The sequence below is a fragment of the Choloepus didactylus genome, chromosome 18 (genome assembly GCF_015220235.1).
Source record: "Choloepus didactylus isolate mChoDid1 chromosome 18, mChoDid1.pri, whole genome shotgun sequence".
NCBI classification, from domain to species: Eukaryota; Metazoa; Chordata; class Mammalia; order Pilosa; family Megalonychidae; genus Choloepus; species Choloepus didactylus.
In genome coordinates, this window is record NC_051324.1 from 71,133,638 (window position 1) to 71,274,588 (window position 140,951).

General features: G+C 53.0%; 2 protein-coding genes and 1 long non-coding RNA gene across 3 annotated transcripts; 2 read left to right on the forward strand and 1 right to left on the reverse strand.

Annotated features, from left to right (window-relative positions):
* Positions 1-11,056: 11,056 nt before the first annotated feature.
* LOC119513862 lies at positions 11,057-25,830 on the reverse strand. Its single transcript, XR_005212702.1, has 5 exons — positions 24,825-25,830; positions 24,066-24,122; positions 18,640-18,734; positions 14,297-14,488; positions 11,057-11,567 (listed from the first exon to the last, which is right to left on the reverse strand). It is a non-coding gene; the product is annotated as an uncharacterized LOC119513862 (long non-coding RNA).
* A 473-nt stretch (positions 25,831-26,303) lies between these two features.
* Positions 26,304-99,709, forward strand: MGAT5B (alpha-1,6-mannosylglycoprotein 6-beta-N-acetylglucosaminyltransferase B). Its single transcript, XM_037809966.1, has 18 exons — positions 26,304-26,739; positions 30,469-30,581; positions 42,531-42,678; positions 55,782-55,897; positions 56,921-56,994; positions 57,926-58,096; positions 58,803-58,967; positions 59,593-59,762; positions 76,978-77,109; positions 78,584-78,717; positions 82,498-82,628; positions 83,135-83,140; positions 88,401-88,556; positions 89,681-89,827; positions 89,985-90,101; positions 96,453-96,527; positions 97,597-97,853; positions 98,214-99,709. Exons 1-18 carry the CDS (start codon positions 26,672-26,674, stop codon positions 98,410-98,412), a joined length of 2,379 nt encoding a protein of 792 aa, XP_037665894.1. The 5' UTR covers positions 26,304-26,671; the 3' UTR covers positions 98,413-99,709.
* A 23,717-nt stretch (positions 99,710-123,426) lies between these two features.
* On the forward strand, positions 123,427-124,276 carry LOC119513960 (chromobox protein homolog 3-like). Its single transcript, XM_037809440.1, has one exon. It carries the CDS (start codon positions 123,427-123,429, stop codon positions 123,976-123,978), a length of 552 nt encoding a protein of 183 aa, XP_037665368.1. The 3' UTR covers positions 123,979-124,276.
* The last annotated feature ends 16,675 nt before the right edge of the window (positions 124,277-140,951 follow it).

Here is a 140,951-nt window from a genome sequence, read left to right on the forward strand (position 1 = left end):
CAGCTAAGCAAAGTGAGCAAGATGCAGCCATTGGAGTCTATCATCCCCCCGAAGCCTATTTGGGCACTGGAACATTTCTAAATGCGTCTGCTTATCTTAATGCCCCTGCTACCTTCTGGACTATCCTCAGAGGCATCGCCTTGCGCGCGTTTGCCAATTGCTCTACCTGTCGGCCTAATAAATTCACCAAGCTCTTCCAGGAGCCGAGTAAGCCTTTCGCCACCTTTGTCTCCAGAGTCGAAGAAACCTGCGCCAGAAAGGTAAGTGACCCCCAGGCCCAATATTACATGTGCCCATCCTCAAATCCTGGAAAATCGTACTGTAATTCCCCCAACAAGTACTACTGTGCATACTGGGGGTGTGAAACATTAGCCACTAATTGAAAGCCTCCTGTTCCTGATCATTACCTTACCCTAAAGTGGGCCCCTACAGGGTGCAAACTCCCTACAATTAACTGGCTCAGCCAAGAAAGTAAGGGATCCTGCACACATCTTAATCTTACAGTGCAGCTCCCCACTGATCCCTCCTGGTTACTCGGTCAAACTTGGGGCTTCCGAATTTAGCTATCGGGGTTCGATCGGGGAACCCTTATAATCATAAGAAAGGAGGCTTTAAACCAACCAAAGAAAAATACTGTTATAAAAAAGCCCTTTCACATTGGTCCCAATAAAGTCATTAACCCCCTTTTTCCACAGCCCCCCAGCCGTACCTCAGCTACAAACAACGCATCGCCAACCCCACCACCCCAGCTTCCTCTGCCCCCTTCTCGTTATTCCTCTCCCCTCCTCAGCCTCATCCAAGCCGCCTTTGCCTCAGTGAACTCCTCCAACCCCAATTTTACCTCCTCCTGCTGGCTCTGCCTCTCCACCTCTTCCTCACTGTACGAGCCCGTTGCCTCCAACCTCTCCTTTTCAGAAAGTACAGAAGACAGCCCCTCGGAATGCAATTGGAATACCTCTGCAGTCCCCCTGACCTTTCATTCAGTCTCCTATACAGGAAAGTGCGTCCGCCCTCGCTCCAGTAACTCTCCCGACCTCACTGCCTGTGCCAGCTACTCATCTCCCAGCAGCTCGGCAAAATTTCTCATTCCTCATAACTCCTCCCAATGGCTCTGCTCCTCTACAGGACTTACCCCCTGTCTCGGCACGAATATCATCAGCGAATATAAAGAAACTTGTCTCCTAATTGTCCTTATCCCTAGGGTCTTATATCATAGCGAAGAAGACTTCTTCCTCCGTCTGGAAAGAACTGCAGCTCCTGCCCTTCTGCAAAAGCGAGAGCCCATCACCGTCCTTACAATTGCCTCCCTCCTAGGTCTTGCCGGCGCTGGCACCGGAATCGCTGCACTAGCCAGTCAAGGCTCCGCCCTAACTCACCTCAGGGCGGCTGTTGACGAGGACATTCGTCACTTACAAAACGCTATTTACCATCTAAAAAATTCTGTCAATTCCCTCTCTGAAGTCGTGCTCCAAAACCGCCGAGGTCTTGACCTTCTCCTCCTCAAAGAAGGAGGCCTCTGCGCCGCCCTAGGAGAAGAGTGCTGTGTTTATGCCAATTCCACAGGTCTCGTCGAGGACAGCCTGAAAAGGGTCCGAGAGGGACTGGAAAAGCGTAAAAGAGATCGTAAAGCCACCAATTATTGGTCCAGTTTTTTCACTCCCATCCTCCCATACATCCTTCCTTTTCTTGGCCCCCTATTAATAATTATTCTAGCTCTCATCTTAGGACCCTGCCTCATACGCAAAATTGTCCAGCTTGTAAGAAAACAAACAGATGCCATTTTTTCCTCGTTCGTGCAAATCCAGTATCAGCGACTCGCCACCTCTGACGCTCCCCACTCCAAGATAACAGCCAACCCTCCGCGACCTCAACGCCACCGGTCAACCCGCCGACCGCGAGGCCCTTCTCAATCACCTGAACATCGCTCTCGCCTCGAGTTCCAGCTTCTCTGAACCCCTGAACTTTAAACCCCTGAACTTTAAACCCCTCACCTTCTCCCAGCCCGCTGCAGCGGAGCCATTGTCAAGCGCCCGGGCACCACACCAACACTGAGCTCCAGCCTCGCTGAGCCACCATCAACCCCTTTTTCCCTTCCCTTACCTCCCCCTTCCCTCACCCTTAGCGGGCCTCTCCGGTAAAGCCTCTTCCTCTAATTAGAAAAGAAAGGGGAATTGCGGGGACTGAGCTTGTGCCTCGACTTACCAGGCCTGGGCCAGGGGACTTGATATCACCCCCTGGGGAGGGTAGTAGGTACGGGCGTGAGTGCCCTCTGCAGCCCCCCCGAGCCTGAGGAGCGAGGTCAAGGCAGCTCCCTTTTCCTCACCCAAAATGCCACTGGCAGGGGAGGCTTGCCGGAGGAAACCGCCTTTCTCCCAACTGCCCTTTCCCCACTTCCTTATCTTACCCACATACTCCCTGGTGCCAAGGCCGCTCCTGCCACCGCCAGCGCGCATGCACCGTGGCCAGAACAACCCCCGCCCGCTGCAACGGCTCCTGAATCCTCTCAGAACCAATCCTAGCCCCTCTCCCTTCTGTACTGCCATTTTAGGCTACTTCACCTCCTTTCCAGCCCTGCCCCTCTTACCAGCCTATATAACCTGTAATCACCCCTGAATAAATCTCTTTGGCGCATACCCCTACTGGATGAAGAGTGTTTTTGTCCTTATCGCCGCCCTCCTTGCACGCCTCTCGCCGAGGACTCTGGCCACGTCCTCCGCCTCGCCCTCGCCTCCGGGAAAGAGCCCCCGCCGCCGGTACCCTTTAAGCAGCCCCGAGAGCTGAGGGCTCGGCTACCGGCCGCCACTCCCCCTAGAAGCAGTAACCCCGACCGCAGTCCTGGTTTCAGAATCTGAAAGCAAAAACTATCTGCAGCCCTCCCCTTCTACCTGCCTCAGGTGGGTGGATTCCTCTGACATTGGAAGAATTTGGAAGTTTGAATATTAAAACCACAATTTTGCAACAACCAACCCCAAAGGATTGATGTAGGAATCTGTACTCATATGTTTTTTTTGGGTATACACCTTGTGACTGTATGTGCGACAATGGATGTGAAACTTGGTTCTCATCTGATTTCATGAACGTATGTGTGTGCATAGTTATCTACTGCTGTGTAACAAAGTGCCCCGCAAACTTAGCAGCTTGAAGCAACATTTATCCTCTCACGGTTCTTGTGGGTGGGGAATCTGCCTCAAGCTCTCCCAGGAAGGAAGTTGCCGAGTGCAGCTGCTGGGGTGCACTCTCATCAGATGACTCGAGGGGGAGGATTCACTGGCAGGTCCATTTCCTCACTGACTGTCGGCTGGAGTTGTCCCTGTTTCCTGCCACCTGGGCGTCTCCACAGAGCAGCTCCCAACCTGGTGCCGGGCTTCCCTCAGAGCAAGCAGCAGAGCGAAAGAGGAGCTAGCAGGATGGAAGCCACTGTTTGGGGTAACCTAATTTTGGAAGTGACGTCCCATAACTTTTGGGTAGTCACCCAGTAGGGAATTCCACAAGAGCGTGAATACCTGGAGGTGAGGGCCACCGGCCACCTGAGGCCTCCGACCACAGGCCCCTCCTCTGTGGGGGTGTGTGTGTGCTGGGGCTGTGGGATTTGGTTTTGCAGGAGCTATTACCCCTGCAGATGTATCGATCAGAAGCATTCTCTTTATGACTCTTGGGAAGGTTTGGCCCCTCCTCCATGGTCCATTAAGTTATTTTTCTTTTATCAAATTGTACACTCCGCAAACAACTTGCCTCTGCCTAGTATAGAACATCCAATTCAATTCCCCAGATTGCAGAGATGTGTGATAGCAGGGACCAGCATCTATGTGAAAATGCCGGCTTCATAAAATGTCGCCATGAAAAGATGTTTTGCCGACAGCTGCAGGTTTGCAGATGCGGCCTCTGTCTGGGCAGTGGGGCAGGGTGAGGCTTTGTCCTCCAGGGCAGCTGGGCCAGACCTGCGTTAACGCATCTGCACATACCTGCTCTCCCTTGGGAGGCCAGTGGGGTCTCTGCATTTCCACTGCTGGGGAAGATGACTCGGCAAGCCTTACGTGCTGGTTTGGAAAGGACCTGGCTGGAGTGGACAAGTCCCCCTGTGCAGGCCAGACCGGCTCCTTAGGCCACTGGACTGGGTATTTTGGAGGGTGAGTGGGAATCTGGCATCTTTCAAAGCAACGGAGAGACTCAGGAATTTACAGGACATGCTTTGGGCATATCATCCCTTTCCTTTTAACCAAAGGGGACAACCCAAGAATTAGGAGAGAATAACCCACTTTTAGTAGGGCCCATTAGCCAGACTTACTACTTCTGCTTCTTTATTCTTTCCCTTCCTCCCATAGTTTACCACCCTTTTGGGGATCGCCACTTGGCTCTTATGGAGTACCATGTTGCGGGTAGCTGAGCTTGTGCCTCGACTTACCAGGCCTGGGCCAGGGGACCTGATATCACCCCCTGGGGAGGGTAGTAGGTACGGGCGTTAGTGCCCTCTGCAGCCCCCCCGAGCCTGAGGAGCGAGGTCAGGGCAGCTCCCTTTTCCTCACCCAAAATGTCACGGGCAGGGGAGGCTTGCCGGAGGAAACCGCCTTTCTCCCAACCGCCCTTTCCTCACTTCCTTATCTTGCCCACACCCTCCCTTGTGCCAAGGCCACTCCTGCCACCACCAGCGCGCATGCACCGTGGCCAGAACAACCCCCGCCCGCTGCAACGGCTCCTGCGTCCTCTCAGAACCAATCCTAGCCCCTCTTCCTTCAGTATTGCCATTTAAGGCTACTTCACCTCTTTTCCATCCCTACCCTTCTTACCAGCCTATATAACCTGTAATCACCCCTGAATAAACTCTCTTTGGCGCATACTCCTACTGGATGAAGAGTGTCTTGTCCTTATCGCCGCCCTCCACACCTTGCACGCCTCCCGCCGAGGACCCGGCCAAGTCCTCCGCCTCCCCCTCGCCTCCGGGAAAGAGCCCCCGCCGCCGGTACCCTTTAAGCAGCCCCGAGAGCTGAGGGCTCAGCTACCGGCCGCCCCTCCCCCCAGAAGCAGTAACCCCGACCGCACCATGTCAGGTAGGAGAAAGGGCACGGCTTTGGGACTGGACAGACCCAATTTAGAACCCTGGCCTCATGACTTCCCACCTCTGAGGACTCAGTTTCCCCGTCTGTAAAATGAGGATAATGCCACCTACCTCACCTGCTTGTGTGGGGATTAAGTGACTTATACAAAGGGCCCGGTGGAGCTACAGGCATATCAGGGTTACTTGGTGAGATGGTTAGGTTCATGTGTCAACTTGGCCAGGTGATGGTACCCAGCTGTCTGGTCAAGCAAGTACTGGCCTAACCGTTGCTGTGAGGATGTTTGTGGCTGGTTAATAAACCAACAGGCTGGTTTATTAAATCATCAATCGTCTGCAGCTGTGAGTGATGACGTCAACCAAGGGTGTGTCTTCCACAATGAGAGAATGCAGTCAGCTGGATGTAATCCAATCAGTTGAAGACTTTTAAGCGAGACAGATAGAGGACCCTCACTTCTTCGGGTGACCAGCAAAGCATTTCCTGAGGAGTTCGTCGAAGTTGCCAGTTCATCTCCTGAGGAGTTCATCAAACATCTTCATTGGAGTTGCCAGTCTGCTGCCTGCCCTATGGAATTTGGACTCGTGCATATCCACAGTTGCGTGAGACACTTCTATAAATCTTATATTCATAGATAGCTCTCATTGATTCTGTTTTGCTAGAGAACCCTAACTAATACACTCAAATATCAGTTGTCTCCTCCCTGCAAAACAAAACAAAATGAAACAATTCAAAATTTTTCTTCTGATATTGATGCCAACTTCATCTGGGCATTCCTCTTTTTAAGTTGTGGTAACATGAAATAACATAACATAATATTTGCCATTTTAACCATTTTTGCATTAACTGCATTTACAATTTGTGGTACCACCACCACCATCAACAAAGAAAACTCATCACCTCAAACAGAAACTCGTTGCCTGTTATGCAATAACTCTCCATTCCCCTTTCCCTCCATCCCCTGGTGACCTCTAAAATACTTTCCGTCTTTATGAATTTGCTTATTCTAGATATTTCAAATAAGTGGAATCATAGAATACTTGTTCTTTTCTGTCTGGCTTCTCTCACTTAGCATAATGTCTTCAAGGTTCACCCATGTTGTCACAGGTTATCAGAACTTCATTCCTTTTTACAGCTGAATAATATTCCATTGTATGGACAGACCATATTTTGTGTATCCATTCATCAGTTGATGGGTTGATCCCACTTTTTGGCTATTGTGAATAACGCTGCTACAAACACAGACAAACGAGTATCTGTTTGAGTCCCTGTTTTCATTTACCTTGGTGTGCCGATTTGGATATATTATAGCCCCCAAAACGCCATTATCTTTGATGCAATCTCGTGGAGGCAGATGCATTAGTGTTGATTAGGTTGGAATCCTTTGATTGAGTGTTTCCATGGAGGTGTGACTCAATTAACGGTGAGTAAAATGTTTGATCGGATAATTTCCATGGCGGTGTTGCCCTGCCCATTCAGGGTGGATGTTAATTGGATCACTGGAGTACTTTAAAAAGAGCCACACAGGCCCAGGCACAGAGCAGCTGTGAGTGACATTTTGGAGAGCAACTGAGAGTGACATTTTGAAGAGCAGCTGCAGCTAAGAGAGGACAGAACACCCCAAGAGCAACATTTTGGAGAACGCCATTTTGAAATGCAACCTGAAAGCAAATGGACGCCAGCCATGTGCCTTGAGAGCTAACAGGTTTTCCGGATGCCAATGGCCTTTCTCCAGTGAAGGTACCCTTTGTTGATGCCTTACCTTAGACACTTTATGGCCTTCAGACTGTAACTCTGTAACCAAATAAACCCTGTTTATAAAAGCCAATCCATTTCTGGTATTTTGCAAAACGGCAGCATCAGCACACTGGAACACTTGGATATATACCTAAGAGTGGAAAGTGCCAGATCATGTAGTAGTGACTCCATGTTTAACTTTTTGAGGAACCACTGAACTGTTTTCCACAGTGGCTGCACCATTTTATATTTCCACCAGCAACGCGTGAGGGCTCCAATTTCACCACGTTCTCACCAACACTTGTGATTTTCCAGTTTGTAAAAGAATAGCCATCCTCGTGGGTGTGATGCAGTATCTTATTGTGCCTTCGATTTGCGTTTGAGGAACATCCCTTTTCGTGTGGGAAGTGAGGAGTGCACGTGTCTACAGGGGTGGGGTGGGGTGGCTCCCTGGAGATGGCAAGAGCACAACGTCACCGTGCTTGACATGTCATTCCAGGAGCATCCTCTGGAAACGATGATGCTCTAGACTAGCAGGGTGACATGTGAAGAAAAGCTTTTTCCTGTTGCAGGGGAGGCTGATCGCATCGGTGGAGCCCCTCTCTGGTGACAGCCCCAATCCACGCCCCTGCAGGGAGTTTTTTTTTTAGCCAGGCAGCTTCCCTGGGTCCCTTGCATGTGGGTTGTGGAGCAGGAACCTTAGAGAAACTTCCAAGCTGCCCTCCTGAGGCTCAGCCTTGCCTGATGACAGCTGCCACCAGCGTTCTTATAGGGGGTCGGAGGCTGGGACCCAGCAGCCGTTGGAGGGAAGAAAATGCACCTTTCAGCAGAGGTGGGGGTGGCAGAGCGGGAGACACTGGTGGGTCGCTGCCCCTGCATTTGGCGAGAGGCAGGCACGTGGGATTCTGTGTGGAGAAAGGCTAACTAGGCATCCTTGGGCACTGATTGGATTATGTTCTTCCAGTGGGCAAGTCCAAATTCCGGTCCTCCAGAGACTGTGCGAGCCTCTGGAGGATTTTCAGGAGGACAAAAATCCTGGCTGAAGAGGTTCTCCCGAGCCTGGGAGGGCTGTCCTCCTCACTGATGGCTGCAGATTCTCCAAGGACTCATCCGACCCCAGGTGGTCGCCTTCAGGTTCTCCTCTGTGCCCCAGGGCAGGGCAGGTGCCATCCTCCCCGCCCCTGTCATCCCAGGAGCTCGTGGATAGAGGGACCAGGCAGGGCGGGAAGGGAGACTTGAGCCCTGGGGACGTTGCTCCCCACCCCCACGAGGCCGCCTCTGCTCCCAGCCTCACTGGAAGACGCTCCCTTTGTTGTTAAACTTACTGTTTTTTTGTCTGTGCTGAATTATGCTATTTTCCTCCACCTTCTCAATGAGCCAGGCTGGGGAAGGGGAACAAAGAAGGGAAAACGATTTGCTCTCCTATCCACCAAGTGCACATTTTCTTTGTGTGGTTGGTTGAAACGTCTGAGAGCCTTGAAAGCTGGTCTTCAATGGCCTAATTGCCTGGTCTCGATCGTGGCTTGGCGCCTTGCTTGGCTGCTAGGGATGAGATTGGGTGGGGGCGATTAGGAGGAGACGTGCCTAAACTGTGGATATTTTTAGCAAATCAGAGTTTGCTTTTCTGGGTCGATTCCGTACTGTCAACCTCACTCGCTGTCATGTCTGGCTGTTATGAGTTACTGTCACGGCCACACCAGGGCAGCACTGCCCAGCTCTGTCTATGGGGAAGGGACCGTGATGCTCTTTGCCTGGCACGGTGCCAGAGCTTCATGTAAGCCAGTGGTTCTCAAAGTGGGGTTCCTGTGAGGCTCCAATTTATTCTTCATACATGTCAATCAAAACAATAAACTGCAACAGACTGCAGAAACAGAAGCGAGAACCCAGCTGGCTCCCATGGAGCCAGTCTTTGAGGAGATCTGCAGAAATGTGAAACGACGTCTTTCTTCTCACTAATATTTTGTTGTTTTGGAAAGTAGAGCCATTTTTCATTAGAAATATGTTATGCTAATGTGCAATGGTTTATTATTGCTATTTAAAAAAAAGTTAAAAATACAAAATTCAGTTTTAAATTCTAACATGGTCAACATGGATAAGCACAATGCAAATAAACAGAAGTTCTTTGGGGTCCTCTATAACTTTTAAGAGAGTAAGGGGATTCTGGGAACAAAAGGGTGGAGAACCCCTGATGTAAGTCATATCATTGAATTCTCCAACCACCTTTAAGGGAAGGAGCATTAGCCCCATTTCACAGATGGAGAAATCAAGCCCCCTGAGAGGTTATTTTCCCAAGGTGTCAAGGTTAAGTAGTTGCATTGGGATTTGAAAAAATACTTCTTTAAAAAAACAGTTTATACATACCAACTATAAAAATATTGGGAAATAAGTAAATTTAACCCACTCATATACCTACCATTCAACATTTTGTAATGTTTCCTTTGTCCCCACATTTAATTTATAGAATTTGGATTTTACAGGCAGTGCAGGTTTAGATTCCAGAGCAGGATTTGAATGATGGCTTCTCTCTGAGGCAAAAGAAGGGGAAGGGGCCCTGTAGACCACGTGGGAATGGGGCATGGGTGGGTGGGGCTGGGGGAGGGGAACCTGGGGGTGGGGGCAGGACCCTGGCCCCTGGGGCTCCACTTGGCTTGCTCTGAGCTGGCCCTGGCGGGGGCTGCCCACCTTCACTCTGAGGACACAGGAGGCAGCGGCTTGGGGGTTTCTGGGGGGCCCCTGGCACAGAGCCCCCTGGCACGGGGACACCCAGCTGCCGCAGCTCTGCCCCGAGCTGAGCAGGTCCTGACCCCACTGGACCTGATATGACAGGTGCATTCCAGCTGCGGAGGTCACCCCTGGCGTTGGAGGTGAGCCAGCCATGGGAATGCTGGGTGCAGAACGGCAGAGAGACAGCGCAGGGCTGCTTTTAACTCGCCGCCCAGGGTGCTCCCTGCCCTCATCGACTCCCAGCCTGGGCCTCTGTCCTCGGAGCTCCACCTCTCCCAGGACGCCCTGGAGAAGGCCCAGGCCAGGTGGCCTCTGCCAGGGGAGTTACAGCCACCAATAGACAAACGGGCGCTGAGACCTGACCCGGCCTCCTGTGACAGGACGTTGCCCGAAAGGCCCCCCCACCCCTCGGGCCCCTTGGTGCTCCCCTCCGTCCACACTCAGCCGGCCTTGGGCTTCATCACGACGTGACCCCCTCATATGACTTTCAGATCCCGCTGCAGGAACCCGTTCTTTCCGGTCCGGAAAGGTCGGTGCGCCCCGGGGCTCCTCGGGCCTGTTCTCCCCGAGTATTTGCTCCCTCCGCGCTGCCCCACAGAGCTTTCTGCAATGGTGGAATTTTCCCTTCTCTGCCGGGGCCACTCCAGCCCTTGCACTGTGGCTGTCATGCCTGATGGAGGACCTGAGGTTTACTTTCATTTAACTTTAATCTGAATATCAAGGGCCCCACGAGGCTCTGGCTACAGCCCAGCCCAGGAGCTCTTCTCCCACAAGCCCTGGGCCTCCATCCTCCCTCTTCCACCTTTATGTTCCCTGCCCTACAGCCCCACCCTGAGCTCCAGACCCAGATCTCCAGCTGCCTTCTTGACCCCTGCCCTGGGGTGTCTGCTGGGCACGTTGGATTGAAGATGGCGAAGACGCGTTAATTCCACCTTCCCTGAAAGTCCTCTGTCTCCCTCACCTCCTCAGAGAGTGGCACCCCGGCCCCCAAACCCAGGGGCCATATTCAGTTGCTTCGATCCCTCGCCTTTTGCATCTTAACCTTGAGCAGGCCACGCAGGCCCTTCCCTTCACACTCGTCCCCGACCCAACCCCCTCCCTCCACCTCCACTGCCTCGGCTGCACTCCCGGGGCCTGCCGCACCGGCCTCGCTGGCCTCCCTGCCTCCATCCTCCTCTCCTTCCAGCAGCCACTCCCTTCAAACCCAACAGCAACCAGGATAAACAAAACCACCTTCCAACTACCGAGACCCAAGACCCTATGTGATCCGGCCTCGCCCACTTCCCTGCCCTCCTCTCCTTCTGTTTTCGCCCTTTGTTTCCTATTGTTTGGGGTTAGGAGGAGTCAAGGATGATATTTTGCGTTGCTCCATGACCAGATCAGAGAACCAACCCCAGAAAACCCAGAACCCACTCAGAAATCTCATCCTTAAGACTGTTCTGGAATCACGCTTGGGACCAAAATCTGTACCAGTCAGGGTCTTCAGAGAAACAGAACCAGCAGGAGAGAGAAAGAGATTTATTTTGAGGAATTGTCTCATGCGACTGTGGGGGATGGCAAGTCTGAAGTTTGCCAGGCAGGCCTGCAGGCTGGAAACTCAGGTAGGATTTTCTGCCTCAGTCTCGAGGCAGAATTTCCTCTCCAGGAACTCCCGGTTTTTCTCTTAAGAACTTCCGGCTGATCGGATGGGGCCTGCTCAACATGTCGAGGGTAATCTCCTTAATTTAAAGACAACGGATCGTAGACGTGACCCTCCAGAGCAACGCCTAGATCGATGTTTGACCAATGCGCTGGGTCCTGCAGCCACGCGGAGGCCATGGACTGAGCGTCTTTCAGCCTCGTGCCCAGGCCCCGCACGTGCTGGTCCTGCTGCTTGGATCTCTCCTCCCCAGGTCCGTGCCTGTGTCTCCTTCTCTTCAGTTGGGTCTGAACTCAGCGTCACCCCCTGTGATGGCTTGGAGGCTTTACGGACCCCGGAAAATCACATTCTTAAAGCTCATCCACTCCTGTGGGTGTAGACCTATTGTGGGTGGGACCTCTTTTTTTTTTTTTTGGTTTCTAGAAAAATTAGAGGTAATTTATTGAGTTACTAGGAAGTTGTTATTTGCTTCCCAGGCTGCAACACTTCAAAATCAGTTAACTTCTAAGACATGTTCGGGTAAAATTGTGCACCATTATTTCTTTTTCTTTTTCTTTTTTTATTAAATTCAGTTTTATTGAAATACATTCACACACCATACAATCATCCATGATATACAATCCACTGTCCACAGTATGATAACATAGTTATGCGTTCATCACCACAATCTATCTCTGAACATTTTCCTTACATCAGAAAGAAACAGAACAAGAATAAAAAATAAAAGTGAAAAAAGAACACCCAAATCATCCCCCCATCCCACCCCATTTGTCCTTTAGTTTTTATCCCCATTCCTCCACTCATCCATACACTAGATAAAGGGGGTGTGATCCACAAGGTCTTCACAATCACACTGTCACCCCTTGTGATCTACATTATTATATAATTGTCTTCAGGAGTCCAGACTGCTGGGTTGGAGTTTGGTAGTTTTGGGTATTTACTTCCAGCTATTCCAATACATTAAAGCCTAAGAGATGTTATCTATATAGTGCATAAGAACGTCCACCAGAGTGACCTCTCGACTCCATTTGGAATCTCTCAGCCACTGAAACTATTTCGTCATATTTTGCATCCCCCTTTTGGTCAAGAAGATACTCTCAGTCCCACGATGCTGGGTCCACATTCATCCCTAGGAGTCATACTCTGCGTTGCCAGGGAGATTTACACCCCTGGGAGTCAGGTCTGTGGGTGGGACCTTTTGATTAGGTTTTTCAGCCGAGACTTGCCCCTGGTGGGTCTTAATCCTCTTAATGGAGTCTTTTATGAGAGGATGAAATTCAGAGAAAGAGAGAGAAAGACACAGAAGACAGAGAAAAAGATACAGACGCCAGTGGAGAAAGCCACCAAAGCAGAGGGGAAGCCACTGAAGCCAGAAGCTGGAAGCAATGAGAGGGAAGGAAGAGAAAGGTGAGACTGGCAAATGACACCATGTGCCTGCCATGTGACAGAAGGGTCCCGGAACACCAGCTGCATGTCTTCTGGAAGACGGGATCATCTTGATGATGCCTAGATTTTCACGGTCCCAGAACTGTAGGCTTGTAAACTAATAAATCACCATTGTTAAAAGCCAGCCCATTTCTGGTATATTGCATTTCTGCAGCTTCAGCAAACTAAAACTCCTCCCCAAAGAGGGCTTGACCCACCAGTCACTAGCATGGCTCGTGATGTGAGCTTCTTTCTGGACAGCTGATGCTTGTATCCAACTCTCCCAAGTAAAATGTGAGCCCAGGGCAGGGCTCTGTTTATGACTGTGTTCCACCAAGTGAAAACACTTGGTGGAACTATTAAAATGATGGATTACACCCCTGTGATTAGCTTATGTGACAAAGATGGTGGGATTATGCAGATTGAATTAAGATCCCAAATCAGCTGATTCAGTCAATCAAAAGGGAGATTATTCTGGGTGGGCCTGACCTAATCAGGCGACCCCTTACCCGGACCTGGTCCTCACTGCAGGAAGAGGTCTGATCATGAAAGGAATTCTGCTGCTGGCCTTGGAGAGGAAGGCTGCCTGACAGCGGCCTCTAGGAGCTGAGAAAGGTCCTTTGCCAACAGCTGGCAAGATCACAGGGACTTCAGTCTTACGGCCACAAGAAAATAAATCCTTCTAGCAACCTGAGGGAGCTCAGGGTCACTCTTTCCCTAACTGAGCCTTCCGATGAGGATGCGGCAGCTGACACGTTGATTTAGCTGGGCAGAGGACCCAGCTAAAAGTGTCAGACGCCTGACTCTTGGAAACCGTGAGATAATAAATGTGTAAGTTGTTTTAAGCCACTCAAAATAAAATAAAATGGAAACTTGTTGGCCGGCTGGCCCCGAGTCAGGCTCTCTCTGTGTGTCCCTGTTGTAGATGCGTCTTCAGCTCCATCTCTCTCTTCATTGTCCAGGATCTTTCTTTTCCCTCTCCTTGTCCTGGTCTTTGGAGTGAAGGGGAGCAGAAGGCGAAGGCTGGAATCCCTGAGGCTGTGACTTCATGCTCGGGCCCTTGGCTCTTGGCTCTGATGTGGCCAAAGCAGGGGAGGCCTGCTCTGGGACCCCAAGTGTCCTCGGGAATAGTTTCCTGTTAAACCCAGTGGGTCTGGGGTGTCTGCATCGATCCTTTGGTGCCTTTAGGTTTCACACCAACACCTACCTCCCTTTGTAGCTGAGGGAACGAGCGAAGGCGCTTCTGGGAAGAGGGGCCGGCTGCCCACACCACGGATGGAGCCGGACGGCCACTGTCCTGTTAGACGGCGGAGGGCAAACGTCCTGTGCTCTTTGATCTGGGAGGCCCTGGGCTTGCAGGCCGGCCACAGTGGCTTCAGGACGGTCTCATCTTGACCCGAGTCTACTCCAAGACAAATGTTGAGGATCTTCCCCGACCCCCATTATATCCGATCCCAGCAGCAACAAACCCCAACTTCCCTCAGAGCAGCAATATGATCCCATACTGATTATTAGGCAGGAAAGCTCCTGCTATCTTCAGCCCTGACATTAATTTCTCTAATTATAGCTGGAGCTCAGAGCAGTGCTTCCCCCTTAATCTGCTTAATGCCGACACAGGCTGCCTGCCCCACCACCTGGCCCTGCTTCTAACTTTAACCCCGTTGCTGCGGGGTTGGGAGTTTTCCGATGGGGAGGTGGAGGGGTGGGGGGGCACGGAGCTCACCTGGCAGGATTCAGGCTCCAGGACCAGCTCCAGTTGAGTGGGGCTGGGGCTTCTCCTCTGGCCTGGCCCCGTGTGAGATCCTGGTGACGTGACATCCTGGGGGAGGGGCATCCGGTTATCCAGGATCTTGGCTGGTCCATGCACGCAGGTGTGAGCTGTGTGCAAAAGAGCATGTACAGAGTAGTTGTGTGCCTGCCAATGGGAAAGATGGATTAGGTTTAGGTTTGAAGCCCGGGCTTCATTTCTATGCTGATGTCAGAAAATCAATTGGTGTTTGATCAAGGCAGGAGCTCAGCCTGTATTTCCTTGAGTGTAACCGTCCCTGGTCATCTGTGCTGTGATGAGGGAGACGGCAGCAGAGATTGTGCTGAGCTGATGCGTGGCCAGGTGCCCTCTGGGGCTTGGGTCCTCCCGTTGCCCCTGCCTGCTGTCATTCATGCCTGCTGGGCACCCTCCTTGTTGGAGAGCATCTGTAAGTCCCTGCCAGGTGGTGCTGCCTGAAATGCACTGTGGATTAAGGCAAGAGGCCAGTCCAGCACCTTTACCCCCAAGACTCATTGCAGGAATATTTTAGCCACACAATTAACAAGCTTGATCTATAAAAACATAGGAGCTAAATATTCTTTTCAAGCATGCAGCAAAACGTGCAATGTTTCTGCCCAGGGAAGCCCATTAGAGACCCAGCACCCAAGGTCTCCGCTGCTCCCATACCCACTTCTGCTGAACAGCACCCAAATTCCAGCCCCTGGGAAGAAAAGCAGGTGTTCAGCATAAATCACATTGTTTGCACCAACAGTCTAGGCCTGGTGGGGATCCTTATCAGTCAGGGAATGGAGAAAATGGTTCAAGTGCCGCGTTCCCAGAGGCCTGCTGAAAGCCAGCCTTGCAAGCAGACTGTGCTAAAGATGGTGGCTGCAGGGCTCACAACCCGGGAGGTCTTGTCTCAGTCCAGGACATGGCCAGGCTCTCCCAGGACCTAGTCTCTCCTGTCCCCATCTTTTTTCCCTATAAATAAACACAAGGCTGCTTTCCTCTTAGCTTTCTCCCATCTTCTACCAGCTGCGACCTCTGGTTTCCTCACTCCCTGCCATCGGGACCTCCCGTTATACTCAAGACACGGCCGTGGACTGGGGAGCATGGTACCTGTTTCAAAGAGCCCCTCTCTCTACTAGTTCTTTTAAATTTTTCTTCTATTCTTGCTGCTTACTGGTAACTGTATTTATACCATCTCTACCACACCAGATAAATTTTCCTAAGACCTCCATGAAAGGGCCTTAACTTTGGAGGCTTGAGGTCATTTTTATTGGCTAGGGTTGGGGGGTGGGGTGAGGATGTCTAACCCGTGAGAGGCTGGTGACCTCTTTGCAAACAGATGCCTCTTCCAGACGCCCTCCAAAAACATCACTCATTTGATGGAGCAGAAAGTGCCTGTTGCCTGTATTAGTTATCTCTTGCTGTGTAACAAATTATCCCCAAACTGAGCAACTTGAAACAACAAGCTTCTACTATTCACATCTTCTGAGGGTAAGGAATCTGGGGGTGGCTTAGCTGGGGGTTCCGGCTCAGGGTCTCTCACAAGGTTGTGGTCAGTTCTCAGCTGAAGGGCTGGGGACCCAATTCCAAGCTCACTCACACTGCTGTTGGCAGGAGGCAGCACCTCCTTGCCCCACGGGCTCTTCCTTAGCACACTTCCTAGATGCCTCCAAAGTGAGTAGCCGAGAGAAAGAGAGAGAGAGAAAGAGCCAGCACCCAAGGCAGCTGCAGCAGGCATTTTAAAAACTTCTATTTAAAAATTTAAAAACTTTTATTTAAAATTGTCAACCAATTCTCCCCGCCTCCCTCATGCCCTGGTAATCTCTAATCTATTTACTGTTTTTATGAATTTACAGCAGACTTTTAGAACCTAATCCCAGGAGTGATGTGGCACCACTCCTGCCATCTGCTGTAGTCCCACACCAGCCCTGGTACAAGGTGGGGGGGGGGCACACAAAGTGCGAGTTCCAGGAGGGGGTCACTGGGACCCGTTACTACGGTGCTCATCTCACTTAAGTTCCAAATGAGGAATTCAATTTATGTACATTAAATCGTGCAAAGCATGGCAGGGGCTACAAGAAACTAGTACCACAGGCTGCCTGCAGGGAGGAGAGCAGGGAGTCTAGGGGAGGCAGGGGTGGAAGGGAGATGTTTCAATACCAACCCTTTGAAATGCTTTCTAATTCTGCATCATATGCAAGTACTACTTTTTCAAACAAAAATTTGAACCAAAACAAGGAGGTAGAAGAGAGGAGGAAGAAGAAAAAGGGTATGCACAAGAATAGCACTATTCACAGTAGCCAAAAGGCGGAAACAACCCCAGTGTCCATCAAGGGGTGAGTGGAGAACCAACACGTGGTCTCGCTGTACAGTGGGGTATTATCCAGCCATAAAAAGGAATGAAGTTCTGATACCTGCTACAATGATCCAAGCCAGACACAAAAGGCTGCATATCGTTTGATGCCATGTATATGAAATATCCAAAATAGGTAAATCCACAGAGACAGTTACAGACTGATGGTTGCCAGGGGCTGGGGAAGGGGGAATGGGCAGGAGATGCCTGATAGGTTTTCTTTTGGGGTGAAAAAATGTTTTGGAAGGAGTTAGCGTGACAGCTGTACAACATCGTGAATATACTAAATGCAACTGAATTGTTTGCTTTAAAATGGTTCATTTTGTGTTATGTGAGTTTTACCTCAATAATGATAAAAAGAATACTTTTTATTTTATTATTTGTATTTGTATTTCATTCTTTATGTCAGAAAGGCCCAGTCAACAGGAAGGGCTCTGGGCATAGGATCTGTGAACCTCGAGGCTCAGGACCCCAGCTGCCCTGGCTGAGCACAAGCTGCAGCCCCAAGTCCCTGAGCCTTGCTCTGGAAGGACCTGGAATTCCAGGTTGCAGAGAGAGGAGGTGTGGGCACATCAGCAGCACAAGCGACTCCACCACCCAACCAGCAATCAACCAAAACTGCCCTTAGGGGCAGACATCAAACAATGCCTTGTAAATAACTGCATTTTCAAAATGCACAAGAAAATGACAAAAGTCTGCTATTAACCTCAGGCCTCCTGCATCTCCAGGTGTGGCTTGCAGACTGACTGGGTGAGGGAAGGTGTCACGGTTGCCTGAGATGCTAACTGCAAGCCCATCTACTTCATGTCTCTTAACCCAACACCTGGTTTCTCTAAGAAACAGGAAGAAAGAATAGTTTCACCTCCCTTGGTGAGGCCTGAGAATTACCCTGGACCCATCCTCATCGATAAATCAACAAAGTAAATGGAGAAGAGGGGCATTAGCACCTGGAGGAAGGACCCTGCCCCAGGGGGAAGATATCCTGCGTCAGGGTGCAGGTTGTAGGTGTTGAGCGGGGAGAAGGCCCCTGGGCCTGGGGCTTCCTGTGAGGGGATGGGGTGCCAGGCCCAGCCGGATGCATGACAGCCACAACTGATCGCATCAATGCTTCACCACACGGCGCTAGGAGGGAGAGATTCTCAAGGTGCCCATTCATGGGTTGAGGCAGGAAACGGGCTTTGGTCCATGTGGCCTAGAAGGCAGCACTGGGATTTGGACCCAGTTCACGTCCAAAGATGCTCCCAACGTCTGTGCAATATCCTGGAGAGTTTAGGGCCCACTCAGTGTGAGACAAGACTCTTCCCTTAACCACGTGCAAACGGATTTCTTTATATTTCAAATACAGCACACTGAATTGTTTAAAAGCCTGTCAATGGCCTTTTGGAAGATAACAATTCTGAGACATCGAATGGTCCCTGGACGGCCAGCAGCCCCGAGGCAGAGAGGAGGTTGGACAGCTCGGGGCGGGGAGTGGGGGCTGCCCCTACCTGTGTTGATGTGACTCTTCCTTCAAGTCAAGAGCCGCTGAGGACAAAGTCGGGACATTCCCCAGCTGAGGTCGTTGGGCTCCACGGAGGGCAAGGCTGGGCCGGCCACATCTGGGGACCAGGGGCGGCAGAGCGGCCACAGCCTGGAAGCAGAGCTGAGAGGCTCTGAGACCTTTCAGGGTGATAACCTCACGTTCCACAAAACACTTCCTACTCCCACGCGGTGTGGGGGTGGCATTAAGAGGAGGTGGCAGAGACCACCCGAGTCACCTGTCAGGGCCTGGACCCAGCAGCAAGAAGAGGGGCAGGGGGTGGCGCCAGGTGGAGAGCTGGGGACCGGCCTTGGGGCAGAGGGTGAGGGGCGGGCACTCTGGGATCCCGAATGAAAGTGCAGGGTGGGGAGGGTGGAGAGGGATGGGGGCACGGGGAGTGGGGGAAGGCGTGAGGAGCCGATGTGTCCCTGCAGGTACCTCTTTTTCCTGGGTCTTCAGCAGCCCCTCAGCATCACCTCCCCGAGCGTCTGCTTTCTCTGATAAGCCTGGACAAGACCCAATCCGTTACCATCCTAAAAATTAATAAAAAAAATAAAAGCAGAACCTTCAGCTCAGAGAACTGCTGAGATGACTCATGGCTTTATTAGCATACTTCACTTTTACATTTATCGAATTAAACCAGCAGCCAAGGGGCACTTAATTAAGATTCGTTTTCATCAGTTGGAGAAGAGAAGATGGGGAAGAGAAAGAAACGAAGACCCATATTCTAGGAGGAAAATCTTAAGTGCCCGAAATAACATGCCAGAGGCCCTCTGGAGGTCAGGAAGAGCTCCCACCGGGACCCTCGGGCAGAGCCTGGGAACTTGGCTCCTTCAGCGTCTTCTCTCCTTTAGTTGTTGGTGAATTAGAGAAAGAGCATATACTCGGGGCCTGGTGCACGCTTCACCATCCACGCTCTGTCTGTATGTGTAAGAGCACAGGGCAGCCAGCAGGCCCAGGCTGGGAAACGAAATCGGGGTTCAAATCCAGGCTCTCTCTTCCTAATGGTGCATTTGTGGGAGCATGAATCAGGATGTAAGTCACACACCATTTACTCACCCTTTCAAAGATTAAAGCACAGTGGTTTTTAGTGGATTCATAGGGCTGTGCAACCATCACCACTGTTCAATTTTAGAATATTTCATCACCCCCATTCTAGTTTGCCAATGCTGCCGGAATGCAAAACACCAGAGATGGATCGGCTTTTATAAAAGGGGGTTAATTTGGTTACACACTTACAGTCTTAAGGCCATAAAGTGTCCAAGGTAACACATCAGCAATTGAGTACCTTCACTGGAGGATGGCCAGTGGTGTCCGGAAAACCTCTGTTAGCTGGGAAGGCACGTGGCTGGCGTCTGCTCCAAAGTTTTGGCTTCAAAATGGCTTTCTCCCAGGACCTTCCTCTCTAGGCTGTAGTTTCTCAAAAATGTCACTCTTAGTTGCACTTGGGATATTTGTCCTCTCTCAGCTTCTCCGGAGCAAGAGTCTGCTTTCAATGGCCGTCTTCAAACTGTCTCTCATCTGTAGCTCCTGTGCTTTCTTCAAAGTGTCCCTCTTGGCTGTAGCTCCTCTTCAAAATGTCACTCACAGCTGCACTGAGTTCCCTCTGCCCATCAGCTCATTTATGGCTCCACTGATCAAGGCCCACCCTGAATGGGTGGGGCCATGCCTCCATGGAAATACCTCATCGGTTATTACCTACAGTTGGGTGGGGCACATTTCCATGCAAACAACCCAATCCAAATGTTCCAACCCAATCCCCACCAATATGTCTGCCCCACAAGATTGCATCAAAGAACATGGCTTTTTCTGGGGGACATAGTACATTCAAACCAGCACACCCCCCAAAAGAAAACTTGTACCCATTAGCAGTCTCTCCCAACCCAATCTCCTGGCAACCACTAGTCTGCTTTCCATCCATATAGATTTCCTTGTTCTGGACCTTCATAGGAATGGAATCATATAAACGAGAACTTTCAAGACTGGCTTCTTTCACTTAGCATAATGTTTTCAAGGTTCATTCGTGTTGTAGCAGGAGCAGACCACCATTCCTTTTTATGGCTGAATAATATTCCACTTTATGGACCACATTTGTTATCCATTCCTTGGTTGATGGATATGTGGGTTGTTTCCACCTTTTGGCTGTTATGAATAAAGCTGCTATGGATATTCATGTACAAGGTTTTCCATTTTGGACCTATATTTTCAATTCTCTTGGGTACAGATACACCTAGACGTGAAGTTACTTATTTTTTGAGCCTTAGTGTTTGTCTGTGAAACAGGAGTGACACCTCACAGGGTTATTTGTGCAAATTGATGAGCTGAGGTTAGAAAGTGCTTGGTACAAGGCGGACGGGAAGAAATGGAAGCTGATGATGTGATTGTTTTATCTTTCTCTGTGCCTGCATCCATTCCTCTAGGAGCTTAGAATTTAGTAGGAAAATAAGACATAAACAAAAGTCAGCACTTACTACACATCAGGCCTGGTGAGAAGCTCTTGGGTGCGACAGTCACTTTAGGGATGGGGAAACTGAGGCTTGGGGAGTGATTAGCTAGTGGTCACACTTGATAGGAGGTGGAGCCGGGAGGGATGCCAGAGGAGCACCCTGCCTGCCCCCGCCCCCCCACTCCGGTGCCTGCCCCTTCACAGGCAGGGCAGGGGTCGGCCCACACCCTGAGGGCTGTGTGGGTAAAACTAAGCAGATTTGGAAACGGAGGCCCAGAAGTCTCTGATCTGCCCAGGGATGATGCCCCAAGTGAGGGGGGATTTTCCTAAAGGAAACAGGTTTGGGGACAGTGGAGAGGAGGGAAGTGAATTGGGGGCAGGGACTCTTTGAATGATGTGGGCTGGGTGGGGTGGGGATGGGTATTTCATGAGAGGTAAAAGTGAGGTGCAGAAGGCAAAGTGGGGAGCAGCTCCGGCCCCCTGAAATCCTGCATCGGCCTCACCTGGAGAGAAATCAAGGCAGAAGGGGCATCTTTGGGGGAGCTGGGGTCCTGGGGTGCTCGGGGAGCAGAAGGAGGGAACTGAGGCAGCTGGGTGGAGCAGCTCTCTGTGCTTGGTGGCCTACGTGCCAACACTCCGAGTGGCACCAGCAGCTCTTGGAGGGACAGAGGGAGCCCTTTCCCAGGGGCCCCAGCCCTGGGTGTGCTGTGCTCAGGCCACCCCTTGGATGCCTGCCACCAGGGTTTTGGGCCCAATATACCCTGGAGAGTAGGGGTCTGTGGGGTATTGGTCCTGATTTTGGAGACACGCTCTGCCGTGAGACCTTGGGCAACCTACATCACCTCTGACCTGTTTCTCACCTGTAAAGTGGGGATCTGAGCTCACGTGTGAAGAGCATCCTGGCAGTGGTAGCTCAGAAGAGATGGTGTGCACGCGTTTTCTTCTGCTGCTACAACAAAGCACTGCAAGCTCAGTGGCTTAAAACAACGCAAACAGTCCTGGAGGCCAGATCTCCAAAAGGGGTCTCTCTGGGCAAAAAGCAAGGTGTCAGCTGGGCTGTTTCTTCCGGAAGCTCTGGGGGAGGATCCATTTCCATGCCTCTTCCAGCTTCCAGAGGCCCCCACATACCGTCTTCGAAGCTGGCCATGGCCGGTTGGGTCTTTGTCACATTACGTCTCTGGTTCTGACCCTCTGCCTCCCTCTTCCACACATAAGGACCCTTGCCATGACACCAGGACCACCCAATAATCCAGAACATGCTCCCCATCTCCAGATCCTTAACTTAAATAAAATAAAAATGTAAATGTGGCACCACATTCAGAGTTCCTGGTTCATTTCCTGCCATGTCCATGGCAGACATTTGTTAACTGGTAGCTCGTGATTGTCAGAAGTGAACCGTCCACCTGTGTTTCCAGCACTGGGCTGGGGTCTGTCTGGGAGGGCCCTTGTCCAGTCCTGCCCATCCCCTACTCCCTACCACACACACACACACACACACACACACACACACACACTCACATACACACAAACACATATGTGCACAAATGCATGCACACATGCACACACGCTCACACAAATGAACACACACCTGCACAATGCTCTTACACACGTGCACATATGCACATACATGCACACATGCACACACATGCACACATGCTCTCACACACACTTGCACACGTGTGCACACATGCATGGCAGCTACCATCCTTGCAGAATGGGGAAAGCACAATAGCTCTGCTCCCAGCTCCCACAAGCTGTGGGGCAGAATGGCCTTCTGGCATAAATAAAAATAAACCCCAGACACTGCTTCTCAACCCAAGGATTAGCCTAAATGTTGTGAAACAGAAAGCATGAAATATGCATTGGAGGGGCAGCTATCCCCACTCCACGGCCTCTGCGTGCGCGGCTCAAGGCGCCGGTGTCTGCGTGGGGCTGCTTGTTCTCTGCGTGGCGTGACTGTTGATGATTTGTGCACAGTGACAGTAAATGTTGTTATGCCATTATTTATGCTCCGCACACCAGCAAAGGACAATGGCCTATTGCCTCTTAATGTGCTGTCTGCTGCTGCAATCGGAGCACATTAAATGGGGATTTCAAACATGGTAAACTGCTTGTTTCTTTCTTGCCTCTTGCCACCCAGGACCTGTCTGTGAGCTCCAGAAGCAATTGTGAAAGGCTGGGAGCAGTGGTCAAGGCTCAGATGCCCAGGGAGGCTCCCGGGGGCCAATGAGGGGGTGAGGAGGACCCCAGGAAGTGGCCCATCTTTCCCACCCCCAGCGCGCACCTGGGAGTGGAGACCACCCACCTGGGGACAGATAGGTGCTGTGCAGCTGGGTGGGAGGGGGTGGGAGGGGGTTGGCTGCAGGGAAGCTGGGCTCCTGGGTGGGCAGGGCTGGCTGGCTCCCTGCTCTGTCCTCTGGTTGACACCGCAGGGACCCAGATGGCAGGCCTGCAAATGGGTTTTACTGGTCTTGCAGAATGTTCTAAAAATATTGAGCCTGCATTTTAAAATGATGTGACTTCACACAAGCAACCAGACTCCCGGCTTCTCTTGATATAACCGGACCCACATTCACACAAAGCCATGGTGGCATGTCCCCTTCGGAGGCCTGAGTTCTGGGCTGTCTCTAACCACTCACACTCCTCCCCAGGTCCCCATGGTGGGGGGCCCCCTGGGGGAGGGAGGAGCCTCAAAGAGCCCATGCTGACACCAAGTCTGCCCTCTACCCCCACAAGCCTGTGGCTCCCTTTATAGCCCCAAAGAGAAGGGGGCTCGGGGCTCAGAATTTGATACAACCTTGACCTGAGTACTTAGATGTGTCCTCCAGCCAGAGTGCACCCCAATTCCAACTGCCCTATCGTCCCTCGCTTGCTTAAGGTAACTCCTCCCCCATCGGAAAGCAATGGGAGATTTGTCTAGAACTGTTGTTCTCCACCCTAGACAGTTATGTTGGCAGAAACTATGGCACTTAAAAAAAAAAATAATGCCCTAACCCCACCTCAGTAGGGCACTAAAAGGAAATAAGGACTCCTCTTCATTAGGTTCTGTGGGTGGCTCTGCTGTGCAGACAGGGTTGATCACTGATCTGCAGGGCAGGGTCTTGGTTTGGCTTCCCCAGAAGCAGATTCGGAGACAAGGATTCAAGTGCAAATACTTGGGGGGTGATTCTAGGAGCACGGAGAGGGGAGGGGAGGATGAGACGCAGAATCGTGGGCAACGGGAGCTCAAACCCACCAAGGAATTCTGGGGCCCGTGTGGAACACGCCTCGGAGTGTCCCACCAGAGGGAGAGAGAATGGAGGGGTCGATCCATTGCTTAACTCCTGGCCCTTCTGTCTGTGCCTGGGCATGTTCTAGCATATTCCCTCAGCCAGGAAAACACCTCAGGTAGACAGTCGAAGGTGTCTCAGTAACCTACCTTTAGCATGTAGAGGTGAATGTACCTGGAATGTGGGCGGGGCACAAGTGGCACCTGCTACAGATAGAGAATAACAATAATCAATAATCATAACCACCACGGATTGAGGGTCTATTTACATGCATTCACGATTCTCAGTTCTCATAATAACCCTACCAAGCAGGTACGGTAAATAGCTCCAATGTACAGTGCAGGAAACCAAGGCAGGGAGAGGTTGTACGCAAGTTTGTAACATGGGGACTCAATTTTTCTCTCAATGTCTACAGCACAGCGGAGAGCAAGCAGGGTCTTTCACCGAACCCTACTGCAGACGTGGGGCTGAGAAAAGGGAATCAGACCCTGCATGGGACATGAAGCTGGGCAACTTGACTCACAAAATATCTTTCGCTTTTCCTCGTTTTAACCTCCCTGCTTGGCCCCGAGTCAAATGGCGGAGGCGACCCTCCCTGTCCCTGCCTCAGAGTCCAGATCCGAGAGCAGAGTCCAGAGGGTGTGGGGAGCACCCCCTCAATGACCATGTCTTCCGGGGAGACCCCCTCTTCCACCCTCAGGGCATCAAGTGCCAGGTTTGAATGCAACCCCCGAGCTTACAGCAGAGAGACATGTAATTGAATGTTCCATTTCCTTACTTATCATGAACGTGGCTTTGGCCTTGACAACCCAGAGACTAAATTATTGCTGACGTGTGTGGCAGAAATAGGCGCCCAGCAACTAGGTGTGTGATTTAGAGGCACCAAGAAGACCTCTGGCCTCAAATACCTCCTTCGCCAGCCTGCCACGATGCGTGCATTTCCCACCACCATTTGTCGCTCTTCTGCATGAAGGTGCGGTCAGTGTGTCCTTGTTAAACGCAAATCTGTTACCTAGAGGGAGCAACACGTTAATCTGCCAACACCAATTTATCATTCCTTCTCACGTGAGCAGAGAGCAAGGCGATGAGATAATGGAACACAGGACAGGCGAATTTTGGTGAAGAAGGAACAGGAAAATCAGGGAGCAGAAGTCACCGGGACTGAGAAATGGCTTGGGAGGGGGACTGGCAGGTGGCAGGACAGGCAGCACAGGGGCTTTGTCCAGGGGTGGGGCCTGAGGGGGATGGAGGGGTTTCTCCTCGCTCAAGCCACCTGCAGAATCACCGTCTGGGATGAGAAAGATCTTAGGGCACCACTTTCCACTTGACCCAGCCTTGGGCGTGGTGTGCGCCTGCCCAGGGAAGGTCTCCTCCGACCCGCCCCTGCAACCGCGAAAGCCTCTCCAAAGTCAAGAAATGAAAGTACGTAGGGACGTGTAGATGCTGAAAACCGAGGCCTACAGGTTTGAGAGTTGGTGGAGACTTGGCCAACTTCTGCTCACTTTGGGTTTGTAATGGAGGAGCTCGGCTTGGGAGACTTCCCGTCACTGGGCTACGTCCCTCACTCTACTGGAGGCTCTGAGACCGGAACCCCCTCTCTGGGCTCTCTGGAAAGGCCTGGGCGCCACAGGGCCAAGTTAGTATCAGACCAGGAAGAAAGGGGAGCCACGGAGCTTCTGCCCAGGGATCAGTGCTGGAAGCGAAACCCTACTCGGTGGGCGGTGGCGGGGGCTGACGCCCGTGGGGCGCAGAGGCAGCGCCGGGAGCCAGTGCCCTGGCCCGGGAGGAAACGAGGGTCTCCGCCCCGGGCCGGCCTCACGCCCTCTAGGCAGGAGGCGAAGCAGCGCTCGGCCCTCGGGGCTGGTGGCGCCCGGGATGCTCCCGAAAGCGCGCCCCGGGGAGGCTGCGCGGCCGGGGGAGGTGGAGCCCCGCCGGCGGGTTCCGCCTGCACGCCCGCCCCCGCGCCCACCTCCGCGCCCCGCGCCCCCCGCCCCACGGCGGGAGGACGCACGGCCGCGCCGGGTCCACGAGGTGGCGCCCGCGCGCCGAGGAGCCTGGCGGCCGCTCCAGGGCCCGCCCCAGCCGCGCTCGGCCGCCTCCTCCCGGGAAACAATGCGGCGCCTCCGGGCGTAGCGCCGCGCGGGGCCGGACGCCGGACAGCGACCGCGGGCGGCCGAGCGAGCAGCGGGCGAGCGCGCGCGCGGCGGGGCCGGGCGGGCGCGGGGCGCCCTCCCCGAGAAGCATGGGCGCCGCGCGGCGCGGGGCTGGGGCGAGGCGCGGCCCGGAGGCGCGGAGACCCGGGCGCGGGCGGGGGGCCGCCCCTAGCCGGCACCGAGGGCGCGGCGGCCGGGGATGAGGGCGCCCGCGGCGGGGAGCCCGTCTGCGCGCCGCAGCGCCGTCCCGCCCAGCGAGCGAGCCCGAGCAGGCAGACGCGCGGCCGGCGGTCTGGGGGCGCGCCGCCTCCCGGTCCCCGAAATGTGAAGCGGGCAGGGCGGAGAGACGCAGAGACGGCCGAGCCGAGCGCCCTCGCCGCCCTCCGGCAGCCGCCGCTTGCTCCTGCCCCTTCCTGCCGAGGCCGAGCCGACCCCGCGGGCCGCGGTCGGGGATCCGAGGTCGCCAAGCCTCCGCGCCTCCAGCCTCGCTCGGAGCCGGCTTCAGGCCGGGGGCAGGTTCGCGGCCCAGACGCGGCAGGAGCCGGGACCCGGACGGCGCGTCCGGCCTCGCCCGCGGCTCCTCGCCCAGACAAGTTTGAACAATGATCACAGTCAACCCCGATGGGAAGATAATGGTCAGAAGATGCCTGGTCACTCTGAGACCCTTTCGGTAAAGTTCTCTCCCGGTGGGCGCGGGGAGGTCTTTTTCCCCCAGGTGACGCGCGGGGTAAGGGTGGGCGAGGTCGCTCCCCGCGAGGGTGCACGTCCGGGCGGCAGAGGTGGCAGCTCGTGCTCCAGCTTTGGGGTTGGGGAGGAAGGTTGTGATGGTGATGACGGCCAGTGGGCTGGGGCGACGGATGGAGGTGGGGTTCGGGTGGGGCGGGGCGTGTAATTCTGGGGACCTGTCCCGAGTTGGTCGAGGGGCAGGGAACTCTGGTGTGATGTTGGGAACCCAGGCAGAAAACATCGGGTGCAGTTCCTGGACCCGGGCAGTCATTCCAGCCAGCGCGCCCTTGCCTGCCTCTGGGGGCCCTTCGCCACCTCCCCGACGGCCCCACCCCGACGGCTAACAGCAAAATTAGCACCTTTGTGTTCCAGCGGCTCCTGCCTCGCGTCCAGCCCTTTGGCTCCTAGATCAGCACCCCCAACCCGGCCACTAGCACCCACCACCCCACCTTTATTTCTCTCCGCCCGGCAGGGTGCGGACCTGCCCACGACGGGAGGGTCCCCGAGATTGTGGCGAGAACCTCTTGCAGGGAGACTCTCCCGACCTCGGGTGGTGGAGACACCGGTGCAGAGGCGCATAAGTGGCGAAGGGACAGCTGGATCCCGGACCGCGGCGGGAGGGAGCGTGGAGGGTGCCCTGAGGCAAGACCTCCCCTCCCACCCCCCACATCTGGGGTCCAAGACCTGGCAGGGTTGGGACCGCGAGGGACTCGCGGGGGCTTTGCTGATCCCACCGCAGGGGTCCCTGAGCCTGGCCGGGCAGGAGCAGTTCCAGGCGTCCACGGAGCCCGGCCCGCCGCCGGGGCAGGGGAGGGGACGCTGTGCGATGGGTGTTCTATCAGAGTAGAGCTGGGCCACTGAGGGTGCCCAGGGAACAGCGGGTGCCGGGGCGGGGGGGCCCAGACTCCAGACGTGGAGACAGACAGGTGGGGCCAGAGCGCGGGATGGAGCTGCGAGGGCAAGTGGAAGCGCCCCAGGTTTGAACTTGGGGGAGGGCCGGGTTTGAGACCCTCTCTCGGGTTCCCTGGCTGGAGCCCTCCTCCGCTCCCAGGCCTTCTTTGGTCCCTCTCCTGCTCTAGCCTGGTAGACACCGTGGCTCACCGGCTCCTGCTTCCGGCAGCGTGTTCGGCCCCTTGATGGGCTGGATCTGTTCTGTAGGGCAGGGCAGTGGGCGGGAGATTGAGGGAGGGGGTATCAGGAGCCCCAGGCCTAAGGCTCCCGTGGGAAGCAGGGCGGGAACCCGGCGTCTCTGGAAAGGGCTTGCTCCTCCAGGAAAATCCTCGAGTCCCTGACCTCGCCGGGCCAGCTGAGGGGGTCGTCGCCCCATCTGCCCCCACCCCCATGTCTGTCCCGCCCTCCTGGCCGCGGGAAGCCCAGCCCAGCCTCTGGCGGAAGCGGCACCGCGAAGTGCCGGCTCTGATGGAGGCGGCCGCCGGGTCCAGCACCACGGACAGCGCCCACCCCCCTGCACGGCCTTCTTGCTTCCCTCTTGGGTCCTGCCCCTTGACTCTTTCCAGCTCTTATCTGAAGGCTGGATTTGGAGGTGGGGTTGCCTAGGTCCTCCCCACCTCCCAAGTTGTGCAGTTGCGTCGCTTCACCTCAGGGTCTCCCTGGGCTGCTCAGAGACCCCCAACCACCGGTGGGGTCTTTAACATCCCCTTCAGATGGGGGCCAAGCCTCTGATCACATCAGCCTAACTTGTTAGTCTTCAAGGACAAGCTGGGGCTCCTGTTCCCCCTGGCTTCCTCAGAGCCTCTGGCAGGCCCTCACGCTCCTTGAATGGACACATGGGTGGATGAACACATTTTAACTTGAGTCCACTGCTTTGGGTGCTCACTGGACTCTATGATTGGGGGTCTCACAGAAAGAGATGCAGATGAGGTGTGTTTGGGGTGGTTTCCAAGGCTCCTGTGAAGAGAGGGCACCAGCTGGCAGGGTAAGGAGCAGGTCCTGGCTAGAGGCCAAGAGTTGTGGCAGGTCTTTGGACCCTGACAGCCCAGGCACAGCTCTGAATGCAGCCCTGGAGCTGGGGATGGAAGGGGGGGTGCAGGGCAAGAAGGTTGAACTGGGAGGAGTCTGCCTGTGTCCCCAGGCTGGGAGGAGAAGTAGCTGATCTCCCCTGGGATCTCTCTGGGTGTGTGGCCCCTCCCCCTACGCCAGGCCCCTGGCTGTCTTCCTGAGACCTGCCTGACTTCATCTTGGGGATCCCAGGGCCTAACCCCAGTCCCCAGGCTTGGTGGGATTTGGTGTGATGGTGCCGCCCTCCCTCCCCCACCCCTACTGAATTGGGTCTCCCCTCCCTCCCTGTCAGGGGCGTGATCTGTGAGTGGGCTGTCTCCCCAAAGAAGCCCCCAGTCCTCTCTCTGCTTTTGGGTTCTGGTCCCTCTTTGATTTAATCTCCAGCATCTTCCTTTAAATATGAGTTGGGGATTTTGTTGTGCTTTTATTTTCTTCTTCAATTATGTGCTTTCTTTAATGGACCAAATTTTAATTAAATACAGCTCTGCCAGTTTCAAATAATGAAGATTAAAATGCACAAGGCGAGTGTTGCATAATGATGTGAACAGTGTGGGGTCTGAGGCTGAGGAGAGGAGGTGGGAGGGGTGGAGGTCTCTGGCTTGACTTGTGGGGCTCCCCCTGGTGAGCCTGGCTCCCCGCGAGATGGGATTCCTCACTCTGACCTGGGTGGGGATGGGGGTTTCCCTGATCGGCTTGACCAGCTCATCAAGTTCTCTGATAGATTTAAAGTCCCAGAACCGCCACCACCCAGGTCATGCTGGTGAGCTCAGTCCTTGTGCTTTGGGGCCTAGGATGTAATATTGAGCAGCTGTTTCCTGGGGCAGGAATCTGGAATCTCACATTGAACCTTGAGGGTGGGTCCCGTGTCTTGTTCCCTGCTGTCTCCCTGGCACCTGGTAGAGACTCAATAACCCAGTATTGAAGGAATGAACAAGAGTCCACTTTTTGGCCAGCTCTTCTGTGCAGGTGACAGCACGCGTACCTGCATGACTCCCCATGCATAGGTAGTGAGTGAGCCCACCCTGGTCAGTCAGTGGTGCAGGTGGGCAAGCCACTGTGTACCTGCCCAGCCAAAGATGTGGGTACAGGAGAGGTTAGTTGCAGCAGGTGTCCACACGTCCCTGCCCCTGGAGAGCTAACCATCTGCTAGTGGTGGGAGGCATCAGACTCTGCTGTTTCCATTTATTCCAGAAGGCCTCAAACTTTAGCATGTATCAGAATCACCTAGAGAGCTTGTTAAAACAGATTGCTTGCCCCAAGTCCAAGAGTGTCTGAGGTAAGTCTGGGAGGAGGCCCAAGAATTTGCATTTCTGATAAGTCCCCAGGTAAAGCTGATAGTGCTGGTCTGGGGACCACCAAACTTGGAGAGTTCCTGCCTTTAATAGCTTCAATCTTGAGGCTAGAATTTGCCCCACGTTATATGTAAGTGTGCATCATTTGCCCCTCATGGTTTTGCGTGTGGTTCTTGGTCAGTTCCTTGAGGTTGAGCTCTCTTGATCTTACGGCTCAGCCCCCTGTTCTTTCATTCTTTGATCCATTGATGCATCCATCCATCCATCCATCCTTGGGTGTGTACAGACCCCTCCCAGGCAGGAGTGCTGCAAGTGCTGCACAGCTCATCTGCCCTTCTGACCTGCTCTGTTCCTTTCCACAGGCTTTTTGTCCTGGGCATCGGCTTCTTCACACTCTGCTTCCTGATGACATCTCTGGGGGGCCAGTTCTCAGCCCGCCGCCTGGGGGACTCCCCCTTCACCATCCGCACAGAAGGTATCTCGGTGGGAAGGGGGCGGTTAGAAGTGAGTGCTGGTGTTTGTGGTTGAGCAGAGGGAGGGGCCTTTGGGTCTGGCCCTTGGAGAGCTTCTGCAAGGCCCTCTGGGGGTCCCGTCCAGGCCCCTGGTCATCCTGTGGGTGGACATGTGAGTGGAGAGGGGCCTCGGCTCGGACTGCATGGCCTGGCATGTTGCTTTGGCTCTGATCTTGGCAGTTGTCATCAGGCTTCCTTGGGCCTGGATTCTCAGGGAAGGTCGGGACCTTTGAGTCAGGTCTCCCAGGCATCAGAAGAGGCTGCCTGTGTTGCTGCTTTCGAGGAGGGGTCTCTGGATATGACCCCGTCTCTGGGAGATAAGTACCCTGTGCCTTTGGCCCAGGCTGTGGCCCTAGTGGGGACAGCTGGATCCTGCCACTCTCCCATCCGAGTCAAGGAGGGGTGGAGAGTAGTTGAGTCCTCAGTGGGTCACAGAGGCCCTTCTGGTCAGTGGTGGGAAGGAGGGACCGGGGACAGAGGGGACCCTGAGTTTCTGGTACTGTTCCGGGGCTGGCCCTGTGGGCTTTCCCCTGCCCCTGTGGAGCAGTTTCTCTTTGAAGTCCACCTTCCTGAACCCACAGAGCTCAGCTCTCTGGCTCTTCTGTTCCCAATGATGAATATACCTGGAGAAGAATGGGTTGTCATCAAAGGTGGGTGTCCTGAGGGGCACCAGGGGTCCCCTCCCTTCTGAAATACCCTGTGCACCCAGTTTTCATGCCAGCCCTCATCAGGTCCATTCTTTTGGTTTAGCACATACGTCTTTAACTTGCAGATGCTCCTGGAAGGAATTTCACATTTTATTAGTCACTCAAGCCTGAGTGTAAATTAATTCAACCTGTCTCTGATTCCTGGCGATGATTCAACCTCCCTGAGCCTCTGTTTTCTCCTCTGTGAAAACGGAGAAAACGATACCTGCTTCCTCAGGGTTGTGGTGAGGATGTATTAAGGTAACCAATACGAGGGTCTCAGGTAGCGTTTGGCAAGAGTGCGGTCAATATTTAACATGTGTGCTGAGCATGAGACGGAGAGAAGGATGTGAGGGAAGAGGTCCGAGGAGGGGCCAGAATTTCTACAGAGGAGACACCTGAGGCCAGGATGGGGTTGGAAGAGGAGGTCGGGGCCTGACGGAAAGGTGCATTTTAGGGATGGCCTAGGGAGGGTTACTGAAGGTCATGGGTGGGAGTTGGATGGGGATGGGGCAGGTAGGGAGCGGTGCTCAAGCTACCTGGATGCCAGGTGCCTGGAAAGGGGGCATGTCTGCCTGGGGGCACAGCTGAAGGACTTGGGGAAACTGGACTTCCAGAAAGGTCAAGGTGGGGGTGGGGGTGGGGGCCAGAGACGGGAATTAGGGGCTGGGGGCGGAGGAGTCTATGGCACACCCCATGGCCCCTGCAGGGTGTGCCCCTGTGGGAGGCCTGCCTGGGCCGTGCCAGGAGATGGGGAGAGGGCCAGCCCGGCCCCAGCCCTTGTGTCTTGGAAGTGAGTGGAGCCAGAGAGGGATGCAGTTAGTCTAGAGCCGTTCGCAAACTGAACACATCCAGGCAACTGGCACCCGGATCAAGAAACAGAAGGTGACCAGATCCCGAGAGCTCCCTCAGGCCACCTCCCAGGCAGTTTACCCCCAAGGGTTTTGGACTCTGCAGAAGGGAAACGTTTTCCAACATGTGCTCTTCTGGGTCTGGCTTCTTTCTGTCAGTAGGACACCTGTGACGTCTGTCCTTCTCACTGTGTGTGGTCACGGTCATTTGTTTTCATTGCACCACAATGTATCTATCTGTTCCACTGCTGGTGGACGTTTGGGTTATTCTCAGTTTGGGGCGTTTGTGGATGGTGCTTCTTTGAATGTTCTGGAACACATTTCGATGAACGCAGGCAGGCATCTCTGGGTCTTCTGTGTGTTGTGACAGTAGTTCCGAGACCCGGTTTATCTGTTCGAAGTCTTTTCATGTTTCCCAAGCCCCTGGGCTGGAAGGCCCGTGCCCAGAAAAGGGATCACACACTGCAGGAAGGAGGGGATGGGACGGGGACAGAGGCCGCGGAGAACCCACGGAGAGCTGACCTGCTTCCCCTCTGTCCCAGTCCTCAACCCCCCCGCCCCGCCCCCTGGCCCTTTCACGCCCTCGGGCCGAGTCGACCTGCGTGGAGAGGCAGGAGAGCACGGGGGCCTGGAACACAGTCACACTGTGGGTTTAAAATCCTGACCCTGAGAAACAGCCCCTCACACTGCACCTCACCCCACGCCTGGAGTGGGGCAGCTCTGCAAAAAAGCAGGTCGATTGCGTATCCTGTGGGGTCTGGGCTGCCCCCCACCCCCCGAGGAAGAAGCAGGAGAAGGAACCCCATGAAGTCACTGCCATTTAAAAAAAAAAAAAAGAAAAAAAAATCCTTGCATCAGTCAACATCAGCCCAAATGGGAAAAGCAGTGTCTTCTCTCCTTGCCATCAAACCCGGGAGGGAAGTGGGACCAGTGACTGGAGAAGGGGTGGGGGAGAGAAGGGTTTCTCCAGAGGAGAGCCTGGCAGCCTCTCATGGGCTGTGTTCTCCCTGGGGGGGGGGGGGGTCTGGGTTCCCCCGGACCACTTTATACTTCCTGATGAAGTCTGCTAGTTGGGGGTAAAAATGGGACCAACATCTCATTCTATGTAGGTGCTTTCTTGTCTTAGGGATTCAGGGGAGGAGGAGGCTGACTGGAGGGTGATAAGTCAGAGGAAGTCTTTCTGGAGGTCTAATTTAATTCCCCCTTGCTGCAGTTGGGCCCCTGCTTTGGAACTTCAGGTCTGGGAGGGATTCTTTTGCATAATCCCATCACCAGGCAGCTCTTCTTCACTTCCCACCCAAGTCCCTCTTCTCCACCCCTTGCCTTTGCTGGGTACTGCCCTTCTCTCCTCCTAATGAGGGGCTCCCTTCCCCCCTAATTACAGGGCATGGAGATGTGAAGGTGCCGCTGAGCCCTTTCTGATCCTGCGGCAGCTTCACTGCCTATGTCCCCTGTCTTGATCACCTGCCTTGTCTTGAAGGAGGGGTTGGAGGCCGTCCTGGGGTGAGGGCAGCGGGCTGGAGGTCCTCGGTTCAGCCGCGTGTGACGGCTCCGAGTCTCCCCCTTGGCCTGGCCCTGCCGGACCTCCTGAGTCCTCAGCTGGGATTTGGACTCAGAGCACACTGGAGAAGTGCTTCCTTGCTCTGTGGCTGTCTCTAGCCCAGGACCTCGGTGCTAAGGGGCTCTGGGGTTCTTCCTCTCAGAGCTGGGCGATGGACGAGCCTCCTTAGGCCTCCGAAGCCGGCCCCTGTCCGCTCCGCTACCCGGAAGCCCAGAGCTCCAGCCCTCAGCTGGGTTTCCGAGGTGGTCATGTGCAGAGAGAAAAACGTGCTCATTTCTCCAGCGGCGGCAAACACCCAGTGACAGCTCTTTCCTCAAGAGCCGGGGAGGTCTCTGCTGTCTGGTGAGGTGGGGGCTTGTCTGGTTTCCAGGAACCGGTGGTAAAGGGTCAAGGAAGAAGAGGGGGACAGGGGAGGACAAGAGAGACAGAGAAAAACAGAGCGAGCATCTGCGGAGGGCACGGGCCTCGGTGAGCAATAAAAAGAGCCCTGTCTATAAATATGAAGCTCCATTTGTATCTCTCGGCTTCCCAGCTTTCCTTATTTATATGGAAATACGGAGGCAACATGTGTTAGTTCCGAGATATATTGCTGGGGCCTCACATTAAATACATTTCAATTTTGCCGACGCCGAGTGGGGAAGTGACTTGGGAAAGCGAAGTCGGAGCTTGCTCTGTGGACGGTCCTGGGGTCTGTGGTGGCACCGGGGCTTGTGCCACCGGGGAGGGCTGGCTGGAATGGCCATGAGGCTGTGCAGCCCCCGCCGCACCTTTCGGTGTCTCTTGGGCAGAGAACGTTCTTGGTGCCACAGGAGCTCCTTGGGAGGGTAGGCTGTCCCCCGAGGCCGCAGGGGCTGCAGGAGGGCCCGGCCACCTGCAGCTTCTCTGGAGGGAAGAGAGCAGCCCCGGGGTGTCCAGAGCCCCCCGTCTGGATGTGGGGCAGGCACTGGGGCAGTTGTCTCGTGGTCTCGGTCCGGTCTGATGGGGGAGGTCTTAGAGCACTCTGAGAGGGGAGGCTCTGTCTCCTTCGTCATGACGATCATGAAATCGGGGCAGCACCCACCTGCACGTCCGAAAGGCTCCCTGTTTTAGGGGGATCCCTCTTCCTGTCAACAGTTTTAAAGAACTGGCTTTAATCCCTCATGTGAGAGGCACCCCCCTCCCCACATCTCCAAAGATTCTCAGGGGGCTTCTATTTCCCCTGGTCACCCCTCGCTCTGATTTCCTGCTTCTGCTGAATTACCCAGCTCAGCATCTCCTCCTGCCTCTGGGTCTCCTGGCAGTGACTTGGTGGGACAGGTGCTCAGGCCCCCAGAACAGGTGGCCTGCACAAAGGTGGGGACAGTGGGGTGGGGGCTTCAGACCACCGCCCAGCACAGCGAGCAGAGTAGCACTCACTCCTGCGCCCCTGTTTTGAGGACCCCTGGATCATTCCTGCAAGCAGGTCTCTCCCACCCCTATCTGGCTGAGCCCCTCTGCCTGCCCCCCTCACCGCACCTCTGAGACTTCTTGCCCCCCCCCCCCCACCTAGGGCTCTGCCATCCTCCCCCTCGAATGTGCGGTCCTTCGGCTCTGTCCTTCTCTCCCTCCCAGCATCTGGCCCTGCTCCTGCACACCCCAGAGCTGAGCGGAACAAAACAGAGCTCCCTCCCTGAGAGCTGCTGCCAGCCTTGTAGGAGCAAATCCTTCCTTTCCCATTATCCTTTCTCCAGAGGCAATTAGGGGAAGGCTCTGAAAGAAGGGATGGGGCCTGACTGAACCTCAGGGCTCACTTAATCCAACCTCCCTGTTTTAGAGGATGGGGAGACTGAGGCCCAGGCCAAAAAGTGGGTTGCCCACCCATCGGGATGGTGGCAGAAGGGGTCCAGAGTCCAGGCTTTGTGGCTCCTGTCCTGGTCTGTCCCGGGCCACCGGGCTGCACCCCCACCCCGCTCTGCTCCGTGTGCTCCTGGGCGGCAGCAGGTCTAGGCAGATCTCTCAGCCCCTGCGAAATGGGACTGGGGCTGTGGGTGGCCCTGGAGAGGGGAAAGAAGCTTGGGTGAGGCTGGACAGGGGGGCTGCCAGGAGGGCAAAGAGGCCCGAAGCACCCCAGGAGCACAGCGCCACCCCAGAAGCTGTGACGAAGGCTGGGATGGAGTTCCTGCAGGAGGTGAGTGGGGCAGGCAGGCCTGAGTGTGCCGGGGAGGACGAGGCTGGAGGGGTTAACAGGCCACAATTTCAGGGCTGTTACCCGACTGCCAGTGGAGGAGAGGGTCCCCAGCCTTGGCCTTGCCCTCCTTTTTCCATCCCGTCCCTTTGGGCAGAGCTATGAGTGACGGCCCCTCGGGTTGGCCCGGTGAGGCTGGGCAGGCTGTGCACTGCACAAGTCCAGAGCCCCCCACCCCCAGGTGGACCACAATACAGGGAGCATCCCCTGGAGCTGTGCAAAGGAGCAGCCTGGTTTCATCATCTGTTGCCCTCTTATTTTTCTGGCTGAAATGATGGGAGCCCTCTCTTCTTTTCATCTTGTGCTACAAGATGTGGTTGAAAGCTAGGTGTTGAGTTTGGATGATGGGTTTGGGTGGTGGGCTAGAGATGAGAGTAATTTGTGCGGTCGCAGTTGACTCGTCTGGGGGGGGGAGGTGGCGGCCGGTTACTAAATCCTAGGTTTTTAGGATTGTTTGGAGGGTACCGGCGGTGGGGGCTCTTTCCCGGAGGCGAGGGCGAGGCGGGGGACTGGGCCCGGTCCCCGGCGTAGGCGTGCAAAGTATGGAGGGCGGCGAGAAAGGAATAAGCGGGACACGGTTTTTTTAGGGTGAAGAAGCCAAGAGAGAGAGTTTATTAGGGGAGAGTACAAGCTTATATCGGGCGGTTTAGAGGGCGGGGTAGCTGTAGAGGTTAAAGGCTTGGATTGGTTTTGAGAGGGCGCGGAGGTTGATTGAAAAGGGGCGAGAGTTGCTCCGGTAACGGTGTCTGGCAACAATGTATGCGCACTGGTGGTAATGGGAGTTGCACTGGCAACGGGGAGTGTCCGGGCAAGATAAGGGGGTGGGGAAAAGGCGGTTCCCTCCGGCAAGCCTCCCCTAACAGTGTTATTTTGGGTGAGGAAATGGGGCCTGCCTCCGGCCTCACTTTCCCAGGCCCGGGGGGCTGCGGAGGGCGCTGTCGCCCGTGCCCACCACCCTCCCCAGGGGCTGATCAGGTCCCCCAGCCCAGGCCCGCCAAGTTGAAGCACGTAATCAGTGTCCCGCATTTCCCCCTTCTTTTCTAATTAAAGGAAGAAGCTTACCGGAGAGGCCCGCTAAGGGATGAGGGAAGGGGGAGGCCGGGGAGGGGAAAAAGGGGTTGACGGTGGCTTAGCGAGGCTGGAGCTCGGCGTTGGTGTGGCGCCCGGGCGCTTGATAGGGGCTTTGCTGCTTGCGGGATGGACGAGGGTGGGGGGTTTAAAGTTGGAGGTTTAGAGAAGCTGGAGCTCGAGGTTGGTGCGATGTTTAGGTGATCGAGAAGGGCTTCGCGGTCGGCGGGTTGACCGGTGGCGGTGAGGTCGCGGAGGGTTGGTTGTCATTTCGGAGTAGGGAGCGTCAGAGGTGGTGAGTCGCTGGTACTGGACTTGTACGAACGAGGAGAAAATAGCATCCGTTTGTTTTTTTACAAGCTGGACAATTCTTTTGAGTGCAGGTTTTTTTGACTCTGGAGACAAAGGTGGCGAAAGGTTCGTTTGGCTTCTGGAGGAGCTTGGTAAAGTTGTCAGGTCGACGGGCAGAGCAGTTGGCAAACGCGCGTAAGGCGATGCCTTTGAGGATAGTCCAGAAGGTGGCAGGGACATTAATATAAGCAGACGGATTTATAAACGCTCCCGTGCCTAAATAGGCTTTGGGGTGATGATAGACTCCAGTGGCTGCGTCTTGTTTACTTTGCTTAGCTGCTTCCGCCTGGAAGTGAGCACGCCAATCAACAAACTGGCCGGGGTTAAGAATGGTACGGGCAAGCGAGGCCCAGTCTTGGGGGAGGCAAAAGTCCATGGCGAGATCTTGCAGTATTTGGGAAGCGTATGGGTTACCTAACCCGTCCTCCTTGACGGCTCTGCGAAGATGCTTAATAGTATTAGAGTCAATGGGATACCAGTCATACGGTTTCTGTGGTGTGGGGGTAAGGTTAAGAGGAAAGTAGTGAAAAGCACGAGAGAAAGGAGGACGCGCTTGCAGAGGGCTTGGCGCGGGAGTGGGGGTAGGGGGAGCGTTGCCCCAAGGGTTGCCTTGAGGTGTAGAAGGCAGCCAGGGGTTGTTAGTCGGCAGGGTGGGAGGAGCAGCGGCAGCTGTCGGTAGCGGTTCCGAGGGGGAGCTTGACGGAGGGGGAGGCGGAAGTGGGAGGCCCCAAGCGTCGCAAGACGGCGGCGCGGTGGGAGTGGCTAAGGCATAAGATGGTGGACTAGCTCCGCCCTGTGAAAGGGTGGGGCCCAAGGCATAAGATGGCGGACTAACTCCGCCCTGTGAAAGGGCGGGGTAAAGCGCTTGCGGTTTCCGGCCCGGCTTAGGGCTGACGTCATCGCCGGAGCACTTCCTCCCCTCGATGGAAGAAGAAGGAGGAGGAGGAAGTTCGCCATCTTGGCGAGGCTCAGTGTTATTTTGTTTTTTGGGAGTCACTTCGAGCGCGTTGTTAATCTGCTCGACTAAGGACTCTGTGTCCGAATCGTGGTCTACATTAGTATCGCTGTCTGAATCTGTTGACTGGGTTGATAGGGCCTCCTTGGATTTAATGGGGCCTCGATTAGGGGGGAGGGAGCCTTGAAGGCAGGAGCGGACGGTTATTAAGGTGGGGAGCAAGCCGGGAGGGAAGCGCTTGCTCTCATGTTCCATGGCGTTGGTGACCCGATCAATAAGGCGATCATAAGTAACAGGGTCCTAAAGATGGCAAGTGGTGAGCCATGGGTTAAAGGGCAGCAGGAGGTCCCAGTATACCTGCAGTTGCCGAACAGACACCTTACAGCGATGTGTGTCTAGGAGACCAGCCAGAGCACGAACTTGGGGTGCTTGGCGTGCAGATAGACGATTACCCATAGCGGAGTGAGAAAAGAAAAAAGGGGGGTTGATTATTGAGTAAAGAAAATGAGGTAAACCGTGGTCGCGAGGCCGAAGGAGACGGCGAGAATAGAAGGCAGGAGCCTTTAGTAGCGAGAGCAGTTTGGGGGGGGCGGTTGCAAAGAGGCACACCGCGCGAAACAAAGAAACAAAGACACAAAGGACCACAGCAAAGTAATGGAGGGGAAGAGGGAAAGCTACTGGAGGAAGAGTGTTAGGAGGAATGGGGGGACATAGGAAGAGAAGACGAAAGGTAGTCGGGGGTAAGAGTTAGGTTAACGCGGGAAAGGAAGAGCGGCCCGGGCGCGGAACGGCGTGGGAGAGGCGGCTCCGGACGTGGAGCGGCGAGGGAGAGGCGGCTCCGCGGGGCGGCGAGGGAGAGGCGGCCCTTACTTTGCAGGCGAGGAGAAGGGGAGCTGGAGAGGCGTCCGGGCGAGCGGGTGGTTTTACTGGACCGCTGCGTGGAGAGGACTTTTAATTCCAGGGGCCCCACGTTGGGCGCCAGTTGCGGTCGCAGTTGACTCGTCTGGTGGGGGGAGGTGGCGGCCGGTTACTAAATCCTAGGCTCCCAGGATTGCTCGGAGGGTACCGGTGGCAGGGGCTCTTTCCCGGAGGCGAGGGCGAGGCGGGGGACTGGGCCCGGTCCCCGGCGTAGGCGTGCAAAGTATGGAGGGCGGCGAGAAAGGAACAGGCGGGACACGGTTCTTTTAGGGTGAAGAAGCCAAGAGAGAGAGTTTATTAGGGGAGAGTACAAGCTTATATCGGGCGGTTTAGAGGGCGGGGTAGCTGTAGAGGTTAAAGGCTTGGATTGGTTTTGAGAGGGCGCGGAGGTTGATTGAAAAGGGGCGAGAGTTGCTCCGGTAACGGTGTCTGGCAACAATGTATGCGCACTGGTGGTGATGGGAGTTGCACTGGCAACGGGGAGTGTCCGGGCAAGATAAGGGGGTGGGGAAAAGGCGGTTCCCTCCGGCAAGCCTCCCCTAACAGTGTTATTTTGGGTGAGGAAATGGGGCCTGCCTCCGGCCTCACTTTCCCAGGCCCGGGGGGCTGCGGAGGGCGCTGTCGCCCGTGCCCACCACCCTCCCCAGGGGCTGATCAGGTCCCCCAGCCCAGGCCCGCCAAGTTGAAGCACGTAATCAGTGTCCCGCAAATTTGGAAGAGTAAACCGTTCCCCCCAATTCCATGACATTGCAAGAGAGGGAGCTACTTGTATTTTGTTTGTTTGTTTGATTGATTAAGCAAGTGGGGTGGGGCGTGGGGTTGGAGGGACCTAAGTTTGCTTCATTTAATGCAGCTTTGAAATTGCCTGATGCCAACGGATTGGAAAAAAAAACACGCAAAAAAAAAAAAAACTTGTTTGGTTTTCTGAGAAGGAAAGAGCATTGCGGAGGGAACTTAAGCTGTTTTGACTCTTGGGGGTTGGGAGGGGGTGGGGACAGCACCTCTTTCCTTCCGCCTGTTATATGACCATTTTCTCTAACATGCCTCCCCCCACCCCATGATGATCACCCTGTTGGACAGCACTCACCTCCTCCTCCTCCTCCTCTGCTCCTTCTCTCTGCCCCCTGCACCACCACCCTCCCCTGCCCCCGCCATCCATGCCGATTCAGCAGAGCCAGGGACCCCTGGCCCTTTCGGGAAACTGTGGTTCCTGCTACTCAGCTCAAATCCTGAGCCCAACTGGCATCTCCGAGGGGTGTGGGTGACGCCACCCCAGCTCCCGGTGGCCTCCCTGCTGACCTCAGGCAGCTCCACTGGCAGGGGACCCAGCCAGACGGTGACTTAGGTTAGTGTGAAAAAGCCGTGGCAACAGCTGGCCAGGGCTGGGAGCCAGGGGAGATGGGGACAAGCAAAGCAGTAATGTCACAGGCAGCCCAGGGGACATGGAGAGCCTCTCCGAGTCCCCCTTCTCCATTCGGTCACAAGTGTGGGGTCATGTCCCCTCCGGCCCCCTCCTCTCCTCTCTGGCTCCCCCTGCTGTGTCCTCAGTGGCTGCCAAGCCTAGTGTCTGCCACCCTCCTGGCACTGTGCAGCTGGGCTGCAGATGGGGCCTGGCACTCTTGTCTGGAGTTGGGGACACTGAGGCCAAGAGTGGTACGATGTTGTCCGCCTGCCCCACGGTCACGTGGAGGGGAGGGTTGGCGGTGGAGGCAGGGAGAGCCCACGAGTCCTGCTTCCCTGCCCTGTGTGCCCTTCTGAGCCTTCCAGGGTGCCCCGGCTCTTACTTTCCCAAGAAGCAGACACTGTCACTGCTTATACCCCTTGGTCCTCACAATTCTGACGCACTCGGAGCAGATGCCCAGCTGCCCAAATCTGTGCTGCTTTGCCCTGGAGGCTCCTTCGCCCTTGGAGCTGGCTCTGCCACCCCATGGCAGGCCGGGAACACTGGGGCGTGACCGTCCCCAACGGGAGTCGGCGTGTCAGTGCCCCGCTCCCTTGCCCCCAGCTGAGATGGCCAGGAATGTTCCACACTGTCCTCCCATTTCCCTGTGGGCCGAGCTCCAGTCGCCCATGCGGTGGTGATGACGCAGCCTTTTCTGGCTGCTGTGCTTTCTCTGTGTCCCTTCTCCCTCCCCAGCTGGGATTTCCTGAGCCTCCCTAATAAACTACTTGCCCCCACATCCTTGTCTCAGGGCCTGCTTCTGGGGGCAGCCACCCTGAGACACCCCCTAGCCCCGCCCGGCCCCGCCAGCCTGCAGGTGCAGGAGGCGTTTCTGTCCCCAGGTGACTCGATGCTCGCGTGAGGAGTGGTTTAGGGCCTGGTGGTCGGGTTTGGAGTGAGCGGAGCCCCTCATGGCGTGGAAAACCTACACAGATTTCATGCAAAGGGAAGGCCAGGACTCGCTCGCACACCACCATGCTCAGCGCTAACAATCGGAAATGATCAGAAAGGATTGTGGAGAATTGTGGGACTGGTTAATGGGAGCTGGTGGGGGCACCTCATTGTCATTTAATTTTATTTGTCCCAAGGTCTCCCCACCAGGTGCCCTCCCTCTCCCCACAGAGGGAAGGGTGGCCACCTTGGCCCCAGAGGGGCCCGTCCTTGGCCCGGAGTTGAGCTTTGAGGGACAAATTCGTTATGGTTTTCTACAGTGGGGGTCTGGGCGAGTGGGGAGAGGACCAGGGGCTTTGCAGGAGAAGTGGGGGTAGGGGCAACAGGGCCGTGGACCCCTAGAACTCAGGCTCCCAAACTCTCTCATGCATCAGAACCCCGGGAGCAAGCAAAGTGCAGATGCCCAGGCCTGGGAATCTAAATTTTGACACCCTTGCCGGGCGAGTCTGAGGCTCGTGCCCAGTTCAGCGCACATTTAGAAACTGAGCTCTAGGGGTTCTGTCTGGAGCTTGGTATTGGGGAGCTTGGGGGCCCCTATTGCACTGCTGGACTTCCTCTACCTTCTCTCCAATCTGAGGATTGTTCTGGCACAGGGCAGCTCAGAGGTTACACCCAAAGCTCCATTTTACAGTCGGCAAAGCCAAGGCCCAGCTTATTAAAACATTATCCCTGTGTTGCATAGCAGGTGGGGAGTCAGCCCAACCCGGGTCCCTCTCTCCTCCCCCACGGTGCCGCTCTCTGCCACGGGGAAAGGGGGCTGCCGGGTCGGGTGGGCTCACCCTCCTGCCCCTCCCCCGGTGCAGCCGAAGGGGCGCCTGGGAGATGGAGCGCGCTGGGCTCTGAGCTGCCCCGCTTGGAGACCGGGCGGCCTTGGGTGCTTCTGGGATGCCTGGGCCCCACCTGATCATGCCCACCCTCTGCCCACAGTGCTGGGGGGCCTGGAGTCCCGCGGTGTCCTCCGCAAGATGAACGATCTCCTGGAGCTGATGGTGAAGCGCATGGACACGCTGGCCCGGCTGGAGAACAGCAGCGAGCTGCACCGGGCCACCGGCGAAGCACACCTGGCTGCAGACAGGTGAGGGGACAGGGCAGGAAAGGGGCAGGGGTCGGGGGGCGCCTCGGTGTGCTAGGGAAGGGGATGGCCCTAAGAACGACCTCCCAGTGCTGGGCCTGGGGTTACCGTCGGTCGTCGTCCTTTCTGTTAATCTGGAGACAAATTTCAGAACACAGAAAACCACACAGTCACACAACCTGGGGCCCATTTCTATCACCGGATGAACAGCTGGTAACATCTCGTCACATTTGTGGCCTGTCTTCCTTGATTCCTTTTTAATAAAATATCACAGCTAGAGCTGAAGGCCCCTTTAGCCACCTCTCCCTAGAGAATGTACTTTCTTGAATTTGCTGTAGGTTCTTCCAGTGGGTTCTAAATGCTTGTAAACAGGCGACATACACACACCTGCTGCATGTATTTACATGCATGGTGTCCGCTGTACCTGGCCTGCTTTTTCCTGTCCACACAGTGCTTTGCGCCCGTCCCTGCTGACGGACCTGGGTTGACTTGGCCCTGCCGAGTGGTCTGCTTCTGCCTGGTGGGTGTTCATTTTAAGCATGGCCCCATCAGGCCAAGATGTGCGTGTTTTAGCCTATTCGAGCTGAGCTCCACTGTTCTGAGCCTCAGTCCCCAGGGCCTCAGCGGCATCCCCGAGTCCCAGGGGGTGTGAAATCCAGCCTCAGGCCTCGGGTATGTAAGGTGCCACCTGCACCTTGGAGAGTGAAGGTGCACAACTTGCCCTGACGGGGAGTCCAGGCCCGGGAGGGCGGAGGGGAGGGGAGGGGAGGGGGGAGGGGAGAGGGGAGGGGAGGGGGGAGGGGAGAAGGGCTTTGCCCCCAGCCCCGTTCTAGGGAGAAGACCTCCACTTGATCTCTTTTAGCTATTGTGGATCTTCGAGAGATCCACTTGCTAAAAGTGTTCAACTGCAGAAAAATAAGTTTGAAATCCACAGTTTTGGGCAATTTGGGGCAAACCTGCCCCTCAGCTGATGTGTGCTGTATGAAAGCTAAGAATCCGGACGCTTCTGACACACAAAGTTGGGCAACATCGAACTCAATGGTGCTGAGTCCCGGTGGCTGCAGCGCCCGGCCTGGCTGGGGAAGGGGGGCTGTGCCTGGGGTCGGCGGTGGGCTCCTCTGCCCCTCAGGCGGCCTGGGTCGTGGAGTGGACGGCCTGGACGCCCTGTCGGGTGAGCCCCAGGTCAGCTTCCTCACCCTCGTGGCCGTGGACACCTACCGAGAGCTCCCTGTGGGCTGGACCCTTCTCGCCGCATGACCCCGATGACCTCCTGCTTCCCCACAACACCGCCGAGCGGGTGGGTGCTTTACTCTCGTCTCCCGGGGCAGGGCACCGCGGCACAGAGTTGTTGATGGACGCGCTCGACGTTGGGCAGCTGCTTAGGGCCGCGGGCTGCTCCGGAGCCACTGCTGACCCTGTGCTTTCGGAGGCCTCTTTGCTCGTTGCCTGTCCTGCTTTTGACAAGGGGTGCCGTGTTCGACTCATGATCACGTGTGGGGTGGCCTGTGCGCCTTTGTTAAGACTTTTCATATCATGCAATTCACAAATTAGAAAGAAAAAAATCCCCTTATCAGAACTAGTGCTCTGAGTTGTTGGCACTAAAACCACAGTCTTGAGGCTTGGCTTGAACGTGACACCACCTGTGAGGTGCTCACCAAGGGGCTGGCTCCTGCAGGGTCTCTCCCCAGGGCAGAGAGTGGGCGACTAGCAGGGGGCTACTCAGATAGGGGGCTCTGCAAAGGCCTTCTGCGTCGGCGGCACTCGAGCTTGACATTGGGTGCAGGGCAGGCACATGATGAGCTGACAGGAGAGGATTTGAGAGCAGCACGTGCAGAGGCCCTGGGGTAGCAGCAAGCTCAGTTTGCTGGGGGGAAAGAACCACCCCAGAGGCTGATATGGCCAAGCACGGTGAGGGGTGGGAGATCACATTGGCCACAGCAAGGAACGTTTAGACTCTGTTCTAAGAGCCATGGGAAGTCACTGGAGGGTTTTAAGACAGGGGGTGATAGGATCTGATATATTTTTTTATTTTAAAAGGTTGCTGACTAGTCTGTGAACAATGGATTATTTAGGTGGCAAGAGGGGAAGCAGAGAGCAGAGGCAGAGCCTGGAGAGGAGGCCACAGGTCCGTGCTCCCCTGGGGCTCCCTCTGCAATGTGAGACCACTTTCTTTTCAGCGTGCACAGGCTGAGCTTCTCTGATGCTGTTGGTGTCTCCTCTGACCCAGCTCCTGCCCTCCCCCTCTCTGCTCTTCCCTTCATCTGCCCCCAGCCCAGCCCCTCTCCCCAACCTGGCCCAGGCCCCTATCTGGCCCATTTTCCTCCCCTGCCTGCCCTCATTTGGGCTGCGGCCCCTCTGGCTGCGGCCCCTTCCCCAGCCCACACGCCTGTTTGCCTGGACTGGGGCAGAGAACGCTGCTGACTCCTGGCTGAGCCTTTTGCTACAGGCAACAGTGATCCGGTGGCACCAAGCTGAGGGTCAGGGGGCCTCGGGGGCCTGGGGGAGCCACTGGCACATTCAAGACCCTCTTGCTTCTTGCCATCCTGGCCTGTCCCTCCCTCTCTCTCTCCTTCCCTTCGTCTCCTCTGGGGGAAGGAAGGTGAGGGGGATCATGCACCCCCTCCCAGCCCTGACTGGAAATAGCAGCCATCCGTCGTGACCAGCAGAGCCAATCCCATCTCACAGGCAGGGCCATAAATTTCAGGGACACCGATGCTTCTGGCTTCAGGCAGAGGAGCGATGAGTGTGTCCCAGGCCCACTGCGTGCCCACACTTCCCCTGTCCCCCTTAACCCAGCCCGTGCTGAAGGCAGGGAGCTGCACGGGGGAGAGCTGGCCAGAAGCCCAGGCCCCTGTGTTTCTAGCAAACTCTGTTACCTGCAATTGAAATGACCTGTAGCTTAAAAAGAAGAATCCCCTACTGTCCCCCTCCAGCCCTCCAGTGGCTTTCGGGCTGTCACCTTCCCTCCTGGCTGGGGCATCCTCAGGGAAAGCAAATTTGCTTTTCTAACCTGGGAAAACACAATTAGGAAGGCAAACGGCATCGTGTTATGTATCCTAAAGCCAGATAGTCATGCTCTTTGAATTTTCCATAAGACTTCACTTGCAATGATGACCGAAATTGGAGGCTGCGTGTATCCAAGTCGTGAAGTGTTTGTCCAATGCCTACTGTGGGCACAGCGTGGGTAGAGTCTGGGCTAGGATTTCGGGAGCAGGTGGAAAGGATGCAAAGGAGACTGAGTTGGAGCTCTGTCCTCCAAGAGTTGACACCCCACATGTGGAGAGAGCCTTGGCACCCCATCCCTGTGCCCAGCTAGAGAATAGTTAGAAACAGGTCTGCTTTAGACGGACATCCCCGGCCAGCCCATGACCAGCCCAGGGCCTGCCCACAGGGCTCCAGTGAACAAGCCCCCGGAGTGGGCAAACCTGAGCCTGCATCCTGGCTGTGGCTGGGTGACCACCATGTTATTTAACATCTCCGAGCCTCAGTTTCCCCACAGCCCAATTGGAGGAGGACCCTTTGGCCCTGTGCCGTTTGAAGGAGAGTCATCCCCCAGCCCCACTCCATGAGGGGTGGAGAAAGAGGAGACCCGGCAGCCTGGGTGAGGGGCTGGGCTCGGAAGGGCCTCACTGAGGAGGGGGGCAGCCCCGTCAGCCCTATGGCTGGAGGGATGGGTGAGTGTGGGCGAACCCCAAACTTTGGTGGCTCTGAAGGCACCCATAGGCTCTTGGCTCCCCAATTCTGCGAGGGCTGCAACCTGGACTCCAGACTCGAATGTCCACCTGCCCGCCCACCTGGCTGTCCAAGAAATGCCTCAAACATGGGTGTCTGTCCAGCATGACCCCCAGGTGCCCCCCAAAGCTTGCTTCTCCCACAATGCTCCCACCTCAGTGCTGGTCCCTTCACTTCACTTGCTCGGACCCCCGACCTTAGAGTGTCCTTGACCCTCATCTTTCTCTCACGCCCACATCCAGTCCATCAGCAGATTCTGTCTGCTCCACCTCCCGGGCACACCTGGGATCCCACCTCTTCTCGCTGCCCCCCTGCTGCCTCCCCAGGCTCCTCCATTGTGCCCCACTCAGCAGCCAGAGGGGCCTCTTTAAAACAGCAACCAGATCAGATCCCACCCCTGCTGCCCACCCTCTGAGGCTCCCCCTCGGCTCATGTAAAGAGCGCAAGTCCTCCCGTCAGTCTGGGGGCCCACCTGCCCGGTCTCTCTCGGTGTTATACATTTTAATTACTTACCTGCTTGTAGTCTGTCTCCCGTGCTGGAATGTGAGTCCGTGAGGGCGGGTTTTTGTGTTTCACGTCTGTACCCCCAGCACCAAGAAGAGGCATTTGGCCATTCTTGTGCTCCCTAAGTACTAGTGGAAGAAAGAGAGGGAGGGAGGGAGGGAGGGTGGCTGGGCCCCTGGGTGCTGTGTTGAGCGCACGCCTCGTAACTTGTAAATGCGCCCAGTCACGCCTTGTGAAGGGAGATGGAAGTGACGCAGGTGCCTCCGGCCAACTCCACCTGACAGGTCGGGCCTCGGTTTCCAGTTGTGCGCACTGAGCAGGTCGGAGCAGGTGGGAATCCAAAGTCACTGCCACGCTGCTTCCCACGGCGCCGTGGTGTGGGATGGGCAGGCTGGCTGCCTCGGCGGACGATCGAAACCCAGGTCACGAATCGAAACCTTCAACCTGGTAATTTCTCCCTGGGAGTCCATTTTAGAAGACAAGCCTTAACCCTAGAACCAGGTTTATGCACATCGAGGTCTTGGGGGCTTATCTGTTTTATCCACAAGGTTGAGCCCGGCTGCCCCGTCTGCTCTGGAGGGCAGCTTTCGGCCGATGACGGCACCTCCCCAGGGTGGCGGGTTTATGCAGCCATCGGGAAGCATGTTTATGTGGGAAATGCTGGGGTTTTAATGTTAAGTGAAAATGTGAAGAAAGCAGGTTATAGAATTATAAATAGCATTGGATTTTCAGCTGTGAAATTCAATAAAAATAAAATAGTGCAGAAGAAACGGCAAAAGATACATCAAAATTGTTGTCTTTGGGTAATGAGATGAGGTTCATTTTTCCCAAATTAAAAAAGAAAAGCTTTACTTAAAAACCCAGGGATGCTTCTCTGGGCTCTCCAGCCCACTGCCACGTGCGGGCATCGATGGGGTGGTGGCAAAGGCGGGCTGGGGGCCCGGGCGGGGCTGGGAGATGCTCCCCAGGTGTCCGTGGTTGAACGAGGGCAGGGACGGGGCCCTTTACCTGCTCTGTCAACTTGGGGCTGGAGTTCAGAAGCCACGTCTCCTTGCTCTCGGACCCTGTGCTGGGCTTGGCAACAGGAAAGCCTCAGATTTGACCCTCAGTAGCAGGGCAGGGCCTGGCCACAGCCACGCAGCGAAGAGGCCCGAGGAAAGAATCCAGGCTCCTGGCCCGCCCGGGGAGCCACCAGACTCTCAGGTGGACATGTCTCCCCCCCACCCCCCGCCCTCCTCCTGGAGAAGGTGCCAAGGGGGTGAACAGGGCAATGGCTGCGACCCCCCAGGAGATCGATTCAGGGGTGTTATTGGTGCCTTACGGTTGTCATTGATGAATCATGCAGTGCTGGGTGGAGGCCGGGTGAGGAGGCTGATTCAGCCCCCCCAGGGTGAGAGAAGGCTCCACGGTGGGGGTCGCGGGGGAGGGCAGGCACCCGGGCCTCTGTCCTGCTCGGTGCCCCCCAGCCGGCCTCAACACCCAGCTCTGCTCCTCTACAGGGACCTCTTCTCCGTGTGGTGAAGCTGCAAACCCCCAACCCAGCTCCGTTCTTAGGAAGGGTTTATTCGTTTTCTTTTGGGGGCAGGAGGTGGGACACCCTCCCTGCTCTTACCTGGGGAGTGGGCAGACCTTTGATCACCTGCTTGGAGCCCCCACAGCATCGATGGGAGCTCTGGATGGGGGAGGGGAGAGCAGTAAAAATGGGGTTTGGTGTCTGGGCTCCTGTGATGGGAGAGACAGACAGAAAGACAGAGGACGTGCCTCCCCGCCTGCCTCGCTTGTGTCTTGTTTGTGTCTGCAGGGACCTGGGTGTGTGCCTTTTGGTGTTTTAAAAGGAAAGCGATCAGTTTCATAATAAAATAACTGCTCCCAGCAAGCAGGCTGCTCAGCTTGGGGAATCAATACCCTGTTAATTGAATGCAACCTCATAAATCATGGGAGGGAAGCGAAATTAAACCTTCTCTCGGTGTCCTGTAGAGAGGGGCTGGAATATTCCCTCGGGGGCTGGGGGTCGGGAGGAGCCTCGGGGTCTGGAGTTGGAAGGAGGTGATGTGGGGCCGAGGGGAAGGTCCGTCCTCGGCCCTGGCTCCAAGGCCCCGGCCCCGGGTGACGGAGGGGACAGAGGCTGGTGGCCTGTGGCGGTAGCGGCCTCTGCGGGTGCCCACGGTCAGCCTGAGGGCCGGCGGCTTCAGGAGGCCCCTGCACCTGCACAGGAGCTGCTCGGCCTGTGGGCCTGCACCAGCCTTCCACGGGAGGCTCGGGCAGGGGGCATAGCTACCCCATGTGTGGCCCTGGGGGTGGGCTGTGGGGTGGGCAGGTGCCCAGAGGCCTCAGGAAAGCCCTTACCCTCCTGGCAGTTTCCAGTCTGTAGAGGAGGGGGCTGGGCCTGTAAGTCTCAGCCACCCCGTGATCTTGGGGGAGCTACACGCTGAACCCAGGGCAGGCTCCTGAGGCTGCAGGACCCCTAGGAGGCCACTGTGAGAGGTTTGGTCACCCTGAGGGGTGGCTCCCCGAGGCAGGGTGGGCAAGAACACCCAGGAAGGACACCCGTTAGCCCTCTTTGCTCTGTTTCCAGTGGCCTTTTGGCAGAGCTGGCAGAAGTAGCAACAATGTTGGTGATGATAAATAATAACAGCCACCCTTTACTGGGTACTTATTAGGAACTTTGATCTCCACCCGCAGCCCAATGTCTGTTCTTTACAGATAAGGGAACTGGGTTCAGGCAGGAAAGCCCAGGCCCCCCGCTATAGAGCCCATAGGGGACAAGCCAGACCCTGCATTGCCCTGCACGGTCCTACTTTTGTTGGGGGATGTGTGTGAAAAAATTCCAAGATTCCAAGTGGGGTTTCTGCCCAGTGGGGATAGAAGGAGGGGCCCTCCCACTGGTCCAAAGAACTTTCGGCTAGTTCTGGACTCTCGGGCTTCTCTGACTCCAGGGTGCCCGGAGCTTACAGGCTGGGGCTGGAGAGTCTCACCCCCTCTTTTAGAGGGTGCCCATGGGTGGCCTCCTGGACCGGCTTGGCATAACCTGCCCCCGCAGGGTGACGGGAAGAGGCCCGGGTCAGGCCTGCCGCAGAGCCCCGGAGTGGGAGGGAAAGACACCTGGTGGGCCCCCAGGTCAGCCCCCATCCAGGTCAGCACCCGGGTCAGCCTCCAAAGGGGTGGGGGTCCTGGCCTCTGCCCCTCTGACCCATTTAAACTTCAGGTTAAGCAACCCCAGCGTCGGGAGACTGGCTGCCTTCAGATGAGGCCATTCTTTCGCAGGACAGAACTGCTGTGAGCGTCATCCTGCCCCGAAGGGTGGGACCTGACTCGGGCGAGTGCCCATCATCAGCCCAGTCACTGCAGGGAGAGGCTAACCATGAACTGTGTGCCAGGCTCTGTGCGCCAGGCCGGCTGCTTCCTGCAAAGCGAGGTGCCTCCATCGTCTATTCTGCCGAACAGCCTGGGAGGGGCAGCGGGGGCAGCTGAGGCCCGGAGGGAAAGGCAGAGCAGGGCGAGCCCAGGTGGTGGGCTTCGGTGCTCCTGGTGTGTCCCGGGCAGCGTTGCCCCCCTCCTAGGCACTCTGCGGTGCCCATGCTCCCCGAGGAGGGTGGGGGCTTCTTGGTGTGGGGTTATCCGCCCTGATGGGCCCGTGCCACTGCCCCCCACCCTGCTGAACAGGAGAGAAGGAGCTCCGCGAGGCCTGCGTGGTGCTGGGGCAGAGGCGGGGAGCCAGTTACGCTGCAGAGAGCTCTGGCTCCCCAAACCTGGTAAGAGACCAGTGCCTACGCAGACCCCTGGGTTCTGACATTGCCTGTGGGTACCCATGGGAAGTGGAGCCGAGAGCCCTGGGGACAGAGTGAGTGGCGGGGAAGGAGCGGCCGCCGGGCAGGATCCTTGCACCTCAGGAGAGGTCCCGGATGGGTGGTGGGCAGCCCTCCTTCCCTCCTTCCCTCCTTCCCCACACCCAGCGCTGCGGAGGCCCTCTCTGCAGGTCACCCCCTCCTGCTCCCCTGTGCTGGCCTCCGGGTGCCCAGGAGGTGAAGTCCCAGTGTCTGCTTCTCCGGAAGCGTTTTTCTTATGTGGGCCATTAAGGGGTCTGCAGCTGGCCAGCATTGGAGGCTGCCCCGGGTTCCCGTGTGCAGGGGCTGCCATGGGGAGGTCCCAATCCCACCCCCACTGAGGGCAGAGCACAGCATTAGGGGCTGAGCCCTAGGTGGGCACTTTCTGCCACCACCTCCTGTGCAGCCCTGAGACCCAGGCAAGTGGGGGTCCAAGCCGCCTCCGAGTGGAGGGAAGAGGTAACCTTGATCCCATCCCACCGGTCTTTCAGTTGCAGGGCGCTGGGACCGGGTGTTGGGGCTCCCCAAGACCACTGTCCCGGCCAGTGATTCTCTAGAAGGACTCAGAACTCAGCAAAGTCCTCTCACTCAGGGTTTCAGTTTATTACAGGGAAGGGTGGAGATTGAAGTCAGCAGTAGGAGGAGGTGCGTGGGGCGGGACCCAGGAGAGACCAGGTGAGCTTCCTATTGTCCTCTCCCAGTGGAGTCCTATGGACAGTGCAGAAATGATGTGGCCCACGGGCAGTGGGTATTTCCAGCCAGGAAGCCCACCTGAGCCCTGGTGTCCAGGGTTTTCATTGGGGGTCTGTCACCTAGCATGGCTGACCCCCCACATGGCTGACCTCAGTCTCCAGTCCCTCCAGAGGTCAAGCTGATACCCATGGCCCAGGGCCCCCACCTTAAATCACGTTGTAGCAGAGGCTCGGGCTGGCCCAAGCCCCAGGTGTACAAGGAGCACCACGGCAGGAGCGCAAGGGTTTGGAGCTCACCTCCCAGGACCGGGCCAGGGTTAGACCTTTCTTTGAAAGGTGCAGGGTGTGGGCAGCCCAGGCCTGCTCATGTAACCCTTTATTGCCTGGGTCCTTGGGCTCCCCCATGGTGCTCCGTCCCTGTTGGCCGTGGGTGAAGTGAGCCCCTGTGCTGGTGCCCGAGCGTCCCCCCACCCGGAGGCCCCCCACACTGCCCCCTCTCTATTGCCTCCACTGGGGACATCCTTGGGGCTGGACCGGCAGTCTGTCGGTGACTCCCCCCTGCCCAGAGCCTGGCACGGTAGAAGTGCATGGAAGGAGCACACAGACGGTGGGCTCTCCTCCTGGCCCCTGCCTCTGGATCTCCAGCCTCCCCACTCCCAGCCTCTCCTCGCCATGGCCCTGGACTTCCCGACTCACGTTGGGGCATACATCCACAACGTCCTGCCAGAAGCTTGTAGGGCCAGGCTCACCTCGGGAGCAACCATCCTCTTTCAAATGCAAGCACCAAGGTTAAAAAAGGGAAGAAATGAAAATACAACACAAGTAGGAGGATTCAAGGGCCCTTCATCTTTTGTGTCCGTTGGAGGAAGACAAGGGTGCTTTCAACAGTGGGGAAGGGCCGAGGGCATTGTCCCCAGGCTCCCCCTGCCTGGGCAGACAGAAGCCAGGTGTCTACTCTGGTCATGGGCCCTCCGGGGTTAGGATGGGTGTTGCCAGGGAAACCCCTTCTGCCAGGGGAGTTTCGCCCTTTGCCACCTGCTGGGGAAATGTCTGTGGTCCTCCAACCAGGAACAGCCTGGTGTCAGCCACAAAGCTGTCACCGCTCAGGCCGGGGGGGGGCTGTCCTTTTGCTCAGTCACAGCCTTGGTCCAGGTGGACCCTGGGGCCCGGGTCCCTTCACTGTGGGGTGGCACATCCCACCTGCCTCTCACCTCACTTATTGGAGCCACCTGCCAGGATGTCGGGGCTGGGAAATGGATTTTTCTTTTTTTTTTCATGAAACCCAACTGTGCCTCAGGGCAGCCCTTTCTGATTTCCTGAATCCAACATTCCACTTGTGGCCACAGGCTGCATCCCTTCCTGAGGACAGGGGACTGGGGACACCTTGTATCAGCAGGTGGACGCCACATGGGTGTCTCTGTGGCTTGGCCCAGCAGCTGCCTGGTGGAAACCTGATTTTCCCACTTAATAGCTGTGTGACCCTGAGCCAGTTACTCAACCTTGCTGTGCCTTGGTTTTCTCATCTGTACAATGGGGGGGGGGGCACTGAAAGGAATTATAAGGTTGTCATGAGAATTCAATGAGTTGTACATAAAGAGCTTGGCAAGTGATTACTTAGTACCTGTTGGCTGTTTCAGGATCATTATCATTAGCAGAATGTTTTTCCCACCCCGTAACAGTCTCAGGAAAGTCCTGTCACCCAGAGCTGCCTTATGACTCTGTGGTCTCCTTCCCCCATCAAAAATATTAAGAACTGTACTTTATGACTGTGCTGGTATAAAGACGAATATATGAGCCCTACATATTGAAACATTTTCTTCTAACCCACAAATTAATTTCTTTTCTGATTTTAGAAAAAAGTAACACATTCCTAGGGGTCTCTAAAAGTACCGTGGGCCCCGAGACAGCACGTCCAGGGTCTGATGGAGAAGTTGGCCCTGCTGCAGCCAGACCCTACAGTGACGACACTGGGGCTCCGGGTTGTTCCGGGCCTGGCCAGTGGGTACAGCTGCACACCGTCTCCCCAGCCAGCCCCCTCGTTTCTTTTCTACTCAGACGTTTCCTGGGCCACAGATCCGCTGTGGGTTGAGGCCTCGCGGCATCTACTTTAATTGCCATTTTTCAAAAAGCTTCTCAGGGAGAGAAGCCTAATCATATATTATTTGAAAATAGAAACTGCTGTGCAAATGCTAAGTCCAGTGTAATAATAGTGACGCCAAGTTGTTCTCTTTTGAACACGTTGAACTTGTTAAATCAGACAGATGCCATCTGTACTATTTAAAGCCCATGCTGGCAATATGTTTTATGCAAAAACGCTTATATGAAAACTGCTGAATCCCCCCAAAAAGTAAAGTGCTTTGCCCTGAAGTTGGGTTTACGATACTTCCTGTCTGGAATGGGGTGACTGTTGCAGGTAGGGAACAAAAACATATGGAGCATTTATTTAGCACCAACTATTTGCTGGGCACTTTGCATTTGTCTAATCCTCCCAATAATTCTGAAAAGTACTTGAAATTTTTTCAGATTTTAGAGGGCCTGACACTTGAGTTCAGAGAGGCTAGGTAACTTGCCCAAGGTCACATAGCTTTCAAATGGAGCCATTAGGATTTGAATCCAAAGCCCTCACTCTTTCCACTAAATAGCTGAATAATGTGTAGGGTCACTAACTCAGAGCTTGAAAATCAAGGTCCCTCATGGTTCGTTATCTCTGGGGAGAACAGTATCAGAGGCTTCAGCAAGAAGAGCCTGGAGAGAAGAACTTCCTTACAGCAGGGGGTGGCCTGTAGAACGTGAGCTCTTCTTTTGTGACAGGTTAAAAACGGTTTTCCCTCAATTTTGCAAATGGAGATTGTGTTAGTTTCCTGTGGCTGCAAACTGGGTGACTTAAAATAACAAATTTATTCTCTTCTGGGGAGGCTGGAGCTCTGAAGTCACGGGGTCGGATCGGGTCGGCGGTGGGGGGTGGTGCTACCTCGGAAACCTGGAAAGAGTCCTTCCTGGCCTCTTCCGGCTTCTGGTGACTGTCCCTGGCGCTGCCGGGCTCGTGGATGTGTGGCTTCCCAGCCTCTCCTACGGCCATCAGCCACTGGACTCAGGGCCCACCCTAAATCTCACCTTAGCTAATTACATCTGCCGAGACCCTCTTTCCAAATAAGGTCACTGACGTTCCGGGTAGACATGAATTTTGGGGTACACTGTTCACCCCAGTACAGTGATGGAGCCCCTGAGCATGCAGCCAGGCTCTGCCTAGGGAAGCTATGCCGTGTCCTCGAGGACTCACTCTCCTTGGGGGGTTCAGGCCCGTCCACACCCGACCATGCCCCAAGGTGGGGGCGGCCAAGTGATCTGTGGCTGGGGAGCAGAGAGGAGGCGCCTTCAGGGTGGGTGGAGGTGGGGTGGGGTGGGGTCCTCTCCAGAGGCTTGATGGCCTGGCAGGGCCCCCACTGGTGCTTGACGGGGGCTGTTGGGCTCCGGGGTCTCTGAACGGGCCTGCGCTGCCCCCACGCTTTGCCTCGGCCACCCTTGCTGTCCCTACCAGACCCAGCCTCCCGCTCGACGGTCACCTCGTCTGGCGCCTGAAGTGTTCATTGCTGGGGGGTGGGGATGGGTTGGGGGCTCTGTCCGGACAGATGGTGGGGAAAGCAGTTCTACAGCTTTTGTTTGGAACTTATTTCAGAGCTGAAGGGATATTCAAGTCATCCCGTGCTTTCCCTGGTTGAACCCATGTGTTCTCAGTAGGGGAGATGTCAGATGTCACCCCAGAAATTTGTTCTTGGAGGAGAAAAATCTTAGATGTTACAGAACAGATACACAGTGTATGTGTGGTGTTTACATGTCATGGGGGAGGTGAGCAGGAAAAAAAATCCAAAAGACACCTCGGGAGCAAAAATGGACAAAAGGGCCGGGGAGCCCTGGGCTGACGCAGACCCCTGCTGCAGCCCCAGCAGCCGCGGGCACGACCGCCAACGCTGAGGTGCCCACTCCGCGCCAGCCCCGCTGCCCCGTGCGCTTTCCCTCCTGTCCTCGCCAGTCCTCACAGCTCTGGGAGGTTGGGGCTTTGGCTTCTCCACTTTAAAAGGGGAGCCCCAGGACATGGGGAGGCCACGTGACCCCAAGTGGGCTGAGTGACCCCCCAAGGTCCCTGGACAGCCATGCAGATGGGGTCTTCACGAGGCAGGGGCAGGCCAGCCTTGGATGGGCACATGGCCCCGGGCAGCCAGCTCCACATCCCCAGGGCGCTTTAGCCTTCCCTGTGTTTGGTCCCAGGCAGGGGCCGGGTGCAGGGCCCGGTGCACTGGGGATCCCACTGCCTGGCCAGCTGGGGCCGGCTCACCCGTGGCTTCTCCCCACTCAGGTCCCTTCCCGGGGCTGGTCTCATGGAGCGGATCCAGGCCATCGCCCAGAATGTCTCCGACATCGCCGTGAAGGTGGACCAGATCCTGCGCCACAGCCTGCTCCTGCACAGCCGGGGTGGGTGCCTGGGTGGGGAGGGGGGTGCCCAGGGTGGGGGCTGCTCCTGCACGGTGAGGGTGAGTACCTGGGTGGGGAGGGGTGTGTCTGGGGTGGGGTCTGCTCCTGCACAGCGAGGGTGGGTGCCCGGGTGGGGAGGGGGGTGCCCGGGGTGGGGTCTGCTCCTGCACAGCCGGGGTGGGTGCCCGGGTGGGGAGGGGGTTGCTCAGGGTGGGGTCTGCTCCTGCACAGCCGTGGTGGGTGCCCGGGTGGGGAGGGGGGTGCCCAGGGTGGGGACTGCTCCTGCACAGTGAGGGTGAGTACCTGGGTGGGGAGGGGTGTGTCTGGGGTGGGGTCTGCTCCTGCACAGCCGGGGTGGGTGCCCAGAGAGGGTGACCTGGTAGGGGGTCCTCTGGAAGGCGGGATGTCCAGGGGTGGGGCAGCTGGGTAGGGCCCTGCAAAATAGGGGTATCCTCCCCATACCTGCTTGCCTGGCTCTCTGGGGCCTGGGTCAGGCTCTCAGTGGGCGACTCGGGTTCACCCCTTCCCCCAGCCCGGGTTGAGGGAGCTGAGGACAGAGGAGGCACCTGGAGTCTTGACGCCTGGGGATGGCAGTTCTAAGAGTGAGGCCACCCAGGGAAGGCCTCCGGGGCCACCCCTCCATTCCTCTGATGTGGGGAGCAGCAGGCTGGGGGCTGCAGGCCCTACCTCTGCCCCCCTCAGAAAAAGTTAGGGTACGTTTGGGTGGGTGCATGAGATCTGCCATTCGGGAAACCAGTCCACAGCCCAAAGCCCCCTCCTCACTGCTTCTGAGCCCCTAAGGAGGGTTGGGGCAGGGATGGGGCAGCGGGGATCCTACCTACTGGTTTGGAGGGTGGGAGGCAACCCAGGCCTAGGGACCCCCAGGCAAATGGACTGTGTCTCGGTGGGAAGGCTCGGCCGTGGGGTGTGTAGGCCCCCACCCCCTCCCCTCACCCCGGACCAGCTGCTCCTCGGGCTTCTCCACCGGACCCCCGTCCTCAGCCAGGTGGTCTCTCCCTCCAGTGTCGGAAGGCCGGCGGGACCAGTGTGAGGCGCTCAGTGACCCCAAGTTCCCTGACTGCTCAGGGAAGGTGGAGGTGAGGCCTGGGATGGAGGGCAGAGACGGGTCAGTGGAGGGTGACAAGGAGAGCTGGCTTCTCGTGGGGGTCGTGGCCCCGGCCTGGCTCCAGATCCGCTCCTGGCAGGGATATCCGACAGCTCCAGCCTCTCGGCCCAGCCCTGAGCCCTGACCCTGGCACAAGCTGGCAGAGCCAAACATCAGGGACACGGCTTCTCTGCTAGAGGCCCCTGCCCGGCCCACAAACTCAGATTCTTCAGGATGAGTCAGCTTTCAGGGCTTTTCATTATTTTCTTATGGAAAATGAGCTATTAAATATATACGTGATCCCACTATCAGCCTGATTCCTGCACATTCAGAAGAGGAACGGCCCCAGTTGCCCCCTGCCCATCTCTCCTAGCCCAGCCAGCTGGACTGAGCCCTGTGGACCCACCTCTGGCTGCTGCACTTGTCTGCACAGCAGCTCCTCTTCCTTGGTGGCAACATGACTGTCCCAGGGCTGTCCGTGCCCTGCCCTGGCCCCAGCCCTTGCTTCTCCTTCACCTTGGTCTCCAGCTGAATCGCTTTCCCAGGAACAAAGAAAAGCGGAGACAGAACCAGGCCCTGGGCTGCTGCCCCTTTTGGCTGTTTGCCCCAGAACTTTGCCCTCCTGAGTCCTGACCTGGTCTTGTCCACTGAGGGTCCCCTCTCTCTGGCCCCAGGGGTGGTGGTCCTGCCCTGCCTTCTCTGGGGTCCTCAGTGATCAGGGCCGAGAGCCAGGTCCTGGGGGCCAGCTTCCTGGTTCAGGGTCTCTTCTCTGCTTCTGCCCCTTGTTGCATCTTTAGCGTGGGCCCCAGAGACCCTGTCTTGGGGGTCCTCAGGGTCCCCAGGGCCCTGTGTGCAGGGGGGAGCCCGCTGAGGGTCTGGGGGGCTGGTGCTGGCCCCTGGCCCAGGCCTGCCTGTCTCTGCAGTGGATGCGTGCCCGCTGGACCTCCGACCCCTGCTACGCCTTCTTCGGGGTGGACGGCACGGAGTGCTCATTTCTCATCTACCTCAGCGAGGTCGAGTGGTTCTGCCCTCCGCTGCCCTGGAGGAACCAGACGGCCGCCCAGACTGCCCCCAAGCCCCCCCCCAAAGTCCAGGTGGGCCTGGGAGGCAGGGGGGCTGGGGGGGCTGGTGGACGGGGCAGCTGGCCTTGGGGTCAGCAGGGGGGCCCCCAGCCCCTGGGCAGAATGAGGCTGCTCCTGCTACGGGATGTCTGTGTTTCGTGTTGCAGGGGAGGTGTCCACCCTGGCAGTGTCCGTCCCACTGTCTGTCTGTGAGATGTTGCAATGCTGGGCCTCCCTGAGGGACAGGCCAGGGCCCAGAAGGTCCCCCCTTATTGGCCTGAATTGTCGTGGTCACATCAGCCATCATCTGTCGAGGACTTTCTGTGTGCCAGTCACTTAGTACCCACATCTCCCAGCAGTGCTTATGCGATCTCATTTAACAGTGGCTTAACTTGCTCAGGGCATTCAGCTCCTCTGTCCCGGCTGAAAGGCAGCCCTGGCTCTGACCTCTGCTGTACCGGCTGGGATCCCTGGGGACTGTCGTCGCCGACCCCCACCCCAGAGGGCTGGGGACAGGGGTTAATGGATGCCTGTCCAGTGAGCTTGCCGGGGCTTGGTTGCTGGGGGAGTGAGATCAGGACCCCTGGCTTTGGCGCTGGCAGGAGGAGCTAGAGCAGGCCCCCGCCTCCCGGGGAGGGTGCCGAGAGGCTGGCCAGCCCCTGACCCCGTGCAGCGGTGGGGGTGGGTTTGTGCGGTGGGTCTGGGGGCTTAGAGTCCTAAGGCACTGGCCTCCCTGCAGGCAGCTTTTCGGAGTAACCTGTCCCACCTCCTGGAGCTGATGGGCAGCGGGAAGGAGTCGCTGATCTTCATGAAGAAGCGCGCCAAGCGTCTCACCGCACAGTGGGCCCTGGCCGCCCAGCGCCTGGAGCGGAAGCTGGGGGGCGTCTGGAGGGACCAGAAGCAGGTACCACTGTCGTCCTCATCCTTCTGGGAGCTGAGCCCACAGAGCTTGGGTCCCCTGCTCAGGGTCCCCCAGCTTCCCCTGGGCACAGCATAGGGGCTTGGAAGAGCTTTGTTGAAGAGATGGGAGGGCGGAGTCAGGAGAGATAAAAGCGGCATGTTTCCGGGTGGGGGGCTGAGCGGCACACCCCCCAGTGCTCTGCATTCCGAATGCATCTTGTGCTTGTCCAGCAGAAAAGTCATAGCAGTGGCCTGGAATGTGGGAATATCTGTAGCCCACTTGGGGAGGTTTGTTGGCGCGTTCATTCATTCATTCGTCCTTTATCCACACGACTCTGTCGTCTTGCCCTTCTGATTTCTTATCATTTCATGAAATTATCTCATGTCTGTGTTCCCTGTTGTCTACCTTTTTTAACTGGAACTGAGGCACCAGAGCAAGGATGTGACTGTGTGTCCACGGGGCCCAGCCCACCGGCTCTGCCCCTAGGGCCCTGCACCTGCCCAGGAGTCCCTAGCCCACGCTGGAGACGGTGTCTGCTGCTGGCTGGGTGTCGCGGCCCTGAGCCCTGGCGGTGGAGGACCAAGTGCCTCTGCTCGTCCTTGCTGACCCCCTGTGTCCCCCAACCCAGATCCTCGTCCACATCGGCTTCCTGACGGAGGAGTCTGGGGACGTGTTCAGCCCGCGGGTGCTGAAGGGCGGGCCCCTGGGGGAGATGGTGCAGTGGGCGGACATCCTGGCGGCTCTCTACGTCCTGGGCCACAGTCTGCGCGTCACCATCTCCCTGAAGGAGCTGCAGAGGTGAGTGTAGGGTTGGCCACTCACCACCAGCAAGGATGGGGAGGCGCAGAGGCACCCTATCCCCGGAGCCCCTGCTCACCTTGTGGGCCCTGGGCCCATGCTGCCCACAGCCTTCCTGGGTGGCACCTCGTCCTCCGCGCCGACACCTTGTTCTTGTTGGGTACACAGAGGAAGTGTGTTTGCAAAGTGCTGTTCACACAGGGTCCTGTCTCCATCTCTGGGCCCACGGGGGCCTGGTGTTTGTGCTCAGTAACTGCCAAATATTAGCTTGTGGGGTTGAGCCACGTCCTGCAAATGGGGCCCCTTCTGCCTGCCTTCCTGGTGGGCTTGCTGCAGCCTGGAACTGAGCTCCATCCCGGGCTGAATCTGGGGTACCAGTAAGACCTGGAGGGTGGTGGGTGGGCAGAGGTGCCATTCCCTCCCCCATGCGTGGCCGTCCAGGCCCCTCTGATGCCGTTGGAGGTGGAAGACTGGTGATCAGAGGCTCCCCTGGGTGCTTGGGGGAGGACGGGGCCAGTGAAGTACAGAGGAGTGTGTGTGTGTGAGTGTGAGAGTGAGAGTGTGGTGGTGCATGTCTGGGTTTAGTTTAAATACTATATCTGTGGGATGTAGAAGTACATAAGGATTTTCCTTCTTTTATTTATTAGTATTTATTATATGATATTTAAAATGGACATAAGGTGTTATGAAACAAAGAATACAGTGACTGCCCCCGGTTCTGCTGTCCCACTTAAGAACAAGAATAGAAATAGGACCCTCGTGTTCACCTGGACACCCCTTCCCCGCCCACCCCTCTGCTCTCCGTCCCCAGGAAACCTGTAACTCTGTAACTTGAATTTTGCGTTTTGAGTTCCTTTGCTTTTTTTTTTAAATGGGTTTCCCATATTCTTGTATCCATAAATGATATATGATTAAGTTTGGTTTGGTTTTGACCTTTATAAAAACAGCCTCCTACTTTATGTGGTCTTCTGCAATCTGCTTTTTTCATTCAATGTTCTGTTTCAGACATCCATCTGTGTTGCTGCACACAGCCATATTTCATTCATTTCCACTGCTGTATAATGTTCTGTTGTGTGAATACACTATAATTACCCCTGACTTTTTCCTGGCTTTACAAATTATTTTAAACAATGAGTGGACATTCTTGAACAGGTCATCTGGTATACCTGCGTGAAACTCTCTCGGGTGTAGACTTAGGTGTGCAATAGGTGTGTGATCTTTGGGGCTTCAGGTATGTGAGAATTCAGCTCTAACAAGACACTGCCAAATTGTTTTCCAAAGCGATCACACCAATTCACATCCCCATCAGTGTGTGTGTGCCCAAGGGACCACAATGTCATCTACACATAAGTGAACCAGACTTCTTAACTGGGAGTATAAAATGACATCATGATATTTTGTTGTGGTCTGTACTTGCATTTCCCTGATAACTAATGAGGCTGAACATCCTGTCCTAGGTTTATTTGCCATTCTTTCTTCTTTATGAAATGCCCATTTGTGTTGTTTGCCCACTTTTTTGTTGGGTTGTTTATCTTTTCCTTATCGAGTTCTAAAAAGTTCTTTATTTGTAGGCATAAAGCCTTGGTGAGTTATGTGTGTTAAAAATATATTCTCCTAGTTTGTGTCTGGTCCTTTTAGTTTCTCGATGGTGTTTTTTGATGAACAGAAGTCCTGAACTTCAATGTAATCAAAGTTATCAATCTTTTTCCTGTTGGTTAGGAATTTTGCACTTGGTGGATTTCTAGTCCTCCTTTTCATTGGCGTTTTGATGAGGTTGTTCCAACTTCACCCCAGGACCTAACAAAGGAAGGCCCCAGAGTTGTTTGCATGTGAATTTACATTTTTTCATCAGCCAATTAACATATTCTCAGGTAGTTTTCAAATTGAAATGTGCTTCCCCTCTAGGCTCACCCACCATCTTGGTGGTGTGCTGGCTCTAGATGTTACCCATTTCTGATCTGCATTTCCTCATGGTCCCGATGCTGATCCTCTAACACAGAGTGCTGGAGAGAGGGGGCTGTTGATGGAGGCAGAGCCACTGACAGTCCTGGGTCACCAAGACCTGGTGGGCGTTGAGTGTGGGCGACTCAGGCAGGACTTCCCTTGACTTGAAGGGAATAAATAATATGTCAGCTGTACTGAACAATGGAGGAGGAGTCTGTCTGATTTGAGAGGTGAGGCCACCAAAGGACCCAGTGGTTTGAAGATTGTCATCCTCATGGTCAGCTATGGATCCTGCAATTCATCCCACTGGAGTCATTCTTCTCAGTTGGTTCATTGTCTCCAGTAGCCCCAGTAAAGATAAAAAGTGTCTCCAGAGAGGAGCAGAAAGGGGATGGGTCCATTTGAAGGGGAAGAAGGTGACAGGAGCTAATGAGGGGGCCATGAGCTTGAGGCTGCGCTGTCCCAGGTGGGCACCAGCAGATTCTGGGGGAGGATGGGGCCGCCTTGGAATAGCCCCTCTGCCTCCCCACCCCCCATCCTGTCTTGGGGTGTAAGGAAAGGGGCTGTGAGTGGGAGCTGTCCCCGATGCTGGTGCTGAACCCACAGACAATTACCCAGTGCTGGGAGGAGGCGCCAGTCCGTCCCTCACTCTGGCCCTCCCCCTGTTGACATTTTGTTGTCAGATCCAGCTGTCCACCTCATGCTGTCCTCCTCAGAGCCAACGTGTGCCTGCTCGCTGCGCTGTGCCCGCCCCGCTCCCTCTGAACGGAGGGCTCAGAGATGCTTCCACTCTGTCTGCAGGGGCAGCTCATGTTTGTAAATAGCAGAAAGAGGCAATCTTCTCTGGTCCCAAAGCCTCCTACAGGCTTTCAGATGGGGTGGGGACGAAGAGGAGGAAGGAAAGGGACCCAGACTGTGGGGTCTGGAGAGGTCTTGGGAGCCTGGGGATGGTGCTGCCAGGGGCTGAAGCTGGCGGTAGGCTGGGCTTCCTCGGGAAGACCCCGAGAGCAGTGAGGATCCAGCAGCCCTTGTCTCCTGGGTCACCAGAGGTGACAGTGGAAAGAATCCTGGGGTGGGGCTTCTCTGGGGCCCCACATCTCTGGCTCTGCCACAACCAGAGTCCTCGGAGAGTGTGAAATGCCCTTTTATCCGTATCATTGACATCTCGCCCCACTTCAAGGTTAGATGAAGTCACGTTTATCCAACAAAATTCAGCTGGATTCCTCCCTTGGGGCTGTGCATCCCCTGGGCTTAGAAAGGTGAGCAGTTCCTTCCTCTACAGCTCCCTTGGGGTATGGGAAGATTCTCCCAGGTGTTCATGACAGCCCAGCACCACATTTAGAGCATTGTTCTCCCAAGGAAGGAGCAGGTCTTTGAAACACCTCCTCAAGGGGAGGGAATTTAACCCAATTGCTCTGCTGCCCGGCCTCTGCGGGGGTTCCTTCTATCTCTGAACCTTCACCCCAAGACCTTAGCTGCCACTCCTCTGGGCCTGACCTGTGGTCCAGGGGCTGCCACTGCCCCTCCCAGGGCCAGCACTGTGGAGGTGGGGGTCACTGTGCTGGGAGGTCCTGCAAGCAAGGCCTTGGTGAAGAGTGCTGGGATTTGCAAATGCTGCCCAGCTGCCATCTCTTTCACCTCACACACCCACACACATGCATGCACAACAGTCATATGTGCACACACATACATGCACACCCCTGCACAACAAAACCACCACACACACATGTACCTGCAGGCACAAGGACACAAGTGCATTGCACACCCCTGTTCACACTCATGCACACACACGTGCACACACACACTTAGGTACACATGCATACCCATGCCCGCACAGTGCACACACACATGCACACAACACCTCCCCCACCACACAGAGAAGCAGTGCCCTCCCTCCACGGCTTTGCTTCCTGCCAGCCTCCAGCACAGGTTCCAGGGAGAAGTCTCACCCATGTCTGATTTGTAGTTCATCACGTGCACAGGCCCAGGGCTGTGCCCAGACCTCCCTGGCCTGGGGTCCCCCGGGGGGCTGTACGTAGGAGTGAATGGATCTGCTCAGCCACCTCTGAGAATATCCTTAGGAAGGTGCTTTCCAAATCCGTTACCAGGTCCAATTTTGAAACAACTGAAAGAATGAAAAGAAAACATAAACAAAACCACTTTGCCCAGGAGACATAATACAGTTATGTCTACAAAATTAACTGCACCCGCTGTGTTTGGAATGCTGTCGGGGAGGGGTTCTTAGCCCTGGCTGCAAGAAATCACTTACAGAGCCTTAGCAGCTCACCAAGGTTTGGCCCTACTCTGGGGGTCTCTGATTTAATTCATTCGGGGTGGGGCTCAGGTATCCAGCCTGTAGAACCCCTCAGGTGATTCTCAGGAGCAGTTAGGACTGGGAGGTGGAAAAGCTGGAGACTTGTGCCTCTTCTAAGCACCTCCCCAAGGTCCTGTGGGGGATAGCTGTGGGGTTGGGACCTTATAGAATATGCAAAATGACCCACATGATTTGACTCAGATGAACTGTCCTCTGTGTCCCCAGTATAGTCCTGAGGGGTGGGATTAGGGCTGGGTTGGGGGCTAAGGGCCATTTCCTTGGCATGAAATTTCATGGGAAGAGTGAGGATTTCTCCCGAACCCCCCTCTGCATACTCAAAATCATGGAGGATGCACTTGGTTGCAGGTTACAGGTGTGAGGGTTGAGAATTGAGGTGGGGGCCAAATGGAGTTGGGGTTGGGGGCAGATAATGTGGCCTCTTGTACCCCTTCTAGGGCTCCAGGTGGGAATCTGCTCACCTGGGGCATATTGGAACCACTCCTTTCTTGGATGTACTTTTCTTCCCTCTTCCTTTATAAAGTGGGGGTGTCGAGCATCCTCATTGAGGGGAGGGGACAGGTGTGAGGACAGGAGACTTGAACCTGGCTCGCTTCCTCCTGGGGCAGAGATACGTTGAACACACACATGGTGTTGCCTCGGAGCCTGTAGGAGGCGGCAGGGCCATCGGGGATCTCACCTCCTGCCTTGGGGAGCCATTACTCGGGAGCAGAACAAGGTTAATTTGGAAATAGGTCAACAGAATGTGAAGGTAATCCAAGTTCTGAGAGGCAAGGGTTGGCTTCTGCGACAGAAATGTCTCCCTTGGCTGCAAAATGTCCTGTGTGGGGAAGGCAGCAGGACAAAGGCGCTGCTTGTACATTTGTTGAAGTTCATTCACAGATGTTCGCAGCAGATGTCTTAGCCACTGACTAAGCTACAAGGCTGGACGGATGAGTTGGCTTTTCTCTGCTCCTCATGCTTTGGTGTTTTAATTAACCGGCTCACTGGAGTCATGTTTGGGGCAGCGCACGGAATTCATATCTGGGTTTGCTGCTGCAAGATGTTTCCGGGGCGAGAGAGGTGGTGTGCAGGAGGAACACGCCCTGCGACGAGGCTGTTAGAAAAAGGTGATGTCAGCCGTTCCACCTGCACCCTGTCATGCGTGTCGGGAGAGAGATGCAGAGTTCAGTCCCCTACTGGCTGAATCCTGAGATGTCCTCTTGAGGGCCTGGTCCCTAGTGGGCGTTTTGAAGTTAAGCTTTTCCCTTTCTGCTTGTCTAGAATTGGCTGTGCTCATCAACTTTATTTGCATAATTTCAAGCATCATTAATAGTACATGGCACATGGAAAAATTACTGAGCTCTTCCTCCCTCCATGAGTGAAATTGGGTTTAGTAGAAAATTAGTTGACTTAACTGGCAAATGATGAATACTTGAAAGGCGAATGCTCAAATGAGGAGGTCTGGGAGGGAAGACTCTTGGCTGTCAAGCATGCAGCCAGAATGGAAATCAGTCTTCCAGTCTGGAGGTGTTTGTTCAAGGGGAATAGGAGGGAGGGTCCCCAGAGAATAACAGAGGCAGGGACCTCATTTCGTTCACCTTGCTCGGCCCCAGCTCAACCAAGCTGCGCTCAGGTACATGTCGGGAGCCAGCTGAGCAGGTTCTTAGGGTTTGAGCCCGTTCAGCTCTGGCTATGATTGGCTCAAAGCAGCCTGGACCAACCCAAACTGGACCCAGCTGCTTCAGTCCGGTTCAAACCAGAAGCAGGCTGAACTGGTTAGGATCGACTCAAGCTAAGCAGTTCAAACCAGCCGCTGGATTGGTGGTGTGTGGTGCTGCCGTTCTCTGAGGGGGTGGGGTGGGGGGAGAAGAGAAAAGCACAGGGTTTGGGGGGACACAAGGGAAGGGCTTGGATTGGGTTCAGACGTGTTGGGCTTGAGACACCCACATGCAGATGTAGAGGAAGCGGCTGAGGGGTGGTCCTGGGCTCAGGGGTGGGGTGGAGTGGAGACAGAAGCTTGGCAGTTGACAGTGACTGATAGGAAAAAAGGCTTGAGAACAAAGGTTTTTGGAGGAAGAAGTGCTGGCAAAGGAGACTCCGAAGGAGCAGTCTGAGAGGTTAGAGGAAAACCAGAAGGTGTGGAGCCATAGGTGCCAGTGGAAAATATGCTTCCAGAATAGAAGGGTGTGGCCAGTGATGTCATATGCTCATGAAAAGTTAAGTAAGAAGGGGATTGAAAAATGTCCAAAGAATATGGCCACACAGAAGTCATCGCTGATCCTAGAAAGAGCCATTTTGATTGCGTAGTGAAGACATAAAAGCCAGAAACTTACTGTGTTGTAGAATGGGACCCACTGGAGGGAAAGTAGTGACCATGATCGTAGCTGGTCTTTAAAGAATTTGGCTGTGAGAGGGTAGGAGAGAGAAAGAGGGCAGGAGCTGGGGCTGGTAGAGTTGTAAGGTGTGCTTGTTTGGGGTACAGGATGGGAGGGTCTTAAGGATATCTAAATGCTGTTGTTGGTGCAAAGGAACCGGGGAAGGGGGAGGTTGAAGATACAGGAGAGAGAGTATCACAGATTGTGAAGATCCCTGCAAGGTCCAAGATGACCCCTCTGCCCTGACGGGAGGAGGGACAGAGAATGGGGTGCAGTGAGAGTGCAGATGGGGCAATAGGTTTGAGGGCCACAGATGGCGGCATTCCCATCAGATGGTTTCTTTGTCATCCCTGACGTGGGTGGGGAGAGCATCTGCTGGCAGAGAGGAGGGAGGTGGAGGAGGTGGGGGATGTGAGGAGAGTGGATGAGCCTGAAGACACCCCACGGGCCTCGGCTGTATCTGTAATGTGTTATTCCTTTAAAAAAAAAAAAAAGATTTGAACCAAATATGGCAAAACAGTTAAGATTTGACAAGGTTGGGAAGTGGGAACTCAAGTACAAGTGTTCATTATATCATTATATTATTTTCTATAATTTTCTGGATGCTTGAAATACTTTATAATACATAAAATTGTACAGGTTAGAAAAGGGGAAGAAAGAGTAGCGTGTGGCTTCTGCTTGACTCCTGGTAAACAGTGGTTCTTTGCCCTCCTACTTCTTCCAAGAGGAGACACAAGAGGCAAACGATTAATTTACACTAAAAGTTCTTGTTCCTTTTCCCCTCTCCTTTTTCCTTCTCCCCTTGGAGTCAAAGGAGGCATTTTAATCTCCTGCCTTACACGGACCTTGAGTTAAAGTTGCCCAAAGCCTCAGAGCTGTCGGGAATGTGTTGGTCCCACCCACTCTCCCTCTTGGGGAGCCCTTGTGGAGGATGGTTTCTTTATCATCCTTGATGATTTTATGGGTGCCGTGGTGGAGTCAGAGCTGCTGCCCGAGTCACCTTTTCCAGCTCTGACTGGTTCACACTGGGGCAGGATGGCTGGAAAGGCCCTTCTGAGGAAGGGACATTTAAACAAGGTCATGGGCTCTCATGAAGGGCCTCTGCAACCCGGGTGGAGTGGGGAGAACTTGGGGGGTGTCGGATGAGAAGGGAGGAGAAGGCTTGGCCTCTGAATGCTCTTGTAGGAACTTGAGGACGAAGAATCAGTGCATCACATCTCAGGGGCAGTAATTTCTTATAAAGGGAGGTAGACCAGTTCTCTCTCCGCCAAGGACAGAGCAAGAGAAGATGTTGTCAGATGGTGGCTGGAGGTGGGGAAAGATGGACAACAGGACAAGCTCCCTGAACGATCGACCCATGAGACAGTGGAAGTGCCACCTGCAGAAATGACAACATCTGCTCTAACAGGGGTCAGAGCTGGTCTGAGACTTTTTTCCACCTAGTGAAGTTGTTGCGGAACCATAGGATGGAACAAATCACCCCTAGCGCTCCTTCCAGCTTGCCCTCGAGTCCTAAAGGGGCCCTGGTGAAAGGAAGGCTTTTTCCTATGAGTCCAGCTGCTCTTTCCTCAGCCTTCTGTGTGGATGTGGGGGGGCCCTCACTGTTCAGATCCAGCACAGCAGGGCTGTGTCTTTCCATTCAACCCCGATTCCCCACAGGGTTGGTTCTGATGGGGTTGAAAGCAGACGCCGCGTCTTTCCAAATTCTGCCTCCTCCGGGGTCCCTGCGTGTGTTGGTTCTCAGCAGAGGTTCATGGAATTGGTTAGGACAGCAAGAGCCCCTAGCCCCTAGTGCCTGAGAATCACCCGAGGAATTTAGCAAAAACCCCGATGCCCGGGCCCCACCCCAGAGCAATTCGATCAGCACCTCTAGGGGCTGACTCGGGTATCAGGACGTTTTGAAACAGCTTTATTGAGATACAGTTCACCCATTTAAAGCATTCAGTTCAATAGTTTTTAGTGTATTCACTGAGTTGTACAACTGTCACCACTGCCAATTTTAGAACTTTTCATCACCTCAAAAAGAAACCCCATATCCTTTAGCCACCGCCCCTGCCCCCTGGGCAACCACTAATTTACTTTCTGTCTGTCTAGATTTCCCTATTCTGGAATTTCATATGAATGGAATGATGTAATATGTGGACTTTTGTGACTGGCTTGCTTCACTTGGCATCTTTTCAAGATTCCTTCATGATGTAGCATGGATCAGGGCGTCACTCTATTTTTTACCTAATACTATTCCATTGTGGGGACAGAGCACATTCTGTTTATCCCCTCACCCACTGATGGATATGTGGACTGTTTCCTGGGCATCAGGCATCTTCGTAGCTCCTGGGTGAGACTAACCTGCAGCTGCCAGGGCTGAGAACCCCGTCCTCGTGTATTTAAAGCACAGTTTGAATTAGAGAAAGCCTTTATCTGTGCTCGGCTTTTACAGGCATTTGTTATATAAATTGAGACCTGTCTGCAAGGAAGGAGGCCGGGAATAGCGAGAGGGTTGCATTCTGGTTCCCTCTTCCCCCAGCAGAACCGACAGCACCTGGAAAGAGAGAAGAATTGGTCTGTGGTTTTGTCCGGCTCTCCTGGGAGCAGCAGCCCTATTTTTAGCCATGAGCTTGCTTAGCAGGAAGGAACACTGAAGAAGTTAAGTGTCAGCTTTGGAAAATATCTCAAAGTAGGCTGCCCAGTGTGGGGAAAATACAGCTTCCTCAGTTTCCCTTTCAAACCCTCTGACCCGTGCTTTGTTTGGGCTTTGGCTAAAGAGTGGCTGGAGTGTGCTCCAGTCTGCTTTTGGACTCTCCCCTTCTCTGACCCATGGGAGACTGGGCATTCTGCCTTAGCCGTGGCCCCTGACCCTCAGAGGGCTGCGGTGTGGGCTGGCGATGCGTGAGGACATCTGCCTTTTCAGGAGGTGGAGAGCTGGACAGCTCCCAGCACGGGGGAACCTTAGAGTTTTGCCTGAGCAAGGAAAACACAATGCTGCAGGAAAGTGTAAAATTCCCTCCTTGTTAGTGATCCTGATCCCCGCTTCCTAAATATGCTCAACAGATGCCCAGTTAAATCTCGGTTCCTCCTCTGTGTACGCCCTTGTGCTCTGGGGAAGAGACAGTGGGAGAGAGAAGGGGCAGTGTCCATAATTCTCAGGAGACAGGGTCTGGACGGAGTCAAAAGGATCTCCGGCCTCTAAGAGGTGGGACATGTCCTGAGCCAAACCAGCCAGTATTCCCAGGAACAAGCTGGATCTAGGGAAGCTGACCTACCGCGCGTGCACTTTACACCTGCAAGCCAGAGATCTTGGAGCGTTTTGTAAGAATCCTTTTTAATTAGGTCCTTCCCACACAAGAGAAGGAGAGACAGGGAGAGAGAATAGTTTGTTCCAGAATCTTGAGCACTGCCTAGAGAGATTATTTGCAGCCACAGACCAAAGGCAGAGAGAGAAATAAACCAGGGAGTTTTTAGCCTAGCAGGGACTACAGAGATTTGTCTGAATGCCACGTTACAGATGTGGAGATGGGTGAATGGGTACCACTCAGTGTCCTGTGTGAGGCCATGGGGTCAATTCCTGGTGGGACACACACGCAGGATTTTTTTTCCATTGCATTGGAACTCAGCATTTTGATTCCCAGCTGTGGGTGTTTTTCTATTTGGTGTCAGTTACTTTCTTGTCTCCTCACTTGCCCCATCTACCCACCTTAATTAACCTTTGGTCTTCTAGCCAAGAGTGACTCAGTTGATCCTTCCATGGGGGTTTGCTGAGCCCCTGTGTTGTGGCCAGCTGGGCGCTCCAGGCAGGTGAAGGGACAGCCCTGGGAGAAGGTGGGAACACCGGTATCTCTGATAGGCAGAGCGCACTGGGCACGTCCTTGTGGGGCTGGCGCAGGCAGTGGCCAGTGTGGACAGGTTGGCTTTTATGAGGCAGGAGCCAGGCCTGGAACCACGTGACCTGCATAAAGAGCTCTGCTTCCCTAGATCAAGGCCCCCACTCCCACCCCTTTCATCTCGGTGCTTAGACTTCCACCGACATGGCCTGGAGACATTTAGAAATTTAGTCTAACCCATCATCCCATTTGGCAGTTGCATGTAAACTTCCCCATCCTTCCCAAGCACTGGATCTTGGGGGGTGGGGGGTGGGGGGATGGTGCTAAATGGATGCATTTAAAGTAACTTCCAATGGTGAGGTTCCATCCCCTTGACCCCTGAGCTGAGAGTCCAAAGAGATGAGGAGCTTGGCAGGGGAAATAGGAAAACAGCTAAGCAGGAGCGTGTTGGGGTGTCAGCCCAGAAAGTGGAGTTGTGTGGCCGAGCCTCCCCGGGCAACTTTGGCTGAAGGTTGTTAGGAGACGAGCGATTTTCAATTCATGTCACTGCTCCAACCAACCACTCAGGGTACAATTGCCCAGAAAAGTGAACGTAAATTACCAGTAATTAAACTATAACCCACCCTCCCCGTGGCTGACCCTCTCCACTCTGCAGGGAGTGAACGAAGCTCAGCTTCCTTGCGGCGAGACAGCAAAGCAGCCGTGGACTTGCACCTTCAGTGAGGTCGCCTAAAACTGAGAATCTTTATTTCGTCAGGCTCGAGGAGGCTTCTCGGTAGCTCCTTCTGGGAAGGAGGTGCTGCTGCTCTGCACCCGTTTTTCCTCCTCGTCTCCTGCCCGCTGTGGCATCCTCTGGGTCTCATGCAATGTGTTTAGCCCTTTTTGTCCACGGCCGCCACAACTGACCACAGAGGGACCACATGTTGCCTGGAGAACATGAAATATGTGAGAAAGGTGCCCACATCCCTGGGGCAGGGAGCAGCTCCTAGACCTACCTACGGTTCATTTGTTCAGAATTGCCTTAATTTTATCAGATCCAGTTTCCATGCAGTCCCTGCCTCATTTCTGCAAGGAAGGGGGCGAGGACTCAGCTTTTTATTTTTTTTAATTAATTTCAGTTTTGTCAAGATATCTTCACATACCATACAATCATCCATGGTGTACAGTCAACTGTTCACAGTACCGTCATATAGTTGTGCATTCATCACCCCAATCTATTTTTGAACATTTTCCTTACACCAAAAAGAATAAGAATGAAAACAAAAATAAAGAACACCCAAATCATCCCCCCCATCCCACCCTATTTTTCATTTAGTTTTTATACCCATTTTTCTACTCGTCCATCCATACACTGGATAAAGGAATTGCGATCCACAATGTTTTCACAATCACGCTGTCATCCCTTATAAGTTACATTGTTATATAATTGTCTTCAAGAGTCCAGGCTACTGGGTTGGAGTTTGGTAGTTTCAGGTATTTCCTTCCAGCTATTCCAAAACATTAAAACCTAAAAAGTGTTATCTATATAGTGCAAAAGAATGTCCACCAGAGTGACCTCTTGACTCCATTTGAAATCTCTCAGCCAGTGAAACTTTATTTCGTTTCATTTCACATCCCCCTTTTGGTCAAGAAGATGTTCTCAGTCCCATGATGCCAGGTCCAGATTCATCCCTGGGAGTCACATCCTGCATTGCCAGGGAGATTTACACCCCTGGGAGTCGGGTCCCACGTAGAGGGGAGGGCAGTGAGTTGACCTGCCGAGTTGGCTTAGCTAGAAAGAGAGGGCCACATCTGAGCAACAAAGAAGTACTCAGAGGAAGACTCTTAGGCACAATTATTTGCAAGTTTAGCCTCTCCTTTGCAGTAACGAGCTTCATAAGGGCAAGTCCCATGATCGAGGGCTCAGCACATCAAACCGCCAGTCCTCAATGTCTGTGAGAACATCAGCAACAATCCAGGTGAGGAAGCCCAACACTTCTGCATTTTCCCCCAGCTCCTCAGGGGGGGCCTGCATATACATTTTTATTCTCTGTCCAAATTGCATTGGGATGTGGAAGACTCAGGTTTTTATCCTTTTATCTGTGGCCCTCAATTGGATGGGGTGGGGTGGGTGGGAACTTAGCCTCTCTCACACCTGGGGTTTCTGCAGCCCTCTGGCAAACACAACACAGCTTTCTGGGACACCCATTTTACTGGAGGAGTGCTGGGTGTGAGAAAGACCCCTCTTAAAAGAAAAGAACAGGATGTCCCGTGGAGTAGAACAGGCGGCACTTTAAAATACCCCCCAAATATTTCATGAGGTCTCTGGGTTGTGGAGCTGCTCCCAGTCATGGCCCCAGGCCCCTGGCACTGTGCTAACCCTCCTTTGCTTTCTGGGTGTGTCAACAAAAAGCCTAAGAAGCACGTGCTAACTGAGAAGCCCCAGTTTTGTTTTTTTTTTTTAAAGTCTCTAGTTTGCATTGATTGTATTCCCCCCCCCCCCAGTACCTCACTATTTTTAACACCTAGCAAGGTTGACATTCATTTGTTCTCCCTCATGAAAAAAACATATTTGTACATTTTATCACAATTGTTGAGCAGTCTAGGTTTCACTGAGTTTTACAGTCCCAGTCTTTATCTTTCCTCTTTCCTTCTGGTGTCCCACATGCTCCTAACCTTCCTCTTTCAACCATACTCACAGTCATCTGTGTTCAGTGTACTGACATTCTGTGCTACCATCACCCAAAATCGTGTTCCAAACCTCTCACTCCTGTCTTTTCCTATATGTCTGTAGTGCCCCCTTTAGTATTTCCTGTAGAGCAGGTATCTTGTTCACAAACTCTGTCATTGTCTGTTTGTCAGAGAATATTTTAAATTCTCCCTCATATTTAAAGGGCAGTTTTGCCAGATATAGGATTCTTGATTTTGTTTTTCTCTTTCAGTATCTTAAATATATCACCCCATTTCCTTCTTGCCTCCATGGTTTCTGCTGAGAAATCTGCACATAGTCTTTGTATGTGATGGGTCACTTTTCTCTTGCTGCTTTCAGGATTCTCTCTTTGTCTTTGACATTTGATGATCTGATTATTAAGTGTCTTGGAGTAGGCCTATACAGATCTGTTCTGTTTGGAGTATGCTGCATTTCTTCGGTCTGTAATTTTATGTCTTTCATAAGAGATGGGAAATTTTCATTGATTATTTCCTCTATTATTGCTTCTGCCCCTTTTCCCTTCTCTCCTCCTGGGACACCCATGACATGTACATTCATGCGTTTTGTGTTGTCTGTCATTCAATTCCCTGAGACATTGCTCATATTTTTCCATTCTTTTCCCTATCTGTTCTTTTGCATGTAGGCTTTCAGGTGTCTTGTTCTCCAGTTCCTGAGTGTTTTCTTCTGCCTCTTGAGATCTGCTGTTGTATGTCTCCATTCTGTCTTTCGTCTCTTGTGTTGTGCCTTTCATGTCCATAGATTCTGCCAGTTGTTTTTTCAAACTTTCGATTTCTACGTTATGTATGCCCAGTGTTTTCATTATATGCTTCATCTCTTTTGCCATATCTTCCCTAAGATTTTTGAATTGATTTAGCATTAGTTGTTTCAATTCCTGTATCTCAGTTGAAATGTAAGTTTATTCCTTTGACTGGGCCATAACTTCATGTTTCTTAGTGTAGGTTGCAGTTTTCTGTTGTCTAGGCATCTGGTTTCCTTGGTTACCCCAATCAGGTTTTCCCAGACCAGAAGGGGCTCAGATCACAGAAGGGGAAAATATTCAGTATCAGGAAGATTGACACACCGTGTGAGGCCTCAAGCTGCTGTGCTTTTCCTAACCTGCCCAGCAAGTGGTGTCTGTCAGCCTGTCGCTCCTGACTGATGTAAGGAGGTCTGACCCATGGCTGTTTTCCCCCAAGCTCCGGGGTCGGTTCTGAAGGGAAAACTGGGCCCCACCTCCTTAGGAAAGATACACCCCATAGGGAGTTATCATCTCCATTTAAATAGGCTCTTTGTCTCTCTGATTCTGTTATCTCCACCCTTGTCTGGGTCAGAGCGCTGCAAACTGAAAATGGCTGAGGCTTTCTCCACTGAGCTGCTCAGGTTGAGAGAGAGAAAAAGGGACAGAAAGCCCCCTTTCAGGGCCAGTCCAGAGCCTCCCATTTCACCTGTCAGCCAGAGATAGCACCCGGTTCTCTGGGCTTCCCCTCCCAAGACAGAGAAGTCTCCTGGCTCTTCAAGGTCAATCATCACTAAAAGCCTCTATCTGCTTGTCGGGAATTTGCAGCTTGCATTAATCAGTCCACATTTGCCAATTAAAACCCCATTTGGAGCTGGACTGAGGTATATTCGCTTGTTCAGAGAGTGCTGCTCTCTATCACAGTGAGGCTTTGCAGTTTGGGCTGCCAGGGGTGAGGGGGCTCCTGGCTCATGTCTGCAGTTTCTACTCACAGATTCCATGCTGCGATCTCAGGCATTCCTCCCAATCCAGGTTGGTGTACGATGCGTGGGCAGTCACGGTTGTCCCCCAGCAGTTATTCCAGATCATTTACTAGTTGTTCCTGGTTGTTTATTAGTTGCTCTAGGGGACTGACTAAATTCCACTCCTCTGTGTGCTGTCATCTTCTCGAAGCCCCAGTTTTGAGCATCCTGTGTGACTGTCCAGTTTGAAAGCAGGGAATTGGAGGGGGACCCAAGTGGTAGCAGAGGACCCCTGACCATTTTTAAGTTTGTAGATAAGAAATGAGGATAAAATGATTATGTGATATGATTTTTGTTTCCCCCTCTCTGCATTCAGCAGAGAAGGTTCTAACCTCACTGGGGATGCTGAGCAGGGCTGGGAGTGCCTGGGCCAGTGGGTGCAGGGTGCAGGCCGACCCCTGCTGCCCAGTCCCCATCGCTGGCAGCTTTCCCCCCTTTCTTCCATAACCTGGCCATCCAGTTAGCATGAACATCATTGAAGGGATGCCTCATTGGACAGTGTACTCAGGGGACAGAGTGCTAAAGGCCTGGCATGTGCTGAGTGAGTGCGGGGAGTGTCGAGATGGGCTCCTGGCTGCTGGGCCAGTACTTTTCCACCCAGCTTGAATCGTTTCAAGGTGCCGGAGATGTAACCAGGAAATGGACCCTGGCCCTTTGCCACCATGAGCCAGTGGCCTTGTCCCTGGGCTGAGTTTGCTCATCACACAGATGCCTGCGGGGATTGACAGAATGGTTTCTGGACCCCTCCAGGGCAGGGCCATGGGGGGCCATGTGGCCCGGTGACCTTGCTTCTTCCCTGTTTGTGCCAGAAGAAGGGGTGGGGGGTGCGCCCAGCCCTGGAAGCTAAACCTGCTCCCACCAGGAGAGGCTGTGGGAGGAAGATGAAGGCCGGGCTGGGAGCCAGCTCTCTGCTCAGAGGACTGTCCTCCTCCGCTCTCCCAGCTCAGGGATGCCTCCAGTACTCATCCTCTGGGCTCCCGCACTGCCAGGTGGGCTCTTACTGGGTGCCAGTCCCTCCTAACTGCCAGCTCCTGGGGTCGGGTCTCCACCTCCCTGACGTGGGGCCCCAGGCCTGGCACCCGTGCACCTTTCACAGACATTTACTAAAGGGAACTAACACAAAGGCAGGTGGGGAGGAGTGTCCTGGAAGGGGCTGCCTGAGCCCAGGCTCCCACCTCCATCACATCTCAGGCCCCAAGACCCCCACTGTCCGTGGACCCCTGGAGTGGCCCAGCACCACACCCTGCCTGGCTTGCGGCCCCCAGGACAGATTGACTGAGTCCAGGGGGCCTCGGTCAGCCCTTGGGGGGAGGGAGGGCCGGAGAACAGAGGCCATGGGGTCGGACTAAGCGGGGGATGCCCGGTGGAAGGGGCTGGTGACTGTTCCCATGGTTGGGGCCTTGGGGGGCGGGGGTGAAAGCTGGGCCGAGTGGACGTGGTGACTCTGGAGGAGACCACGTCCTTCAAGCTCTGGCCGACGGATGCCAGAGCACCTTCCGGTGGTGCAGTGGTTCCCCGTGCTGGCCCGGCCGCGTCCCCCAGGCCACCAGCAGCGGTCCTGCCTGAGCTGACAATCTGTGCACAAATGACCATGCAGGCAGGGACCCCGAGTGTGTGTGGGGGACCCCCACTGCGCCCAGCCTGTGGGGGAGGGGTGGGCATTACCGGGGACCCCAGGGCTGGGTACAGAGGGCTCCCAGTCAGCCGCTTGTCTGCACCTGCTGGGTTTTGTTACCCCAATACGACCCATTTGTCGACTGTGTGCTTATGCCTGGCTCTGTCTGGGGACTTCACATCCCCCCGTGCTAACCCGCCCAGAGACCGGAGGCTCTGCACTGCAATTGGCCAGCAGGCTGGGGCGAACATTTCCGGTGGCTGTCCCGGCCATGCTGGGTACAAGGCGCCTGGCCAGTGAGCGGGTTGCACTCTTCCAGGGCGGGGGCGTTTGGGTCCCTCGGTAACAAACATACACCCAAGCCATGCTGAGGACTAAGCTGGCGTGGGTGGCACTTGGTGAAAATTCAAAAAAGGTGTCTCCCCCGGGTGGACACAGGCCCACAGGGAGCAGTTGTGGGGATCACACAGGCGCCTCTCCTTCTGCGGGCACAGCCTTGTGCAGTGAGCAACCTGCACAACTGTGCCTGGGGTGCCTGGGGGCCCTGGCCACTTCCTCCCCAACCTCACTGCCCTTTGCAGTGTCCCCCACCCCATGTTCATCCGGGGCTATAGGTGATCTCAGGGGCTGGTTGGGATGGCGGGTTTCTGGCTGCCCGTGGGTCCCTCTTGGGGCTCAGACTCTGAAGTGCTCCTCTCTCAGTAACTTAGGGGTGCCTCCAGGCCGGGGGAACTGCCCGCTCACAGTGCCCCTGGCCTTCGACCTCATCTACACCGACTACCACGGCCTGCAGCAGATGCGGCAGCACATGGGCCTGTCCTTCAGGAAGTACCGGTGAGAGGGGGGACGCGACGCATGCCCCCATGTGCCCCTGCCCACCTGAGCAGAAAGCCCCTCCACGCCCATGCCCTACGTCCTGGCTTCCGGGGGCCCTCGTGGTGGGAGAGCCGCAGTGTCCCGTGTCCTGCACGCGAGCAGAAGTCCTCCCCGCTCTGTCCTCCCCACCTCCCTCCACCTCCTCTTTCCTTCTCAGACACGCTCTGCCTCCTGGCTAACTGGGGGGGTGGTTAGTAAACCGCAGCCAGTCACTCCGGGCTGGGGCTGGGACTGGAGGTCACCCACCTGGAGAGGGGCCGAGGGATGGCTGGGAGGGTGGGAGGGAAGGGGCTGCCAGCCAGGCCATGGCCTCTGCTGGTGGCGGGGGGGGGGGGGGGGGGCTTCTGTGGGAGTCAGCCCAGCCGCCCCCACCCCCCGTGCCCTTCCTCACCCCAGCCCCTCTCCATCTGGAGGACAGCCCAGGCCTCCGCTCCCTTCTCTGCAGCCAGTGGGGTGCGGGATTCAATTTAGCACAGAGAGTCTGGCTATTTATTACATTTGCTCCAGTCCCATTCATTTTATTAGGAAAAAAAAAAAGTGACAGTCAGTGATATTGGTTTTATTATTAAATGCTTGTTCTCTCTGCACGCGGGCTCTGTCCTCCCCCTCGGCACCCCCATCCCTTCTCTCGGGGAATTATGCCGACCTCAGCACTCTGCAGACAATTCTGGGTCACCGGGAAGGAAGGGGGGGTGAGGGAGCTCCTGTGCGGGCGGCTGGTGTTAGAGGGTCTCCTCAGGCCTGCCCTCCCCAGGGAGTGGGGAGTTTCGGGGGCTGGGGCCCACTGGGGGCCCCCTGAGAGTAGCCTCAAGAGTCCAGGCTGACCCCATCGCTGTCCGATCCCTGGGGACTGACCTTCCTTGAGCCTTGAATGTGAAGACCCTGCCGCCGAGAAGCCGGGGGGACAGGAGAGGGAGGAGGGCGGGTGGGGGTGACGGAGTGGGCAGGTCCACCCCCGAAGCAGCCAGACTTGCGTGGGAGGCTTTGAAACACTGTTCCCCCTCCCCATGCCCATGGGAGGCTGCTGGTCCCCCCCAGCCCGGGGCCCTGCCTTCTGCCTCTCTCCGCCTATAGGCCCAGCGCAGCCCTGGGCTTGTCTGTCCTGGGCAGGGGCTGAGGGCTCCAGTGACAGCCACTCCCCAGGAAAGTGCACATCATACAGGCGACCCTGGGGCAGCAGGGACAGGACCCCACTCTGGGCAGTGCCTCCCCCAGGCTCCCCTGGGGCTAACGGTTTCTGGGCACTAACCATGGCCCACCTGACAGATGGGGCCACTGACCCTGAGAGGCTCAGGGCTCGCCCATGGTGACCACTGACCTCAGCCAGCTGCCCGCTGGTTACAGCGCCCGCGGCTGGGGCGGCCCCAGCCCAGGGAGACATGGGAGGTGTCTGACCCTGGTTCCCGGTCCTGGTGGGGGGGGGGGGGTGCAGGTGCCGGATCCGGGTCATCGACACCTTCGGGACGGAGCCCGCGTACAACCACGAAGAGTACGCCACGCTGCACGGCTACCGGACCAACTGGGGCTACTGGAACCTCCACCCCAAGCAGTTCATGACCATGTTCCGTGAGTGCCTGGCTGGCGGGGGTGGCTGGGGTACGGTGTGGGGGGGACTGGGGTACGGTGCAGCTCCTTGTGGTCCTTGGAGCTGGCCTGGGAGGAGCAGGGTCTCATCACCCCCATCCTTCCCAGTCAGGGGCAGTGGGACCCACCCAGGCAGCCCCCTTCTCTGGGAAAGACTTACTCCCCTCTCTGCAAATGTGTGATGGGAGTGAAGCAGCAGGGGGTACGGAGGGGGCAGCTGGGGCGAGGGGATCTCCCAGCCTGGCTGGCGAGAGGTGAGGCCACCTGACCAAGGCGAAGGGGCCTGGGCCCTGCCTCAGGAGCACGTGTACTTGGAGGTCAGCTGAGCACACAATTCCAGAACCAAGCGGACTAGTGGACTTCCAGAAAGAATCCCAGTGGGTGGTGAAGGGGCAGAAGAGGCAGGCTTTTCTAAGAGCAGGGAACAGATGTAGTAAAGATGAACCAGAATGTTCTGGAAACCCAAGAATCCCGTTTGTCTCCGATGTTGGATATTAGAGGAAATGAGGCTATCTATCACTGGGGCTTGGGGCCCCTGGTGGAAATCCTTGGGTGATGGGTTGAAGGCGAGGAATGCAATGAGAGCTGAGCTTGGCCTATCTTTAACGAGACTCTAAAATATAGATAGACACGCTGACTGAGCTGCCCTCTTAAATGCAGAATACTGAGACCACCGCGCTCTCCTCTTGGCTGAGGGTCAGCTCCGTACCTCTCTGGCACATAGGCTGCCTTGGGGGTGACAGAGGGGGCAGACGTGTGCGGATCTGTGCATCCCTTCACCCTCAGAGCTGTCTAGTGTGGCTCTTTTCCTCTCATTGGGAGGCTGTCAGCTGTCACATTTAATTGCTGTCAGCATATCTGCCTCCAGCGGCTCTCGCCTGTCTCGTTTGTGCCCTGCGAAGGCTCTGGGCCAGAAAGCCAGATAAGCACCTGGTTAGGACCGTGTCTGAATCAAGAGCAGGAAGGCTCTGGGTGGGGTCCCGAGGGACCAGCTTATAAGTGAATTGTGAGCTCTCTATTTAGTGTCAAGTCGGTGGCATCTCTTTGGGATGCTTTGGGTCTCCTTTCTCTTCCTCGGTCTCCTTTCTCTTCCTCTCTGGGTTCTAGGCTGTATGTGAGGCAGACGAAATTTCCAAATAAATAAGTGATGGCTTGAATGGACGCCAGGAGGGTGAGAAGGTTAAAGACCCCATGGTCCTGATGGGGAAACTGAGGCTCACTTAGATGTGAAGCAGTCAGGTCTGAGGCTGGTAAGAGGGGCTTGAAGGATCTGGGGGTGGGGGGGTTGTCATTTAGCAAAATTTCATTATTTATATTCGATACCATCATTGGAGACTCTTGAGCTAGGTTCTTGAGCTAGGGAATGTCTTGGAGAAAAAATTTTTTTGCGGAATATCATCCTGACAGACTACAGACTGCAATTGGCCAAAGGGGTGGGAGCAGAGGGAGATGGGTCAGGAGGCTTCTACAATAACCTACTCTGAGCAAACAAGGACTCGTCCTGGGGTGGAGCCCACTGGATGTGGAGTTTCAAACCTGGCAAACTCCTATTCATCCTCCAAAGCCCAGGGTGGATGCCACCTTTTTTTTTTTTTTTTACCATCACTTTCACTGAAACCCCCCATCCCTTCTCCCAGCATAATTTATTGCCCCTTTGCCTCTATTTCTATAACTCTCAAGTCTAATTCTGTAAAAGCACTTGTTGAAATGTATTACAGCTATTCGTAACCCCTTTAGATATGAAACACTCAAAACATGGATACTGGCTAATTTATCTTAGTATCCCTGGAGCCTGTCTGGGACTGTAGAAAATGTTCATTGATTGAATAACTGAAGGAAAGAGAGGACAAAAAAAGAAAGAGAGAGGCTTGCCAGTTTTAATAAGATTCAGAGCAGACCTTTCCCAGTCAAGCTGATTTTCCAGAGCCTTTCTCTTGCTCTGCCCCCTGGAGCTCTTGGCTCAATGGCGCCTGTTATTTTAATTGGTTGCAGTACTTGCCCGTCACTCCCACTGTTTAGCTAATTGCTCTCTAAGTCTGTCCCTTCTGGTGGAGCTGGTGGAAGGGAGGGCAGTTAGGTGATGGAGCCTTTGTCTGTGGAGACTGGGAGGTAGTGTGTGGGGAGAGGGGCCCCGGGGCAGCCCCAGCTGGAGCCGCGGGAGGGAGAGGCTGGGGGCTTGCGGGTAATCAGAGTCAGAGGGTCTGCTCTCACTGCTGGGGAATCTCCAGGGCCTGGGCAGAGCCCCCCTGGAGAGGTGTGCCGGTGTCCTCCCTCCCCACCATCACCCACAGAATAGCCCAGGCCCCTGGGGCCCTCTTGCCCTCCTGAAGCTCTAGAGACCAGATTGTTTCATTCTGCAGCCAGCAAAGACCTGTTCATTAGCTGTCAGATTTGCAGACCCCAGAATCCGAGAGGGGACACCGGAACAGGAAACTGTCATCCCTTTAAGATGCACCAGATATTTATTTCACATTTGGGGAGAGGGGTAGAAACACAACATTTAGCGCTCACATTTAATTAAAAGATGCTCCCCGATTTTAGAAATGCTAAAATGTGAAACCTGTGCCTCTGAAATGGATAGCATGTTGGAAATCAGGGCATTGGAAAATCTAGCACAGGCAGGCACTACCAGCCTGCCCACAGAGCATCCTCCATGTAGGAAGGTAGATGATGTTTAATTGGATTCAATAAACATTTTATTCACGATCCCAGCTCGTGGAAGGGAGGGATCGCAAGTATATCCCACTCTTTCATCCCTGCCGTGGTGGACAGAGCGACGTGAAGAAGTCGGAGTGCCACCGGTGCTATCACAGAGCCTTAGCCACAGCGCCAGGGGTGGGGCACACAGATCTGAGGGAGGAATTCTCAGAGGTGGTGACCTGGGAGTGGGGCCTTGAAGGCTGAGTAGAATTTTCTCATCCAAGGAGAGGAGGAAGGGCACAGGGCAGCGGAGCAGCCGGGGCAGGAGCCTGGAGGTGTGACGGTGAAGATGCGTCGTGCACGCCCCCCTTCAGCCGGGGGCCAGGCTCAGTTCTGGGTGCCGGGGACCCAGAACCTCTGCCCTCTGGGGGCTTCTGTACCCACAATAATAAATAAACAAATAAGCATATAAAATAGTATCGGGTAGGTGAGTGCTGGGATAAAAAATAAAGCAGGGTGAGGGGGCAGAGAATTTCTGGGGTCAGGAATGCCCTCTCTGGGGGGCAATCTGAAGCAAAGACCTGCCTGGAGAGAGAGAGGGAAGCTGGCAGGTATCTGGGGCAGGGAGGTGGGAGCCCGGCAGGTTCTGCAGGGCCTCATTGGCTTGTAGGATTTGGGCTTATGGGGCCCCTGCAGGGTTTTCTGCAGACCTGTATCTGAAAGTGTCACTCTGGGGAAAAGACTCTCTGGAGACCAGCACAGTGACAGGCAGGCAGCTGTCACAGTGGGCCAGGCAAGAGGGGATGGTGGCCTGGGCTAGGGGGCTGGTGATGGAGGGACAAGAGAAAATCCCACCTGGGGTGGCTCTGCTGACCATGGATGGGGGAGAGTCCCAGCTTCTCCGCTCCTCAGCTGGCTTACATGGGCAGCGCTGTCCTGTGCCTGTTTCTTCATCTGCAAGCAAGCAGGGAGGGCAAGACCTCTCCCTTCCGGGCCCCCTTCCCCACTCGTGCCAAACGGGGAGTCCTTGCAATGGGGCCAGTCCAGGGAGCCCCTCAAACGGGGCCGGGGTGTGTCTCTGGCTGCCTGGTAACCCCCTTCCTCTCCCCGTGGTTGGTGCAGCTCACACCCCAGACAACTCCTTCATGGGCTTCGCGTCGGAGGAGCTCAACGAGACGGAGAAGCAGCTCATCAAGAGTGGCAAGGCCAGCAACATGGCGGTGGTGTACGGCAAGGAGGCGAGCATCTGGAAGGTGAGCACGGCCGCTGGCCAGGCCTGAGATGCCAGCCGGCTCCAGCACTCCGTCCCCAGCTCCTCCTTCAGGGCCCGGCTCCCGTTGGCCACCCCCAGCACTGGAGAACGGAAAGCGTCTCCATCAGTGGTTCTGGAAAATAAAAAGTCCTTAACTGCCATTTAAAGACACCCAGGGACTGACATTTGTCCCCTCCTTCCCCCCTTCTCTGGGCTCTTTGCCGTAAACTCAAATGATTGCTTTATCAAGGACTGTGACAAACTCCTCGCTGTCCTTAGGAACAGACCAACAAACAGTGAAAGCACAGCAAGAGGGATTTAGGCTAGACTTCAGGATTCTGTGGGATGAGAGACAGTGGAGAAGGCAGGAAAAGCTTGGGGATAGAACCCTGTCTTTGTGGGGGAGGGTCCCCAGAGAAGAGCTGTCTGCGTGGGATGTTGCCTCTAACCGGGTCACTAACCTGCTCTCTCTCCTCTTTTCTCTGTGCACCCCTGGGCGATGGGCAGCTCCAGGTATGGTAACTGCCTCCTGCGTGCACCCCCACCTCCTGCTCCCCTTCCTGTCCAGTGGCCGCTCAGTCGAGGCTAGCAGTGGTGCACCCTGGGGGGGCTCTCTGGGGTTGCAGGCACCTGTGGGTGGCCTTAGACTGGGAGGAGGGTGACAGGGGAGCAGCGTCCTAGGAGGGCTCTTCCCCGGGTCCCTCTGGGAGGGGAGGGTCAGGCCCCCTGCAGGTTACTGACATAAGGCAGGTGTCGTGAGTTCAAGGTCAACACTGATGCCGATGGGAGACATAACTGAGCACCCACGCCCTACATCAGCCCTTTGTACGGAATCCTCTTATTTAGAAATACTTCTCACAGCCTTATTGGCTAAGGGATAGGTTCAGCTGCCACAGGAAAGCCCCGAACGACAGTGATTTAGACAAGATGGAAAGTGTGTTTCTCTTTCCTGCCCACAAACTCTGGAGGTGGCCAGGCCAGGGCTGGTGTGGAGCTCCACGCAGTCTTCTTAATTTGTTGTCCCACCATCGTTAGTTTGCACCCCCAGTCTTGCCTCATGGTACAGAAGGGTGATGGAAATTTCAGTCGTTGCATCTGCATTGCAGCCAGCAAGAAGGAGGAAGGATCGAGGCAGCGCACACCATTAGGGACGTTTCAGAACGTTACACACACCTCCTCTGCATACACTCATTGGCTAGATCCAGTCACATGACCCTGTCTCCTTTCAAAGGATGCTGGGAAACGGCTTTATTCCCAATGACCATGTGCCCAGCTATGAGTCTGGGTTTCTATTGTTGAGGAAGAAGGAGAGGAGAAATTGGGGGCAACTCATAGCCTGCGCCATGACAACCCTCTGAAGGAATAATGGTAGCTAATATTCATTCAATATTCATTGACTGATGGTAGCTAATATTCATTGAGTACCTGCTGTGTGCTAGGCATTGTGCTAGGTGCTCTCTCGCATATGTTTTCTCAGTTAACTTTCACACGGTGAGGCAGGTACTAAATGCTGTCATCACCGTTTTACCAGTGAAGAAACCAATGCATGGAAGTTGGAATGACTTGCCCAAGGTCCCACAGCTAGTAAGTGGTAGAGCTGGGATTCAAGCCTGCATCTCTAACTGCAGAGGCAGAATGCTTACCCCTGAGTCTACACAGCCTCCCCAGTGTTAGGAAGTCTTGGATGGAGGCAAGAGTCCAAGAGGACAGGAGGCAGAGGTCCAAGACCTCCGTTGAGATGTCAGTGCCCACTGTGGGGTGCAGGGAGAGGGACTGAGAGGTGGTTCTCATTTGGTGCCAAACAAGATGGCTGCCATGGGCACCCAGGGAAGCCTCTGTGTGTGGGGTCTCTGTGCATGGAGGGTAAGAGAACAGGCTATATCTGCTTTTACCAGAAAACACTTTTAAGAAACTGCCCAAGAGAATGAGGGGTTATGAAGTCTGGGAAGAAAAAGTTTTTCTCTCAAGCTCAGGAATTGCTGTGATAGCCGGAGTGAAGCTGTTTGGCAAGGAACTGCAAAGAAGCTGCTTCCAAAAAAAAAGAAGTCTTTGCTGTGGTATTTGTAAGTGAAGGAAGTCAGAGGTTGGATGAAGAGAAAAATGAAAGCAGCATCATGGGACAAATTCCGTCAAAGAATTCAGGGGACCAGGTGGCAGAGAAATGGAGGAGGAAGGAGGGAGAGGGGAGGACACTCAAGGAGGGATGTTCTTATGGGGAGCAAGAGCCAGGGATCCAGGGCAAGGTTTTTGATGATTTGTGCCAAGGCAGCCTGACTTACTCTGGGATCCATAAGCAAAGGCTCCAGTGCTGCTATTCTATGAGTGGGTGACCCCAGGGAGCAGGAGTGAGGGACAAAGGGAGTGAAGCAGGAAGAAGGAAAAGGCAACTCATCCAGATTCACGCCAAACCCATTCCCCACACTGGAGAAGATATTCCAGATAGTCAGCCCAGCCTGTAGAGTCAGCTGGGTGAGCTAAGGCAGGGATTTTCGAAGTACAGGTTACAACCCATGGATAAATTGTCAGATCAGTTTAGAGGATCTTGACCAGCATCCAGCATTTTGAAATGAAATAGAATAGAATAACATGGAAATAATAAAATTTAAAAAAACAGAGGAACTTGTGTATTAATGATAAGAATTGTTTTGGGAAACTTTAAGTTTATATATATGCGGTTAGATGAAAAAATGTCACCCAACAGTATATATAACAGGAACCTGTTTTTGCGTGTTTTAAAGAAAATTCACTTATGCTTTTATGAATGAAGACATCTAGGAAGGGACACGAGAAACTGTTCACAATAGTTACCTGGTAATAGGTTGGGGGAATCGAAGGGGTGTTGGGTAACATTTTGCTTCACACTTTACATCCTTCTGTATGATTTGACTTTTTTACTATGGGCATAATTTACTTTTATAAAAAGTAGTCTGTTTACGTTTAATGTGATTACTGATATATTTGGTTTTAAGTATACTTACTTACTAGTTGATTTTCATTTCTTTTTCTCATTTGTTCCATGTTTTTTCCTCTCATTTCTTCTTTTACATTGATATATTTTTAAATTCCACTTCTCTTTAGCTGACTAATTATACTCCCCTTTGTATTCTTTTACTGGCTACCTTAGAGTTTTCGAAATGCATTGTTGACTTATCAAAGTCTAATATAAATCAATGTTTACCTTTTCTTGTATAATAAAAGAACCTTAAAACAATTTAATTTCATCCCTTCTGAATTTATACACTCTTATTGTATTTTAATTCTTACTCTATATTTTAAAACCCACAGGATATTATTATTATTGCTTTATAAAGTTGGTATTCATTTAGTTTTACCCATATTACCCTTTTTATTGTTCTTTGTTCCTTCTTACATCTCTGAGATGCCATTTGAGGTCATTATCCTTCTACATCCAAACAGCCTTTACCTGGGTCTAGTCTGTTTTTAGGTTCCTAAAAGGACTTTAGTTCACTTTTTGCTTGAAGGATATTTTCGCTGTGTACAGAGTTCTAGCTGGACAATTATTTTTTTCAGCACTCTAAAAATATCATTCTGTTGTCTTTTGACTTCTGTCATTTGTGTTGAGAAGTCAGCTGTGAGTCTTATTATTATTTTTAAGGTAATTTGTCTTTTTTTGTCTGGATGCTTTTAAGATTTCTTTTTGTGTTTGGTTTTCAGCAATTTCATCCTTTCTCCACCAAATTACCTTTGCATCTTTATCAAGAATCAGTTGACCATACGAATGTGGCTCTATTTCTGGATTCCCTCTTCTCTTCCATGGATCTATTTATCTGTCTTGATGTCTAATACCACACTGTCTTGATTGCGTAGCTTTAAAAGTCTTGATATCAAGTAGTACAAGTCTTCAAACTTTGTTCTTTTTAAAAGTTGTTTTTTTCTATTCTAGGCCCTTTGCATTTCCAAATGAGTTTTAAGATCAGTTTGTCAGTTTCTACCAAAAAAGCCCTTTGGTATTTTGAGTGGGATTTCATTGTGTTTTTTTTTTGTTGTTGTTGTTGTTGTTTTTTAAAATTGAGTTCTGTAAAATGTACATGAAAATGTGTAGAAATAGAGGTCGAGGATGATGCTGTCTACTTCCGGAAAGGGTTAACTTGTACTTTTGGCTCCCAGCTGGGGGTCCTAGCAATCTCGGATCACCTTAATCCACGTATTGTGATTGGGACCCTTTAAAATGGATTCAGCCCCTGCCAGAGCTAGTCTAGTTCTGGTTCCCCCTTTCTTCCAGGGTGTAGTTCCTCAGGGTTCCAACCCAAAGTACACAGCTTCCATCAGGGTTTCCCCTGAGCTCTGATTTTTGTCCCCCAGCTCTATGAGACTGCCAAAAGCTCTGCTCAGCCTCCTAGAGTTCACCGCTGGATGCCCAGGAGGAAAGCCAGGGCTCAGCAATCTCATTTTCCTTCTTCCCTCAGATACTGGTTTTGCGATTCTTGTCTTTGCTAGATTTCCAGTGCCTTCGGGCAGATGCTGTCTGCATTTCCCCATCCTACTTAGTTGCCCAGAAGCAGGGTTAATCCACACTACCTAGTCAGCCACACCTGAAGTGGCAGTCCTGCTTGTGAAAATTTTATACGATTTGATTTTCAAAATGCAAATTGTTAATCATTTTGTTGTTCATTCGTGATGTTCTTCAAGAAGCTGTGGTTTATTTACTAAAGCTGGGCTGCAGCTCCTTGCAGGAGGTGGGAGAACCTAGGCTCTTTTTCTCTGACCTAGTGATCTGCTGGGAACTCACCCTCCCTGGAGGAACCCCCTTCCCAGCCCCACTGTTCTCCAAGATCTTGAGCTACTTTCTCCTCAACTTCTCCATTTCTCTCTTCTTGTGAGCCTCGGAAACTCCCAAGAACAAGCAGATAACACCCGATTGGCAAGACTGTGTGTTTATCCCTATTTTGATCCCCCCGCCACCCCCCACCTAAGACAGTGGCTCCTGGCTCAGGGTCTTGGCCCAGAGGGTCATGACAGTTGCCAGAGGCCGAGGTGCTATTCTACCCTATTCTGCCTGCCTCCTTTTGTCCCCTTACCCTGCTGTCTGTGCCTGTTTCCCAGCCCTTCAATCTCTGCTTCCCCTCCAGCCCATGGGTCTGGAAGATCTCAACCTTTACTAGTTTGAGGGGTTTTCATTCATGAGTATCCTCCATGAGAACAGATACTTTGTCTTGTTACAACTGTTTCCCACACTGAGGACAGTATCTGGCACTCGGTGTTAATTGAATGGGTGGATGGAAAGTGCATAGATGGATGGATGGTAGATGGATGGATGGATGGAGGGTGGATGGTGAGTGAATGGATGGATGGAAAGTGCATAGATGGATGGATGGTAGATGGATGGATGGATGGAGGGTGGATGGTGAGTGGATGGATGGATGGATGATTCGTGCACCACAGAGCTTCAGAGCTCCTCAGAGGTCATTGGAGGTCATCAGGGATTTAGACGTTGTCAAGTTGACCAAGCAGCACCACTTTGATCCATTGAAATGTTGGTCTACATAGAGTTTCTTTGGGGAAAAAGAACAAAACAAGTTTCATGGCCAAAAAAAGTCCTGAAACATCTGATCTAGTCCAGTTTCCTCAACTCAAACGGATGAAGAAAACAAGGACCAGAGAGGAGAGGGGGCTCACCCAGGGTCACACAGCTGGTTCACGGTGGACCTAGGACACCACTGCACGTCTTTTTACTTCCTGACCAGGGGAGACTCCTCCAACTCCGCCTTCCAGAGTTGGGTGAGGGTCCCATCTCTTCCCCCTCCTCTCCCAGGGGAAGGAAAAATTCCTGAGCATCCTGAACAAGTACATGGAGATCCATGGCACTGTGTACTATGAGAGCCAGCGACCCCCGGAGGTCCCGGCCTTCGTGAAGAACCACGGCCTCCTGCCGCAGCCCGAGTTCCAGCAGCTGCTGCGCAAAGCCAAGGTGAGCTTGTCCCCTTTCAGCATCCTCATGCCAACCTGCAACCAATGCTGAGGAGTTTCCCCAACGTGCCCGCCTTGCCTGCCACCACCACTCGGGGCCTCTTCCACATGTGGACGTGCCCCAGCATGTTCTGCTCTCCTGGGCCCCATGCTGGGTCCTTTGGGGGACTGGCTGGAGCCCAGGAGCAGAGGTGGGTGGTCACCAGGCAGGGGAGGCCCCACAGTGAAAGGGACCTTGGTGGGGCCAACAGAGCCACGGCTCAGCGATGTGGAATATGCATTGGGCTGCCCACCTGCTCCCCACTCAGTACCAGTCCAGCCCAGTGGACTTCGGGACCAGGCCTGGCTTTGGAAGCCATGAAGGGGGTGAAAGCAGGCTGAGGGGGGTCCTGACTAGAGTTCCACCAGGCCACTGGCTTCTGATCTGCTGTCCCTGGAAGCCCCTGAGATGTGTATCCTTGGAGCAAAAGCCAGCACAGTAACCTCATCCCTGCTACGAGGCTCTGACACGTTAGCTGAGAGGCTGAAGGGTTTCTGACCAGCTTCCAGTCCCTCTCCTGAGCTTAGCTTCTGTCCCCAGGCCTCCTGGGTGTGTATGTGTGTGGGGAGGAGAGGAGAGGAGAGTGCCTTTGTGCAGTGATCAGCCTGAACAACCTTACACGGCAGCCCTGAATTCAGAATCATTTATTGGGTGCCTTCCCGGGGTCAGCCCTGTGAGGGCTGCTAGCACAAGTTAGGTGCTGAATAAATGTTTTTAGAACAAATGTTTTTAGGATGAGTGAGTGGAGGTCCTTTAAATTCCACAGTAGGTGTGAATCTGTGGCCTTGCAAGCTTGAGACTCTCTTCTACTTTCCCCTCCAGAATCATAGCCTGTTAGTGCAGGAAGAGGCCAGTGTTGTCACCTAATCAGAAATTTCACAAATGGAGAAACCAAGGCTCAGAGATGGCAAATGGCTTGCCCATGGCACACAGTGGGACTGGGCTGTCTTGAGTTCTACTGTGAGCCCAATTTACTACTCTGTCAGCCTTCTGTGGACATCCTAATCCCCAGCCTCAGCCCCAGCCTCCTGGCCCTCCCTGAGCTGTGACAGTCCAGCCTTCTCTGATCTTTGTGCCCCCTTCAGCTCTTCATAGGGTTTGGCTTCCCTTACGAGGGCCCTGCCCCCCTCGAGGCCATCGCCAACGGCTGCATCTTCCTGCAGTCCCGCTTCAGCCCACCGCATAGCTCTCTCAACCACGAGTTCTTCCGAGGCAAGCCCACTTCCAGAGAGGTGAGTGGGAAGGACCCCAGCCCCAGATCAGGGAGGCCCAGACCAGGACCCCCGCAGCTCCTGTAAGAGGGAGCCCAAGGCGAGGTGTGAAGGGAGAGATGGGGCATTAGGGGGAGGGGGGCACAGGGCAAAGCCACCTGTCTCCGGGCCCCGCCAGGTGTTTTCCCAACATCCCTACGCAGAGAACTTCATTGGCAAGCCCCACGTGTGGACCGTCGACTACAACAACTCGGAGGAGTTTGAAGCAGCCATCAAGGCCATCATGAGAACCCAGGTGAGACTCGGATTGCATCAGGGCCACTGCTGAATATGAATAAAGGTGCCCCTCCAGGTGAACTCAGACCTGCAGTCCGGGTGTGCAGGCCATGTGGATTAGAGTGGAGCAGGGGCCCCCATGCACCAACTTGTGGCAGGGCAGGGAGAGGGGTAGGTGGATGCCCTTGTGCAGTGAACAACCTGAGCAACCTTACACGGAAGCCCTGGACTTAGAATCATTTACTGAGCACCTGCTGGGGGCCAGGCCCTGTGATCACTGCTAGTCCAAGTCAGGTTCTGAATAAGTGGTTTTTGGATGAATTCACAGGAGGGCCTTTGAATTCAGCTATAGTATGGGTCTGTGGCCTTCTTTTAGGAAAGTATGTCTCAAACCATAGTGTGCATTCAGGTGTCTGGGGATCTTGTTAAAATGTAGGTTCTGATTCAGCAAGTCAGGGCTGAGAGCCTGCGTTTCTAACGAGGTCCCGGGAGGTGCTGACGTGCTGGCCCTGGACTATGCTTTTGGTAGCAAGTGGGTGGAATGTTCCGGGTTCCGTGTCAGGGTTGGTGTGTGATGGCACACGTGAGTGGTGTGAGAGTGAGGAGGGGCTCGTGCCTGAAGCTCATCTCTTCGGCCGGTGGCTTGGTGGCTTCTGATGGCTCCTTGTGCTCAGCTGGTCCTTCATTTGGGGAAGGCGTGAGACTGCGTGTACAGTGCTTTGCCCACCACAGCCCCTCCGGATCCACTTCTTGCTGTTGCTCAGACACCAGGCTGAGCAGAAGTAACCAGCCCCACCCAGTGTCCCCTTCTCTGCCCAAAACCATGTTCATCAAGGGTCCCCCACGGTGGAGAATGAGCTGCTTGGGGTGAGCTTGTGGGGCGGTGCAGATCCTCAATTGCAGTCAAGTTGGAGATGATCAGGCGTGGTGGGTTGGAGTCCCAGCCCCACGTTGTCTCCCCCATGAATGATGCTTGGTGGCCAGGTTCCTTCTCCAGAGGGGGACACGTGGCAGGCCTGCATGTCTGCTGCCCAGGGGTGCCAGGGTCACTGCTGGGTTCAAGGGCAGTGACTGGCCAGGCTAGATCACCCCACGGGGTCCTCAGGGTGTTGCTGCGGGTGCAGAGCCCTGCCTGGTTGTCCTGACCCTGGGGCAGGGTGACATTTTTTCCTTAACATCCCCCTGCATTCCACGTATCAGTCACCCCCACTCGGGGCCCTCCCCAAGCCTTAGCCCACCGTCTCAGCAAATGGCCCCAGAAAACCCCTGTCTGCACGAAAGCCCCCCTCCCTGTTCCTCCACTGATGGAAACGTGCTTGTCCTTCCCTCCTGGCATAAGCACCTTCTCTAGTGAAAACTAGAAGAAAAATGATCACTGGGTCGCAGGATCCCCCATCCTTAACTGCAGTCGACGTGGCGGGCTGTCCTTCAAGGTGGCCAGAGCATCTGACCCTCCATCGGAGGTGGGGACCGAGCTCCACTCCCCACTTACGCCAGCGTCCTTGGGGGTGTTGGCCTTGCTCGGCTCACTTTGTGGGGTCTCCCTGGGCAACCTCATCGGAGACCCTCCCAAGCCCCAGGCCTGGGGTCCAGCCCCCCATCGGCCAGGCTCCCCTGCTTGTCTCGTGGGTGCCCCCAACTCCTCCTGCACTTTTTTGTTAGTCTCCTGGGGCCTCTTAACAAATCAACCCAAATCGGGGGGCTTGAAACAACAAAAATGTATTCTCTCCTGGTTCTGGGGACCAGAAATCCAAAATCAGGTGCCACCGGGGCCCTGCTCTGTGCAGCTGAGGGTCCTTCCTGGCCTTGTCCTGCTTCTGGTGGTGGCCGTCCTTGGCGTTCCTCGGGGTGGGGCTGTCCCAGGCCAGTCTCTGCCCTGTCACCACCCGGCTGTCTCCATCTGGGTCTCCACTTTCTCTTTTCAAGGCCCATAGTCGCTGAACTCAAGGCCCTAATCCAGCAGGACCTCGTCGTAACCAATCAGCTCTGCAAAGGCCCTGCTTCCAAATGAGGTCACTTCCACAGGTCCTGGGGACAGGACTTGAGCACACCTTTTGGGGGAACATAGCTGAACCCCCAGCAGGACTCAAGTCATCATCTTTCCTGAGCTTCTCCTCCTTGGCCCCGGTCCTCTGAGATGTATCCCCAGGCACAGGTCACCCAAAACAGGTGCCGGAAGTGCCCAGACTTGCCAGATCCTGCCCCCCTTGTGATTCCACCTCCTCGCTGGTCTCTCTGTCCTCCCACCCCCTCCTCTCTACTTGTGGGGCTCCTTCCTAGGTTCAGGCCTCCTCGGGGGCCCCCCTGCCCTCAGCCGCACCCCCAGGCGCTGCTGGTGTGGGGGGCCCACCCCGCTCCTCGGTCCTCACTCCCTCTGATGCTCGAGTGCCTGCACTGCCTCCCTGGGTCGCGGAATGTCGTCCACCTGCCTGCACTTCGCACCCAGGCCCTCCACAGTCTGAGCCTTGCTTGCGCTCCTGCCTCTTCCTTCCACGGGAACCACCTCTGTGTGCCCTTAGCTCCGACCCTGACACCTCCCATGGGGCCTGGAATGGGCTGGGCTGTCTCGTCAGCTCCCGTCTTCACATGGTCTATCCCCTGTGCTTGGGAGACCCTCCTCCTCTCTCCAGCTCTTCTTTCAAAACTCTCTGGCATCACCTCCTGCCTCCTCTGAATCCAACATGGCAGACGCCCTTCTCCGCTCATGTTGCACCTTCCAAACCTTCTCTTCTGGAACTCTCTCCAATCATGGGCTGTCCTAAGTAGGGTCCTCCAGAAGCCAGCCCTGACATAGGGGTTTAAACACAAACGGTTTATTTGGGAGGTGACTCCAGGAGGCTCTGGTACGGAGTGACAGGGTGAGGTGAGGGGTGCCGTTGAGCATGTTACCGCCTGGGGCAACTGGAGCTCAGTGCCACTGGGACTCTGAGAGGTGGTGGAGCGTCCCGCCTGAGGAGCCTGGAAGCTGGAGTGTTTATCCATTGTCCGCTGAGGGCTGCTCCCAGGGATGTCAGCTCCGGACACTTCCAGCTGGCCCCTGGCTACGCACCTGCTTCAGGGGCAGCTACTTGACTTTGTAATGCTGGGGCTCACCAAGAACCCGGCTTAGACCACGCAGCACGGGTGCCTGGAGGGCGGGAGGGATGGAAGGGAAGGGGGTTGCCGGTGTCCACCAGTGCCCCCCTGTCCTGGGCTGGGGACTCATGTTCTGTTAAGACCTTTGAAGTGAGTAAGAGCCTGGAGCCCTGGCCCAGCTCTGGGTGAAGGACAAGCTATTTGATTGTTACCAGCTTACAGGCTTAAATGGAGTTAAGGGGTGCCGGTGTTGGGAAGGAGGCCTCGGGTGGGGTAACTGGTCTAGGAATCACTGCCAGTCTTCGGCCCTCTTGGTGGGTGCCAGATCAGGCCCAGATGTCAAGATGGGGTGTGCTGTTGGTGAGGGAGCTCTCTAGGGGGCCCCAGTGCAAGAGGTAGGAGTCTGGGGTCTGGGGGTTCACTCTGGTTGATTTCACTGCTGGGAGCGGACCAACCTGGGGCCGAGGGCAGGGGGCACAGCCTCAGCATCCAGATGGACAGATGGATGCTGCATCCTGTATGGACAGCTGGACACAGCATCTGGGAAGCAAGCAGATGGTGTGGGGTTGGGCGCTGAAGGGGACCCCAGTCCCCAGCCTCATCCTGCTCCCTGTCCCTGCAGAAGCCCTCTTCCAAGGCGTCTGTCCCAGGACTGGCAGGGACTGGGGTGGAAGGGGCCGGACTCCGAGACAGATTGTTGAGCTGAACCAGCAAGGGGCTAAACCTACGGAAAATTGCTCCTGGCCGGGGACCAACAAGCTTTTGGGGGTGGAGGGGTGGAAGGGTGGGAGGGGCCTGCGTGCAAATGTGCTGGTGAATCCATGCGTTATTTCTGCTTGGACATGCAAGAAATCGAGTACAGCGGCCGCCCTGGGGGAAGGGGCTGGGTGTCTGTGAAGGCAGGAAGACTGGCTTTTCACTGTTTTCTCTTTTGATTTTTTTTTTAACCATGTACACCTGTTACTTTAAAAAAACAACAAAATGGCCGAGGAACCAAAGACTGTAAATCCAGCTAAGAATTGCAGCTGGACCCCCAGACATCCCTCTGTCTTCAGTCCCTCCCCTCCCCGGGACCCCTCCGCTCCCCGACCCCCGGTGGACCCCAGTGGTTCAGGTATTCCTGTACCCAAGAACTGCCCGGGGAGGTGGGTAAAATGCAGATTCCCAGGCCCGCCCTCCAGGGCTTTGCATTTCATAGGACTGGGTGCAGCCCTGGAGTCTGCATTTTAAACAGGTACACCAGGCAATGCTAAAAATTCTGTTTTAGAAACAGTGATTTAGGGGCTGCTAGGGGCCATGGTCAGTGGGTGGGGCTGGGAGGGAGGAGGGAAGGCGAAGGGGAAGGAGTGGGGAGAGGGGCCTAGGAACCCAGCCCAGGTGTCCCCCAACTCAGCAACCGAGGAAAATTGAGTGTGGGGGTCCTGCCCACCCCCCTGGGCCTGCCCATTTGGGGTCTGTCCACGCCGAGGGGTCCGAGGGGAGGGGAGGGAGCGGCACCTGCCCCCTCTGTGCTATCGTCACAATGGCCCGTGGTTCCCAGCAAGACAGTGCCTGTCACTCCGTGGAGACTGATTTTGGCGCACCCCTGTAATTCACCCTAAAAGGGGGTAATTTCCAGGCAGGTGGCTTCTTGGCAGGAAATCCATGGCAGGCAGGACGCGGCTGGGGGAGCCTTTGGGTTCCCGGCTGACAAGGGCTTCAGATGCACCAGGGGGGTGACATGGGGTTCGCTGTCATGAAGCCAAAGTACGAATGTTGGGGGAGGAAAATCTCTCCGGGGGTTTTTATTTATTTCATTTATAACCTGGGCTTGAAGCCTTGTACCTGCAACACCTGCCCAGGTGTCAGGGGCAGTGCGCAGAGGCCGGGGGTGGGGGCGGCTGGGGTCCCCAGGCCACTGGCTGGGGAGGGTGGGCCAGGGGCACGAAGGCAGGGGCCACTGGCAGGGTACTGGGTGGTGGCTGGATGTGGGCCTGGGACTCTCGGGGAACCTGGAGCTGCCTCGGCGTTTGGAGCCCCCCATCGCTGCGTGGGTGGAGCCAGCACCCAGAGCTGGGTGGCAGCAGTGGCGCCTGGGCCCCGAGAATTCGCTCTGGGGCCAGGACCAGCTTCAGGGCAGGCAGTGGCTGCTGCTTCCCCGTGACCCTCCTCGGGTGTCAGGGGCATCACCTCGGGCAGACCATGGCTTCCGGCCCTTAGAGGAGCGGGGGCGGCACCCACTGGGGGCAGGACCGGGGTGCAGGCAGCTGTCCTGACAACACCCACCTCTGCTGGGGGAGAAAGAGGAGGTGGGTGCCAGCTGGTGGCGAAACTGTGAGACTCCATCACCTGGGCTAGATGTACCCGCTGGCAGGGAAACGGCACAAAGAGGAGACGCTGGGTCGGGTGTGGGGTGAAAACGCACACCTGCTTGGGGAATGCAGAGGGCAAAGGCTGGAGGAGAACGGCCTCTGTGTCTGGGATGCTCCACTCTCCGGGTCCTTATGCTCCCCACCACCAGCCCCCCGTCCTCCCTGCCCCCCATCCCTGGTGCCAAAGGCAACTCAGGGCCGAGAGGGTCCACGTGAACAGGAAGAAAAAGTTGGGGTAGGGGGTACCCCTCATGGAGGGTAGACACCTGCTTATCACTCCTCTTCATCCTCCTACTTCTCGGCCCTGCAGCCCTAATCCATCTGCCCCGGGGCTGCCCAAGCAGAGTGCTTCACAGATGTCACCTCCTCTGATCAGACTGGGAGATGTCCGTGGGTTCTATGGCCATGTGTCCTACTATATACTGGCCCTGTGCCAGGCACTGGGGATCCCATGGTGAACAAGCCACATAGGCCCCAATCTCAGGGAGCTCAGCCTGTCAGGGAGACCTGGAGACAAAGAGGAGATGGTTGCAGGGGCTGATTTTGTGCTGGGGGCAGTACGGTGGGTTGCTGGCCAAAGGGAAGGCCCTGGAGCAGGAGTGGGGGCGGCGCAGGGACCACCTGCTAGAGGAGGCAAAGCCCAAGCACCCAAGCTGAGAGGGAGGACCATCCCGCCAGCCCTGGAAGAGGTGGCAAGATGCCCAGAGGGGATGGACCACGGGGTTCCTATGGGAGGGAGAGGAGCCCAGTGTGGCCAGGAGGGAGGAAGGGGCCTGAGCCCCTGATGGTCCCTGGATGGTGAGCAGGGGATGGGGCCGTGGGTGGAGGGGTCAGGGGATGGGGCCATGGCCAGTGGGGTGCCGAGTGAGAGAGCTGACCAGATCTCAGCCCCCCAGTGCAGCCTGGGCTCCCCCTGCCCTTCTGTCTGCCCACCTGGCCCACAGGTAGACCCCTACCTGCCCTATGAGTACACCTGTGAGGGGATGCTGGAGCGGATCCATGCCTACATCCAGCACCAGGTAGGTGCCCCCTGGATGCAGCCCCCACCCCAACCACAGACCGGTGGGGAGGGGCCCCCCTCTGCCTGCACCCCTTAACCTGTTAACTCCCTCCTCTGCCCTCCAGTGCCTCCGTTTTCCTTTCCCAAAGCTCCTTCCTACCCCCGGGGGTCCTGCCTGGGGTGAGGGTGGGGGTAGGGTTTCCCAGAGCACAGAGACCTGGGCCCCAGCTTTCCAGCCCCCCAACCCTCAATAACACACAGAAAAGCAAACACTTCCATTTTTATTAAAATGTAAAGGGCCAGGGGCACTGCTGTTGAGCAAGCTCAGCCGCCCCGAATCCCCAGTGCTGTGCCCCCCGGCCCTCACCTCCTCGGGGTCTGCTGGCAGGTCCCAGAATGCCAGGGAGTGTGTGGGGGGGGGCCTGCTGCACCTCCCCCAGCCCCGGCCGCCCTCTGCATCCAGCTCTCCAGGCCCCAGCAGCGGGCCGCAGGCCCTGGGCAAGGGTGGCTTTGGGAAATATGTAGACCAGATGGAGGGCCACAGGGAGGCTGGGGTTTCCAGGAGCTCTGGGGGCCTTTGTTTGTATCCCACCCCAGCACCTCAGATACCTGGGGCCGAGAGGGCGTGCCTCCACCCATTTCACAGATGGGAGGACCGAGGCCCCAGAGGGGGTGGGGGTCGTCAGAGTTACCGAGGGCATGGTGCGGGGTCAGGCCGAACACAGGACTCTCGGTTGCCCTCTTCCCTATGGGGTGTCCTTCGTGAAGCTCACAGAAAAGCATTTGCTGGGCCCTGCTGGCCCCTGGAGCAGGACCCCTGCAGAGCCTGGAGGCAGCCCCTGCCCCTGTGCCCCATGCCCGTGTACCCCCTGCAGAAACCCAGAGCCTGATCTGAACGAGACCAGGGAGGCAGCACAGACAGGCCTGGGGCTCCGTCCTGCCTCTCCACGGCCAGCCAGTGTCCCACTCTGAAGAATATGTGCCCGCTGCTTGGTATTCAGTCGTGGCGGCTGCCACGGCCACTGCCAGCCCCCTCCTGGCAAGCTCCACCCCCCTGCCCCTTCCTGACTCTGCTTTCCTCCCGGCAGGACTTCTGTGCAGCCCCAGGCCCCGCTGCTCCGGGGGCCCGGGCCCCGCCGAGCCCCATCGTCCTGGCATCCAATGCCACCCACCTCGAGTGGGCCCGAAACAGCAGTGCGGCCCCCGGGGCCTGGCCCCCTGCGCACTCCCTGCGGGCCTGGCTGGCCGAGGCCGGGAGGGCCTGCACCGACGCCTGCCTGGAGCGCGGGCTGGTCTGCGAGCCCTCGTTCTTCCCCTTCCTCAACAGCCAGGACGCCTTCCGGAAGTGAGTGGGGTCCCCGCGGCACCCCCTCCGCGGCCGGCCCCCAGAACTGCCTTGTCAGGTGGCATCTTGGTCACGGCTGCCACTCCCTGGGCAAAGCCCCAAAGCCCCAGGGGCTCCTCCATCCCCTCCCTCAGCCCCCTGCCCACCCAGGCCCTCACCCAGGCTTGACAGTGGTCAGGCCACTCTCCTGTGACCCCCGGTTTGTCCTGGTGCCTCCTAGAAACATCTCTTTCCTCTGCCTGGGATGGACTGGGGCGGGGAGCCAGATTAGGCAGTCCCAGGCTGGGGGCAGCCCCCACCCACCTGGGCCCCGGGTCCTTTGGCCCTAGAACGAGGGCCCGATGCAGTGTGTGCCCACAGGCTGCAGGTGCCCTGTGACAGCACCGAGTCGGAGATGAGCCACCTGTACCCAGCCTTCGCCCAGCCCGGCCAGGAGTGCTTTCTGCAGAAGGAGCCGCTGCTCTTCAGCTGCGCCGGCTCCAGCACCAAGTACCACCGGCTCTGCCCGTGCCGTGACTTCCGCAGGGGCCAGGTGGCACTGTGCCGGGACTGCCTGTGAGCCGAGGGCGGCGGTGCTGCCCAGCTCTGCCCGGCTCTGCTCGCCCAGCCCAGGAGAAAGCACCAGCAGATTCCTCGCTCCAGCCACCCGCCCCCTCCATGCCCCCCATGCTGGTGCTTCCTTCCGTGGCCAGGAAGCGGACAGAGGAGGGACAGGTGTGGGTTTGGGGGAGGGCAATACACCCGTGTCCCTGTGCCCACCCTGGGCCAGCCTCCTGGCTCTCAGAGGCCCCTTGCTGTTAGCGAGGCCAGATCAGGACCTGGTTGTTCTTTGCCTGGGACCTGCCTCTTAATTTGTTACAAGAGAAAGGGGACGGGGTGAGGCTTGCCCGATGGCCCGCTGAGGGGGTCCAAGGCACTGCCCTCCCGCTGCCCCAAAGAGCAGGCCTGGGCCTTGCACACCCTCCTCCTGCGAGGGGAGGGGTGCACATCTGGTCGGCTGTGTCCCCTGGAGTTGCTGGGGTGTGGATGGAGGGTGCAGGGGACAGGGAGCTGGGCTGAGGGACCCTGTCGTGCCTCCTGCAGCCCCAGCTCCCCTCTTCCCCCACTCCACCACTTTCCTGAATCCCCCTCCCCTCTATGTTTGGGGACCACAGTTGGGGGTGGGGTCCACCCAGACCCTCGGTCGAATTTTTCCCCTCCCTTTGCTTTGGGTTTCTCCTGAAACCCACCCAGGCACGACCTGCAATTCCAGATCTTCTGTTTGTTTCCAAAGACTCTGACCCTCTCCCCTCTAAGGGGCAGGTTTCCACCCGAGCCTCTGAAGACAGGATGCCCCTCTGGGCTTTCCTCAACCCCAGGCACCCCCACAGGTCACCCCTGCCCCCAGCAGCCTCTGCAGGCAAGGGCTGGGGACGGAGCCTCAGCCCCAGCACACCCGGCCCAGCTCCTGGCAGCCCGGGCCCGTAGCCCCACCCATCAGAGCACCTACGTCCCTCTGTCCACCTGGGTGCACCACCGTCCATCTCCATGTGGCAGGCCTGCCCTGCCCCAGGGTGCCCCCCCATGCCCTGCCCCCAGCCCAGAGCCCAGGCCTTCTGGAACACTGCCACCCCACCCCGGTTGACAACCCACTCCCTCTCCGTTGACACCCCCTCCCCGGGCTTGCCCCCTGAGATCCCTGGGCACTGGGGAGGGGGAGCTGGGTCCCCTCCCGGTCTGGGAGGCCCCTGCGAGAAGCTCGATGTTACCACGGACCTGATCTGCAGGGGGAAAGCAATAGAGACACTCTTTTCTCTCTCTTTTTTTAAAGATTTATTTCTTGAAATAATAAATATTTTATTGGGATGTGTGATGCAGAGGAGGAGCTGTGCCATTTCTTGTCTGTCCCTGGGACGCTCAAGGCTGGAGGAGCAGGGGGGTGGGTGGATATTGGGGTCCCCCCGGCGCCCTGCTTCTCATCACTTAGAACAGATGCGGGGAGCTTAGGTCTGCAAAGGCCAGGAGCTCTGTGCTTCCAGGCGGCCCGAAGCACCTGTCCCGGCTGCCGCTGGCACTGCCACCCAGGGATGCTCTTGTCCCTGCACTCCCCGTCAGGCTGGCCTCTGCTGGCCCCCAGCAGGCCAAGGGGGTGTAGAGACAGGGAACACAGATCTGTTTTGATAAGAGCCAGCCTCGGGGGGTGACAAGACTTGCTAATCTTTCCTGTGCTTCTGCGCTGGGCTCAGAGTTTGACACAGCCATCCCGTCAGGCAGGTACTATCAGTTGCCCCCATTTTACAGTTGAGGAAACCAAGGCACAGAGTGCTTCAGTAACTTGCCCAAGGTCACCCAGCTTGTCGGCATCTCAGTCTCTGTGGGCATCCGATGACCCGAGGGAGGGCGGCCCCACAAGGCGCCCGGCACACAGCACGTGCCCGGGGAGCTGGCTGCCCTGGGGGGAGACCCCCACATCAGGGGCTTCCTCTAGCTGGGGGTTCTCAGCTGGGGCGATTAGGCCCCCAGGGGACAGCCGGCAATGTCTGGGGATGTTTCTGTAGATGACACTGGCGTGTGATGGGGCGAAGCTGAGGGCACTGCTGGGTGTCCTGCTGCACACAGGACAGACCCAGAGCATAAAGGCACCCAGTCTCCGTGTCCCCAAGGCCGCGGCCGAGGAGCCTCGCTCCGGACCAGTGTCCTGCAGCAGGTCGCCTGGTCCTGGGCTCGTTACAACACAGGCTGCTGCCCCACCCCGAGTTTCTGATTCAGTGGGTCTGGCCGGGGGTGGGGGTGGGGGCAAGATTTGGGTCTTTAAGACGCCCCCGGGTGCTGCTGCGGCTGCTAGTCCGGGGCCCACATCAGAACCAGCCTCGCCTCGGTGGGTAGCGGTGGGCATCTCGAACACGAGCGCGGGAATAACTCGGCGTCACCCAGCTTTAATTCAGTTCTCAGGTGACAGCGGCTATTGCCATTTTCTTCTGTTCCAGTAGGTAACGTCCAGTGAGAGACCCCGGAGGACCAGATCTACTCACAGAGGTCAGAGGCAGGCTGTCAGAGCCGCCTGGGACCCAGCAGCCCTCCCGAGCCCACACTTCACGAGACAGGTGCCTCTGGCCCACATCAGGTGGACAGGGGCCGGGGCGCCGGCTTCCTGCCCCCTCCGTCCCTCCCCTCTCCCTTCCCTCTCTCTCCTTCCTCTCTTGCCCTCTCTCTGCTCTCCATCCTTCTCTCCTTCCCTCCCTTCTCCATCCCCTCTTTCCCCCTCCCCTCCCCGCTCTGTGCTGCCTATAGAGGTTGGGGACAGAGGAGCCCCCTCCCCATATTGGCCCTAGGTCATGACCAGCAAGGTGGGGGTGAAGTCACAGACCTGGCCACTGCCTGCCTTTGGGAACCGAGCCCCAGAACGTCCCCAGAACGCTGTCTTACCATTTTAGAGCGGGGAGAGGAAGCTGGAGGGCCAGGCTGGTAGCAGAGGAGAGAAATGCACAAGTGTGACAAGCCTGCGGCCTGGGTGCGAGCCCGAGGCTGGACCTGGGGCCCTGTGGACCCTGCAGCATCCTCCCCAGGCTGACGCTGGCCGCTCACCCACCCCGTGCCCGTGGACAGCACTGGGGAGCCTCACCTCCACCCTGCAGGGTGACTCCGTCCTCCCGGGTGAGGGCACGGGACTGGCGAGGGCCTCGGGCAGCCTCTGGATCACCAGATCAGCAGCTGATGCCCAGGCTGCACCCAGACCAGTAAACCAGAATCTCTGGGTGGGGGCCCAAGCATCAGCATTTTTAAGAAGCTCTCCTCTGGTGTTTCTCAGGCCAGGTGTGGGGGACCAGGAGACTCGCCCCTCCTGCCTGGAAACTCCCCTCTGGCCTTGCCCTCGAGGGGTGGGACCAAGTCCAGGGCCAGCCCCCAGGCCCGTTGGGCTCCCCCTGCCTGCTGGCAAGTGAAGAGGGTGGGGGTGCCAGCCGGGGCCTGGGGCAAAGATGCAAACAGGCTCCAGGACAGAAGACAGGAGTTCCAGGCCGGAGAGATGGACGTGCTGGGGGCTGCTGACAAGGGCTGACCCCTAGAGCGGGAGGATGGGGGGCTGCAGAGGGGCGGGGTCTGCCTGGGGGCGGCCCTGAGGTATTTGGGGCTCTGGTTTCTTCTCTTGGTGGCCTGGGCACCCTCTTAGCGGGGCTGGGGCCTGGTTGGACCGCGGCAGGGCGAGGTCTGGGAAGAAAAGGCCTCTCGTGGTAATTACTGCTTTTTGCCTTGTCGTCTCACTGGCACCCTAGCATCTCATCCCAGGAATCTGTAAAACTGATCAGAGCACCACATTCCCTTGAGGGCTGGGGGTGGGGGTGATGGACTCTTCAGGAACGTGCTGGGGGAGGCTCCCCTCCCTCTGCTCCCCGTGGCTGCAGATGCACCCCTCCCCCCCGCCATCCTTAAAAGCCCAGCTCGGACAGCGAGACGAGGAAACAAGCCCTCCTGACTAGGGGAGCAGAGCTGTGGCCTCGGCGTCGGCGTCCGTGAGCAGCCACCTGCTGCCGGGGGCCTTCACCTTATCTCAGACCTCAGTTTCCACCTCTGTGAAATAAGGAAAGTAGGACCCATGACACAGGGAGGCTTCGAGGGTTAGGTGAGGTGAGGCCAGTAAAGCTCAGGGTCCGAGGCCTGGGCAAAACGAGGGTTTACCAGCTGGGGCCCCTTGGCTGTGAGTGCACCCCTGAACCCCTCAGAAATGCCTCCAGGTGCAAGATACACGGCCCCCACTTCCTGGCATATGAGGACGATGAGGGGCCTGTGGTTTCCAGGGGGCTCAGGGGGAGAGCTGCTGCCAGCCTGCCCTGGCCCCAAGCCTGGAGCTCCTTCTCCTGGGGAGCTGGAGGACAGCCGGCCTCGGCAGAACCAGGCGGAAGGGGTCAGGTCTCCACAGCTTTGAAAGGGAATCAGGGAAGAGAGAGGAGGCCACCGGACCCCAACGCCTGGGCCGAGAGTTTCCGTTGTTGTGAACCCATGGCTCCATGGCCAGGCCAGGCCCAGTCCGGCCTGTTCCCAGAAGGGCCGGGCGCCTGGTCAATAGAGACCCTGAAGGAAAAAGAGCCCTGGGCCAGGAACCCCAGGAATCTGGGCTGTTTGTGTCCTCCTCCAAACCGGGCTCCCCCGACGTTAAGCACCTGCACCGCGGCCCTGGGGCACTTGGGGTGCAGAGGCCAGGCGCTGACTGCAGAGAAGGAGGCTCGGCCGCCTGAGCCTGGCTGGCCCTGCTTGGCTCTGCGCCCCTCTGCCCCCTGCTCCCTGTAGCCTTGGATCACCCTCCTCCGAGTCTGCTAAAAATAGCCCGGGTCCAACTTCCGCACACGTTTGAATACTGGGCTCAAGAGACTTGGGATTCTAGAGAAACAAGGGCAGCTGATTCCTCTGATGTATGGGTACGAAGCAAAGAGAACAGAGGCGCGCTGCTCTCCCCAGTCCAAGGCTCAGCCACCCCGGCCAGCCCTGGCTACCTGAGCCTGCCTGTTGGCTGCCTCTGGCTTTTTCCCAGCAGTGGGTCCTGTGGGGCAGCCTGGGGCGGGGGGTGGGTTGGACATGTGGCCTCTTGATGCTGGGAGAGTTTTGGGCTGGGAGCCAGGCTGAATGTGGGCTTCCTGGTCCACACAAGATACCGCTGGAGGCTCTCCGCCCTTGCCCCGGACTCCTATTGAACCCTCAGAACCCCTTGACTGGTCCCACGCATTCTGGGGCCCTCAGAAGGTGGGGGCAGGAGGGTGAGTGGCGAGTGTGACTCCTCAGCCTTGTCCAAGGCTGGAGTGACCTTGGTCCCGGCGTCCAGGACCTGGGCCTCCTGGGGAGTCTCCAGGCTTCCTGGGCCTGATAATGCTGGTTTTTCATCAACTCAGGAAACTGCTCGGCCAGTATCTCCTGTTGTCTGCTTCTCCCTCAGATACCGACCAGCCTCCTCCTCTCCCGGTGCTGGGGGTGGGGTCTTCCTGAGGCTGAGTCCTTGAGGGGTCCACAGAGGGGTCCCCTGGGCCAGGCAGCACCCCTCAGCCAGCATGAGTGAACACTCACCTGCTTACTGTCTGGGGTTTCGTCTCCGGCCTCTGCTGGGCCTCTCGGGGTTTCCCCTCCCCCCTGCAAGCTCACCTCAGCCTTGTCCTAGATACTGTCATTTTATTTTCTGGTGTTTTCTAAATAAAAGCTTCCCAGTTGCCTGGCCTGTGATAGGAAAACATTGTTAACCTTCCCAGGGGTATTTATGTTTAAGGAGTAGCTTCCCTCCTGGGATAGAGCAAAAAATTGGGGCCTTGGAATCAGACAGCCCTGGGTTCAAATTCTGTTTTCAGTACTCGTCACCGGCCGGGTGGTTCTGTGCAGTTCACCGTCCTTCTCTGAGCTTTAGTTGCACCATCTCATTGACTGAGGATAACACTGCTGCATGAGTCTCCCCTTGCGGCTGTTAACAAATCAGCACAAAAAGAGTGGCTTAAAACAGTGCAAATTTATTATCTCACAGTTCTGGAGGTCAGAAGGCTGAAGTGCTTCTTGCTGGGCCTAAGTCAAAGTTTCGGCAGGGCTGTGCTCCCTCCTGGAGGCTCCTGGGAGAACCCATTTCTTGCCCTTCCACCTTCTAGAGGTGACAGCTTCCCTTTCTCCTGGCCCCTTCCTCCAGCTTCAAAGCCAACAGTGGCTGGGCGAGTTTTTCTCACTTCATTCTGACAGCGACTCTTCTGCTTCTTTCTTCCATTTTCAAGGCCCCTGTGATTATGTTGGGCCCACCCAGCCCATCCAGGGACAGCTCCCATCTCCAGGTCACCTGATTAGCAACCTCACTTCCACCTGCTGCCTTAAACCCCCTCTGCCATGGGAGGTTCCGGGCCTTAGGATGTGGTCGTCCTCTGCCGGCCAGAACTGCCTCCTTGCCGGGAAGTACTAACTCCCGTCACACACACTGGTGTCCTAGAATCAGTTCCCACTGGCTCACAGGAGACCGTCTTTCAATTTTCAGGAATTTTGCAAGCCTGTTGTCAAACTGTTGATACCTTGGAACTGGCCAGGGTGGGAGTGTTTACACCACGGCAATTGGCAGATGCTTCACATCAAGGCTTTTTACTTCTTATCTGCATCTTCTTTTCCAGAGCTGGTTTACCCACAGTCACTGATCCCGCATGTGAAGTACCTCGGTTGATGCTCAGTAGGTGGTGGTTCTCTTCTCTTTCCCCCTTTGCCGAAGGCGAACATCTCCCCTACCCAATGCAGGGGCTCTCGGAAGGAGAAGTCTCACCCGCTGGAGGGTCCTTTTATGTCCAACGTGGCCCTGGCCGCCCTCCCACTCCACTGCTCCTCAGAACACCCTTGATCTGAGGTTTTGACAGCAACGCACAGCCACGGGCCAGGGCTCTGCACCCCCCTTGCTACTGCTGAGGGAAACAATTAATAATAATGAATAAACTGTGTTTATCGAGAGCCATTTACCACAAAAAGCCTCAGGGTACATTACACTCAAACATAATTACAAGTGGCATACTTTGAACTTTGATTTGAAGGGGAAAACGGGCTGCTGCCCAGCACGGACTCTTCTGTACTTGCCTCCCGCCTCACTGTACTTGCCGGGAGTGAGGGGATACAGCCAGAAAGTGTGGGGGAGCCTTATGGAAGGGGGCCCTGAAGATCAAGGTGGGCCTTTGAGTCTGAGAGGGCCGGCGCAACTGCAGCCACCAGAGGCCAAGGGGCAAGAAAGCAACCACCCTCCACGAAGGGGCGCGGCGAAGCTGCCTGTGGCAAGCTCAGACCCCTCTGCTCCTGGGAGCTGGGGGAGCCCAAAGGGAGGTCTCGTCCTCTGAGGCCCAACACCCTGTGCCCTTCCCTGGCCAGTGATTCTTTCCTTCTTTCATTCATTCATCCAAGTGTTTATTAAAAACCTATTATGTATCAAATATCACTAGGGGATTCAGCTGTGCACAAAAGAAGATGCCTGCTCTCATGGGGCTTCCATGGTAGTTGGCGGAGAAGAGACAATACACAAATATTTAATACGTGCTACAGAGAAGATTACAGCAGGGTAAGGGGGAGAGGGCGGGTGGAGGGCAGGGAGGTGGTTCCTGGTTTACAGGGAAGATGCTAAAATGACATTTGGGCAGGAGCCTAGAGGAAGCAGTGGGTTGAGCCAAGCAGACGTCTGGGAAGAGCGTCACAAGCAGAGGGAACGGCCAGTGTGAAGGCCCTGAGTTTGTAGCCAGTTGGTCGGAAGTGACGGTGGCCCTGGGAACTGTGTCTGAAGTGAGGGCAGTCTCTTGGGGACTGTGCTCTTGGCCTGTGGAGCCCGCCCTCACTCCGGGTAGAGTCAGAATTGTATTTAGTTGGCATCCAAGATCACTGCAGCTCCTATCTGTGCCAAGCACTCTCCCAGATGCTGGGTTGATGACTAAGCTCCAGCCTCGCCCTCGGGGAGCTCACGGTCCATGGGGGTCAGGGTGGGGGGCAGACTGGTGACTCTCCCATCCCAGCACTGAAGGGAAGCGGGACGGCGGGGGGATGTACCAGGTGGTCTGGCAGTGCAGGGAGCAGCTCAGCCAGCTGGGGATGGGGCAGGCAGCCCAGAGAAGGAAAGGCTTCCCGGGGAGGCTGTGTGATTCCTGGCAGAGTTCTGAGGGTGTATCCCCCCAGTGAACCCAGAAAACCCCCCTTTGTTCAGACAACCTTTTTGTGTCCTGGCGACTGTTTGGGGCAGAGGAATGCACCGGCATAGCAATGTGTGAGTTGTTCTCCCTGTAGAAGAGTCAGAATTCAGAGAGTTCTTGCTTCTTGCCCACCCAAAGGGCAAGGGGGCTGTGAGTCTGGAATGATTGAGGGGTGGGCAGCTCGGGGGCTAGAGGGATGGGGGATGCAGGTGCAACCGGGAGGTGGCATTGCCAGGGAGGAAGGGATTGGCACTTTGGGGTGATGATACTGAGGGCGGGGAGGCCCGTGTCCCAACCCTGCTTGCAGGGTGAGGATGGAGGCCACGAGCTCTGGCCCCAGGGCCTGAACTCAGCGCCAGGGGAGGACCTGTCTTTGGATGGACCATGAAAATCTTGGACGATGAGCATCTCCATGGGGACCAAAGATGGGGAATGGGGGCCTCCCCGTTTCCCGTGTGACCTCCGAGAGGATGGGGGGCACAAAATGTGGTGACTCCAAACTTCTTGCCATCTTGGCAAGCAGGGTTTGAAATAAGATTTAACTTAATTTAGTAAAATGTGATCTTCTTGGGGTCCTGAAGGTGGGCGGGGAGACCCACCTGGCCAGAGCTGGTCCCACACTGGCAAAGCCTTGTCCTCTTCCCCATCCCCTTTCCTCCCCTCCAGAACCAGCTCCCAGTGGGCTTCTGAGACTAGGCAGCCAGGAATGATGGCAAATATCCGTGATGCTGTCCATAGAAACTTTGGAAAATATAGATCAATACAAACAAGTAAATCAAAATCATCTGTATTCCCTCCGCTGTTAATTTTGGCATATTTCCTCTCAGCCTTTTTTATTCTGTACATATATGTAGGTTTTTACATAGCCAATAATATCTCATCTATGTGGTTTTGGTTTCTGCCCTTTTCCCATAACAATATATGATAAGCATTTCACTTTGTCCTTGGAAAGTCTTTGTAGACATTATTTTCAATTATTTTCAATAGCTGCATAATGTCCCATCCTTTACTTTTATCATAATTTACATAAGTAAATTCTTTGTGAGTAAATTTTGTCATAATTTTTATCATTTTCTGTAAGTAAATTGACACTGGTATTTTCCGGGTGATCCGGCCCCCCAGCCCTGGCCCAGCTTTCCTCTGGCAACTCCCCTCTCTTTCTTGGTGGGAGCATAATCCAGGGGAACATTCCACTCCCAACCAAGCGGTGGCCCAGGACCTGAGGCAGGTCCCAGGGCCTGGAATCTCCAGGAGATACAAGAGAGGGCCGTGTTCTCCAGCCTCTCCATGGGCTCGGAGCTCCCCACCTAAAAAATCGCAACTAATGCTTAAACCAGACTTGGTTATTTCATGCAAAGAACATGAAGTGCTAGTGATTAACACTGATTGAGTGTGACTGTGTCTCACACACTGATTTTTTTTTCAAAAACTTCTATAGCACCTACATATACCTTTGTGTTAAGAAAGACCTTGAAATGGACAAAAATGATTACTGAGCGTACAGCCCGACCCTCTTTGGCACTCTCTCTGCCTGCTTTTGTCTTTGAGATATTTAAGGACTCGGTAAATTGTAGAAAACTGACAATAATGCAAGTGATTCTTGCACATAGGGATGCAGTTGATTACTGTCCTGTGGCCAGTTTTGCATCTGTTGGCAAATTCGTTTCAGCATTCCCAATTCCCTACATATGTGTGTTCTTAGAATTCTCCTTTGAACCTATTGTAATAGCCTACTGGTTCCCTTATTAATTAACAAATGAAATAAGATCTTTGACACTTGTTCGTTTTGTCTTTGAGCCCTGCTTTTGCCTTAAAAAAAAAAAAAAAAAAAAAACAACTATCCTTAAGCAATAAATATCTCACAACCCTTGAGGTAGGTAGTAGTATAATCCCTTATGTAACAGAGAAAGAGCATGAGGCACAGAGAGGTTAAATGTTTCGCCCAAGGTCACACAGCGAGATGGGGTGCGGCCAGGATTTGGACCTGGAAATCTGGCTCCACAACGTGTCTCTTACTATGTAATTCTGTAAGAGGATTCGAGCCCCGTTATCTGTCAGCCCCCGTGCTAACTAAGCCTGTGAGATAGTTACTATTATTTGCGGATGAGAGCACGGAGGCCCAGAGACTTTAAGTAACTTATCCAAGTTTACTGTGTTCGTGCAAGATGACAGTGGCCCACCACTGTGGTAACCTGATGTTGGCACTGGGATAGATTAATAAAATCATGGCTAGCATTTATTGAGCATTTTCTAAGTGCCAGAACCCGCACCAAATAGCTCAGTTACTGCTTACCCCAACAGCCCCACAAAGCAGGAAATGTTATTATCCCATTTTACAGCTAGAGACCTCCAGCACGAAGAGGGTGGAGACATTGAGTTTTGCTTCATCTCTTGATTTCTGGGGGGCTGAGCTCTGCAAGCTGACATGCCTCTAACCAGGACCCCATTGGGGTCTCCCTTAAGATCTGGTGTGACCCCGGACTCCCCACCCGCACCCCACTGGCTTCCCCAAACCCCCCTACACCAAGAAGTCTCAGTCCTTCACTCCTGAGACGCTGCAGCTGGAGGCAGCCAGACCTGCAGGGCTCCACCCCGAGCTGGGCTGGGGTTGGGGGCACCAGCCTTGAAAACCTACCAATTACCATTGGGGTCCAGAGCCCCGGTCCCCTGGGCCTCGGCGAGGGGTGAGGGGTGAGGGGATCAGGGATCAGAAGTGTAGCAGCTGGCTTCGTCTGTTTACAGGGACGCATCAAGCTAATTGAAATGTGCCAAATAGCGCCCGGGGGCAGGGCAGGCGAGGGGCCTGCTCCCACCGACTGCTGCGTTGATGAGGAATTAAAGTGGAAAAAACGCTGGAGCAGCAGCTTCATTTGCAAGGGAAATGACTTGACAGGGCCTTCATTTGCAATCTTGCAGCTGGGGGTTTTGATTAGCTGCGGAGGAAAAGGTCCCTCCTGTATTATGCATGAGCAGCTCTGCCTTGGGGGCCCCATCAGCCCGCTCACTCCCCCACCCCACCCTTTCCCCTTTCCCCCTCCCAGGTGGGGAAGGAGGAGAGAAGTCTCTCCCGAGGACCAGATCACTCGCCAAAGCCCAAGGCCACCCCTGATGGTGAGAATGGAAATTTCCTGAAGCGAGACACCCCTCGTCGTCTGGGACGTGGAGACTCTGAGACCTCTGTCCTGGGGTTTGGATGAGCTCAGCCTGGAAGGGAGCTTCTTTCCGGTTCCAGCCACCCACCCCAGATCCCTCTCTGCCCCATCCAGCTGCCTCCAGCTCCGCCTTGTGCCCCCCATTATTGCCCCTGGGGCCCCACTCTCCTGCTAACGGTGGGGAGCATCCAGCCAGCGCTTTTATAAAACTTTTCTCTCCGACCTCCAATTTTGGTGACAAGTGCCCTTTAAAAGTTAGACATCCCCCTCCTCTCCCTTTCCTAACCTTTCCATCCCCCAACCCCCTTCCTCAGACTCCGCGGTTTTTTTCCACCTTCTCTCCAGCTGCACTGACGAGACCGCCGCTCTGCTTGTCGGCTGCAAATGTGATTAATGCGGAATTCAACCCCGGCCGCCCCGGGTGTTCCCGTCTGGAGCTGCCGCGCTGGGCCCGGCCGCAGGCAGGGGGCCGGGCGGGTAAAGGGAGGATTCATCTGGAATTTTGACTGTCAACCACTTGGCTGCCCCTCCCAGCCCATGCCCAGGGTTCACCTCCAGAACACCCGAGGGTCCCAGCCCCAAGCCCTCAGGGCTGTGCAGGCTGGGGGCAGAGGAGGGAATCCTGTCACTGTTTACCGGGCAGGCTAAAGTCTGGCTCTGCCACTTACCAGCTGGGTGGCCATGGGCGAGCTCCTTAACCTGTGAGCCTCAGTTTCCTCATCTGAAGAATGGGCATCATAGCTCCCACCCGAAAGGGTTATTGGAGAGTTAGTGATGACGAATCTAGTGCATTTGATGGACGGGCCTTCAATAAACAGTAGCCCTTTCTATGAATGCTCCCCAGGTGCGGCTACCTGCTGACCAGGTGAGGGAATGATGGGGAACAGCTCTGCCTTAGGCTCAGGAACTCCAGGGTCCATCTGGGACTGGCCACCCCATAACGTTCCTTTGAGCCCCTCTCCTACCCTACCAGAGCCCGTCCAGGACCATGCATTGCATTTAATTGTCATTGTCTCTTAAGTTGCTATTTCTCTTTTTTTCTTCCAATTGTAGGAACACATATATAACACACATTTTCTCTTCTCAACCATTTCCAAGCATATTATTCAATGGGATTAATCGCATTTACAATATTGCAGTACCTTTGCCACTTCCATGACTAAAATTTTCCATCTCCTCAGACAGAAAACCTACACCCATTATGCATTATCTCCCCGTTCCCCTTACCCCCTGCTCCTAGTAACCTGTACTCTGATTTCTGTCTCTATGAGTCACATATTCTTTGATATTTTCTTTATAGTTACCCTAAAGCTTAAATTTAACATTCTAAACCTATAATAATCTTGTTTGCTTTGATATAAAACTTTTAATGGTTTCCACAAACTATTCCTATACCCCTCCATTACCCCCACTTTTGTGTAGTTCTTGTCACAAATTACAAGTTTATACATTATGAGTCCCAAACCACTGATTTATCATTACATTTTATGCATTTGCCTTTTAGACCCAGTAGGAAGCAAAAAGTGGAGCCACAAACCAAAAATACAATAGTACTAGCATTTATATTTACACGTGTCGTTACCCTCACCAGAGATCTTTATTTCTTCATGTGGCTTTGATCTATTGTCCTTCCCTTTCAACCTGCAGAACTCTCTTTAGAATCTCTTGTAGGGCTGGTGTAGTGATGACAAACTCCTTCAGCTTTTGTTTATCTGAGAATGTCTTAATCTCTCCCTTAATTTGGAAAGACAGTTTTGCCATATATAGAGTTCTTGGTTGGAAATTTTCTGCTTTCAACACTTTAAATATGTCATCTCACTGCCTTCTTGCCCCCATGGTTTCTGATGAGAACTCGGCATTTAATCTTACTGCGGCTCCCTTTTATGTGACACATTGTTTCTCCCTTGTGGCTTTCAGAAATCTTTCTTCATCTTTGCCATTCAAAAGTTTGATTATAATATGCTGCAGTGTAGGTCTATTTGAATTTACCCTGTTGGAATTTGTTGGGCATCTTGGATGTGTATATTCACGTCTGCTGTTAAATTTGGGAAGTTTGCAGCCTTTATTTCTTTGAATATTCTCTCTGCTTCTTTCTTTTTCTTCTCTTTCTGGGACTCCCACAGTACATATATTCGGATGCTTGATGGTGTCCCACAGGTTCCTCAGGCTCTGTTCACTTTTCTTCATTCTATCTTCTTTCTGCTCCTCATACTGAATGATCTCAATTGTCTTATCTTCAAGGTCACTGATTCTTTCTTCTGCCAGCTCCAGTCTGCTGTTGAACCCTTCTAGGGAATTTTTAATATCTGCTACTGTGGTCTTCAGCTTTGTTTTGGTTCTTTTTCATAATTCTCATCTTTCTATTGATATTCCTTTTTGAGTTCACCTATCATTTTCCTGATTTCCTTTCATTTTTTGTCCATGTTTAACTCTTTGAGCCTATTTTGGACCATGTTTTTAAAAATCTTTGGTATGTCTGGTCTTCCTCATTGATAATTCCTAATGTTTTAATTTTCTCCTTTGCCTGTGCTGTCGCTTCCTGTTTTTTTGAATGTTTGTGATCTTTTGTTGAAACCTGGACATTTTGATATTTTAAGGTGATATTGCTGGATTTTAGACTCTGGGGCTTTGGTTACTTAAGCTTGTATCCAGCTAGTGTTATGACAGAGCTTTCTTTGAATTCCATCTCAAAAAAAAAAAAAAAGGAAAAAAAGAAAACACCAGTCTTTGCATGTTGACCTGTAGAAGTGTTCTCTTTTAGAGCTTGTCTATACAATGAGTTTGGAGGATAGCTCGAGGCCAAAACGAGGGGCCTCTCTGGTCCTCTCTGCACAGGCCTCTTGTCTTGGGCATGCATGTGGCCCTGGGAATTCCCATTTACATGGATACAAATGTCCCGTCTTCCCCAGGAAACAGTTGCCTCATGATCAGGTCTGGGCCCTGTGCTGTATGTCCTACAGTCAGCAATCCCTTGCCCCAGGCAGCCCCTTAACTGCTTGCCCATAGTGTTCTGTAGGTGAGCTCGGTGACCTGGGATGGCCAGTCCCTCCAGCCAGTACCAGACAGATTGGACCAGGCTCACACACCCCCAGCATGTGCATGAGACTTACTCTATCCCTCCAGAACCAGGACCAGGGATCCATAAGAGGTGGGGACGGGGCCAGCAGGGCACCACGAGATCCTACGGCCTTTAAGTAGCCTTTTTCTTGATTCTTCACTTGCCTTTAACTCCATTTTTTTTTTAAATTAGAGAAGTTGTAGGTTTACAGAAAATTATGCACCTGTCACAGCCTAAGAGGGCTTTTGTAGCCAAAGGACTAAAGAAAGCACCGGGCACATTCTGAGACATGAGCCTTTATTATAGGACTTACCTACAGGGTGGGGAAGTTGAGTCACGTTGCCCTGAAATCAGGAGCTTCTCTGAATGGATTCAGGAGCTGCTTTGAATGGTGGCATGTTCAGAGCACAATGTGGAAATAGTCAGCTGAATAAGCCAGTTATAAGGGCTCGACATTCCAACAGGTATGAGAGCATAAGGCTGGGAGCAGGGTCGGGCAACGTAGGGAGGGGTTGATTGTAATCAACTGGGAGGAGGGGAGGATTATAGATTATCTTGTAGATAATAGTATCTCAGGGAGTCTCAGGGAGGAGGTAGTTTTGGGTATAGATTACATTTAGCACCTGATATTATAAGGAGAATAGGTGAAACCTTAACTGTTGTAGGTCAAGCAAACTGCTGTGTGCAGTCATCAAGACACTCTGGAGGCCCAGGGCTCCCACAGCACCTTCAACTCTTCTGTAGAGCTTTGAGAAAGATGTCTCTGCCAGTTTTTGCTGGTTGTCTAAAGCTTCTGTGGGGGGATGGATCCTGGAAGCAGCTCACTCCACATCTTGTTTGGGGTGGGACCTGTAGATCTAACTAAACATTCCTTCTTTTCATGTCTAGTCCAACCATGCCCTTCTGATCAGGCATGATCAGATGTCCCTTCTAAGAGTGACTCTCTGAGTTAGTCCACGAGAGTCTTTTTGCTTGCATGTGCTGAACCTGGACCTGTGCTCCCAAATGGGTGGTTGGCATAGGTTTTTGTTTAAACAGTTGTGGTTGAAGGCAGGCTTTTTCAAACACACCAGACCTTCCCGGGGATGCTGGAAGAGAGGCTGCCTTGTTGCCTTGCTGGGGGTGGGTGCGTGGGTGGCCCTGCAGGGAACAGGTAGCTGAGTTCTCTTGAACATATTGGGGGACAGAGCAACTAGAATCCCCATGTGTAGAGGAGGGTTGTGAGCCCTGTCAGGTCAGCTGTAAAGAGACAAGTTCATCTTGGGAAGGCAGGGACCAGGCCAAAAACAAAACAAAACAAAACCAACAAATAAGAAACCTGTATTTTCTTAACCAAAAATAGGGGCCCAGATATCCCCCCTTCAGCTTGAAAATGGATTTAAATGAACAACATGCCAAAATCCAGGTCTGCCCACGTGGTCTGCCCTGTTCCAGCCCTTCCAAGCCTCAAGAGTGTAGCTGTTTCTGTGTCCCTGGCCCCTTTGCACGTGGGTCCTGCTACTAACTGCACAGCCCCCACTGCCCCATGATGTGAGGTGACACAGTTGGTCTCTGGAATGGTGACAAAACAGATATAAAATTTACATTATATTCGGTTATGCATTTAACAACTCACCTTGATGGAAAAGAATTAAATCTCATGAGCAGAAATAGAAAATCCTGCAAAAATATATATCCCTAATAGAATGGTTGAAATTGCAATGGTTTTTGAAAACCTGGGGAGAATGATGTCCAGTGATGTCCAGGGATGTCCAGCACACTGGGGAGCCTGCCTCAGGGTCACTGCCTGAGGGGCAAGACATAGACATCTTCCACCTCCCTCCCCCACCGTCCAAAAAATGATCTTCAGAGTCCAGGTGGGCCTCACCTGTGCAATAGAAGAGTCCTTAGAACCTGGGAGGGGAATCTTGATTTTGTAAGCTGAATTCCATTTTCAGTGCCTCGGGGCACTTGCTATTTAAATGGGAAATTTTGGGTGTGGCAAAAATTTCATTATAAAGCAAATCAGCACCCTCCATTCTATCGTGTGTGTGTGTGTGTGTGTGTGTGTGTGTGTGTGTGTGTGTGTGTGTGTGTGTATGTTAGGGCTAGGAGGAGTGTCTGCGATACAGATGTGAGGGAACTCTCTGGAAGCTCACTGATCCTCATGTAATGGTCCAGCTGTACCCTCTTGGGCTACAGGTAGCATCAGAGACACCTGGACAATGTGGCTCTGTTTGCACTGCTGCAGGGAGGAAGCTGTAAGGGCTTTAAGATCCCCTAAGCCCACTTTGAGGACACGACCTTTGCCTGGTGACCCCAGGCTCCCCCGGGGTCCCCTGTGCGATGGTTTAGCAGAGCCCTGGAGCCTCCCTCCGCATCTCTCACCTCTCCTTCCTCCCCGGCTCCAGACCCTCACCTGCCACCTGGACCAGCTCACTCCCTTCCAACCCCACCCCCGCCCTGTCCCAGAGTGAGCTACCCAAAAAAAACACCATCTCTTTAAACTCAGGGCCACCCTTACCCCTAGGTAAGAGGGCCCCTGCCGTGGGCCCCACACTTTAGAAGGCACCACCGTGGCCCTCCTCTGGAGTCACCCCTCCCTCAGGGCTGAGGGTCCACGGGACCAGGAGACATGCCCTCCCTGTCCCCCACCCAGACCAGGCTCCCAAAACTGGGACTCCAGAATTCCCTGCCCATCTCGGGGATCCACCGTTCCTAGGGGATAAACTGTGCCCTGGAGCACAGCCCTGTAGGGCAGCTTTGGGCAGGGGACTGAGCTTGGATATGCGACAGGGAAGGGGAAGAAAAAGGAGACAGACTCTACCATCTCTCCTTGTGCTGCCATGTTCCAGCACAGAACTACAAGAAGGCCAAGAATTCTGAATTTCCCCCTGGCCTGCAAGGTGTTACAAAGGTATATCATCATGGTAGGAGAATAGAAAGAACAGAACATATTTTATTGAAGGTTCATTGGCTTGACCTAGAACTTTTAACCATTCACACATGATTCTCAGAACATCTGCCTCCCCCGCACTCTTGTCCTGGGGTCCGCAAAGGTTAGGGCTGGGCGTGCGGAAACCCTCCAGCCCAAGGATCATGTCCACCCCCCACCCTGCCTCCCCAGTGACCTACAAGGCTTCTGGTTTGTTCTCCTGCCTGGTTTCTCACTGCCCTCCTCTCCCACTCCCTCCCTGAGCTCCAGCCACACTGGACTTCCAGCAGCTTCCCCAAAGCACCAGGATACCAAGGCGCCCAGCTGGCTTCGCCCACTGGAAACCCCAGGCCACACAAAGAAGCAGCTGCTGGCTCTATCGGCCCTGACTGGGCTCTGAGGATCTTTTTCTCATAACCTCATGAACCATGACCCTTTATTTGTGGTCTGTAGGTCCGACCCTCTTGCAGGAGACAGGACTCACGCACTTTTGTGTGCCCAGCTCCAGCCAGAAGCTGGTGGGCAGTGCCGGGGCCCATTCATTTCATGGAGGGCAGAAGGGCAGGGGGGCGTGGGGAGGAGGGAGGCAGACGACTTTGTCCCCTCGTTCTCTCTCTTCTCTTTCTTTCAAGGGACAGGAGTGTTAGTTGAGACTCTCAAGAGCCTCAACCTACCCTGTGTATTAGTTTCCTGTTCCTGCTGTGGCAAATTACCACGAACTTGGTGGCTTAAACAACAAAAATGCATCATCTTGTACTTCTGTAGTTTAGAAGTCTGACACAGGTCTCAAGAGGTTGGCAGGGTTGCGTTCCTTCCTGGAGGTTCCGGAGGGAATCCGTGGCTTTGCCTTTTCTTGGTGCTGGGCCCCCTTCTCCATCTCCAAAGCCAGCAGTGGCCCGTCGAGTCTTTCTCATGATGCCGTCACCCTGGTTCCAACTCTCCAGCCTCCCTCTCCCCACCCCTATTTTTTTTCTTTTTAATTTTAATTTTATTTTAAAAACTTTTATTTTAGTAACATATATACAGCCTAAAATTTCCCCCTTTAACCACATTCAGATATGTAATTCAGTGGTGTTAATTATATTCACAATGTTTGCAAACATCACCATCATCCATTACCACAATATTTCCAACAGACATTCTATACCAATTAAGGCTTTTTTTTTTTGACTTTTTAAAAACCATCTTTTAATTGAAATATATTCACATACCATGCAATCATCCAAAGTATAAAACAATTGTTCACAGTATCATCATATAGTTGTATATATCACAGTTTTTGAACATTTTCATTACTCAAAAAAATAAAAATAAGAATAAAAATAAAAGTAAAAAGAACAGTCAGAATGTCCCATATCCCTCCTCCCCCATATTAGTCATTTACTTTTTGTCCCTATTTTTCTACTCATCTGTCCATACACTGGGTAAAGGGAGTGTGAGCCACAAGGTTTTCACAATCACATGGTCACACCATATAAGCCATATAGTTCTACAATCTCCTTCAAGAATCAAGGATACTGGGTTGCAGTTCAACAGTTTCAAATATTTCCTTCTAACTACTCTGATAAACCAAAAACTAAAGAGGGATATCTATATAATGCATAAGACTTACCTCCAGAATGACCTCTTGACTCCATTTGAAATCTCCCAGCCACTGAAACTTTATTTTGTTTCATTTCTCTTCCCCCTTTCAGTCCATAAGGCTTTCTCAATCCCACAATGCAGGGTCCAGGCTCAACCCTGGGAGTCACAACCCACATTGCCAGGGAGATTTACATCCCTGGGAGTCAGGTCCCACATAGCGGGGAGGACAGTGAGTTCACCTGCAGAGTCAGTTTAGAGACAGAGGCCTCATCTGAGCAACAAAAGAGTTCTCTGGGGGTGACTCTTAGGCCTCTTCCCCTTTTAAGGACCTCTGTGAGCCCATGGGGCCCACCCAGAGAAGCCAGGACAGTCTCCCCATCTCTAGGCCCTTCACTTAGTCCCATCTGCAAAGCCCCTTTTGCAGAGGTCACATATTCATGGGTTCTGGGTAATAGGATGTGGCCGTTTGGGGGCAGATTTCATTGATCCATCCCCCCCACCCCGTGGCTGGCTTCCAGCCTTTTCCTGAATTCTAGAGTTAATGTGATTCAGGTTTTGCAGTCTCTGGGAAGGGCACAGCCACATGTCCCAGCCAGGCTGGAAGGCGGAGCCCCAGCCCCAGATGCTGAGAATGCAGGAGGGTTAAACATCACGAAGCCAGGGGCGAAGGTCTTTGTGGGCTGTCTGACCACAGTCCTGCTGCAGGGTCTGCAGAGGTGGATGTGGTCAGGCAGCCAGGGCTGGCTATAAGACAGTGGTCTGTCTGCCTATCAGGCCGGCTCTGGGGTGGCTGGGAAGGGGCTCCATCACTGGGAAACTCCCCACCTTCCCCTGGTCTTCTCTTGACCCTCTCCACCCTGACCAGAGGTGTGGCCAAACATGGCAGGTCCCACGTGGCTTGGAAGTTTGGAGACTGAGGTGGCCCCAAGAGCTCAAGCCACAGCTCCAGCTCTCAAAGCTGCTGCTGCTGAAACTGCAGTCTCTCATTCTCCACCATTTGTTGAGCACTTCTTTTGCACCAAATGTTTTATACATATTATTGTACCGTCTGCAACCCCAAGGCTGCCAGGTACAGTTGTGCAGGTGTTCAGTGCATGAGAGCAACAGTCATAATGACAAGTGGGTGCTGAAATCCAGCCTGGGCTCTACCCACACAGGGCTGCAGCGGCCTGGAGGCCTTTTGCAAACTTGTCCAAAGCCACCTTGTAGGCCAGCAGCCACCCAGACCACTGCCACTTTAGAAATGAGGAAACTGAAACTCAGAGAGGTTGAGGAACCTATCCGAGGTCCCAGAACTGGGCAGTGATACTCTGGGATTCAAACCGGGTCTTCCCATTCTCTGGCATTGCCTAAATCCAGGTTCTGCTAGAGAAAACACCCAGACAGGTTCTGTGTCTAACGGGAGACCTCCAGACACCAGGCACCCAGGATGGCAGGACAGAAGCCATATCATGTGGTGGAAAACACCAGCTTTGAAATCACAGGCTCAGGGCTACCTCCTGGCTTGGCCGAGTCACCAGGGCTGTTTCCCACCTCACCGGTGAAATGGGCTAGCAGCCCCCAACCCATAGATGTTGTGAAGATAGAGAGCGGGTGGGAGATAAAAACAGTGGCTATTTTTATTTGAGTTTTTCTAGCTGAAGATCAGTTTCTCTGGTGTGGTGGGCTGATCGTGTGTGTGGTTCTGATCTGCCTGGGAAAGTGCCAAAGACAGAAAAGGAAAGAGAACAAGCCAGAATCAGGGCAGAGGAGACAGCCTCCTGCCCCTCTCTTCCAAGGTACACAGTGCTCCTTGGCCTCTGCAGGGCTCAGTTTGCAGGTGGAAGGAGACCTGTTTAATTTATATTGAGCCAAGAATGCAGCTCATTCTGAAGGTTTCCCAGAAGAGGGTAGAAATTTCTAGCCACCCCCTGCACTTTCCTACTTCAGAATCTCCAGGGAAATGCATCTCCCAGGTTTCCTTGCCCCAAAGTCCAGCTCCCAGCATCAGTCCCAGGCAGGAAGGTTTTTCCAAGTTCTAACCCTAATCTTCCCTGCTTGTTCTTCATGGTTTTTTGTTTTGCCTCAACCTCAGATCAAAGGAAATTCACAGCAGGACTGTGACGTCAGGTATATTGATGTCAAGAAGCCCCCCTGGACAGCCCCCTGCCCCAATTCCACCCTCTCCACCAGCCCTTGCCTTGGGGAGCTGTTTTCTTTAAGAGGCAACACCCAATTTGCTCTTTGGGATAGGTGGATATTTCTTTAAGTGCACAGCCTGTAAACGTACACCATCTCCCAGGAGTGTTGGGAACGGGACGCATTATGGAAACATATTTGGAAAGAACCGGGAGTGGGGAACATCGCCAAACCAGGTCTGGGGCAATTTTCTTCTTCTGCATTTGCCCTGACCACAGAAGCCTGCTTGTCCCTCACTCGGGTTACTGGAAGGGGGGGGGCAGTGCTCATTCCATCCTCAGGCTGCCTGCGGGGTCAGACATCCATCACTTCCCTTTATCAATTAGCACGATGCCCCATCCTGGTCGCTATAGCAACTGCCCCGCCAAGGCTTCTGTGATCCCGGAGTGGAATTCATCCGAGGTGCCGTTCAGGGATCTCGTCTCCACACAGAGGAAGAAATGATCGCGGCCCTCCGCACCCCAAGTGGGTTCTTTGTTCCCAGAACAGTTCAGTCAGCCTCTGAGTGACCGAGAAGCCATCACAGAAAAGGACGGCTACTAATTAAGGGGTAATTATTCCAGAAGTTCCCCGGCCATGATGGAGGCAGGGGCTTTGTAAAGCCCCCACTTGTGGGTCCTGGTACTGCAACCCACCCAGAGCCTTCCAGAAATTTCTGACACATTGAGGTTTTATTTTTTTCTGATTCTCCCACAACCTTGTACTTGACTTGACTTCAACATTTTCCGCCTCCAATTACCTTAATTGGCCTCCCGTCTTGGTGAAGGAGACAACATGCAAGGGAACAAAGCAGACTCAAGGGCAAGAAATCCAGGAGAGACCGTCCCCAAACCCATGGCCCTCTTGAGGGGTTTGCCAGGGGGCAGGAGGACAGGGTGGTAAACAGGCTTTGCTTGCTTTAAAACAAGATCCAGGACTGGGCTGCAAAAAAAAAAATCTCCCTACTTTGCATGCATTCCTTTTTTATACCAAAAAAAAAAAAAAAAAGTATTTTTCCCGATTACATAAGTAATTCAGATTCAGCAAAGAGAGAAAAACACAAAGCGTCACGTGAAAACCGATTTTAAACTGAACCACCGATAGCATTTGGGCTCCATCTCCCCTGCCCTGTGGCTGCTGTCTGCCTGTGGACTCGTGACACCAACAAAGCACGGCTTTCTTTTTGTCTCCCTGGGCCCTTACACCACCTGGGGTCGGGGGCTCACCTTCCTTGGCTCCTGGGTGAAGACGGTAGCAAACACCATGGCTTGTGTACTGGGTCAAACTGTGTCCCCAAAAGACATGTGGGCATCCTAACCCCAGGACCTGTGAAACAAGGTATTTGCAGGTTCATCAAGTTCAGATGAAGCCACTCGGGAGCAGGGCGGGTCCTGATCCAGTAGGACGGTGTCCTTGTGTGAAGGGGGAGAAGAGGCAGGGACCTAAGGGACGACAGAGGCAGAGACTGGAGCGACGTGTCTGCAAGGCAGGAAACGCCAAGGGTGGCTGGCAGCCCGCAGAAGCCGGAGAAAGCAAGGAAACCTCTCCCCTGTGGGCTGCGGGGGAGCGTGGCCCTGCCCACACCTCGATTTTGCACTGATGACTTCCAGAACTGTGAATAATACTTTTCTGTTGTTTTAAGCCCCCCAGTTTGTGGTCTTTTGTTATAGGAGCCCCAGGAAGCTAAGAGAGTTTCTCAGCTTCTCTTAGAGGACACATCCATGACATGCTGGGTCCCAAACACCACCTTAATTTGGTCCTTAGAATATTCAGCCCAAGATGTTAATCACACCTCCCAACTTGACTTTGGGGTTGAAACTTCTGCCTCCCTGGAGCGTGTCAATTACAATTTTAAAGACTGAGAAGTGAGCCTTAGGTTGGGGTTCTCTACGGTCATTTTGATATGGCTTTGGGAAGTAGCCTGGACTCCCCTACCCCATCCTCACTCAAATAGAAACCCCTCATCCTTACACTTCCAAGCTCTGAACTGCCGTCTGCTGCCAGCACTGTCTTATCTTAGTCAGGGACCTGGCTGGAGATCAAAAGTGATTCACCAGCGACCACTACAGATCTGTCTGAATTTACATATAGATTTCCCAGGGCAGGGGTTCCTGTTTTTTTCCAGATGAGAGAGAAGTTGTTTTTGACTTTCTGATTACCCAGAGGTTGGGTTGATTGTGCAGACTTTTGCAAAGTAACTTTCTGGGTTTGGAGGGCAGGGCTGGGTGGGAATTTAACAATAGAAGTTACCCATCAGATAAACTTATTGGGAATTCCTAGTTGGAAGTCTGTGCTGCGGAGTGAAAAAGACTCTTTCTGAGGAGCAAGGAAGAAAGCAAACTTCCAATTCTTTCCCGTCAACGTTTCAGAATTTGCCTTGTAAGAAACGTTCTCTCTACACCCAACCCGCCTTTAATTTCCTTCTTACCTCTTTTCCTCCTCTAACTAATTCTCCATTCCTCTTCTGAGGCTGGGCTGGTCGGCTTATTGAGCCTCACTGATTTGCCATCAGATAAATGGCGCCTGTTTAACAACCGTATTTCTTCCTTGCGATGAGGGCTCAAAATCTCTCACATGAAATATTGCTTGAAGAGCCCCTGGTCCCCGACTTGAAGTACCAAGCAATTAGACAGCAGTGATTCCTGAGTCCTGGCAGCTCGGCGACAGCCAGCCGCTTCTCTGGTTGATTGGATGTCGGAAGCAGGTAGACTTCCATTTTACAAAAGATTGATGCTCTCCAGCGAAGCTCCTCCTCCAGTGTCTTTTCTCTGTCCTTACTTCTAGAGCCACAGGTCTCAGTGTGCTTCTCTCCAAGTTGGACCCCTGTTACAGAGAGGGGGATCAATTGTCCAGGCCATGGGCTGACCTACTGCAACCTCAGTTTTGATTTGCATGTAATCCTGCTTCAGTTGCAAAGAAAAGAGTCAGGCATTGGGTATCTACTCTTCGGAGCTGCCTCTCAAATCACACCACCTGAGCTACGAAGGTAATAGACCTTCCTGTGCTCCCAAACCAAGTCTCCCCAAATCCATCCCCAAAGAGCCTGCCTCTGAGGCCCCTCAGCTCAGGTGTCCCTCCATCATCAAATTTTTTTTTCTCTCTCTCTCCCTCCCTCTCCTTTCCCTTCCTTCCCACCTCCTGTAAAGAAGGGCATTTTGAAACATGCCTGTGTCTATGTTAAAACCAGGCAGGGCACAGGTCATTGGGTGGTGAGTGGAAGAAGAGATGGACTTCCAACAATGTAGCTGACCAAGTGAGCCTGGCTTTTCTTTGCCCTCTTCAAGAACACAGATAAGCAGAACAAAACACACCACCATTACCAAAAGGTTTTAGAAAACTGGGAATAGAAGACAAAAGGAAACTTCTTCAACATGAGAAACCCACAGCTAACATCCTACTTAATGGTGAAAGACTGAAAGCTTTCCCTTTAAGATCAGGAACAAGACAAGGATGGCCCTTGTCACCACTGATATTCAACATTGTACTGGGAGTTCTAGCCAAAGCCATCAGGCAAGAAAAAGAAATATGGGCATCCAAATTTGAAAGGAAGAAGTAAAACTTTCCCTATTTGCTGATGACATAATCTTATATACAGCAATTCCTGAAAAATCCACAACAAAGCTACAAGAGCTAATAAATGAATTCAGTCAAGTGCTGGGGTACAAGGTCAACACCCCAAAATCAGTAGTGCATCTATATCCTAGTAATGAACAATCAGAAGAAATCAATGAAGAAAATCCATTTACAATAGCAGCTAAAAGAATCAAATATCTAGGAATAAATCTAATCAAGGATGTAAAGGACTTGTACACAGAAAACTACAAAACATAGACCTACATAAAAGGGAAGACATTCTGTGTTCATGGATTAGAAGACTAAATATTGTTAGGATGTCAATTCTACCCAAAGCAATTTACAGATTCAATGCAATCCCAATAAAAATTCCAACAGCCTTTTTGTAGAAATGGAAAAGCCAATCATCAAATTTATATGGAGGAGACGCTGCAGACCCGGGACTCGGAGCAGCTCGGAGGCGGTGAATAATAGCTCTACAAGTCTGCAATAAAAAATGGCCTCCAATAAAACTACATTGCAAAAAATGGGAAAGAAGCAGAATGGAAAGAGTAAAAAAGTTGAAGAGGCAGAGCTGGAAGAATTTGTGGTGGAAAAAGAACTGGATCGACGTGTAGTGAATGGGAAGGTGGAGTATTTCCTGAAGTGGAAGGGATTTACAGATGCTGACAATACTTGGGAGCCTGAAGAAAATTTAGACTGCCCAGAGTTAATTGAAGCATGTCTTAATTCTCAAAAAGCTGGTAAAGAGAAAGATGGTACCAAAAGAAAATCTTTATCTGACAGTGAGTCTGATGACAGCAAATCAAAGAAGAAAAGAGATGCTGCTGACAAACCAAGAGGCTTTGCTAGAGGTCTTGATCCTGAACGCATAATTGGTGCCACGGACAGCAGTGGAGAATTAATGTTTCTCATGAAATGGAAAGATTCAGATGAGGCAGACTTGGTGCTGGCAAAAGAGGCAAACATGAAGTGTCCTCAAATTGTAATTGCTTTTTATGAAGAGAGACTAACTTGGCATTCTTGTCCAGAAGATGAAGCTCAATAATTGTTTTGCATTGCTTTTTATATATATTTATATATATATATAATCTGGATCTTGGTTTTTTGATTTATTAGTATGAAGAATATGTTCTAATGGAAATCAAGTTTGATATGTTTGTTTTGAAGTAGTATTATTGGAGTTGTTCGGTTTTTTGGGGGGTATTGGTTTTTGTTTTGTTTTTGTATCAGTATCACTGGTTACTTTGAACAAATAAAAGATTTCTGTAGTTGCTTCATCTGTCAGAAAAGACCATTTGATACCATGGTATATTTCCTTTGCATTAAAGAACAGCTTTTCTAAATGTGGGGAAAATTTTCCATAGTCATTAGTGAATCAGAACTTGCATTTAAGCCCATATATGCCTAAGGAGACCATTCTGACCATTTTAGGTTTTTTTGTTTATTTTTTGTGTGAGTGTATATGTAAATACATACATAATTTTTATTTTTTTATTATTTTTTACATTCATCAAAACCATTCAAAACAAAAATGGCACTTCACAACCATGGGTAAATCCGTGGTGCTTCTGGGATGCCATCATTCTGAGCAAGAAATCACTTCAAGTTAAACTGAAAATTTTCGTAAAGTCATAAACTTTCAAACCAAATAGATGATTCAGTAATTAATTGGACAATTTAAATAAAATAGAAAATAATTTAAATTACATAATTTAAAGCAGAGCAAAATCCATGTCTATATCTGTAGTCATATAAATGGAAAATACTTGCAAAACTGAAAGGAAAATCTACCACAACCAGCAATCTCCCCACCCAGATGAGAAAACAACGAATATAATGTTTTCATTAGCCAAGCAAGGCTTAGTTAAATGGTCGTTTAAAGATCCCTTCTATAAAGCCATCCCTTTATAGAACTTTGAATTGAAATCCCTGTGCTGTATTGACTAAAAAGATCATGATTCATGGAAACCTAACCAGATGGTTAAAGATGTTGCAGTTTAGGACATGTTGACATAAATAGATAAACAAGACTTTTGTAATCTAAACTGTTGACCTGCATGTTTTTTGTTTACCCCAACATATGCCTTACATGTAGGCTCAATCTTTTCAGTATTTGTGTTCAGCAGAAGCCAGGAAAACAATAACTTCATAGTAATCAGAATGTTATCCAACTGTATATTGTTTATGTTATTGTAAATACTGGTGAACGGTGGTCAATGAATAGTTTTATATTCGTTTAAAAAAAAAAAATTTATATGGAAGGGAAAGGGTCCCCGAATAGCCAAAGCCATCAGGAAAAGAAGAAAAAGTTGGAGGATCACATTTCCCAGTCTTAAAGCTTATTACAAAGCCACAGTAATAAAAACAATGTGGTACTGGCACAAGAAGAGACATATAGAACAATGGAATCTAATTGAAAGCTCAGAAATCAACACTCACATTTATGGCCAACTGATTTTTGACATGGGGCAAAGACTTCTGGATTGGGAAAGAAGAGTTTCTTCAACAAATGGTACTGGGAAAACAGGATCTCCATATGCAAAAGAATGAAGGTGGACCCCCTACCTCACACCATATACAAAAATCAACTCAAAATGGATCAAAGACTTAAGTGTAAGAGCCACTACTATAAAACTCCTAGAAGAAAACATAGGGGAGGCTTCTTTAGGACCTGTGGTAGGCAATGGTTTCTTAGACTTTACATCCAAAGTATGAGCTATAACAACAAAAAATAGGTAAGTGGGACCTCATCAAATTTCAAAGCTTTTGAGCATCAAAGGACTTTATCATGAAAGTAAAACAACAGCTTACACAATGGGAGAAAACACTTGAAGACAACATATCCAATAAGGGTTTAATATCCAGAATATATAAAGAAATCCTAGAATTTAAAAACAAAAAGACAAACAGCTTGATTCAAAAATGTGCAAAAGTCTTAGACATTTATGATGGTTTGAAGCTGTATATACCCCAGAAGGTCACATTCTTAAAGCTAATCCATTCCTGTGGGTGTGACCTCTTGGGGATGGGACATCTTGATTAAATTATTTCAGTTGAGGCTGCCCCAAGTGGGTCTTAATCCTCCTACTGGAGTCCTTTAGAGAAAAATGAGTGTCCTGGTGATTTGGGATGTAAGGTACTATATATGTCTGTTAAAATTCTCTATATCTCTTTCTCCTTTCTTTGTCTCTCTGTTGGTAGGGCTCCCTTTAGAATCTGAAGTAGAGCAGGTCTTTTATTGGCAAACTCTCTCAGCATTTGTTTGTCTGTGAAAAATTTAAGCTCTCCCTCAAATTTGAAGGAGAGTTTTTCTGGATAAAGTATTCTTGGCTGGAAATTTTTCTCTCTCAGAATTTTAAATATGTCATGCCACTGCCTTCTCACCTCCATAGTGGCCACTGAGTTGTCACAATTTAGTCTTATATTGTTTCCTTTGTATGTGGTGAATTGCTTTTCTCTTGCTGCTTTCAGAACTTGCTCCTTCTCTTCAGTATTTGAGAGTCTGATCAGAATATGTCTTGGGGTGGGTTTATTTGGATTTATTCTATTTGGAGTTCGCTGGGCATTTATGCTTTGTGTGTTTATATTGTGTAGAAGGTTGGGGAAGTTTTCCCCAACAATTTCTTTGAATACTCTTTCTAGACCTTTACTCTTCTCTTCCCCTTCTGGGACACCAATGAGTCTTAAGTTTGGATGTTTTATTTTATCTATCATATCCCTGAGATCCATTGCAATTTTTTCAATCTTTTTCTCCATTCTTTCTTTTATTCTTTCATTTTCTGTTCTGTGGATTTCTAGGACACTGAGATGTTGTTCAGCTTCCTCTAGTTTTGTATTGTGAATATCCAGAGTCTTTTTAATTTGGCCAACAGTTTCTTTTATTTCCATGAGATCTTCTATTTTTTTATTTACTCTAGCAATGTCTTCTTTATGCTCTTCTAGGGTCTTTTTTATGGCGCTTATATCCTGGGCCATGGTCCTCTTGATGTCCTTTAAATCCTTTGCCATGTTTTTGTTCTTTGATTGTAGTTCTTTAATTAAATTTGCGAGGTATAACGTTCTTCCGAAATCTTGATTTGTGTGTTTGGAGCTGGATTCTCCATATCATCTGGTTTTATCATATGCATTAAGATTTTCTGTTGTTTTTGGCCTCTTGGCATTTGTTTTGCTTGATAGGGTTCTTTCAAGTTGTATCAAAAAAAAAGGGATATCGATCTAATTTTTCAGAGACACAGTTTGGTGATGTACACTTTCTCTAAGTAACCAGCAGATGGCGTCCATGAGCCACCTGTATCCCTCCAGTCAGTTCTTGTGTAGTGAGGGGAAATGATTCTTGTGTGTTCAGTTGGAGAGCTCAGCCTGGGCGCGCCGCTGGAGTCGCCCACCCTGAATCTGGGGCGCACGCACGGGTGGCCAGGGAGGAAGGGCAGCTCTCTCTCGGTGTCCCATAAACCACCGGACTTGGCGTAGCGCCCCTGGGTTCTCCGAGTGGATCCCTCCTCCCAGCCGCGATCCTCCCTCAGCCAGGGGGGATACCGTGCTACGTCATCAGTGTGTGCCATCCCTCTAGGGAAGCCCTGGGCCGCTTGGCTGTGCCGCGGGGCTCTCAGCTCATTTCAGAATACAGAATGTGTGAGACTGTCTTTACTGCAATGCCTTGTGGGCTGAGAGCAGCCGAGGTTTTCTCCACAGAGAGAGAGCGAGAGACAGAATATTTCCCCCGATTCTCCCAAGGCCGGTTGTCACCATAAGCCTCTGTCTGCTTGTTGAGGATTCGCTGTCTGTATTGAGCAGTTATTATTAAAAGCTCACTTGGAGCTGGGCTGAGAAAGTGCACGGCGCGGCTTCCGTGAGGGAGGGGCTCCTGGCTCTAGGTTCTTGGCTCTCAGCGCAGGTCCGCAATTTTACTTACAGATTTTATGCTGTGATCTCGGGCATTCCTCCCAATTTATGTCGGTGGATGTTGAGTGTACTGTCACGTTTGTCTCCCTGCTACCATTCCAGGTTATTTACTGGTTTTTTGTTCATTTATGAATTGTTCTGGGGGAGACTAAGTCTTCCACTTCTTTCTATGCCGCCATCTTCCCAGAATGCCTGGAGTCCTTTAAAAGAGGATGAAATACAGAGAGAAACATGGACAGAAGCTGAGCGAAAAAGACACAGAAGCTCAGAAAGAAAGCCACAGATGGAGCAGCCAGAGCTGAAAGCAGCAAAACCCAGCAGAGAAGGACCAGCAGATGCCACCATGTGCCTGGCCGTGTGACAGAGGAGTCCAGGGTCACTGGATGGCCTGTTGATGCCTTGATTTGGACATTTTGACGGCCTTAGAACTGTAAGCTTGTAAACTAATAAATCCCAATTGTTAAAAGCCAGCCCATTTCTGCTATTTTGCATTTTGGCAGCTTTAGCAAACTGAAACACCTTTCTCCAAGGAAGATATATGAGTGGCCAAAAAGCACATGAATGGATCCTCAACATCATTGGCCATTAGGGAAATGCAAATCAAAACCACAGTGAGAGATCATTTCACAGACTTTAGAATGGCTACTACTTTAAAAAAAAAAACAGAAAATTAGAAGTATTGGAGAGGATGTATAAAAATAAGAACGCTCATTCATTGCTGGTGAGAATGTAAAATGGTGCAGCTGCTGCAGAAGACAGTTTGACAATTCCTCAGAAAGTTAACTATAGAACTATTGTATGACCAGCAATCCCACTGCCAAGTATATTCCCAAAAGATTTGAAAGCAGGGACTTGAACAGATATTTGCACACCAATGTTCATAGTAGCAATATTCACAATTGCTAAAAGATGGAAGCAACCCAAGTTTCCATCAACTGACAAATGATAAACAAAATGTGGTGTATATACACACAATGATTATTATTCAGCTGTAAAGATAATGAAGTCCTGATATATGCTGCGACAACATGGATGAAACTCGAAGACATCATGTTGAATGAAATAAGCCAGACACAAAAGGACAAGTACTATATGATCTTACTGATATGAAATAATTAGAATAAGCAAACTCATCTAGAATATAAAATATAGAGGCAGAAACTAAAATATAGGTTACCAGGGGCTGGGTTGTGGGTAGGGAATGGGGAGTCAATGCTTAAATTGCACAGTTTCTATTTGGGATGATGAAAATGTTTTGGCAAAGGATGGTGGTGATGGTAACAATGTGAACATAATTAACATCGCTGAATTATATATTTGAGTGTGGTTAAAAAGAGGAAATTTTAGGTTGTATATATGTTACCAGAATATAACTTTAAAAATGTTCATGGGACAGTACAACATAAACATTGAGCCCTAAGGTAAAACATGGGCTACAGTTAACAGTACAATTAAAAAATGTACTACCATCAATTGTAACAAGTGTTTCACACTAATGCAAGGTGTTAATAAGAGGGTGGTAGATGGAAACCCGGTATTTTGTGGATGATTGTTCTGTAAGCCCACAACTTATCTAACAAAAAAAAAATAATAATAAAATAATTATTCAGAAAAATATATCTAATCTTGAGCCCATGTGCATCTAATTATTTGGTCTCAAAATACAGAAATCAAAACTAAAAGGAGATGCCAACAGCTCACAACCGTAATGGAATATTTTAATACGTCTCCGTCAGAAAATCATAACTTAGGCTGACCAAAAAAATACTAGTAAGAAAATAGAAGATTTTAACCACACAATTAACAGGCTTTCTCTAGACATGCCCAGGAACTGAACATTCTTCTCAAATGCCTGGCATTTAAAACTTAATCAGTTGTTAGACTGAAATCTCTACAAATACCACAGAACTGATGTCATGCAGGCCACATCCTCCGACACTAAACAATAAAACAAGAAAATCCAAATGTTTAGAAGCTAAAAAGTATACTTCTAAGTAATTCAAAAGATAAATCATAGTAAAATATATTTATCATATATTTAAAACTTGATCTAAATATCTTATATTTAGAATTTAATGATAGTGAAAAGACAGTTTATCCAAACATGGAATATAGCTATAGCAGTAACTAAAAATACTCATCGCAAGTAATAGTGAAAATTAGTAAAGCAAGAATTCAACATAAGAAATTAGAAAAAACATACCAGATAAATTTATAAAGAGTGGAAGGAAAGAAATAATAGTGATAAGCAAGGAAATTAATGAGACAGAAAATAAACTTGCACAAAAGAAAGAATCAACTAATGCAGTAGATTCTTTGAGTAGACTAACAAAATACATAAACTTTTGGAAATACACATTATGAAAAAGGGAACCCAAACATTATCACGAATGCAAAGGAAGACATAAATACCAATAAAAGTAGAATTCTTTTGAAAAACGAAAAGGAGTACTATGAACAATTTTATGTCGAAGATTTTAAAAACATAGGTGAAACAGACAAATGCATAGAAAAATACAAATGATCAAAACTATCTCAAAAAGTAAGAGAAAATCTGTAAGCCCTAAGTACATCAAATAGCCTTAAATAGCATTAAATCCACAGTCACAAATATATTCGCCAATAAAGCCACACAGTATTACAGGCAATTTTACCAAACCCTCAAGGAACATATTACCCCATCAGATATAAATTATTCCAGAGAAGCTTCCTAGGGAAGGGACGGGAAGGAAGCTCCCCAACTCCTTTTGTAAGGGTGGCATAACTTCGATGACAAAAGTAAGCAAGAACAGTAACTATAAGAAAATATGAACAGAGATGCACAAATCCTAAGTCAAAATTAGCAAACCAAATCCAGCAATGCATGTAAAATTACTTCATCATGAGCCCAGAGACTTTAACTCAGGAATATAAAGAGAGTTCAGCACTAAAATAGCTGCTAAATTAATTCACCACATTAAAAAAAATTAGATTCAAGGAAAGCATTCAATAAAATGTAATATCCAGTCATGATTTTTAAAATCTCTCAGCAGACTAAGAATAGACAGAAATTTTCTTAAACTGATAGGAAACTTCTACCAAAACCCGATCCCCAGAATCATGCTTAATGATAAAACATCAGGAGTATTTTCTTTAAAGTTAAAAACAAAATGGAGATGCCTGCTCCATCACTGTGAGTCAGTATTTTACTGTGATCCTCAGCTAACATAATAAGCAAGAAAAAAATATCACTAAGGGTAGGTATTTGATGTCAGTGTGATATCACTGATAATCGGTATCAGTGTGAATTACTAGAGGCTTAACCTAAATGGGCGTTTTTCCTCTCGCATGAGAACCTGGAGGTGTCCAGGGCCACGCCTGTGCATCCGGGGTTGCCTGGGGACCGAGACCCCATCTGTCTTCTTCTCCATCCCTGGGTGTGACCTCACCCGGTGGCCCCCCAGGGCCTGCCGTCGTGTCCACGTTCCCGGCAGAGGGGTGCAGGGTAGGAGGGAGCCGGCTATCTTCGCCTTTGAGAACACAGTTAGAAAGCCGCACACACGGTCCCCCACGTCGCGTTGGCCCTGTATCAGTTCCCCGGCCACCTTAGCTGCAAGGAAGTGGGAAGATGTCGTCTTCATCCCTGGCAGTCATGTGTCCAGCTAAAAATTGGAAGTTCCAGGTCAGTAGAAGGAGGGAGAAGAGACAAGGGAGAACAACTAAGAATCTCTGCCACGTGAGATATAAGGGACTGAAAAGGAAGAAATTTTTTTTGAAAAGTCACTGTACAAGAAGGTCAAAGAAAATCTATTAAACCAAATAAGCGAGATTAGTGAGATTGCTGGATATAAGAATAACATGCAAACATCAGGAGTGTTCCTCTACACAAGGAACCAAAAATTAGGAAGTGAAATTAAAGAGAAAAGAAAAGCTCACCTACCATGACCACATCAAAAGTTCCTTAGGAATAAATTTAGTAAAAGGTCTGTAAAACTGCAAATTATTTTTTTTAAGTTCTATAGGATAAAGTAAGTACAGGAGATAACATTTATACTTGAGCAGACTCAATGTCCTAAAGATGTCAATTCTCCCCAAATTTATCCATGAATTTGGTTCAATTATGTTCAAAATCCCTTAAACATGTATGTGAATATAAAAGTCCAGGAATTGCCAAGATAATTTTGCCAGATATATTTACTATAAAGCTATAGTAATAAAACAGCATGATTGGGACCTAAAAAAAGCAAAACAAAAACAAACAAACAAAAAAAACTGGACCACAGGATAGAATAGGGGAACTAGAAACAGACCGATGAATTTGTGAAAACTTGGACAGAGGAGAGGGCTCAGTACAAATCAGAGAGAGAATGAATTATGCAATAAGTGGTGTTGGGATATGGACTGTCTATACGGGAAAATATAATTAGAATTTACCTTCTACTATTCAAGAAAATAAATTCCAGATGAATTAAAGGCCTAAATGTGAAATGCAAACATTAAATTTTTTAGGGGAAAATGTAGGAAAACATCTTTGTGTCATTAAGGAAGAGAAGGATTTCTCAAGACCCAGAAAATACAAATCATTTGGGATACGATTAATATATTTCACTATGGTAAAATGTAAAACACCTAAACTAAAAAGACAAAGTAAAAAGACAAGCTGCATTCTGGGAGGTAACATTTGCAATGCATCCATTCAAAAGGGGATTTGTTTCCAGAACACCCAAAGAAGATCTTCAACAAGAAGATGAGATGTAGCCCAGTAGAAAAATAGACAAAGGATATGAACAGGCAGTTTAAATTTTTTAATTTAACAGCCTTACACAAAATATTGATGCAGATGTGGAAAATGCAGAGCTCTCATTTAATTACAGGTGAATATAAATTAAAACCTCCACTTTGGAGAGAAAATGGCAATTTTGAGATACGGGCGTGCCCTGTTTCCCCTCCTGGAAATAGAGAGCCTCTCTCCCACAGGTACACACAGAAATATGCCCAAATGCCGTGGTGGCTGTGTAAAGTGCCAAAGCGGCAGGCTGAACTATTTCCCCAGAAACCCCTCCCGGTCTGTGGCTGGCTGGGTTGGACCACGAGGAACCTTTCACTCGAGTCTTGGAGAGCTAAGGGAAGCTGAGCCTATTTGCTTTTAGATTCAGAAGCTTGGCGCGGGCGCACCAGGTGCAGGCATGGCTTGAGCGCGCTGAGGCTCACCTGCCGGCTCACCGGGCCCACCTGGTCAGCTCGGGATGGGGGTGTGTGTTGGGGGAGGGCGGGCAGCAGCCGGGCCTGCAGCAGCTCCAGCTTTCCCTGGATCTGCAGCAGCTGCTCGGCTCCTGCGCCAGGTGTGCATTTAGCTCCACGATGGAGGGCGTTGGCGTCTCCTGCCAAACGCCCACCTCGTTGAGTCTGGAGGCAGGAAGGGACTGAGACGGGTCCCAGGGCCTCCTGCAGACTCCAGTTCATGTTTACAGGTTCCCACATGTGCTCCCACCCTCCAGCTTTACATTCATTTTTTCTTTCTGGCTTGCTGCCCTTCAGATGTCAGGCTCCAGGATCAGATATAAAGACAAGAGCCTTAAAGAGGCTGTTTAACTGGCTCCCATATTTTTACAGGTCAAATCCCTGTAATAAATCCCCATGAAAATATTCACAGGGCAGAACTCTGTACCCCAGGACCTTGAAAATCTCAGGGCACCGACGGTTTCTCTCACGTTCGTACCTGCACTCCACCCCCCTCAACCTCACAGACTTGGCACCGAGTGGGTGCGTGTTCCGGTTCTCTAGTGCTGCGTTTCAAGCTACTCCAGAATACAGCAGCTCAAAGCAGCAACCATTTTATTACATCTTGTGATCTTGTAGGTCGGGCATTTGGGCAGCGTCAGCTGGCGATTCTTCTCTTCCGTGTGACATTAGTGGAGGTCACTTGGTGTCAGTGGGCAGGTCGGTCTGAACTGACCAAGATGACTGCATTCACGTGCCTGGCACCTTGGTGTGGGGCTGGAAGGACAGTCTCAGCTGGGGCAGTCCACCAGAGCAACTAATCGTGACTTCCCAGCGTGGTGGCCTCAGGAGAGCCAGCCTTCACACATGGCAGCTAGGACTCCAAGAGCAAGTTTCAGCGAACAGGCTGCATGACCTTTAACGACCTGGCCTCAGAGTCACATGGCAGCACTTCCACCCTACCCTACCGGCCGAAGCAGCCACAAGCCTGCCCAACTCAAGAGGCAGAAACATAGATCCCTTCTCTTGATGGGAGTAGTTGCAAAGAATCTGCAGACATGTTTTAAGACCATCACATTGCTCAATAAATGTTGAATTGATGGATGGATGGATGGATGGGGGTGGGTGTGTGGATGGATGGACAGATGGGATGGTGGGTGGGTAGATGAGTGGGTGGATGGGATGGATGGATGGGTGGATGGGTGGCTCGCTGGCTGGCTGGTTGGTTGGTTGTTTGGGGGGTAGATGGATGGGTGGATGGATGGGTAGATGTGTAGATGGATGATGGATAGGTGGATGAGTGAATGAATGGATAGAAGGGATGGATGGATGGATGGGACGGCTAGATGGATGGCTGGATCAGAGGATAGATGGAAGGATGGATGGAGAGATGGATGGATGGATGGATGGATAGATGAATGGATGAGTGGGTAAAAAAAGAAGCGCTTGTTAAATACTTCTGTCTATCCTGGCAATGGGCAGGAAGCCCCAAGTATTTGTTGCCTACTGGTAACCACTCTTCTCCCCCAATCCTTTTTTATTACCCTGTTTTGAATTTCCTTTCCTGATAAACAGCCGCTCGGTCTACAGCTTCAGGAGAAGAGAATGAAATTAAAGTGCCAAAACCAAGGATTTATTTTTATTTGTCCCTTATTTTTGATGTCTGGCACATAAGCCTAATGGAGCCTGAGACTGGTTCATCGTCTTCACCTGCTTTATCCAGTGACTAGAAACGTCACCTCCCAACGTGCTACAGGAAGCAACATGCAGTTGACCCTTCTGAGCCAGCCCCTCTACTCGATCAGGCCCAATCTCTTGCCCACCTCCCCATACCCAGCCAGGTTTATTCCCCAAATGATTTTCTGCTGATCTATCTACATGAGCAAAGTAACTTTTCATTTGCATGTGTGAAAAATCTACCCTAGACTAATCTTATACTAGCAATTTTAGGATATTTAAATCCCAACCCAGCTGTTAAGTTCTCCCTCAGAAGTGGAGTTCGGAACCAAATATTCACCCAACTGCTTGCAACATGCAGTGCTCCAAACCAGCTAAGGGTCCAGCTGTCACCACGGAAAGGCGCTGACCTGCAGCCAGAAGATGGGGCTCTGCTCAGCCTTGCATGCTGGAAAACATGGCTTTGAATCCCGCTGACCAGGCTTCAAATCCTGCCTCAGCTGCTTGGAAACATTGCTCATTCAACCACATTTACAAGTCCCTGTTATATCCCTGGCACTTCTGGGAATCTAGGTGAGAATAAAATAGTCCCCACTCTCAGTAGCCTGTAGTCCAGAAGGCAAGACAGACAAGAAAACAGACAATTCCAATATGGAAAGAGCAGCGCCCGGCCGTATCATTTGCAGCCGCCAATGCAAAATGAAAATGCAGAGACCCCTGTTCAAAAATCATGAAGAATTTCAAGTCAGTGACAGCAGAGCATTAAACCCAATGCAGGTCATGAGCAATTACACTAGGCGTACCCACAAAGTGGCCCTGAGAAGGAGGCATGGGAGGCCACGGGAGCCAGGTCGAAGCCAGGGGTAAAGTGTGGAAATGACGCTTCTTGCGGGATGGTGCGGGTTCAAGGTGTGTCACCACCCCTTGGTAAAGCTCCGCAGGGCGGGAGCCCAGCCCGCCTTGTTCTTCATGTGTCCCCGTTGTGGAAGTTGGGGCCTCGGCTTCAGCAGACACTCAATACAGACAGAGTAAATGAATAACAATCACTGAATGAATAAGTAACAGTTACGAAAGAATGGGTCAGTATTACACAAGCAATGGATGAATGAGCACAGAGTGAAGAGACTTTAACAAACATGTAGATCGAGCTTCTCCTGGACCAGGCACTGATCTAAGAACTTTACAATTATTAAGCCATTTAACCCCTATAACCACCAGGTACCACTATTATCTCCATTTCACAGATGGGGAAACTGAGGCACAGAACAGCTAAGTGACTCGTTCTCTGCTGAGAGGGGGCAGAGGCCAGAGGCCCCCAGGCTGCTGACCCCGTGCTCCCAATCACCACTCACTGCTGCCTAACGAGTGTTAGGGTTCCGGAGCCTTCTGTCCCAGGATGAAAACGAAGAGGGAGGCAGTGGGCAAGGGCGGGGGTGGGCAGGGGGTGCAGACACACTACACACCAGAGTCCAGTTGTGGGCCGCCGGCCCTGGAGGCAAGGGCCAAACCGTGAGCACTTCTGTATCCTGGTGTCTGGAATATGGGCTTACAGAAGTTTGTAGAAGGAATGAGGACAAATAATTAAGCCATTTGTCAGGAGAGACCAGCCCTTTCCAGGGAAGCCCAGCATCTACACGTGGGGAGACCGACACCATTCCACCTGTCCCCAGGTAATCTCCAAGGTGGGCACAGTGGCAGGAGGTGGCTGCCCATTTCCATTTTCTAAAACCTTTCCTGATTTAGACGACCTGGGGTCAATCTCCATCTCACTAAGGGAAAATGCCAACTTATAGATTACCTGACAATTCTTAAAAGAACTTTGTTAGCAAACGTAGCTAACAAAATAGCGTTTGCCTAGTCAAATTTCTTGCTGGCTTCTGGAATGAATGGAAAGAGACAATTTGCAATCAGCATTTCCATCATGTATGAATGAAATGCTTGAGGATGCTGGAAAAGCTGATGCATGGTCTGCCCGGTACCCCGAGGGCCAGCCCAGAGTGGACAGCGTGTGGTCTTTCACTGGAAACGGCCTTCCTGGGTTCACCAGGCCCAGGGATCCTTCACAACCCGGACTCAACCCACTTCACACAACAGCATCTCCATCCCTCCATCAGAGGTGAGGTGTCTCTCCTCTGACCTCCGTTTATATCACCTTTCTGCCAGTGATTGTTTGCTGTCCCATTGGACTAAATAATGATAATTCGTCCTTAGTGGGCGTCACATACACCAGGTACTTTGCACGTATTACTCCTTTTAATCCTAGCACCCACTCTGTGCAGTTGCTTACTGCCCTGGTTGTACAGGTGGAGACTCAAAGGATTAGAGAGTGTGTGTCATCTACCATGGACAGTTCCAAATTAATTATCTGTCCAACTTTCTCTTATTTTTCCCAAATTCAGAGTACTGATGAGCAAGTTAAAGAGGGTCTACTGGTTTGGGGAAGCGGCAAGGCAGACTGTTTGCCTTCCTGGGGCTGTTTACTATAGTAATATATATATTACTATATAATAATACTATAATATATAGTATATATAATATTATATAATATATTATATAATATATATAATATATAGTATATATAATATTATATAATACTATATATATTATATAGTATATATAATACTATATATATTATTATATACTATATATATTATTATATACTATATATATATAGTATTATAATACTATAATAATATATTATGTTAATTTACAACTCAACCAAGGCCAGGTGTTTAGAACATTTATTCTGTAGGTGTCAGACAGTGTGCCAGGAATTGGAATTTCAAAATGAGTAAACAAGGCACTTGGGGAGCTCCCAGCCTTCTCAGGAAAATGACCATCACAATATGCAAACAGAGGAAGGGACCACGGGAGTGACTGACACTGTCTGGGGCATCGTCAGTCATATGTGAGTTGGGTTTTGAAGGATGAGTAGGAGTTTCCTGGTAGGCAAGGGGAAAAGGTATTGCTGGGAAAGGGAATGATGAATAAATACATGTAGCAAGTTTGAGAATGGAGTGATTGTGTCAAAGGGTAGGGGTGGAGGAAGGTGAGTTACTTCGTCTGGTATCATTCCCTGAGAGGGAGAGGGTGTGGGAGTAGGTGTTAGGGGATGGGGCCAGTAGGAACAAACTGTTTACTACCAGTGGTCCCATGAAGCAGTCACCCTTCCATGGACAGGGAAGCCTTCCTTTACCAGTCAGCAGCCCCCTGAGTCCATTGCCCCCTCCCCCTGGCACACTTGCTCTTTCAAATGTCACCAGCAACTCTTGATGGTCAAATCTGATGACTTTTGATTAGTCCCAATCTTGCCCATAAAGTTCTTTGCAGTCTACTGAAGACTATGTTCTCCTCTTAGAGAAATGTTTTTAATTACATAGAATAAATTCATAGGGTCACAAAGAAAGTCAACTATCAGAATATTTAAAAACCAAATTTGTGATATAGAAATCTGTGAATTCTTTATTAACACAGCAAATAATACAACTAGCAATGGCCTAATAACCACTGTAATTTTGTAATAGTGATAAGTGTAAATGATATTCTAAGAGTTCCATAAAAACAGTGATGGGATATGAAAATATCTGTAATTGTCATTGGTGACAAAGTCAAAGGTATGTCTAATGCTACTGTGGCTTGTTGTCTGCATTGTAATTGAAGGAAATGTTAAAATTTCATGTAGAGGTTTGTAAATTTTTTCCCATCCAAGATCGTATTAGTTAGGGTTCTCTAGGGAAACAGAATCAGTGAGAGATATCTATGAATATAAGATAAAAGTGACTCATGCAACTGTGGGTATGCATGAGTCCAAATTCCGTAGGGCAGGCAGCAAACTGGCAACTCCAATGAAGATGTTCGATGAACTCCTCAGGAAATGAACCGGCAACTTCGATGAACGTGTTCAATGAACTCCTCAGGAACAAACTGGCAACTTCGATGAACTCCTCAGGAAATGCTTTGCTGGGCAGCCAAAGAAGAAGTGAAGGTCCTCTATCTGTCTCACTTAAAAGTCTTCAGCTGATTAATTGGATTAAATCCAGCCAACTGCATTCTCTCATTGTGGAAGACACGCCCTTCATTGAGTCATCAGTCACAGCTGCAGCCAATTGACTGATGACTTAATAAACCAGCCTGTTGGTTTATTAACCAGCCACAAACGTCCTTGTAGCAATGGTTAGGCCAGTGCTTGCTTGACCAGACAGTTGGGTACCATCACCTGGCCAAGTTGACACATGAGCCTAACCATCACAAAGATCATGGACTCCCTGAATTCTATCCACAAATCCCTTGGGGTTCTTGGAAGCCAAGTTCAAAACACCAGCTCTACACTATTATAAACCCCACCACGCACACACTGGTCCCTGCTGAATCTCAGCAGACTGCTCCCCGAGGAGGGCACTGGGAGGAGGAGAGGCCTCCGTTTGACTTTCATGGAATTCTGCTCCCTTTAGTAGAAAACAAGGGAAGAGAATGAGCTGAAGGGGGGAAGATTGGCCAGCCACCCCCAATTCCGGGAGAGTGAAAGGGTTGCCCATCTTAGCCTAGCCTGAGGTCTGAGAGCTCAGCCCATCCCCCCCGGCCATGGTCACGAGTTCCGCATAGAACCAAACCCTGGACACCTGGCAAAAGACACCCAGAAAGACCAACAAGACCAGCAAGCAGAGAAGCACGGTAATTTAAAATCTGTCCACAAGGCCTTTGATTCCCTCAAGAGGTGAAACGTGATTCTTTCCCCTTGGGGTGCAGGCTGCCCTTAGTGACTCACCTCCAACTGCAGAACTGAGGGTCCAGCACATCCAAGACCAGGTCCTAAGGCACTGTGGTTTCCATGCATGTGCTCTGGGGGAAGCTGGCTGCCATGTTACAAGGATGCCCAAGCAGCCGTGTAGAGACAGCCCCACGGCAAGGAGCCGAGGCCTCCTGCCCACAGCTAGGCGGGAGCCGTCTTGGAACCTGGTCCTGCAGCCGGGTCACGGCTTCAGATCTCTGCAGCTCAGCTGAAAGCAACCTCGTGAGACACCCCAAGCCAGAACCTACCCCGGCTAAGCCACTCCCAGATGCCTGACCCTCAGAAGCTGTGAGAAAGTAATTGTTTGTTGTTCTAAGCTGCTATGTTTGGGAGTGTTTCATTACACAGCAATAGATTACTGTGGTAGCTTGAAGCTGTTATGTACCCCAGAAAATCATGTTCTTAAATTTGATCCATTCTTGTGGGTGTGGACCCATTGTAGGTGGAGCCTTTTGATTAGGTTATTTCGACTGAGAAGTGACCCACCGCATTCAAGGTGGGTCTTAATCCTCTTACTGGAGTCCTTATTAGAGGATAAAACACAGAAAGAAGCTAAGAGAGTAAATTAAGAGAAGCTCATAGAAAAAGTCCTGGAAGAGCTGAGAGAGGAAACCAGTGAAGCCAGAAGCCGAAAGCAACAAAACCTGGGAGCGAAGGACCAGCAGATGCCGGCCATGTGCCTTCCCATGTGACAGAGAAGCCTGGATCCTGGCAACCGGTCTTCAGAATCCAGGTATCATCCTCTTGATGCCTTGAGTTGGACATTTTCATGGCCTAAGAACTGTAAATTGTAAGTTAATAAATCCCCATTGTGAAGGCCAAACCATTTCTGGTATATTGCATTTCATCAGCCTTACCAAATCAAAACAATTACTAATACAAGAAGTGTGAAAAAGAGAAATCCTGTTCCTCTCTGGGGGCTGGTGGGTAGGGGGCTGGGAGAGGGGAGGACAAGAACGAGCCACCCTGAGCAGCCCCTTGGGAGGCTGGGACCTCCAGGACACATGGGCCACGCCTCAGCACAGGCACCTGCAGATGGACCCCACACCTGCTGCTCATCTGCTGTTCAAGGACCTGCTGCATGACATTGACCTAAGGGGCGGGACAATAAACCAACCCATGGCTGCTGCAAGTTCAAGGAGGTAGTGAGCAGGGCCCATGAGTGTGCTGAGCACTCAGGATGTGCTCAGTACCTGGGGGCTCTTAGCTTCCTCACCTGGCCCTCTCTGCACCACCTGGCCCAGCTGCCCAGGCACTGCCATCCCTAAGGGAGGCTGGCTCTGCCCTGATGCCCAGAAGGCTCTGCAGCCCCAGGGGGACCCCAGGATGGGGGACATTTCCATGCAGCCCTGGGCTTCATCCCATCCCCAACTCCTGCCCTGGCTTGGAAGGGGCCCTAAGGAGGCTCTCACACATGAAGAAAAACTCAACCTCATCTATAATTAGGGAAA

What these genes read in the sequence shown, in the direction of transcription:
- LOC119513960 (XM_037809440.1), top strand. Translation starts at nt 123,427, where the DNA reads ATGGCCTCCAATAAAACTACATTGCAAAAAATGGGAAAGAAGCAGAAT.
- MGAT5B (XM_037809966.1), top strand. Translation starts at nt 26,672, where the DNA reads ATGATCACAGTCAACCCCGATGGGAAGATAATGGTCAGAAGATGCCTG. An exon ending in CCTGCTCCTGCACAGCCGGG is followed by an intron (nt 55,898 to 56,920) that starts GTGGGTGCCTGG and finishes CTCTCCCTCCAG; the next exon opens with TGTCGGAAGGCCGGCGGGAC. An exon ending in AGGCCATCATGAGAACCCAG is followed by an intron (nt 90,102 to 96,452) that starts GTGAGACTCGGA and finishes CCTGGCCCACAG; the next exon opens with GTAGACCCCTACCTGCCCTA.